General features: G+C 35.1%; 1 protein-coding gene across 1 annotated transcript; it reads left to right on the top strand.

The window, feature by feature from the left end:
- The first annotated feature begins 26,862 nt into the window (after positions 1–26,862).
- Positions 26,863–106,575, top strand: LOC128215412 (uncharacterized). The gene is made up of 9 exons (XM_052922097.1): positions 26,863–27,012; positions 76,066–76,217; positions 78,296–78,577; positions 92,023–92,152; positions 94,213–94,394; positions 95,362–95,498; positions 105,289–105,388; positions 105,581–105,751; positions 106,181–106,575. Exons 2-9 carry the CDS (start codon positions 76,130–76,132, stop codon positions 106,573–106,575), a joined length of 1,485 nt encoding a protein of 494 aa, XP_052778057.1. The 5' UTR covers positions 26,863–27,012; positions 76,066–76,129.
- The last annotated feature ends 11,822 nt before the right edge of the window (positions 106,576–118,397 follow it).

Consider the following 118,397-nt stretch of genomic DNA (forward strand, 5'->3'; position numbering starts at 1 on the left):
TACACACATATTGTACCAAATCAAAAATAGTGAGCTTAGCTTAATCTTGTTATTGGAGATTTAAGAGGTTTCAAAAAATGGACGCAGGAATCACACATGCAGTGCTTGTGTGTATTGGTCTCCCTTTTCACCAGACAAGGGTTACTGTTTTCCATCTGTCCATATGTCCGTGACAGTCCGTCCATCTATTCACATTATATGGATGCTGTGCAAACGCTGGCTCAGTGACGGAAACAGTCCAATGCTGATTGTATAAGATTTAGATAATTTTTCCACAAGGCATATTTTGGCCAGTTTGAACATTAAAATTTGATTGGCTAATACTAGTAGTAATTACTATCCCCCTCGGAAAGGTGAAGGGGATATAGAAATGGTAGGCGTGTGTGTGTGTGCGTTTGCATGTGCGTGTGTGGAAATCTTGTATGGAGCATAACTTACAAAGTCTTTGAGGTATTGACTTCAAACTTCATATACATGTATGTCGTATTTAGGAGAAGTGCAATGCACAGAAACCATAACTCTGGGTGCAATATTTTTTTTAAAATTGCCCTTTTTTTAAAGTTCACAGGTTTTTTTTGTCCACAGCATAACTTGACTTCAAACTTCATATACAGATTGATCTCATTGAGGAGAAGTGGAGTGCATAGGTACCATAACTCTGGTTGCAAGTCTATTTTAGTTATTGCACTTTGTTAATGTTCATACTTATTTCTGGTCAAGAGCAGCATAGCTTGAAAAGTCTTTGAGGTTTTGACTTCAAACTTTATATACAGATGTATCTCATTTAGAAGTGCAATGCTTATATACCATAACTGCGGGTGCAGTTTTTTCAGTAATTGCCCTTTGTTAATTTTTAATGTTATCCTTTGTCGTAAGGTGAAGTTGCTACTGTTTATAATTCAGCGGTGGATATGGCTGTCTGTGACTGCTCTTGGTGGATAAATATTGGCATTTTGGGCTAGCTTTAACTAAACCAAAAAGATAACCTGAAATTTATAATTTGCTGATGAATTGTATGATCTATACAGTCAAGTAATTATGTACAAGCATAGATTGATCTTGAGGTCAAGAATAGAATCACTTAAAGATCGAGGTTGAAGACAATTTTTACTTGTCTTAAAGTTATACCGAGAGATTGTCATGGGTAAGATGCATTTCACTCATGTCTGATACAAATTTTCCAGGCCCTCATAGTTGACTTTTCTAGATATCTTTTTATGCCGCCCTTCGAAGAAGAGGGCATGTATTGCTTTGAACATTTCCGTCCATCTGTCGGTAGACCAAAGCTTGTCTGAGTGATAACTCAACAATTCCTGGAACTATGGTCCTCAAACTTGACATGAAGGTTGGGCCTGACCAGCAGATGACCCCTATTGATTTTAGGGATCATTGATCAAATGTCAAGGTCACTGACCTTTACCGCTAAAAGGTTGTCGAAGCTTGTCCAAGTGATAACTCAAGAATGCCTGGACCTATGGTCATCACAGCTGGCTGGGCCTAACCAGTAGATGACCCCTATTGATTTTAGGGTTCAAAGGTCAAGGTCACAGTGATTTTGAATGGGGAAAGGTCACAGTGATAACTCAACATTCAAACTTGACTTGGAGGTTGGGCCGGACCAGTAGATGACCCCTATTGATTTAAGGGGTCATCATGTCAAATGTCAAAGGTCACAGTGACCATATAAACAAAAAGCTTGTCTGTGTGATAACTAGAGATTGCCTGCTCCCATGGTCCTCAAACTTGACATTTAGGTGGGGTTGGTGACCAGTAGATGACCCCTTTTGATTTTGAGGTCAAAGGTGAAGGTCACGCCTCATATTGGTTATTAAATTTTTTGTTTTTTTTTGTGTTTTTTATGTTCTATGTCTTTTGCGTTCACACAGTGCCATTAAACCGGGTTTATGTTTAAACTTTTTGCTACTGAGCTTGTTTCTGTAGTTTTTCGCATAAATATTCATCAAAAACTGTACCTTCTGTTCTTACACTTTGAATGGTCATAATCTTAAAATTGCCACAAAGGCATTGGTTGTCAATGACAAATCAGCTGTCATTTTGGCCCATGCATATTTCATTCAATTGTCCAAATATTCCTGACAACATGGCGCTCTGGGGGCCATAATGTTTGACAAACATCTCTTGTTATTAGTGAAGACACACAGCTTATTTGACCTGACTTTTAAACAAAAGAAAAACTACGAATAGGCCCATATTCACGAACATCTAAAGTCTAGTTCGAGGATACGTCTTTTTAGTTTCAAATATATAACAAGAGCTGCTACAGTAAATAACGAATGTCTCCGAAAGTGCCAGCCAGTTCAATGGATTGTACAATAACAATGTACTGATATGCCCATGTTCAGGAAGAGATATATTAAACTATTAAACTGCAAGGATATGCAAGCCACATGATGATTTACATCAAGTGTGGAGGAGTGATGTAATAAGAGGTAAAGACATGGGTCTTGCACCCGACACGTCTTTCTTATGCACTGAATGAGTTTTAAAACCCCTCCCTTCATGGTAAAGTTACAGCCCAGACACAACCAGCTACACTGTATGTGCATATATACAGCATGCCATAATGTGCCATTTTATCTTAAAAATCCTCTGCACACGACATTATGCATTTACGTACGGAGCACGCTCCATTTTATTTTAAAATCCCGCTGTCCATGACAAATTTATAGCCTGAACACGATTAACCACACTATTAATGCATAAATTTAGCATACAACCCAATAACCAATAAACCTGCAAGAGTGACCTCGACTTTTGAGGTATTGTAGGGACGTGGGTCTTGCACTTGCCACGTCTTGTTGATGCACCAAACTCAAATGTCAAGTAATTTTAAAATCCCACTGCATGACAAAGTTACAACAGTGACCAACTACACTGTATATGCATATAAGCAGCATTCTATAATTATTAACCTTTAAGTGTGACCTTGACCTTTGAAGTAGGGTATGGACATGGGTATTGCACGCGACACATTGTATTTCTTTATCGAACATAATGTGCCAAGTTATTTTAAACCCTCCCTGTATACAGCATTCCATAATGATTAACTTTATGTGTGACCTTGAACTTTGAGGTAGGGTCGTGATTCATGCATGCAACACATCGCATGTACGTACGGCACAGTTACACATGTTGCATTATAGTTTAAAAACCCTCTATTCATGAAAAAGTTATAGCCCGGATACGATCAATCCCACGGTTAATGCATTATGCCGTATGCAATAATGATAAACCTGTAGGTGTGGCCTCGATCTTTGAGGTAGGGACATGGGTCTTGCACGCGGCACGCAATATGTCGTATTTCTGTACCGAACACATGTGCCAAGTAATTTTAAAATCCCTCTTTGTTCGACAAAATTACACCCGGAAAACGACAAACTATACTCTCTTTATGTGCTTATATGCAGCATTCCATAATGATTTAAATCCTAGTGTGATCCTGACCTATGATGTAGGGAAGTGGGTCTTGCATGTGACACCTGGACTTTATATTCTGAAAACATGTGAAAAGTTGTTTGAAAATCTCTCTCTGCATGACAAAGTTACAGCCCGGACACATCCAACTATACTCTTTGTGCAGCATTCCATAATGATTTAGCCCCAAGGGACATTGACCTTTGCGGTAGGGTCGTTGGTCTTGCACGCGACACTTCGTCTTTATGTACTGAATAAAATGCCAAATTATTTAAAATCGCTTTTTGCATGACAAAATTACAGCCTGGACACGAAAAGTCGGACGAACGTACTGACGAACGGTGCGATTTTCATGTACCTTATTTCGGGGGCTTTAATAAATACGCAAGATGAATTGTTTTGTTCAGGAAACCTACTCGAGGCCGATTCATTTCAGCTCTTCACTGTCTTCCCAGTTGAGCTAAAATAAATTGGTGTAAACCTGAGACCAATAATCCTTCTCCTAAAGTAAACTAAGGTCCAAGTAAAAGAAATCAGCCTCTCAAGCATGCACAATCTTCATCCATTCATCATTCTATGGGAACCATTTTTTTCTTCCGATCTTATTTTATGTGTAAATTGGCCTTATTAACAATATTTCTACTATGGTTGCTCGAATTTATTCTAAACTAGCTGGAAAAGTAACCGTGCATGATATGAACTTTGTCTCAAGCTGATCTCATAGCGTTTGGTGGTGACAGCAGACAGTGAACAAAATGTCATTCCGTGAGCCGCCAATAACCGAATTGTTTGCTGTACTTTAGGATACCTACGCAAATAGGAGTTATGATAGAGGCTGGGTTATGATAGAGGCTGGGAGTAATAATACTGATTATTCATCTCAAGATAGAGATGACTTAATCAGATATATGTGACATAGCGTTTGGTGATGACAGCTGCTGAGACAGTGAACAAAATGTCACCCCGTGAGGCGCGAATAACCGAATTATTTGCTGTTCAGTTTTTAAGTATACCAACGCAAATAAGTGTTATGATAGAGGCTGTGAATAATAATACTGATTATAGTTAGGATATAGATAACCCAATCAGATATATGTGACATAGGGTTTGAGCTGAAGGGTAATGAAAGGGTGCTGCACCCTGCGCTCTTCTGCCCTCACGCAGCTTTTGTACACTTCTGCCTGTATTTAACTTAATGCTTATAAAACTGTGAAGTATTTCTTTCGTTTTGATAAAAACTTGATTTTACACATAAGAACTTTACATATATGGCTTGTATTTAATGAAACAGAAATCTAACCTTTTCTATCAAAATATTAAGCTTTCCAGAGAGAATGTGACAGTTTATCCCCTAATATTCCATCCCTCTTCTTCATTACCCAGTTCTTTCTAAAAAAAAACTGATTAAAACCCTAGGACATATAAAATCAGAACTTGTAATCGTCTTTTGAATCCTATTTGAGAACCAGTCGTATATCATGCACAGTTGCTTCTTTCCACTAGCACATCAGATACTAGGCAAATAAAACTTCCTTTTGTGGATGTAAGCCGCAGACAAAATAATAAGTAGTTGATTTATTAATCTCTGATATGTACCATACTTCCTGGGTTTCTTGGTCCATTTTCCTGAATCGTTCTGAGTGAATGGAGTTGCTGTATAGGTGACAATATAGCAGGTTTTAAACTAATTTGCAACTTATAAAAATATTCTTATATAACTATATTTTATACATTTCAAAAAATGCATTCTCAAACTTAGATTCAAGATGTAAGCGAATGGACCCTGATAAAATGTATAAATGTAAAGCCATTTTTAGAGCCAAACAAACCCATGTCAGCTTTAAGTAAGCATACTCAATGTCAAATAGACCGTATTTTGGAAACCATGAACCTCATTTAGATTAAATCAAACCCATGTGCAGCTCTAAGTTTTAGTAAGTAAGAATGCATAGTTCCCAAAAGACCACATTTGGTAACCACAAAACCCAACTAATTTAAAAAAACAAAACATATGCAGCTCAAACTTAACATACACAATGCCCGTAAGACCGTATTTTGGAAACCAATTAAGCCCATTTATATCAAAACAAATCCATGTGCAGCTCTAAGTAAAATCAAACCCAAGTGCATCTCTACATAAGCCTACTTTGTGACAAAAAGACCACATTGTGGAAACCAGGTACTGAACTCAATGTGCAGCTTTAAGTAAGAATACACAGTGCCAATAAGACCACGTTTTGGAAACCATACGCCCATTTATATAAAAAAAGCAGCATGCGCAGCTCTAAATCAGCACACACAGTGCCTAATGGAACACATTTTGGAAACCATAAAACCCATTAAGATAAAAAAAAAACCCACATGTGTAGCTCTAAGTTAGCATGCTCAATGCCCATTAGACCATACGTGGCAACAATGAAGCCCATTTAGATAAAAACAAGCCCATGTGCAGCTCTAGGTAAGAATACACAATGCCCATTAAAGCACATTTTGGAAACCACAACGGCAATTTAAATCAAAATAAACTGACATGTGCAGCTTTAATTGAAGTAAGAATGCAAAGTGCCCAGTGGACCACATGTGACACCCATTAACCTCTTTTATATATATAGAAGCAAACCCATGTTCAGCTCTCAAAAGAATACAAAGTGCCCATTAGACCACATACATTTGTCAACTATAAAGTCCAATTAGAGCCAAACAAACTCATGTGCAGCTCTTAGTAAGCATACACAGTGCCCATTAAACCACATTTGGTATCCATCTTGGATATAGTAACGTCATTTCGGAAATGACGTCTAGTATTTTGTCCCAGCTCTCTGAGCGATTGATTTCAAGTTGGAAGGGGGAGCAGGATACAATTCCAAAAAATGAAAAATATCATTTTTAAAAAAAACAACAACACTGTTTGAAACAGTGGAATTTATTTTTTATTTCACTGATAAATCTCTTAAAATCATCTAAAAACATACAACAACGATGTTCTTTTGCATCAAATCACTATAATGAATTCGAATTTCATGTACAAATCATACGTATACAATTGATTTTTGGGGTACATTATTTTTATTAACAATGTATTTTTTAAGAAAAAGTTCCAAAGAAGCCATCGTCTTTATTACGAATGAGGTCACATATTTTAAACAATATGAGGTTTCATCCATACTGTTAATTGTGTTATCATACCTTTCCATCCATCAAAACATATAATTCACTGTACCTTTTCTCTTCTTATTATTGTTTGAACAGATGTGTGTAATGTTAGTTCAATTTTCGTATAATGCTTCAAACATTATTCGTACACCTTCCTCTGCAATCGTAACAACTCGGCCATTCCCGGCAAGCTTCAATTCTGTTAGATAATGGCCGAACTGTTCCGATGACTTCCTGTGCACATTTCCAGGAGTGCCAATGAATGGCTGTTCTTTGGAAATTAATGTCAATATCACGATGCACTCCTTGTTCACAAGTGCTTACAGGAACACACACCTTCTTATTTACAAACGAATTTGCACTTAACAAACAACGCTTTTCACCCACCCACCTGGGAATCCCAGCACCCACTAAGGATAATTCTTATTTCTCATGTGAAGTGAAGTGCAATACTAAATATGGTATTGCAGCAGTCAGAATAATACCCTCCATTATGTCAGAAATATCGTTATCGAGTTATTCTGTTACTTCTACATCAATACTATTTCATATATTATCAGGGTGTGTCCGCTGATTGTGTTTTTCATGATTATTCCCAAAAGACATATTCAGATGGTATGATGTATGATTTGTTTGGAAACTATTAATACTAGAGATTATTTGTATATGTTAAGTGATATGTTTGCGGAGAAGAAAGTTTATTCAAAAGCAACATACAACACACTACTTATTTGAAATAGGCCAATATATGTTTGCGTATACATAGAAGACCACACTGTAAAAAATAAGTTATGTCTTCTTCTTCTTCTTCTTCTTCTTCTTCTTCTTCTTCTTCTAATTATTAATATTTTATTATTATTATTATTATTATTATTATTATTATTATTATTATTATTATTATTATTATTTTAGAGTCCATTCTGCAGCCAATATACATCTATTGCTGCAATTATTTAAATTTCTTCATTTCTAGTGAAAACTACACTTCATGGATATATTGCGGCTCGATAAATTAAAGATAGTAACGTACGTGTACAACGTTTTTTTTCACACACCTTGGACATAATTATTCGATTGTTAATTAAATAGATTGATAAAATCCAATTTACTTTTGACCAAGAATCAACGATCTTATTAAAACAAAAATTAACATTATGCGTTATGTACAGATAAAAAATATTAACCTTTATATTTTTTTCTTTTAAATCAATAGCTACGTAGCTTCACATTTTCCCAGTTAAAAAGTGCCAAATTAAAGAAGTTCTGCCAAAGAAGTTAAACATGATAAATTAAAAACAAAGTTTTGTATCAACCTATATTGGACGTTATATATGAAACAAGCATTATGTAAACGCGACAAGAAATATTATACTGTTACACGTAAGCATTCGCTTGGATCAGACTCTTGTTATAGAAGTAGGCTTATGTTATAAAACATATAGGCCTACATTTTAGCCTTTAATTGCATATATATACAATTTTATGGATTATATGGAGGAATACTCCAAAATTAATACATGAATGTGCACAACTATTAAGATGGTTTGCGTCTGTACTCTCGAGACAATACCGCCATATTTGCAAAAATATGGAACGCCTATGCTGCCCCATTTTACTCATTCTACTTAAAAGTACACATATCATAATGAAGTATGCACATTAAGAAATGGAGAACATAACTAACATAGTGATACGTACACATAGCATAAAGGGGTAAGAATATGATATAACGTAGACCAGTATGTTGCAGCAAAGGCGTAATACATGAAACAGGGTGAGTCTGTGCTTAATTCATGTACCAGTGATGCCTTTATTGAATTGACAAGGTTTCCAGTTGAGGAACAATGTGTTCGCATGATGAAACCAGTGACTGAGAACGATGGTGAAAAAATGAATAATGTCAGGGTGGCATTCTCCCTGAAACAAGCATTGAATAGAAACGTGGCGTGTGGGTTAAAGCTTAATTAATATATTCACTAAATAATCGCTATAGATATTAACGTCTTGTGACTCCAAGCAATGGTTCAGAAAAAAAACTCAAAACAAAGCGGGTAGGTTCTATTACTTGTATCTTGACATTCGCAAGGCATTTGATAAAACAATCCACCATATGTTGATTCATGCGTTACAGAAAAGGGTATTCAATGGTGATTTATTACAAGATTTAAAAGAAAGTGTATCGCATACTGTAATATTGTGTTGCAAAACGCAGAAAATGTGACCTCCGACGTGCAGTTGTGACAGAAATGAATACTGATCGAGATGCAGTGACCCAATATTGAATAAGGAGATAAGTAATGCCCGACCATTTTTGCACTGTTTATAGACGTACTATATAGTTATGTTACAAGAGAGCTTTGGATCTTGGATATGTAATATGCAAAAAATGCATGTTATTATATGTCTTATGTTCAGAGTGTGAATCACAACGTCAAGTTTTAAGTTTTATTGACAATACCGACAATTTATAGTAAAGCCTTTAGCCATGCACAAAACATATATAATAAGATTTTCATACATTGTAAAGGTGGCAAAAACAAATTATGATACTTGACAAGTGCAGAAGATACAGAACTTCGAAGCAACTGCATCAATGGTGATGGAAATCTGTAATTAAATATATCTAGTCAAACATCATGTATTGCCATGAACGATTCAAAACATATTTTGCAAGAGACATCTATGTGTTAAAAGATCAACAAATACAAGTTTTACTCTTAGTATAATGGACGCTACAATTATGTGTTACTTACTTTGTAAATTGATATAAGTACTGGTATAAGCTATTATAATCATGTCTCTGATGAATATGGGTGGATTTTTTTGGGCTACTAACACAAACTCAGTATCATCCACCATGGGTTGGTAAAAATGCGTTGCACAAGATGTAGGGTATAAAGATTTATTCATATTTATTTTTAGACAAAATGAAATTGAACGTTCTGTCCAAAACTGATACCATGAAGTTAATATTTGACCAAGATATCACCATCATAAATATAATAAAACTTCTTAATGCGGAAAGATACCTTTATTTGAAATTTCCATTAAAATAAGATTGCTTTTGCTAGATGTAGATTCTCAAATTTTATATTAAATCGTTGACTTGGGACTTGGGGGAAATCTAAATACTCCGCAGGTTGAGACACTTCTTATATATTTGTTGTCTGAAACAAAATTACATGACAGTAAAAGTTATGGATTGTGAACATCTTTTAAATTGCAGTATGCATCTGGAAAATGGATTCTGAAAATAGTGACACGATATCAAAATATATCAACTGTTAAAATTATTATTATAAACATGTAAGAACCTGGTATATTTTTGTAAATATTTATATGATACGTATATTTCATGCATTGCAGTTATAGTTATAATTATTTCGTTTATATCAATTGATTTAGCTGGATAGTGAAGAAAGCTAACAGCGTATTTTAAACGCTCTGGAGTTCAAATTCACCTGTACTGAGTGTCAATGCGAGAGGCCACAAGAACGTTCCCCACCCGGGGATCGAACCCCTGACGTCTTTGACGGGAGGCTTATAATGATTGCTGTAGAAACTGTGTATTTTGAGCCGTGGGATGTGTGTGTTTTAATGAAATGAGTTCAGTTGAGTTGTTGCATGCACACAGAATAATGATAGTGAAACAAAACTACCAATCCAAATTTTAGGCTCAGCCTTTACTTATCTACCAATATAAGTATGTCTGCAAAGTACACTTAAAATAACGGAGCCACAGCTAACGTTTAACCTAGGTCACATGTTCCGGAAGCAAACTCCACGCTAGGTTTACTAAAACAACTCATTCTATTTCTTAAAACATATCAACATGCTTATATCAAATACAACGTATGTAAGCCATGTTTTTTAAGCAGTATCAAACAGATTTTACGAGAAAAAACAAATATTTAAATGGATAAAAGGAACAATAACTACTAGCTACTACTAGCAATATTTTTGTATAGTAGATTAACTTTGACAGGTTATTCAGCGATATTTCCTTTTAGTTTTTAGAAAGTAAATGGATTTTTCTCGGTTGGCTACGTGTTATAATATTTTCATATATGTTATATCAAGTACCGAATGCAATTTTGCACCAAAAAATATTGTAGAATTTCATTCGGTCAAATTGTACCATCAATAAAAATGATGGCAGCTTGCTATTGAAAAAATCCGAGGACAAACAAACATCATTTTGGTGTCATTGTCATATTGGCTCTACAACAAAAGCTATGGACTTGATTACTATTCAGTACATAACATTTGTTTAGTAGAGCAAAATGACCGGTTGACCATATAAGAGTACAGCTAAATCCAGTTTTAAATATGTGTTCGAGAGTAATGCCGTGGTTTTCGGAAGAAATCGTCATATTTACTGTTTATATTAAATGAAAACGCCACAAAAGTGAAAACGCCCGCACGTCGCGTTCGTATCGCCGCAATAAAAGATTATTTAAAAGAGGCAGTTCAAAAATCTGTAGTTGAAAGAAAGAAGTACATAAGTTGACACACTCACAGACTTGGTAACGTTTTCAGTCATGGTTATTGGCTTACGGAAACTTGCGTATTTGCAAAGACCTGAAACCGTTGAACAGAGCATTGAACCGCAGCCGTAACTTCTTGCTACCTGCGGTTAAATATATCTTTTTAGAACTGATTCATGCTGGGGGTTTAACATTGTGACATTGTCGATGTGCTCTGGCACATGAAGCTTGTCAAGAGTTCTAGCTACCTAACAACATTTGAAACATTATTTGAGAGTTATATGTTGTTGAAATACCCTTACCATTCACGAACCGACTGTCAACAAAAAAATTTGACTTTCAGGACTTAAGGACAAAATTCAGAGCAACAACAAAGATACCGATTAATGCGCATTCCGTGCACAGCATATTTCATAACATTATTAAAGATTTTTTTTTAGAATTCACATTATTTCATCTCGAATTTGAATGCATCTGCTCCTTTATATTCTTGAATACTACGACTCGATTCTCCATCGTGCTTATGACAGGATCGTACTACATTTTGTATAAGAAATTGACTAATTAAATAAGAAACCACTTGAAATTACTTAAGATAAAAATGACTTTGAGATTCGTTAAAAACTCGAAAAAACAACAAGATTTAAACGAGTGCGTTATCACGGACCTATAAACCAGGTTTATAGGTCCGTGACGTTATGAACTTACACTCAGAAGGAAAATCGGAACACCTCGATCATTATCACGAAGAGATATCACGAAGTTTGCCGGTGATGGCTGACTTGTTACGATTGTCGGAAAGATAGGCTCACCTGAATCATCGTTGTTCTGAGTTGCCGCTTCGATTGCGTTAATCGCTTCCTCTACTATTATCTGTTGTTGTTGATTTTCATTTCTGCGAGTCGTTTATTACGACTGTATTAAGGTTGTTCTCTTTTTGCACCCGGTGCGTTAGTGAGTGCCTTGTTTTACCTGGGAGTAGGATTGGTCCCAGGTTTGACATAAAAGCTGTAGTAGTTGCAGGTTCTTTATTTGTTTGCACATCCGTGAAATTTTGACATAAGTTAGCTGTAATGTTTATTGTTGTTGGCAATATTTTTTGTTCATTGTGTCATGTTTGCTCTGAAGATTAATTAGACTTAAGAGGTAGTTCTCATTGTAGCTGTTTATAAGTCTGCGTAATAGCTTTCCCTCACACTTAAAATTCATTATTAGACACTATTTCCCTTAAATGAGCCAAATGCCAGGATTTTTATTATGACATAAAAATGGTGTAAGTGTACAATAATTGGTTTGGCAATAGACCCGGTATATTTTGGAAAAGTCTGAGACAGGTCAATGATTTGACCGAAGAAGGTGTGCAGCTTACGGCATATGGCCCATCAGCGCACTAAAAGGACACTATTATGTCAAAATGTGGTTTGGGGTTTAATGTCTTGCCTCAAGTAGTTTTTGGCTTAAAAGTCTAAAATAGTGCATGCTTTAATATTACACGTATAATTTTGCTCCCATATTGACATTTAAAATTGAACTGAACTATTTTAGTAATTATCTAAAAGTTTACCGTCAATCATTCCCCGTTTTCCGGATTTTATTACGGACTACCGTCTAATACACATCCAAGCTTAACAACTCGCAATCGTAACAACTCGGCCATCTCCGGCAAGCTTCGAGATAGATGGTTGGATAATGGCCGAGGTGTTCCGAATGGAGTCGCATTCACTCTGTCGCTTACAAATAAAGCGTCTCAAAGATGTAGTTGCTCCGAAATTGATACAGGTGGAAGGTACCCAGGTGGAATGCTTAGCCTATCTTATGAACAAAAGACAAAAAGGTACATATTTACTTTCATAAATATATAGGTTGTTTTTCACAAGCGCGAAGTATATCATACGCAGAAGTAAAAGTTTGAAAAGCGCCATTTTTGAATAGATTGACGTTTCGCACTCACTTGTTTCGTACTTGATCAACCACGGAAGGTTTGAGTCTTTGAAGAGTCGTGCTTATCAGAAATGACATTTTGAATTGAGTTAACAAACATGAACAATCAACATCACAATATATGCTTTTTTTTTATGAAAACACAGATTCATATCATGTCGACCTCGGCACAGGTGCTCTTCACATTGCCTGGATACAGTAATACATATAGGATCTGACACGAGTTGTCATTTAATACAAGATTTTATTAAACGAGTTCGTGAAATTTGTTAGTAAGCGAGCCTCTGGCGAGCTTACTAACAACTTTCTTGGACGAGTTTAATAAAAATCTTGTATAAAATGACAACGAGTGTCAGATCTTTTTTATCACATGCTTAAAACGATGTTTTTATTACCAATTTAGTTCCACGTTCCACTTTCTAAACTCATTGTTTGACAGCCAAAGTACACTGAGTGGAATGTCAACGATGCGCCATATAAATAGTTCCAAATGAAAATGACAAAAACAGCTAGCAGTTATCAAGTTTTTATTCTGATAAAGCGCTGAACAAGTCACAAGTATAAACATGTGTAGTAAAATATCGAACAACATGAATAACGAACAATTTTAACCATTAAAACATAATAAGTACACAACTTGATGACGTCACACTGAGAGTACATGCTTTTACGCGGTTTATGTGACCTACAGCGTCTGTCAAGTTTTAATGTGTGCACGGATTTAAAAGTTATTCGCTGTCGCTTTCTACGATGACTTTAAAGCGTTTTCTTAGTGGACATGGATTTTCACAACATGCAGATGATTACGACGAAGCCTTACTCTGCACTGCATGGATGTTGATGTTGAAAAAGTTCCATCAAGAATGTTTCCAGAGAACAAGCTGTTCTTACCGTCTTGGGACGTACGTGTGATGAGAAACCTGTGCTGCGGAATTCGTATTTGTGTTTTGGTAACCGACAGCTGATTAAACTGGCAAGCAAATTTTATGGCATTTGTCGCATATTGCCTGTTAAAATGGAGATGTTTGAAATGTTCTCGTGTTGTTTGTCAATAATGTGGCTGTATTTGTTGACTGACTGGATATTTCTGTGACTAGTGATCTGCATTATCTGGTTGGCGGAACATTGATATCAGAAAGTTTTCGAACAAGATGCTTTCTGGCACTATGATTCGTAAGCCATTTGTCTCCCGGAAGTCCTTCCGCTTCATTATTGAGGTTAGTATTTGTTGGCGTTTAAACCATTTTGTTTACAAACAATGCGGAGGGATATCTAGGTCGCGTGTGATTAGTCTAGCCAATAGAAATATCTGATATATTATCTTACACATGTGTAAGATAAAAATATTCGTAATGGGTATATTACACGGAAAACAAGGGTAAGCATGTGATAAATACTTATTTCATATTTTCTTACTTTTTATATTTTTTTTTTATTTTTTTTTAATTATTTATTTATTTCGGTCAAGATAGTGAATATGTCATTTAAAAAATTATTCCACAATTTTTCATGAAAGAAAATGAGTATAATATATAAATAAATATACGGTAAAAATGTGCAAAAAATCATCAATTCCAAACGGTCTGTCGGGAGTCGGGAAGCCTAGTAAGAACATGCATTGTTTTCACGAGATATTTTAATATAGACATTATTTTGATCTATAACAAGCGTCTTCGTAAACGAGCAATTGCTCTTCATTCGGTGCACAAGGTCGTTTCTAAAAATTATCGTTAAAACATAAAGAAAACAGTGGTAATATTCACCGAATCGAGGACGTTTATCACTCAAAACAATGAACCGGGAAGCATGGACGCACCTGACATTACTGCCTTTGGAGGTGCTGACAACCTTTCATTAATGGAGCAAAAGAACTCATGGAATCCATACACATTTTCTTATAACATTTTTGCCACTTTGAAGAGGCTTCTGTAATCAAAGGAAACCATAGAAATAATTGAGACTATAGTACATCTTTAAGTCTTAAAATTCTATAAAAACATCTATAGATATAGCTTTACTTTATATACTAGGTTGTGGTTTATGTTTTATCAGTGTCTGCATTGCATCAAACAAAAACAACAGCAGAACAGGTTCTTTCAGCACTCTGTTTAATGTAAAAATAATTTGATATATTCAGGTTTTGAAACAATTTACTGCCTTCTAAAGGTAATGTTTCCCCTTGCGAAAAAATGTCCATCCACAATTTCCCTAGTTAAAAAAGTGCCAAAACATGAAATATTTTGGTATTTAATATCTGTACCTGAATGATATTATGCACTTTTTTTTGTTTCCATCATTAAAGTGAAATGAGTTGAACACGATAATGTATTAAAATTGGAAAAAAAAATAGTGGCATCAACCTTAATTATATATTATTGTGTGGCTGTAATGGAATGATATTTGCCTTAATAAGTGGTATGTTTTTCACAAATTCCTTAGCAAATTTTGAATTTGTGTTCTGATGGTATAATTGCTTATGTATTAATTAGCAATAATAAAATCCTCGTGAAACAGCCATGGCCTTCGCTATCATAAACTTAATTCTCATATGGAACGGAGAATACTCAAAATGGATTTATAAATATTCATTGGCCTCAGAGAATCTGATATGATATTTGCACCTAATCCTTGTAATAATAATAATAATAATAAGGGGATATTGGCATCCTTGTCAATGTTATGACAATGTTAGTAGACTGAACTCATACATAGAGGCTTAAAAACTGTTTTTTTATTTGGACCGATGTACTAAATGACAAGCTTCGGAATTTATTATATACATTTATAGCTTTATGTTGCAGACCATTATGAAAAGGAACACTCCTTTTACTGAAGTTTACGGTTAATAATACGCTAGGATAGACATCGGGTCTAATCTCTTGATACTGTATAAGACATGCAGTGTTTTTCTTTTGGAAAAGTATACATTTTCTCTTACCATACATGCCATATTTTCTGGAGACCATTTCGGGGGATTTGTCAGGAAGGCAGAAAATTCAGAGGAATTTTGATAGTATTCAGGGGGATTTGTTTAGCAGGTCTAAGTTGGCAAAGTATTAAGAAAATCTTGGATACAAATAAGAATTTTTTCATTCTTGTATATTAATATGTATTGTCATATATGCAAACACTATATACAGTCTATATACTATAACAGAACAGCAGAACAAAATATGTCATAAAAGAATGTTTTGGAAATAATATAAATCAGGACAATTTAATTTGCTTGCCTTACTGCAAAGTCAATTTAAAAAAATCTAACTATCAGAAATAATGACTTTCAGGCAAAAAGAGAATGGAATAATTTTTATAAATATTGTTTTGTTCTTTTATTTCCCAAATAGTAATATTTGTTTGCTTTTGATCATAATTACAAATAAATTTAACACTACCTGTAAAAGTTGAATCTCATGTTTCCTTTTGGCGTTTATCTCTTTACTTAATATAAATTCATTGTAATTCATATAGTCATTTTCTCATTATGCTGTCACTAAAATCCAGTGATTGTTAACTAACAAGCATCCTGTGACTATATAACTAACTAGAATCCAGTAGTTTTAACTTGAATCCAGTTAACAAATAACTAACTAGAATCCAGTAGTTTTAACTTGAACCCAGTGACTAAATAACTAACTAGATTCTAGTGACTATATAATTACCTACAATCCAGTGACTATATAAACTTAAATCTAGTGTTTATATAACTAACTACAATCTAGTGACTATTTAACTAAGTAAAAACAAGTGAATATTGACTGGAATTCAGTGACCATTGACTAGAATCAGGTCAATAGTTACTAGAATCAAGTGACTATTGACCTGAAGCCAGTGACTATTTTCTAGAATCCTTTGACAACTGACAAGAATCCAGTGACTATTGGCTAGTATCTTATGACTATTGGAATAGTATCCAGTGACTATCAACCAAAACCCAGTGAATACTTACTATAAATCAGTGACTTTTGACTAGAATCTAGTGACTAGTTATTAGAATCCAGTATCTACTGACTAGAATCGAGTCACTATTAACTAGCATCCAGTGACTATTAACTAGCATCCAGTTACTATTGAATAGAATCCAATGACTATTAACTAGAATCCAGTGAATACTTACTTGAAATCAGTGACTATTGACTAGAATCTAGTGACTAGTTTATATAATCCAGTATCTACTGACTAGAAACCAGTGACTTCTTACTAGTATCCAGTAGCAATTGACTAGAATTTAATGACTAGTTAAACTAAAATCCATTGACTATTGACTAGAATCAATTAACTAGTTACTAAAATCCAGTGACTATTGACTAGAATCAAGTGACTATTGACTAGAATCCATTAACTAGTTACTAAAATTCAGTGACTTTTGAGTAGAATCCAGTGACTTCTTACTAAAATCCAGTGATTACAAACTAGAATCCAGTGACTTCTGACTAGAATCCATTGACTATTGACTAGAATCCAGTGACTTCTGACTAGAATCCAGTGACTTCTGACTAGAAACCAGTGACAAAAATGTTTCAAAATGGGATATCAACTTTCAACAATGATTCACTATATTGCTGATTTAAAAGCTGGCATCAAATGACAAAAGAACTGTGTTCAAATTATGGAAACAAATACCAATCAAACATTTGCCGAAATTTCAACCCAAACAAAATGCATAAGGGCCTCCCAGGAAACCTTTAACCACAGCCTTAATATATTCATTTAATCCCCGAAGCAGCTTATCTCAGACAAATGTATTCCTTGCCAATAGTCCATGAATTCCAAAATGGCCATCAAAAGCCCATTTATATTTTATATAATATCATTTACCTCCATTGACTAGATCTGGACCATAATTTTTCCAGTCAATAAATTCTTATAAGGACCCTTTAGAAAGATTTATTTCATTACCAGTCAACAAATGCTAAATTGCCCTCAGATACATTCACTATCTTTAGATTATTCTTTACCTCCAATAGCTCATCTCCGACAATAATATTTCCATTATGTGCAGCAGCACCCTCGGGCTGTTTTCCTGCCACAAACATGCTCATTGTGTTGCGATCCTTGTTGCCGGCGCGACTGATACCAAGCCTGCCAGACCCTCATGTCAGCTCAACCAATACTAGAATCAAATGACCAGTTACTAGATCCAGTGACTACTGACTAGAATCCAGTGACTATTAACTAGAATCCAGTGTTTTCTGATTAGAATCAAATGACAATTGACTAGAATCCAGTGACTATTGACTAGAATCCAGTGACTTTTTACTAGAATCCAGTGACTACTGACTAGACTCCAGCTAGTATCCAGTGACTGTTATCTATAATACAGTGACTACTTACTAGATTCCAGTGACTACTGAGTAGAATCCTGTGACTATTTACTAAAATCAAGTGACTACTGACTAGAATCCAGTGACTTCTGACTAGAATCAAATGACTATTGACTAGAATCCAGTGACTTCTGACTAGAATCAAATGACTACTGACTAGAATCCAGTGACTTCTGACTAGAATCAAATTACTATTGACTAGAATCCAGTGACTATTTACTAGAATCCAGTGACTACTGACATGAATCCAGTGACTATTCAGTCTGTACGAAAGTCATTATCATATTGCAGGACACGAGGTCCTGCAATACTGTCTGCATTGCAGGACCGGACCAGTTTTTGCAGGTCCGAAAATTTTATGTACATTTTAGTCATTCTCGTAATATAAAACCAGAGTGATGATGCTATGTGTACCATACTGTTAGATTTATCATTATCAAACATCTGATGAATGAGGTCTGATTTTCAAGAGTCAAAATCAGATCTTTAAGAGTCATTGTCTGTTTTATTTCTAAATTCTTGGTCGTTCTTCATAAATAATAGTTATTATCTGTCATAAGATGGCATTGCAAGGTAATGATTATCTATACTTGGTTTAATAGCTTCCGAAACATAAATAAAAAATACAAAATCTATTTTCTATAAAGATCAGCGGTATTAATCCACTTTCAATTCTAGAAAAAATTCAAGGAAAAAGAAATATGATCTTTATAGAATACGTTGTTGTCTTATTTCCTTCTCAGTCTCTTGGGTGGTAAACAAATTCCAAGAGTCAAAACTTGGAAAAATATGTTCTGACTCCTATGAACGTATTATTTATTTCATGTTGAGTGAAACAGGAATTATGCATGTATTACTCGTTATGTAACCCTATGCATCCTTGTCAGACTCCTATATGCACCATCGATTGTTTTATAGTTGCAACAACATATTTGTACTTTCAGTTTCACTTTAAAGTTTTTCATATTTTTTCCTAAAGTAAACAAAAACATTCAACGTCCCTATCTCAATATTGTAACATAGTCATTGTTTTTTATTTTTCATTAATCACATAACAATAAAACTCTTTTGTTATAGAACTATACACTGACAACGATTTACACAGTTCTTCTTTCACTTTCATTAAAATTGACAGGAAGGTAGCATGCACCTGTTTCCCGCGCTTTTTAGATCATGTGCTACGAAAAATCTTTATTCCTTTCTGTTACACATTAAGAACGAACACAAATTTCATTAATTTCATATAAGACAAGATATAAAAATACAAAATATATTTAAGCATTGGTGTTTTTCAAACCATCGTACTTAGCGAAAAAGCCGAAGATATCCGTTAATTTGCGGAGTTTATAATTACGTCATTAGTTTGAGTTGGTAACGGTCAGATTCCAGATTGATAATCACTTGTCACTTCGGCAGTTAATTGCTTTTGACTTTAATTGATTAAACAAACATTTAGAGCTTGCCTTGCTGCTCCTTTCAAATGATACCGACTCTTGCACTGAAATTATCCCAGGTTAAAACTGACGCATTGCACAAATTAATGATGCGTCAATTCCGGGTCATTTACGCTTTCTGTGCGTCAAAACCCGAGTCAATTAAAAGCCCTGAATTTATGTTGTAAACATAGGTTAGTTAATTAAATTAACAAGAAACACCTTTGACACATAATTAATAAACAACAGATTTTTCCCTAAAATTGTTGCCGGACACGCGGGCCTACAATATACATGCGATTGCCGGACCTCGCCATTTATTACCGGCGGGAGCCGAGGTCCGACGAACTTTCGTACAGACTGACTATTGAGTAGAATCCTGTGACTTTTTACTAGAAACAGTGACACCTAGCTAGTATCCAGTGACTATTATCTATAATACAGTGACTACTTACTAGATTCCAGTGACTACTGAGTAGAATCCAATGACTATTGACTAGAATTGAACTACTAGTTACAAGAATCCAGTGACTATTATTTAGAATTGAACTTCTAGTTCTAAAATCCAGTAATCTGTTATCTATAATACAGTGACTACTTACTAGATTCCAGTGACTACTGAGTAGAATCCTGTGTTTATTTACTAAAATCCAGTGAATACTGACTAGAATCCAGTTACTACGTGATATAATCAAGTGACTAGGATCCAGTGACTTCTTACTAGACTCAAATAAAAATTGACTCGAATCCAGTGACTATTGACTAGAATCCAGTGACTATTAACTAGAATCCAGTGACTATTACCTAAAATCTGTTTACTTTTGAAAAGAATCCAGTTACTAAACTCTAGTGACTTTTGACTAGAATCCAGTGACTATTGAATAGAATCCAATGCATATGAACTATAATACAGTGACTACTTACTAGATTCCAGTGACTACTGAGTAGAATCCAATGACTATTGACTAGAATTGAACTATTAGTTACAAGAATCCAGTGACTATTATCTAGAGTTGAACTTCTAGTTCTAGAATCCAGCGATCTGTTCTAGTTCTAGAATCCAGTGATCTGTTATCTATAATTCAGTGACTACTGACTAGAATCCAGTGACAACTAACTATAATACAGTGACTATTGACTAGAATCCAGTGACTACTAACTAGAATCCAGTGACAACTAACTATAATACAGTGACTATTGACTAGAATCCAGTGACTACTGACTAGAATCCAGTGACTACTAACTATAATACAGTGACTATTGACTAGAATCCAGTGACTACTGACTAGAATCCAGTGACAACTGACTAGAATCAAATGAATACTAACTGGAATCCAGAGACTACTGAATAGAATCCAGTGAATACTGACTAAAATCCAGTGACTACTGACTAGAATCCAGTGACAGCTGACTAGAATCAAATGAATACTAACTGGAATCCTGTGACAACTGACTAGAATCCAGTGACTTCTGACTAGAATCCAGAAACTACTAATTATAATACAGTGACTTTTGACTAGAATCCAGTGACTACTGACTAGAATCCAGTGACTACTACCTATAATACAGTGACTATTGACTAGAATCCAGTGACTACTGACTAGAATCCAGTGACAACTGACTAGAATCAAATGAATACTAACTGGAATCCAGAGACTACTGAATAGAATCCAGTGAATACTGACTAAAATCCAGTGACTACTGACTAGAATCCAGTGACAGCTGACTAGAATCAAATGAATACTAACTGGAATCCTGTGACAACTGACTAGAATCCAATGATTTCTGACTAGAATCCAGAAACTACTAATTATAATACAGTGACTATTGACTAGAATCCAGTGACTACTAACTAGAATCCAGTGACTACTAACTGGAATCCTGTGACTACTGACTAGAATCCAGTGACTATTAACTGGAATCCTGTGGCTACTAACTAGAATCCAGTGACTATTAACTGGAATCCTGTGACTACTAACTAGAATCCAGTGACTACTAACTAGAATCCTGTGACTATTAACTGGAATCCTGTGACTACTAACTAGAATCCAGTGACTACTAACTAGAATCCTGTGACTACTAACTAGAATCCAGTGACAATTGACTAGAATCCGGTGACAACTGACTAGAATCAAGTGACTACTAACTAAAATCCTGTGACTACTGACTAGAATACAGTGACTACTAACTGGAATCCTGTGACTACTGACTAGAATTGTGTGACTACTGACTAGAATCCAGTGACTATTAACTGGAATCCTGTGACTTCTGACTATAATCTAGAAAACTACTAACTATAATACAGTGACTATTGACTAGAATCCAGTGACTACTAACTAGAATCCAGTGACTACTAACTGGAATCCTGTGACTACTAACTAGAATCCAGTGACTATTAACTGGAATCCTGTGACTACTAACTAGAATCCAGTGACTACTAACTAGAATCCTGTGACTACTAACTAGAATCCAGTGACAATTGACTAGAATCCGGTGACAACTGACTAGAATCAAGTGACTACTAACTAAAATCCTGTGACTACTGACTAGAATACAGTGACTACTAACTGGAATCCTGTGCATACTGACTAGAATCGTGTGACTATTAACTGAAATCCTGTGACTACTGACTAGAATACAGTGACTACTGACTAGAATCCAGTGACTACTAACTGGAATCCTGTGACTACTGACTGGAATCGTGTGACTATTAACTTAAATCCTGTGACTACTGACTAGAATAAAGTGACTACTGACTAGAATCCAGTGACTATTAACTGGAATCCTGTGACTACTGACTGGAATCGTGTGACTATTAACTGGAATCCTGTGACTACTGACTGGAATCCTGTGACTATTAACTGGAATCCTGTGATCAACTGACTAGAATCCAGTGACTACTAACTGGAATCCTGTGACTACTGACTAGAATCCAGTGACTACTAACTGGAATTCTGTGACTACTGACTGGAATCCTGTGACTATTAACTGGAATCCTGTGACTACTAACTGAAATCCTGTGACTACTGACTGGAATCCTGTGACTATTAACTGGAATCCTGTGACTATTAACTGGAATCCTGTGACTACTGACTGGAATCCTGTGACTATTAACTGGAATCCTGTGACTATTAACTGGAATTCTGTGACTACTGACTGGAATCCTGTGACTATTGACTGGAATCCTGTGACTATTAACTGGAATCCTGTGACTACTGACTAGAATCCAGTGACTACTAACTGGAATCCTGTGACTACTGACTGGAATCCTGTGACTATTAACTGGAATCCTGTGACTACTGAGTGGAATCCTGTTACTATTAACTGGAATCCTGTGACTACTGACTGGAATCCTGTGACTATTAACTGGAATCCTGTGATCAACTGACTAGAATCCAGTGACTACTAACTGGAATTCTGTGACTACTGACTAGAATCCAGTGACTACTAACTGGAATTCTGTGACTACTGACTGGAATCCTGTGACTATTAACTGGAATCCTGTGATCAACTGACTAGAATCCAGTGACTACTAACTGGAATCCTGTGACTACTGATTTGAATCCTGTGACTATTAACTGGAATCCTGTGATCAACTGACGAGAATCCAGTGACTACTAACTGGAATCCTGTGACTACTGACTAGAATCCAGTGACTACTAACTGAAATTCTGTGACTACTGACTAGAATCCAGTGACTATTAACTAAAATCCAGTGCTTGCATCTCCATGCTATCAAAGTTATTAAGCTGCGGCACTTGTGTATAATTTCTATCACGAGGGTAGCGGGTGATGTAACCTTTTTGTACCATATTTTCAAGGACAACATTCATAACTAGTATATGTGTGCAATTAATGAAAAAGGCTGTATTTTATCCATATGATTGATTGAACGGCTACCCCCATTCCACTTGTTACCATTCTGATATGGAAGTTAATGTGTACACGGGTGCGAAACAGTGGCTCCAGCTCTTTTAGGAGCTGTGTATAAAAAGGAGCCAATGACACTTCCGAGCTAGAGCAAAAGAATGGATATCATCGTAAAACATAAGTATGACTCGTTATTTTATCTAATATCACAATTATGAGGGCTTATTTGAGAAATCGGGGAATGCAGTGCCATATAAATATGTTTAATCTTCACAGGTATTTGGGTTATTTTGTAAACATATTGTTTATGGAGTTATAAAACCAATTCTCCCATCAAACACATCAATGTTTACAAACGAAAGTAGAACATTTTCACCAATTTTCAGCTGAATTTCACTCAAGAAGCTTACATTTAAGATAAAGCCAGTAATATCGAGTGCTTTTATTTTGTCGGGAATAAAAATGACCGCCTGATTACCGGAATAGGCATGTTTATACTCCTTTTCTGGGTTGAGCTGGAGCCAAAGCCAGGGAGCTGGAGCCAAAGCATGGAGGCTGAGCCAATACGCTGTATAATAATGCATTCAACTGGTCATATTTGGAATAGTTGCAGTTTTTTATTTATAACTAGTATTAAGATAGTGTTGTATTTTTTTAAATATATAATTATTTATGATTATTTTATGCAATTCATCTGATAATCAACTGACCGCTAGTACATCAATCGGATTTAATACGTGTAAGTGTTAATTTTCTTATTTTTCTGTACATTTGATTTATATTTCCTATATATAACAGAATGAGGTACCCTTTTTACTGACATTAAACGCAAGCTTGGCTTAGATTAAGAGAAAACTAGTGTGAATTCTTACAATCATTCATTGTTTCCTGGACCTGCAAGGTGTCTATACAGCATAAGTAAGCACACGATATTAAAGCTGCACTCTCACAGATAAACCGTTTTTACAACTTTTTTATCTTTTTGTCATAACACAACACAAGTTTGCTTTATTATTACGATAACATATTAACATTTTTTTATTAATTAATATAGGGTAATCACACCTTTTTGAGGTCGTTACCATCTGCAAAGGCCCGCAAAATGGTTTACAGCCCAACGAGTAGCGCGAGGGTTGTAAACCATTTGAAGGGCCTTTGCAGATGGTAACAACCGCAAAAAGGTGTATTAACCATTATTGCATAAAATTACACGCCATGAGTAATTTTTTTGTTGAAAAGCTGTTTAATGTCACGAAAATACAGAAACTAACTAAACAGTTAGTTCAAAATAACCTCAATAACATGTACTTGTGTGACGTCACGAGTGATGTCACTGAAAAAGTTTTACATTAAGCTCGAATAGGGCTGCAAAAAAACTAGACAGTTTCATTTTTGTTTCAACGCCATTTTTTTCAGTGTTCAGTTGATTGGAAAGTGTGTTGTTTTTTAGTAATACTGGATTACCTGGATTATTTACACACAATACCTATCAGGTTATCGAATATTTACCGATTTACCATTCAGCATCTTTAGCATCTAACAGAGAAAAATATATTTGAAACTCTGTTCATTGCATACGAAGTAATGGAATCATGTCCTTATAAGTCGTTTGTTCTGAATAAAATCAACAGAAATGACTAGAGTTAGGAAGAGTTAAACATTTTAGACTTAATTTAGTGCTTTTAGAGCAAATAAAAAGTCAAAACAACTGCAGAAAGTACTATCTAGTAAACACACATCAGCTTGCCAGGAAAAGATATTTCAGAAGGAAATATGTAAGTTATATGTGGTTTATTTCATCTTTAATGTTTGTATACAGCTATATATGCTGAAATATGTTTTAGTGCAATATTTGCATCGTTGACCCACTTTCGGTAAGAAACCAGGTCGCTCAGTCTCCATTGTTATGATGCGGGCCCTGATAGAGCTTACGTTAAACAAAAAAGTCGGGAATTAACGGCACGTAAATTTACTGAATAATGCACGTTTTTTTACCGATAACGCCCGGGTAATTGCGTTTTAACACACCATGATAGTGGACCGAAAACACACATTTTCTGGAATAATTGTTATTAATAAAGAATTTAGCGTTCGGAATTTGCCGATATTTCTCATCAAAACAGGCATTATCATACAGCGTATTGGCTCAGCCTCCACGCTTTGGCTCCAGCTCCCTGGCTTTGGCTCCAGCTCAACCCAGAAAAGGAGTATAAACATGCTTATTCCGGTAATCAGGCGGTCATTTTTATTCCCGACAAAATAAAAGCACTCGATAATACTGGCTTTATCTTAAATGTAAGCTTCTTGAGTGAAATTCAGCTGAAAATTGGTGAAAATGTTCTACTTTCGTTTGTAAACATTGATGTGTTTGATGGGAGAATCGGTTTTATAACTCCATAAACAATATGTTTACAAAATAACCCAAATACGTGTGAAGATTAAACATATTTATATGGCACTGCATTCCCCGATTTCTCAAATAAGCCCTCATAATTGTGATATTAGATAAAATAACGAGTCATACTTATGTTTTACGATGATATCCGTTCTTTTGCTCTAGCTCGGAAGTGTCATTGGCTCCTTTTTATACACAGCTCCTAAAAGAGCTGGAGCCACTGTTTCGCACTCGTGGTGTAGAAAACCCCCAAAGAAACACTCTCAAAAATGGAAGAAAAAAGGATAACAGAACGCCCAAGATAAATATTTTTTGTCTGAGCATGACTATATTACATAAGTATGACTGCCTTGACGTCACCCTACTGTCGAGCAATTATTCCCATGTTTAATAATTTATTATCTTTGGCAGACTGTGTTCATTTTATTCTTAAAATAAAAGGAAGAGATAAAAAAAATCCAATCATTGTCTCTGATATTACATCATTACTATTTAATTGTTATAATAATTTATTTTGTAATATTTGCTATTCATTTTTCCGTTTCGTCTTGCAATCAGTGCTTCTATTGCGATGATGAGTTAGCCGCAGCTGTAGTAAATCACTACCAAGTTATATGAATATTGATCTCTCTGTTTATTACAGGTCTTAATACTGCAGGTAGTTTGTCACTGAGATTGGTATTAACTGGGTCATGTCCTTGTAAATCATACAGTCTCTTTCAATAAAATGTCATACATAGAAAATACCCCCATTTAAGTAGCAAATCTCTGTTTAGGTTTGTACAATGAAATTTAAACTCATAAGAGTAAACAGCGACCGGTGACTGTGCACTAACAAAACTATTTTATCAGTTTAAATTTAAACTAGAACGCTCAAATTGACTTACATTTTAGAAGCATGTAGTGAGATATTGATGACACTGTTAGGTTTTAGTGTTCGATAAAATTATAGTGGAAATATACCTTGACATTCTGTGGTGAGTTATATTTTATGTTCTTTAAATGGTGTGCTTTTATTTATGCATGGTTTTAAATACCTTTCTGATATCCTGTTGTTTTGTGTAAATAATCTAAACAGTGCTATTTATTTTATTATTAATGCCCTAGATTTAAAAATGCACCATCATGTGCTCACTGTTGAACTTTTGATATCATATTGCGGGTGTTTGAATTTTGAACTTTTTGTGTTGCCTATACGCAGCATGGCAAACATATAGGCGCTATGATAGGGATTACTTTGTTGTTGTTGTTGTTGTTGGCGTCACACTTTAGTTTCTAATGAATAACTTTTGAACGACTCGTCAGACGCCTAGCTAGGGTCAATTTGGGATTAGGCAGTTCATTGATGGACAGCATATTAACCCCTTTAGCCCCTACCCCCCTTTATTATTTTTTTTCATAATCGGGTTTTTGGTATGACAAAAACTTAATCTGTCAAAATTTCATTATGCAACTGCGTATTTGCGTAAAGTCAGCTATGCGCCTTCTTGTTGTTGAGTCTTCAAACTTGGTATGCACAATGGTCATGGTCAGTAGATGACCCCTATTAAATTTAGGGTCAATAGGTCAAAGGTCAAGGTCTAGAAAAATTGCCGTTGCTTTGGTTTTAGCCTACGGTGATAATAATGGGCACTAAGGTATCTTTTTTAACATTTGGATATTCATTATGTTCGCATAGAGGCGCAAAAACAAAAATCGTCAAAGACTCTGAAGCGGCTGTTTATATGGATTACTTTGGCTGATGATCGATAGTTTTATAAATACTTGGCCTAGAGTCCTCAATCTTGGTCATGACAGGAAACACATCCCATTCGCAGAATTCTAGTTTAATATCATGCTGCACATTTTTCCCGAGTGATGCCGGCAATTATCCACGACCTGGCTGTCACCATCATTAGTGATTGTTTCGTGTAATCAATGATTATGCTATGATCTGACAATGTTACCTGGGGTGAGTTGCACGAAAGAACCCCAGAAAAGCAATACTTGTGAACTTAAGTGTTTTTCTGCGTTTAAAAGCGTGTTCTATTTCACATATAATTACTGTTAACTTTTATCAAAAAGAGCTAGATAGGTTTTACTATGCCTTAGAGACTAAGGGCCTTTGGAATTGTGAAAATAGCCTTAAAATGCCTAAAATTGAGAATTTACCATAGTATATTTTAAACAAAGAAACAAAGATTTTTAAGATTTGGGGTTTGAAGAATTTTAGGAGAATTATACTGCATTTTGACATATCTGTTCTAGCTGACCCCATTTTCCGGTTGAAAAAACATGGCGCCTTCAGAGAATTCCTTTGAATTTATAAGTCATTTTAGATGGAAATTAGTTTAAAAATTATATATTTTACAATGATTGTGAAGGAAGATATGATAACTTATACTTAGTAAATCTCGTTGGCATGATGTTGCGCGAAAGTGTGGTGTTGTGGGTGAAACTGGAGTACTTGGAGAAAAACCATTTGTCCGTCTTTGTGACCATTCAACCAAACTCTTATTCACCAAGACTGGGAATCAAACCCAGGTTGCCTTGGTGACAAGCAAGTGCCCTAACCACTGGGCTAACCGGACAAGCAGATTGAAATTGTCCATGCAACGCCATGATATGAAAAAGCATCACCCATCCCCTCCAGGCAGCTTCTATGTTTACAATTATTGTTGCATAGAAGTTCACTACAGAGACCAGCTGACTTTTTAATGAAAAAGAGATACAGTCAAACTCTGTTGGCTAACTCCCATCTCTTTACCTTGAGCCTTTGAAAATTTGAGCCAAGCGGGAATGTTTACCTTCAGTATAAAGAAATCAGTCCTTTACAAGTAACGTCTAGTTTGAGCCAAAGAGGAATTTGAGCCAAGCAAGTCCGAGCCAATGGGGTTTGACTGTATCTTATGTTTAAGTTACTAACTTGGCTTCAGAAATTATGAAACAAGGCTTTATTATGGAAAACTAAATTATGTGCATTTATTACCCAACACTTGTATTTGCCCTTGCAGGCTTGTACTTATAATCCAACCACATGTATTTTTTTAGCTGTCATTCAACATTGTCGCTATCTTGGTATACATGTTGCCAGAGATATTTACACATAAATATAACGAGGCCTTCATAATTCTTGTGTTATGCTCCTTTTGAGGGAAAAAAATGAGCAACATGGTGTTTACTCAGCGGCCCTCTTGTTTATCTTCTTTGGTGATGTATATAATGCACAAGATAAAATTTATCAATGATCAAAAGCCATTTTTACTCATATCATTGTGTATATTTTGTAAACTGTTTAAAACAAAATAAACTTTGTTCTGTCCTGTAATTAACACAGACTTACACTGATATTTATTTATACATTTGCAGAACAAACTCATTTGAAAGCTGTTACAGCATTTTTATGTAAAATATTGCAGATTATTCACGATCGATTTAGCAAAGGTAATAACATCGATGTATGTTCATTACAGAAAAGGCAGTTCACTGACTTAGCGTTTATGTTGTTGACTTGAAAATCCAGCTGTTTTCTGTCATCTTTAACCTAAAAATATTGCCAGCTCCGTCTAAATATATAGATTATAAATAAGAAATATTACACACCACTGAGGGTCATATGACATTATAAGGACTGGCCAGTCAGCCCCCGAAGGTGTATATGGACCGAGGCTGACCGGCCCAACCCCCATGCATGTGCTTTGCAATATTCAAGGGCTTTTTAAGGAGTAATCTGTACATAAGAGCATTACGCAGTATGGAGAAACTTAAAAAAGGCAGTATTTGGTATGCATGTGTTATGAACTATTTGTAATGTAGGATTTAGATGTTAAAAGTATAGTTGTTTAATTGTTTTCAGTACGTAACTTTGGGTCAATTAATGATTCACAACGAAAAATCAGCAGGGAAAATCAACTTTGCCATGTGATTCAACATGGAAATTAGCCATAGCCATTTGTTTTACCCTGTCAAAGAGTGGAAAATAAAATTTGGCCTTGTTTTTCACCATTGAAAATAGACTGGGCCATGTTTTTCTCTTCAGTAAATAGACTTGGCCATGTTTTTCTTCTCAGTAAAAAGACCTGGCCATGTTTTTAAACTTCGGAAAATAGACTTGGCCATGTTTTTCACGCCGGAAAATAGACCTGGCCATGTTATTCACTTTGGAAATAGACCTGGCCATGTTATTCACTTTGGAAAATAGGCTTGGCCATGTTATTCACTTTGGAAAGTAGACTTGGCAATGATTATCTCTTTGGAAAGTAGACATGGATATGTTTATCACTCTGGAAAAAAGACTTGACCAAATTTTTCGCTTTTCAGTAATTAGACTAGGCCATGTTTTTAACTTCGAAAAATAGACATGGCCATGTTTTTCGCTTTGGAAAATAGACCTGAAGATGTTTTTCACTTCTTAGTTAATAGACTTGGCTATGTTTTCACTCTGGAAAATAGACTTATGGCCATGTTTTTAGCTTCAGTAAATAGACCTTGCCTTGTTTTTCTCTTTGGAAAATAGACATTGCAATGTCTTTTACTTTGGAAAATAGACTTGGCCAATTTTTTCACTTTTCAGTTATTAAGCTAGGCCAATGTAACTTTGGAAAATAGACTTGGAGATGTTTTTCACTTCTTAGTAAATAGACCTGGCCATGCTTTTCACTCTGGAAAATAGACTTGGCCATTTTTTCACTCCGGAAAATAGACTTGGCCATTTTTTCACTCCGAAAAATAAACTTGGCCAAGATTTTCACTCCAAAAATGATGAATTATCGGTGTCAGACCAATTCTTAATGACAAATTTGTTTGTTTCGAGGAAATACTGTATTTTTGCGGATTTTGGGAGAATCTGGTGTCTAGTCCCTTTAACATTTCATCCAAATTTTAAAAGTGCTAATAAGTTCATATGAGGATTTTTTTTACGTGCATTATCATGTGAAAGTTGCTCTACATTATTGTATAACTAGTGATTAAGAACAGGTATACTATATTGTCCTATTATTTGGACAATTCCCTATAATGATTCTTTATCAAAGTTCTACTGAAATTTTCTAACATTGGTAGTTTGAACATTGGTAGTTTGATTTGTTTTTCTAAATTGTATTGCTGTATGTTAAGAACAGACAATTTTTTTATTATTATTATTATTTATTTATATAAATATATATATTTTTTTGTTAATGAATACCAGCTCAGGGCTTTTTCATTTTTTTAAGAAAGTTCCAAAATTTAGCTACTCTCCAAATGAACAAGTCTATTTTTCCCAAATTAAATTAAGATACTTTAATGTCTCCCATTTATTTTCAAACGTTAAATCCTTGTGTGGATGTTAAAATAGTTTTGTTTGTTTCTATTTGTCAATCTTTAATTAATTTGAAGAAATGTCCTTGAAGTCAATTATAAATTATGCGCAACAGTGGTAAAATTTTCCACATTTGAAACGTTCATTCATTAATATTTCTAAAATTGACAAAAGATATGTGTCTGACATAGAGCAGATTATTCGTTATTTTAAGACAGGTTTTTTTCCATCTTTGTTCCTATAATAACACTATGCTGGTGTATTTTTTGAGAGGCCCAGAGAACCTGCACCTTTTAGTTTAAGCATTATATATTTTACAACGATTGTGAAGAAAGTTATGATAACTTATGTTAAGTCACTCTCTTTGGCACGATGTTGTGTGAGAGTGTGGTCTTGTGTTGTGGGGGAAACCGGAGTGCCCGGAGAAAACCAACTTGTCTGGCTTGGTGACCAGTAACCAAACTCACATGGCGCAGGCCGGGAATCTAACCAGGGTGGCCTTGGTGAGAAGCAATTGGGGTAATAGCAACTTTTGGAGCTCAAACTCATGATCTCTTGGAAGAGATAGGCCCCTTTACCTCAAAAGCTAAATTTTAGCAGTCACTGGCTAGAATTATATGAAAATTTTCAGGAAGCTTGCAAAAATATTAAGACGCATTCGTAGAATTAGACTTTTGGGTGAACAAACTGGAATACTTGCACCAGCACCAACATTTTCAACTAGCCTGGCGACCCCGATTCAATAAAGATCATAAGGCTTAAAATTGTTTGGCTTAAGATCGTAAGTTTCTAGACGTCTCCTCATTTTTGGTGTCAACAGCGTTTCAATATAATATCGTAGGGACATTTAGCATAATTATAGCTTCTGCTCATTTCATTTCAGGTGTCAATGAGCACTCTTAATCATCAGTAAAGTCTATGACTAAGAGAATTCTTATCCTAGATTCTGAGCAAGCTTGCAGGTATTTTACCTGATTGCAGGGCTTCCAGGGTTGAGCTAATGAGTATCTCTTCTCTACTATTAAATACCAATATGGCTTATATAATTTCATTGTTCCGTTCTTGAGCCTATGGCTGCAAACTTGAAACACATAGGTTAAAGCTGCACCCTCACAGCTTGACAACTTTGACATTGGTTTTGTCGCCGATTTTTACTTTAATCGGTGCTTTTAATTATTTGGTATTTTACTTATTAAGGAATTGTTTCCTTTTCTTTCCGCTGCCACCATCCAATATATCATTGGAAAAACAATTAAAACCATTAAGTGTCTAACATTTTATTTCTACACACATACACAAAGTCTTGATTAATATATACAGTTTAAAAATACATCTATTTAATTAAGTCCAAAATTCATTCTCTAATTTCTACTTAGTCTCTCTCCTCATCTCAATCTCTCATCTCAACTCCCCCTTTCCTCAGAAAGGCTCGGTTTATATATCCAGTTTTAAACGGACAGTGGCCGAAGAAATGCGGACAGTATTACATAATAATGGCCCCGAGAAAAGTGGACACTCTGGCCGAAGAAAGCCGAACACTATGGCCGAAGAAAGCCGGACACTATGGCCGAAGAAAGCCGGACAATATCATATAATACTGCATAACATTGACTGAGGCCACTGAATACACAAATGCATGATTAATATTCTCTCTAGAGACCTGGGAAGGATAAGAGTGGCAGAAAGTAGACATTACAGCTACTACTCAGAAGCTTATACTGATATTTTAGATAACACCATCTGTGCATAATAATTGTAAATTTTTGGTTTTGCTGTCTGTTTTTCAAAACAAAATGTTATGGTAACCTTATACATGTATCTTTGGCTGCTGTTTTCAGTGAAAAATGAATGGATCACTTTTTGGCTTAGTTGTCTGTTTATTTTTAAAAATGTAATGGTATCTTTATGGATTTCTTTGTGGTATTTGTTGCTATGTGTTTTTGGTATTATATTTTATCTGCGTTGTTGTCATTATTATCCCCCGCCTTGAATAGGCGAGGGGATATAGTAATGGAAGGCGCGATTCGTTGCGTGCGTGTGTGCGTCCGTCCCACATTCATTTCTTTGCATCTCCTCTTACGTTATTGCCCTTTCTTAATTTTACGCATTTCTTATGTTCCTGAGAATTTACTACCCTTACCATTGATTGGCTTTTGTTACAAAAAATGCAGCTGTCTGTGACTGCTCTTGTTTCAAGGAAAAATGTTACGTAAAACTTTTGGTTTCAATGTCTGTTTTTTAATATCAAATGTTTGGTAATTGTCTGGCTTCGTTACAATTTTTTTCATTGTAATATTCTGACTCCATTATTGCTTTTTTCGATGAAAGTAATGGTAACTTTTTTTGCTTCGTTGTCTGTATTTTTGATGGAAAAGGTCATGGAAACGTTTTGGCCTCTGTTTGTTTTTGTATAAAAAATATGATATACTTGTGTAAACTAAGAACAGTCTCATTAGGGAGTGCAAAACATTGATTCCATTGAAATACAGATCCATTTATGTTACTCCTATGTTAATGCAATAAGTACATTAATCCCTGATCAAAGGACTTATATACTGTATATTGCTTCCTTTTTACATGGTTTTAATATTCGCAATTTTTCAAGAATCTCTCAGGTTTGGATTTATGAACCTTTCAATATATCAATTTTACTGATGTTTGTTCATGTGGAATAGTGATGTCTAAAATATTAAGCCCAGTCAAAATACTCTAAACAATTTTAAGAGTGCTGAAAAAATGATCTTGCCATATTGATATTGTACAGTTTTCTTTCAGAAGTACTGGCAGCTTTCTCCCTAATTCATCAGCAATAATTACCATGATATCAAATGTCAATATTTTGACAACACTTGTATAATTTCCATCAAGGTTAATATAGTTATACCCACGCGGATAACTCACAATTGGTCCTATTTGTTGATAGAAGCAAACAGTCAACATGGTGAAATACTCAGGCAGATGCAAATTAATCTGACTTATATCAAATTAAAAGACCAGTGGAGCCACACAAATCTCACAGTTTGGACCCTTTGTTCCTCAAATGTCAGTATCTGATAAAGTTAATTCCTTTATCTTTTCCTAAGCTATGCCAAAAAAACAACCCTGTCACACTAGGGCCGATGGCATCCAAGAAAAAAAATTTGGACATGCCCAAAACAAACGCTGTCGCTCAGCGTTCTGATAAGAGGGCAGTGGATTTGCTGTGAGGTCACCTTAGCAGCACAGTAAGTAAGGTCTCCTTTAAGGCCACAGGATCACCACGGGCGTGCATATAGGTCATAGTGTGATGGCAATAGTTATTGGTGGCGCTAGCACAGCGACTGAATGACGTTCTCTAAGATAACACTGCGTCTCTTCTGCACTTGTTTGGTATGTCTATGGTGCTAAAAAGAAGTTTTATTTTTCTTACTGCGCTCTATCAATGATTGTACGGAGCGGCTAAGTAACTTACCTAAGATAGACCTATCACTACCAAACATACTGCTCTTCAACACAGCCTAAAGCTAAGCCTGTCTCAACCAAAGGCAGACAATTTCTAAGCACAATTACTCCCCTTCTGTGTCTAACCCATTTACTACTCTTTGTAAATGTAAAAGGCAGGTCATTGTCTTATCCCTGTAAAGTGAAGGTCAGTGTCTAAAAGGTCCTCTCTTCTATCTCTGCAAAATGTTGGCGAGTGTCATACACAATTTCTCACCTTTATCCCTGTAAGAGGCAGGTCAGTATCTTACAAATTTATTCCCCTTTATCTCTGTAAAGTGCAGGTCAGTGTCTAACACATTTACATCCCTTTATCCCTGTAAACTGAAGGTCATTGTCTTACACATTTACTCCCCTTTATCCCTGTAAGAGGCAGGTCAATGTCTTACACATTTACTCCCCTTTGTCCCTGTAAGAGGCAGGTCAATGTCTTAACACATTTGCTCCCCTTTATCTCTGTAAAGTGCAGGTCAGTGTCCAACCCATTTACTCCCCTTTATCCCTGTAAAATGCAGGTCAGTGTCTTACAAATTTACTCCCCTTTATCTCTGTAAAGTGCAGGTCAGTGTCTTACAAATTTACTCCCCTTTATTACTGTAAAATGCAGGTCAGTGTCTTACACAATTACTCCCCTTTATCACTGTAAAATGCTGTTCAGTTTCTAACACATTTACTTCCCTTTATCTTTGTAAAAAGCAGATCAGTGTCTAACACATTTACTAACCATTACTAACCTTTATCCCTGTAAAATGCAGGTCAATGTCTAACACATTTACTTTCCTTTGTCCCTGTAAGAGGCAGGTCAATGTCTTACACATTTACTCACCTTTATCTCTGTAAAGTGCAGGTCAGTATCTTACAAATTTACTCCCCTTTATCTCTGTAAAATGCAGTTCAGTGTCTTACACATTTACTCTCCTTTATCACTGTAAAGTGCAGGTCAGTGTCTTACACATTTACTCTCCTTTATCCCAGTAAAATGCAGGTCAGTGTCTAACACATTTACTTTCCTTTGTCCCTCTAAGAGGCAGGTCAATGTCTTACACATTTACTCACCTTTATCTTTGTAAAGTGCAGGTCAGTATCTTACAAATTTATTCCCCTTTATCTCTGTAAAATGCAGTTCAGTGTTTAACACATTTACTTCCCTTTATCTCTGTAAAATGCAGGCCAGTGTCTTACCCATTTACTCCTCTTTATCACTGTAAAATGCAGTTCAGTGTTTAACACATTTACATCCCTTTATCTCTGTAAAATGCAGGCCAGTGTCTTACCCATTTACTCCTCTTTATCACTGTAAAATGCAGTTCAGTTTCTAACACATTTACTTCCCTTTATCTTTGTAAAAAGCAGATCAGTGTCTAACACATTTACTAACCATTATCTCTGTAAAATGAAGGTCAGTGTCTTACACATTTACTCCCCTTTATCTCTGCAAAAGTCAGGTTAGAGTCTAGCACATTTACTTCCCTTTATCTCTGTAAAATGCAGGCCAGTGTCTTACCCATTTACTCCCCTTTATCTCTGTAAAATGCAGTTCAGTGTTTAACACACCGTATTATATCATGCATAGGACGCACTTTTTTACCCCCAATTCTCGTCTTAAAAATTGCCTGCGTCCTTTCTATGCTATTAGAATTTCATCTGGGTTTTTTCAAGTCCATTTCAGGTCGAAAATATCGGACCGGGGAAGAACGCGGTAATAGTAAGTATCTGTACTGCGTCACCGAAAAGAACAACTGACATAGGTAAAATCATGCAAGTGAACACATGCAGAAATATATTGAATGTTTACTTTAAAATGATTTATTGAGAAATAAATTGAAAAAAACACGAGTGTTTACTTTTTTATAAAAGGGACGCTACTCACAAAATCTCGATGTGAGTCAGCACTTTAACTGGATTGAGTTATAACGGTAACGGAAATCGGGAAAGGAGGTAAATATCAATTAATCGTTGTTTATGATTTTAATGTTTCGATATTTTACAAAACATTTTGTATGTAACTGTTTTAAAAAATTGATAAAGGAATGTGCATAACGCAAAGTAGCATTATTGTCACTATCAAATCTTTTCAAATGTGCGAAGGTGTGAAAAACACCCGCTGTCTGTCATTAGAAAAACATCAATAGAACAAACTATTGTGATGGTAATACCTTATGGTTGTTTGTTCGCACTTTACCCGATGTGCCTTCCGCTGGCAAGGCTAATTACCGACACTTAATTATGCCGACATGCTTTAATCCGCACAGCGACAAGCCTTATCAAAACAATCATCAGTTTTGTTGCGATTGCAACGGTTGCAACTGTTGACTGTCATTCAGAAGGCATGTCGAGACAATTGCAACGGTTGCAACGGTTGACTGTCAGTCGGGACTATTACGGTATTTGTATAAGTCTTATAATATGCGTAAATGTTCTCAAAATGTCAAGACATATATCATTGTTGTGTACGCTAAATTACCAAAATACGACGATAATTATCGAAATACACAAGACAGTTATCAAAATATGCCTCATATACAATTTTTTGTTTGTTTTTTACTTCAATATATATGTTATAAATACTTGACCAACCTCAATTTTTCGGCTCCGATTTTGACATTTTTCCGCTGCGTCCTATCTTATATATTAAGGGTTTTTACCCGTTTTCTCAACTATTTTTTTGCCTGCGTCCTATCTATGCTAGCGTCCTATACATGATATAATACGGCATTTACTTCCCTTTATCTCTATAAAATGCAGGCCAGTGTCTTACCCATTTACTCCCCTTTATCACTGTAAAATGCAGTTCAGTTTCTAACACATTTACTTCCCTTTATCTCTGTAAAAAGCAGATCAGTGTCTAACACATTTACTAACCTTTATCTCTGTAAAATGAAGGTCAGTGTCTTACACATTTACTCCCCTTTATCTCTGCAAAAGTCAGGTTAGAGTCTAGCACATTTACTTCCCTTTATCTCTGTAAAATGCAGGCCAGTGTCTTACCCATTTACTCCCCTTTATCTCTGTAAAATGCAGTTCAATGTCTAACACATTTACTTCCCTTTATCTCTGTAAAATGCAGGCCAGTGTCCAACACAATTACTCCCCTTTATCTCAGTTAAATGCAGTTCAGTGTAACACATTTATTCCCCTTTATCTCTGTCCTTTTTATTACTGCAAAAAAATCTTACACAGTTAATTCCCTTTATTTTTCAAAATACATGCCACAGTTACTCCCCTTCATCTCTGCTAAAGGACAGGCTGTTCTTAAATAAAGACCAATATGTGTTGGTCAGCCATGGAGAATAAAACAAGTTACTTTACAGCATCCATATAATAATAAGTTTTCAGAAAAGCTTACATATATAACTATATTTCTATGACAAAAGATCAAAGAAAACTGATGCTGATATAAATGTTTTTAATGCCATTTGGTATTTTGTCATCATATTTCTCATGAATACTGTAAGCCTGATTAAAACTTAAACCAAATTTGATAATTTGCATATATTAATGAACAAAATGGCCTACTTCTACATGGAGTCCTGACGGGCACCACAAGTCATTTATTGTCCCCCGTTTAATTGTGTGTCAGTTTATACCCTGGTCATAAACTTGGGAGGCTGAAATTAAGGGCTGCTGTCAGGGTTATTTATTAATGGACATCAAGAATAGGAGGCAAATACCCTCTAATTAGTCAGAAGTAAAGAACTGGATTGCTGGAAAAATCAATGAGAGGAAATAAAATGTCTCTGGATTAGTAACTGTCTGACAGACATGACTTGTATAACAACTGTTTGATCATTGAGAGTTCCAATGTTTTTAGCTTGCAATTGATCATTGTTCGCATAATTTAGATTTGATTCATTTATTTATCTGCTGATGTTTTCCTGCATTGCAGGATTTTTCCTTTTAGACTGCAATATAAATTGAAAATTGAGATATGTCTCCTAAATTGCTTTTTAGATTGGAATATAAATTGAAATTTGAGATATGCATACTTAATTTTAATGTTAGCCATTACAATGAAACCTTGATACATATTAACATGAAACTTGGTACACATGGTCACCTTGACAATACACACATATACAGCAAGTCCCATAACTCTGGCTAAAGTAATTATTGAGTTATCCTCCATTGATCAACCGAAAGGTGCTACCCTGACTTTCGTCGCTGTTATGTCCTGTTTTATACATGTCTGTCTCAGTTTCTGGGCTATTTAATAATCCTGAATTAGACCTAAAATATAACTTCTTCTGGGACACGTCACCCCACCCTACCAACAATAAAGGCGCTGAACTTATTGTTTTTATAGTGTTTTGGTTAAAAAAGTAATAAAATTTTTGTGTGTTTTAATATGTAGTTTAAAAAGCTTTATACTGAATACTTTAACACCATTTTCCAATGATGACAATAAGGTTCGTACATAATTCAAGCCTTAAAAAAATATATATATATAAAAAAACACATAAAAAAACCCCTACTTTAACCCTACCTGATTTTGGACAAGATGTAGCCATGTTTTAGACATTTTTTATAGGCCTTAAGGATTTATGCTGTAAAGTACTGACAACAATTTATTTCATGGCAGACAGATTCAAATTATGAAAATATGTCAAATTGGACCAATTTACCCCCATGTCTGATGCTTCTTATAAATTACATGAACATTGTCACAATTGTCTTTATGAATTGTTTATGTGTTGGAATAATAGTTAGTAATTTTGCTGTGAAAATAAAAAAATAACATCCATGAGACCACAATCAAAAAATATTTTGTTTGATGTGTCCCAAAAGAATGTTAGACCTGAAAGTGTTTTTAACCCTTAGTGTGTAACCTGATACAAGTCCAGATATTTTCCGACCGTGATATTTACCAGGGGATGTTCACCAACTTGATTTCAACTTCAGTTCTTGGACCAACTTACCATATCAGTTCATAAAAATCCTTAAGGTTTTTGTACAGGCAATTTTGTTTAAGGAATTAACAAAAACAACAATGAAAAATGAACCAAAACCTAAAATGGTTGGTATATATATATTTCATATGATATTTCAAACAATTATTTCTGGCCTTTATCAGAGCTGATAAAATTAAAATCAAGGCATGTAATGGCTTTCTCATACAGTTCTTTGGGTGGTCTTAACTTTGAATACAAGGCCAGCAATTGCTTCCTCATACCATTCTTTGGGTGGTCTTAACTTTGAATACAAGGCCAGCAATGGCTTCTGCCTACGTTTTTTGGGGTGTCTTTTAAATTTGAATACAAGGCCAGCAATGGCTTCTTCCTACAGTTCTCTTGGTGGTCTTTTAACTTTGAATACAAGGCCAGCAAGGGCTTCTTCCTACGGTTCTCTTGGTGGTCTTTTAACTTTGAATACAAGGCCAGCAATGGCTTCTTCCTACAGTTCTCTTGGTGGTCTTTTAACTTTAAATACAAGGCCAGCAATGGCTTCTTCCTACAGTTCTCTTGGTTGTCTTTTTACTTTGAATATAAGGCCAGCAATGGCTTCTTCCTATGGTTCTCTTGGTGGTTTAACTTTGAATACAAGGCCAGCAAAGGCTCCCTCATACAGTTCTTTGGGTGGTCTTATCTCTGAATACAAGGCCAGCAACGGCTCCCTCATAGAGTTTTCTTGGTGGTCTTAACTTTAAATTAGAGATGCAAACGAATGGCAAAATTGATATTCGAATATTCGGTAATTCTTTCGATCGAATATTCGAATATTCGATAACCAAAATACATCTTTTCAAAGTTGTATTTAACTATTATTATCATTCGCTTAAGTAATAGCCAATTCATTTTGATCCTTCTTTGTCGTAGCAAATACGCGCGGCGGACCCTTATTTCCCCATATGAGTCTCTGAAATTCCCCATTTTTATATAGAAAACGGTAATTCATTATGAACAATCAAAAATCGAATAATTCCGCTGCCTTCATATTGTGAAACAATGTGAAATTAGATGGATTCCTAATCATATGGCGTAATGAGCCAATTGAGGGTCTTTCCGTAGGACGAGCAGTCTCGTTCTGGGATAGACCTCTACCTTATATACCAAACCAACTCGGGAACTAGTAAAATGATAAAACGAAACATATATCAATTTGATTCTTTTACATCAATAGAGGCAATATATCCTAAAACGCTATACTATACAGTAACATTTCAAAGCAAGAACAGTGCATCGAAACATGGAAAACAGTTAACAGCACATACATGTATCTGCATTATTGTAGCAAATGCCATACATAGTATCACGGCAATTTGAGCAATGTTGCATAGCTTAATCTGCAACCAAGACAGCACATTAGTGTGAACCAAGATAGCACATCAGTGTGAACCAAGACAGCACATTAGTGTGAAGGCCGTTTCCTTAAATCCTTAATTGGCAAAGGCATTGGTGTCACTTGTCCAATAGCAAGTTGTAAAATTACGGGGACTTTTTATAGTACCCGGCGATATGTCCCTAAATGACATATGACGCGTGTTTAGTGTATTGTCATCACATTCACACCTCTGGCATTAGGGGCCAATCATTGTAAAAACATGACAAAAGAACTAAATACACAATTGCAGCCTTGTAGGTCAAAGTTTTTTTTTATTTTATTTATTCAACATTTTTTTCGAATATTCGAATAACGATTTTGCCATTCGAATACCAAACGTTTGATCGAATATTCGAATATTCGAATATTCGTTTGCATCCCTACTTTAAATACAAGGCCAGCAATGGCTTCTTCCTATGTTTCTCTTGGTGGTCTTTTAACTTTAAATACAATGCCAGCAATAGCTTCTTCCTACGTTTTTCTTGGTGGTCTTTTAACTTTGAATACAAGGCCAGCAATGGCTTCTTCCTATGGTTCTCTTGGTGGTTTTTTAACTTTGAATACAAGGCCAGCAATGGCTTCTTCCTACGTTTCTCTTGTTGTCTTTTAACTTTAAATACAAGGCCAGCAATGGCTTCTTCCTACATTTCTCTTGGTGGTCTTTTAACTTTGAATACAAGGCCAGCAAGGGCTTCTTCCTACGGTTCTCTTGGTGGTCTTTTAACTTTGAATACAAGGCCAGCAATGGCTTCTTCCTACAGTTCTCTTGGTGGTCTTTTAACTTTAAATACAAGGCCAGCAATGGCTTCTTCCTACAGTTCTCTTGGTTGTCTTTTTACTTTGAATATAAGGCCAGCAATGGCTTCTTCCTATGGTTCTCTTGGTGGTTTAACTTTGAATACAAGGCCAGCAATGGCTCCCTCATACAGTTCTTTGGGTGGTCTTATCTCTGAATACAAGGCCAGCAACGGCTCCCTCATAGAGTTTTCTTGGTGGTCTTAACTTTAAATACAAGGCCAGCAATGGCTTCTTCCTACGTTTCTCTTGGTGGTCTTTTAACTTTAAATACAATGCCAGCAATAGCTTCTTCCTACGTTTTTCTTGGTGGTCTTTTAACTTTGAATACAAGGCCAGCAATGGCTTCTTCCTATGGTTCTCTTGGTGGTTTTTTAACTTTGAATACAAGGCCAGCAATGGCTTCTTCCTACGTTTCTCTTGTTGTCTTTTAACTTTAAATACAAGGTCAGCAATGGCTTCTTCCTACATTTCTCTTGGTGGTCTTTTAACTTTGAATACAAGACCAGCAATGGCTTCTTCCTACAGTTCTCTTGGTGGTCTTTTAACTTTGAATACAAGGCCAGCAATGGCTTCTATCTACAGTTCTCTTGATGGTCTTTTAACTTTGAATACAAGGCCAGCAATGGCTTCTTCCCTTGTTATTTTGGGTGGTCTTAACTTTGAATACAAGGCCAGCAATGGCTTCTTCCTACGTTTTTTTGGGTGGTCATAACTTTAAAAAGAAGATGAGCTTCCTCATACAATGCTTCTGTCGCACACATCTAACCCTACAGGCCATTCTATTGATTTATCGTTTCAAATTTAAAAAAAAATCCTTTAGTTTAAGATTGATTATTGTCCAAGTAATGTAGTATGTTATTCTCTTGACATAAGCCTTAGATAACATCTATCCCACACACATTAATTTTGATGTTTAGAGGAATTCAAAGTTTGAAAATGTGACGGAAATTGGATCTAAATGAAAGCTTACAGCTAATAAATCATTTTGATAACTGTGACCGGCAAACTAATGTCAGTAGCAGAATATTAAAAGCCATGCTTTCATGGCCCTATGGATATTGACGTCTAATTGTTTTCCAATACCGAAATGTCTACAGCATCATAGAAATGTGACAAAAGCAAAGTATCAATGCTCCGGCATTGTTTATTGAATGCTACGGAGGGAAATAGCTTTTCGAGTGTTGAGAACTGTAGACCTACAAATAGACGTGATTAAGGTTTTTCATTTGCAGTAATGGACCCTTAGTCTGAGCTTGAAATAGCAGCTGTTTCATTTACAAGCAGAAGTATTATATTCGGCAATTTAGTCATTTGTTTGTCAAGTGTCATTTGCAAAAACTGTCAGCTGTTTAGGTGTGTATTTATGGAAAATGATTGTGAGTATATTATTGTTGTAATTTTTTCATTAAATTTAAAATGATTTAAATTTTATTTTGCAGATGATATATTTATATATATATATATATAATGATTTGTGTGCATTGTGCAGCTATTTCCTTTTTGCCACAGATACCAGCCTAGGGGCATTTTCATTGAACGGATTTTAGGCATGACTTCAATGTCTAAAATCTGATTAAACGCCACATTAATGGCAATTTTTATACATCAACTCAAAATTATATCCTCCACTTTGTGTTCATTTTCAGTGCTGGCTTAAGTTCAATTTAAACAAAAAAGTAGCAAAATTAATTAATGAAACTATGGTACTAAAATAATTTCAATTAAAGACTAAGATCTCTTATGATTGAGCCTTTTGGTTACCTATTACAGGACCTTTCACAGATTTTATGTGGGCATCATTTTTTTTTTAATTATTTAAATTGAGTTATTTAATTCACTATTAAAAGAACATTAAACACAAAACAGCAGCTTGTACAATCACACTGATTTGAAAATAATTTAGCTAATTCAAGCCTTAAACAGGTGTTCAATGTTCAATATTGTTGTGAACTCTGTTAGTCAAAATACTGCATTTCTGTCACATTTTTTAATAATTATTAATGAAAGAGCTCATTGTTAGAATTTTGATAATGTTTATCAATTTCATGAGCATTATGTTCGAATTTCACACATTTTTTTTTTCCGTTATCCAGCCCTTAAATGTAGTGAACAAGCCCAAAGGTGAAATTGTTCCTTTCCTTATAACTGTTTAATTTCACTGGTAGAAGGAGTAAAGATGCTTAATTTTACTCCACAATTTAAATATTGAAAATAAAGTTTAAAAAAGGAAAAATTTCAAAGCATACATTTTCCAAAAATCTAAAATAAATCTGGCAAGTGCTGCATGCTAAGAACCTTATTTCATTTAGCCAAATCAGTTTTTCTTTATGCCATAATCTTCATTATTAAATGTTAAGTGTACATTTGTTTGTTTTTAAAAAAAATCTACTAAATTTCTTTGATCTAGTGGAAACTGTCTAAAAAGGACATTTTCCCCTCTCATGGAGTAAGACATTGAAAAAGTTAATTGTGTTTAAAATGTGAAAAAAAAAATGCAATATGTAGTCTAAATTAAAGCACTGTTGTTAATAATTATGTAAAAATACCACATCAAATGCTTCATTGGTCAAAATCTATTAGTAACGAATTTGAAAATTTAAAAAGTTTAATCTGATACTTTAAATGTCCTGTTAAACATGCGTGCCCTTATAGACACACTGGGGCTCTTTCTGTGGGTCTATTTCCGAATCTGCGACATAAACATTGATTACCTAAGGTGACTATAAATTTATTGTAAGATTTTCATCTTTGCCGTCTTTTCATCCTCTATTTTCCGCTGCACCTTAAATTTATTGACTCAAATAATAATGTGAAACTAGGTTCTGTGTGTTTGTGATTTGGTCATGTACTCTCTGTGAATGGCTTTTATCCATACCAGCTGGTGTTGATGTAAAAATTCAGATGTAAAAAATTAAGGAGAATTGTTATGATAGTGTTCCTGGTTTGTCTAGAAACACATGTATTTGATCCCTTATGTAATAAGAAAGGGCATGGACAATAGTGAAACATGGAAAATAAAAAGTAAAATGACATCCCCCATCCCAATTTAAAGAAAAAATTGGATTGTGGTGTTAGTAGTTTATACTCCGGGTTCCGGCATTGAAGGGTCCCAGAGTGACAGTTCAACCACTGCATACCTATCCTGGGCAGACTATCAGGAGGTTAACCAGTACTAGGTGTCCCTCCTCTGCAAGGAACTGACAACTTCTGTACATGCCAGGGGCAGTGGTACAGTGCGAATGGTCGTAGAAAGGATTTCATAACCAATCACAACAGAAGTGACCTGGTCCGCCCGGGAATCACAGTCCAATGCTCTACCGATTGAGCTAACCGGGCGGACAAAGAATTGGATACAAATCTAGCAGTTTATATTGGCCTTAACTCTTAACTCCCCCAAAAACGCAAAAATCACGTCTCCAAGCAAAAAATGTTTCCAACTGAGTCTCTTCAAACCATACCTCATTCTGCTAGATATTTATAATCTACATCAAATAACTTAATTGGAAAAGCTCTTGGTGTGAGAGGCAATTTTCTTCCCCCACCCAGGGGACATGGGAGTTAAAAGACCATGTAAAAGGAGCATAGCTTCAATGACCAGTAATTCTACGGAGGCTTAAAGTGGAATCTTTCAATTAGTCCGAGATCTGATACCTCTCAGCTGCATCAGTCCTTAGAGAATTTATTTTTAGCAACTCTTTACGTATTGAATGATTTTTTTCTCCCGGAAACATTGAATGACCGCATTGCTTTTTACTGACCAATTTGGGGCTGAAGTTTGGCCCATATAATTCCCAAAGCAAAAACCTTTTTTTTATCTTATTAAAAAAATTGGACTCGGAAAACACAATTTTATGGAAAAGTTTGTGTTTTCTTATAGAAACAACAATTATCACATTCTTTTGTTCTGTCCATATTTCATAGCATTTTTTTTTCATTATTCTAGGCAAAATATGAATTCTTAATGTAAGTCAATATGACGCATTTTGCCAATTAGAGAGGCTTGACTCTTTTCCCAAAATAACACTGGGCTGTCAGTAAATCCGTAAAAGAAACATATTCCATTTGCCTGAAGCCGCAGAAAAGTAAATTTACCCTTGGGCAAGTAAAATAAATCTTGTCAGTCACATTTATGGGCAAGTCAAGTTTGGTCCTTTTTTTCGCACTTGTTTTTTGTGTGAAGCTGCCATTATACCCTTTGACTGGTTTATCATTGAAAGTCAGTTATTAAAAAAGAACTAAGACTGTGGAATTATAATTTTTTCTTAAAAAAAAATGCTTTAAAGTGATGATCATTAGTGTTTATGATCATAGCAAATTTCAGCACTTTAATCAAAATCGTGATGAAAGCTGTCACCCAGTGTCAGCATTACATTCACAAAAAAAGATGGTTAATTACAGTTCATGAACTCCATATCATATTAGCATAATAACACGCATACCTTGTTTAGATTATGAAATCTGTTGCACATTGAAGTATTAAAATACTTACACCAAATCATTTAACTGATTTAGCCCTTCATGCAAGGCCACAAGCTGCGTTGTTCCTCATGTATGCCTGGGGAAGGGTTTGGGGGACTCAATCCCCCATCTTGCTGGTTTACAGTCTGGGGAACTTTCCTGGGAAAGCCATTGTTTCACTTAAAGACTATAAAGCTTATTTGGGCTTCTGTTTTGCTTATAATTCTGAAAAACTTTGAATTTATTTCTTTCATTATCTTTTTATTAGAACTTACACAGGCAGATTATAATATGTTAAACGACTTCAATATTGAATTTTTAATGATTTAGGCTTTTAATAGTATCTGTTTCACATTTTATGCCAACTCTCAAATGATCGCTAAATTATTGTTTCGTAAGGTCTTATTTGTAAAACCATATACTGTGAATCCTATTCCCTACAAAGCATATAATACAATAATCACACTTTTAATGTCAAAGACATGCTCAAATATTGGTCTCCATGGAAACCAGGAATTGTCACATTTGGAGTCTATGGAGGTGTACAAACTGACTGCGGCAATACTGTATTCGCAGCGTGGTTTTGTGTTATTGAAATCTGATTACAAAATCTTCTTACATGGTATAACTAGCCTCCATGAAGTAAGTCGTTTATTATGCATTATGACTTTTTTTGCGCTATGTTAGATAATATTTCAGTCTGAAGCTTTGCATTTAAATTTGAACATGCATGTGCATAACACTTCATACATAAATGAGTAAAAGGACAAACTAAGAGACACCCTTGCGTTATACAATTGTACCATATACAACAGCATTTTATACGGCAAAATCTGTGTCACTCTCTGGCCATATACAACAATGTTTTAGGGCAAAATCAGAGACACTCTCAGGCCTTATACAGCAGCGTTTTAGGGCGAATTCTGAGACACTCTTGGGCTTTATACTGCAGCCTTTTAGGGCAAAGTCTGAGACACTCTCAGGCCTTATACTGCAGTGTTTTAGGGCAAAATCTGAGGCACTCTCATGCCTTATACTGCAGCGTTTTAGGGCAAAATCTGAGACACTCTCTGGCCATATACAGCAGCGTTTTAGGGTAAAAATCTGAGACACTCTCGGACCTTATACTGCAACGTTTAAGGGCAAATCTGAGACACTCTTGGGCCTTATACAGCAGCGTTTTAGGCCAAAATCTGAGACACTCTTGGGCCTTATACAGCAGCGTTTTAGGCCAAAATCTGAGACACTCTTGGGCCTTATACAACAGCATTTCATAGGGCAAAATCTGAGACACTCTAGCAAAGTTTTAGGGCAAAATCAGAGACACCTTGGCCTTATGAAGCAATTTAAGGGCAAAATCAGAGACGCCCTTGCCTTACAGATTAAAGTTCAAGGGCAAAATCAGAGACACCCTGGCCTTATGGAGTATTTAGTTTAAGGGCAAAATCAGAGACACCCTGACCTTATGGAGCAAAGTTTAAGGGCAAAATCAGAGACACCCAGGTCTTATGGAGCAAAGTTTAGGGACAAAATCAGAGACACCCAGGCTGTATGGAGCAAAGTTTAGGGACAAAATCAGAGACACCCAGGCCTTATGGAGCAAAGTTTAAGGGCAAAATCAGAGACACCCTGACCTTATGGAGCAGAGTTTAAGGGCAAAATCAGAGACACCAAGGCCTTATGGAGCAAAGTTTAAGGGCAAAATCAGAGACCCTGACCTTATGGAGCAGAGTTTAAGGGCAAAATCAGAGACACCAAGGCCTTATGGAGCAAAGTTTAAGGGCAAAATCAGAGACACCAAGGCCTTATGGAGCAAAGTTTAAGGGCAAAATCAGAGACACCAAGGCCTTATGGAGCAAAGTTTAAGGGCAAAATCAGAGACACCAAGGCCTTATGGAGCAAAGTTTAAGGGCAAAATCGGAGACACCCAGGGTTTATGGAGCAAAGTTTAAGGGCAAAAGCGGAGACATCCTGGCCTTATGGAGCAAAGTTTAAGGGCAAAATCAGAGACACCCTGGCCTTATGGAGCAAAGTTTAAGGGCAAAATCAGAGGCACCCTGGCCTTATGGAGCAAAGTTTAGGGACAAAATCAGAGACACCCAGGCCTTATGGAGCAAAGTTTAAGGGCAAAATCAGAGGCACCCTGGCCTTATGGAGCAAAGTTTAGGGACAAAATCATAGACACCCTGGCCTTATGGAGCAAAGTTTAGGGAAAATCAGAGACACCCTGGCCTTATGGAGCAAAGTTTAGGGAAAATCAGAGTTACCCTGGCCTTATGGAGCAAAGTTTAGGGACAAAATCATAGACACCCTGGCCTTATGGAGCAAAGTTTAGGGAAAATCAGAGACACCCTGGCCTTATGGAGCAAAGTTTAGGGAAAATCAGAGGCACCCTGGCCTTATGGAGCAAAGTTTAGGGACAAAATCATAGACACCCTGGCCTTATGGAGCAATGTTTAGGGACAAAATCATAGACACCCTGGCCTTATGGAGCAAAGTTTAGGGAAAATCAGAGTTACCCAAGCCTTTCGGAGCAGAGTTTATAGACAATATAGAGACAACCTGGAGGTATGGAGCAGAACTGCAAGTCAATATAAGAGACATATTTTCATTAACATTTCAACAGACAATCAGACAATTTACTTTAATAAGCAGTTTAAGGGATAAAATGGGAAATTTAAATTACGTATTTCACCAGGGTTCTTGATGGATCGATCTGATCAGCTCGCCAATTTAAAACCTTAAACACAATATCAAATTAACCATGGCTTTCCCATTTCTCTCAATTTAGTGTAACAACAAAAAAAGAACCTCATAAAATTAAAGCCAATTGTACAGTTGTGATGTAATAATGGCCATTACTTCATTTATCCATTCCACAATTATTGAAGTTATCTGCTTGAAGTACCATTTACAAAGATGTTAGGTTTTGATGCCAAGAGATCACATATAATTTTGGCATAAATTGCAAGGTAATTGCTTTCTGATAACTGATATGTAAAATGAGATAAAAAAAATACAGTTTGTTTCATATTTGCTAATCAGTTGTGATATTAACTCATTTTCAGATTTTAAAGGCCGAAAAAAAATGGTTTTGATACATTTAGTTTGGTATCATTTATGTTCCGAAAATGACCAGGTATATGTATGACCGCACATTTTTCCCCTAGAACTTTTAAGATAAATGCCGTCGTCTTATCTATGGTTTTAGGCATCCGATAATATTTTTTCAAGGTCAATTCCAGGCCAAATTTGGCTCTTCATAGGAATAAAGAGGAAAAACATAGTTTGTTTACTTAATTTCAAAGGGATGTAACTCGCATCGCATCGATTGAGTTTTATAAACAGTGGAAAATCTGGATATTACGAGTAAAAAAACCGATATATATATTTAAAAAAAAAAAATTCATATTGTATGATCAGACTTTACGTAAAATAATTCTGTATTAAAATAATAAATAAACATGCATGCTGTGATGTACCATCATTGGGCACTGACAGTGCTGTTTTCAACGTGTGAAGGTGTGAAAAGCATCCTCTGCCTTAAAATATCATTAGTGTTTGCCCTACATTGTCAGCCAATCAGGGGTGCTAGATTTTTAAAATTTTCAGTTTCTTATTTGTGAAGAATCGTTACTTATTACTGAAGACAGTTCTTCATGATTAAGACAATTGCTATAAATGCGGATGTGCATATGGTCACCCCTTCTATTTGCATGTGCAAAGGTGCGATTTCAGTGTCAACGCTGATTTAAATGACGTCACACAGTCTTGCAGTGATTGACAGGTCTTTTTGACAGGCACACAGATTAATTTTAAAGCTAATGCAATTTGGGAGGGGCTTACACTAAGTCGGTTAGAATTTATTAAGTAATTTCTTTGTGATTAAGAAACCACAGTCACTTTGCTTGGCTCCGCTTCCTTAGGTTACTTATTTACGAAGAAATTACCTAATAAACTCTAACCTATACAAAGTACAGACTGTTTCATGATAGCATTGCTTTTTCGCACTTTGCAACATTTTTTAATGCTTTGCAGAAAGTGCTGAAATTTTAATAAACAAAGAAACATACTTTGCTTTACTATGTATCTAATATTCAATAATCGTTTACTATTTTCACGATCCATAAAAAAATCGGCAATCAATCCTTAAATATTGTCACCTGAGGCCCCAATTTCTCAAACATCCCATGTGCATATTTTAAAATAGGATTAAGATAAGCTCACTATTTCTGTTGGTGTATTTTTGTATGATATCTTCATTTTTGGGATTTTTTTTACTTTGAGAGTACCGTTAATGACTGGGTATTAGACGCCCTTTTTTCCCTCAGATTTCGATGCAAAAAAATGCCTGCGTATAATACCCAGTAACAATTTTTTTAACTTTTTTTCTGAGGTCGATTTCAACCCGAGAGTTTGTTTAGATTTACGTAGAAAGGGATGTTACTCGCGTCATATTGATCGAGTATATACGAGTTAAAACGGCAGTTGAAGATCGGGATACGGTATATCGTAAGACATTTTTAATTTAAACAAAAATATTTTTCGATTAAAGTTATTCAATATTATTTTGAATAATAAATTGAATTGAACAATAATTAAAGTTGCATATAAAAAAGCAAAGTTGGGCACTGTCAAAATATTTTTTGTCAGTTGTACGAGAAGGTGTGAAAAACTCGACTGCCTTTATCCTGTTTAACATACCAATACCACATACTGTTGCGATAATGGTCTTGTTTTTTCGCACTTTGTCACATTCTTTATTCTTTTCTGTAGGTGTTGACATTTTGAGAACAAACCCGTACAATATAAGGTTTTTGCATAACTTAACTTATCATTCTCGACAGTTTATCATTGTATGGTTTTAAAGATAACTGTCGCCATTTTCACTAAAAAATATTTTTTTGTCACTGTCAACAAACATGGTGGCCCAAAATGCCAGACAATTTGACATCTTTTCTAATATATGTCTTTTAACCAAAAACATAGATTAAAAGTTTTTTTCTTGGACTTTTCAAAGATTTTTTTCCCTGCGTCTAATACCCCCTAACGTCTTATACGGTCCAGTCATTTACGGTAAATGATCTTTATGATGATCACTATGAACTAGGTTTTTGTTTATTCAAGGTAAAGTAAGAAATTTGGCTCAATGAAATTAGCTTATTACACTTCAAAACTTGGGGCCTGGGGTAGTGTACCATATTCAATTTAAGTCAGCCTATTGGTCAAACATCATTGACTTCATTTACTCTGTCAGTTATTAAAATTTACATAAAAGCGAAAAGTCTGTAAAAACTGTTCGCTGATTATTTGCCTTAGCGGTAGTAATAGTTGATCCCACATTGATATTTAACATCACATAACATCGCCAAAAGTCGGCCATTTCCGATATGGAATCATGATGTTGATTGCTGGAGATAAACGAGTAAATACGATGCATCTGTAACAGCATTTTATTACAACTGTTTTGATTGGTTCTGGGTTGGCAACAAGGCACAGTCAAAATTGTCAGCACTCAATATGCTTCGGCTTTGGTATCAAAATGGCGGTGGTTGGTGGAATAACCTAAAAACTTGAAAACACCTAAACGCTGATGATATTGAAATATTTTTTGTGAGACTAAGTGTTTTTACTAAACGACATGTCCATCTAGTGTTTATATGTTTTTCGTTTTGGAGAATTAAATCAGGAAAGCATTAAAACCAGTTGAAATATTCAATTTTTAACATTTTTGTATACTATTTAATGACATGTTTGTTCGGACAGGCAAATATTTTTCGGTCCAGCTAAAACTTCCAACGTGCCAGTTCGGAGGACAGGCAGAATTTTTACAATTTCGGGAAGACTGATACATTTATTTTATTTATTTCATACCTTGAATGAAAATGCACAGAATTAAATGCAATATACATAGTTTACAATGCCTGCCTACAAAACAGATGTTACTATATATATTCAGATTTAAGGGCCTTTTAAGACACCAGATGATACACTTCCAAGAAAAATAGAAAAAATTCTTAAAAGCTTACGTAAAATAAACATCATTGTGTAAAACTCATTGAGTGTTGTTACTTACTGATGTAACACATCGCTTGTGACACATGCATATTTTGCAGTTTTACACATTTCCCTAAAGTTTAAAAATAGCATCGGCATGTTTATCTGGCCCCGATATCACGAAAATACTTAAGTCAAATCTCAATCTTAGTCTCAACTCATTCTTCCACATTACAGTATGACATTATTTAAAATTACTTATGTTTTACTATTTTTAAAAGCACATTCTCACATGCATTATGTTCATTAACATTATTGTTCAATATTCTAAAAAACAATTAGTTCTACAGCACAAAATGTACTTGAGTCAAACTCAAAATGAATAAATTTGACTCAAGTACAATTTTTGCTCTCAAATATTTTTTTCTATAAAATATTTATCAATTTTTTTTATCAACGTAATAAATGAGAGAATGTGATTTTAAAAAAGGTAAAAAATTTACAATTTTGAATCATATGATGCTGTAATTTGATAAAAAGAGTTGAGACTGAGATTGAAATTTGACTGGAGTATTTTTGTGATATTGGGGCCTGTACACATAAACAGATATGATTTAAACTGGGAAACCATTGTGCGCTATTATTTAATTGGAAACACAGATAATACAGCAATATGATTGTCGTGTTTGATATTTTAAGCATCCAAATTGATGTATTATCGGCCTCCTACTAGGTCACATTGACAATTTTAGGCTTATTTTGTGGAAATAATGTATTGCCAAATTTTTGACCATCTGGTGTCTAATAGTAGTGTTGGGAATCGGTTCCAATTTTACAATAGATAATCTGTTCCACTCAAGTAACCGATTATCGATAGTACAATCGTTTTTTTAAAAATACTAGATAAAACCTAAAGTGAAGTTTTATTCATGCACATTATTAAACTCTTTATCATTATATGCATATTTCGTTATGTCTATGATTGAAGTTATTAAGTGTTATATCAAAAATAGTTCATTTTTACTTGCTCATTGTGGCTTGCATCTGCCATTTTGTTAAAGATAACGTCTGAACACTTACTTATATTTTTTTCAAATTTTTTTTTGATGATCGATTATAACCAAATACAATCGATTGTCGCCGATTTCAGGCCCAACCAAACGATTTTCAATTATAATCGATCATCGGAACATCACTATCTAATAGCCCCTTTAAAAGTTGCGTTATTTAGTAGGTGACATGAATTATTCTCTTTATTGTTTATATTTATGGAAAAAAATCTCAAGAAATTATGTAATAGGTCACATTACGTAAGAAAGGAAGTTCAATGCGTTGTACATAACGATATCAATTTTATGTATTTTTTTTACTTTTTCCATTTTTTCTTGCATTTTTATCATATGGTGTGTCAGTGTAGTGTCCCTTTAATTGTTTTAGCTTCTCTCGGGGCAACATTCTCAGGGTCTCATTCTCCCCATTACAAAATCCACAGATGTCTTTATTTGGAAACGAAATTAGCGTCATTTGCAGGAATCCTGCCAATTAACATAGTGCTACCAATTAGCAAATGAACTGACCTGGGATGCCAAGGTCGACCGTAAATTACTCATTGTTTCCAGACTTCAGAGCATGGCCTGGTCACTTGGAAGCTTCGGGTCTCCCCAGGATCAATAGAAGCTTACATTGGATTTACATAAATATTCTCAGACCTTAAAAATATTAGCATGTCTTTGATTTAAAGACGGACTTAATTCTGTATTCTTGTGTGTGGAGAATTGCTCTTGAGATTTTCTTCAGGGAAATTCTGGCTAATTTTGCAAAAATGGGTATAGACACAAAAGCAATTACTTCGAAAAAGCCCCGGAACTTGATTAGGAAGGGCTGTTAATTGGCACTAAATATTAGACGAAACATGTGCACATATAAAGCCAGCATTGTGAAGCAAATCCATCCCATTCAATCTTAGAAGACTGTCAGACTGGCTTGATATTGCTTTGCTGATAGTAATTTGAACATGGACATGTATATTTAATGAATCCTTTCAAACAACCCAATCAGAGCTACTTGTATTGTATGCACTCTATTTTGTTTATTAGCTTGACTGTTTTTCGAAGAAAAAAGGTTGAGTCATTAGCTTTGATGTGGTTACTTATATTTTTGTTTTTAAGATAATCAATCTTGGTACACGCGTTGCCAGTGACACTTATGCACATGTACAGAAAGGTATTATTCTTTGATGGAGTTATGCCCCTTGTTTGAATGAAAAGAGCTGGCAAGCTTTGGTGTTCGCTCCACAGTGCTCTTGTAAGCCTACATGATTGAGTGAAATAATGGGCTGTGATGAATTACTTACCAGAGTTTCGATGATAAACTATATCATGGTTTATTACTACTATTTGAAAACCCATCAATCAGTTATACAAAGCATGATTGCATTGCCATTTTGCAATGAAGTCAGTTTGTACCCAACTCTATGCAGCTTTGGACAGTCATTTTCAACGCTTCAAAGAGGTTCATTTGTCAGCATGTTGTTCTTACAGGTGTAATTTAAATGCCCTTTTGCATTGAAACCCATGTAAACTGTACATGTATGGCTGGATTGCCGGCTAATGAGCTTGGCTCTTCAGTAGTTAGTTCCATTGGATATGTAAAAAAATACACCAAATCACTGATGGTGGCAGAGAGGTTTACGATAATGTGTGAAGTTGATTGTGACAGCATAGATGTTGCAATTAATTCTATTAATTCACTTGGTGTTGGGCAAAGCAATTTAAGCTTCAAATATTCAATGCTTCAAAACCTTGAAATGCAAAGTTCATTTGCAAAAAGTAGTATAATAAATTTAAATGTCATTGTTTTGTTCAACTATGTCTCAAACTAAAAGTGTATGCTACAAACATAAATCTGAATAAAATATCGGAGATATGGCAAGCCATGAAGCTGAATAAAAACTGAGATGAAATAAATAATTCAGCGGGGCGATTTCATCATCGCTGATCCTTATGATCCACAGCTATTGGCAGCCATTTGGAAGATGTCCCGATAAGGCCAATTATTCAGTATTTCCAAACTGACAAGATCTCGGCCATATTTTCCTGTCATATTTGTGGGAAAATAATTGTATAACAGCCAAGATGCGTCTACTGATGGATATTTTGTGGCTTTGGGCTGCAGTTTTATTTTGGTATTTTGGTATTTTGCTTGATTTTTCGGCTATTTCTTAGGCTGACTGAATTCACTTCCTGTGACTTCCTGTGAAATGAACAGAGATGAACTGAATATAATTAAAATTTTCATTGGTCATTGTAAAACCAAACTAGAAATCCAATTGGCCATAGTAAACATTTTAAAGTGAATAGAAATTTTATTGGTCATAGTAAGGAGGTCAAATAATTTAAACGAGTATCAAATAAGTATTGAATTCAACGTTTTAGCTCTGTGGTTGTTTAAAAGTTGAAGATATTAAATTTTTTGTGAACGATTTTCCCAGAAAAGTAAGAAAGATGATATTTTAAGCATATAATATATAAACACAAGGAGATGAATTCTAAGAATATGATACAATTACAGTATAGATCTGGTTGACCGATAATCATAGGTCAAGGTCACCCTACGCCGTATTGGACATTATAAGTTGAGTCAAAGCGTCTCCACATGAAACAATATCGGTATACGAAAAAGTATGCAAAATATTAAAAATATTTTATTTTTTTTGTCAAAAATTAAAGCTGTATTGCATTTGCTTTTCTATTCTCTGAGTAATCGACACCTAAATATACATTACCGGTCAACAATTAAACCAGGAACAATCTAGTAAATTGGTCAAATATTCAAACCAGCTTCGCACACAAGTCAGCTGCTGGTAAGCCACTGGCTGAGGATCTTTTTCAAAGATATTTTTGGTGGGGTGATGGTTATTTTACTGGGCTTGGATTTTTTTCGCCCTTTTTTTCTATTTTGGTGGAGTGCTTTTTGTGCAACACAAAATTGATGTTTCATTTAACAGATTTACCCAACCTTTTTTCAAACAATACAAATTATTACTATTTCTTTTAAAAGAGATCCTAATTTCATTACAGCTTATTTGTCCAAAATCCGTAGAAAAAATACTTAGATGTTGACGAAGAGATCATTTGCTGAATTTTCATTTTACTATTTTTAAAAGCACATTCTCACATGCATTATGTTCATTAACATTATTGTTCAATATTCTAAAAAACAATTAGTTCTACAGCACAAAATGTACTTGAGTCAAACTCAAAATGAATAAATTTGACTCAAGTACAATTTTTGCTCTCAAATATTTTTTTCTATAAAATATTTATCTTTTTTTTTTATCAACATAATAAATGAGAGAATGTGATTTTAAAAAAGGTAAAACATTTACAATTTTGAATCATATGATGCTGTAATTTGATAAAAAGAGTTGAGACTGAGATTGAAATTTGACTGGAGTATTTTTGTGATATTGGGGCCTGTACACATAAACAGATATGATTTAAACTGGGAAACCGTTGTGCGCTATTATTAAATTGGAAACACAGATAATACAGCAACATGATTGTTGTTACTCGCGTCATATTGATCGAGTATATACGAGTTAAAACGGCAGTTGAAGATCGGGATACGGTATATCGTAAGACGTATTTATAGACGTGTTTAATATTTTAAGCATCCAAATTGATGTATTATCGGCCTCCTACTAGGTCACATTGACAATTTTAGGCTTATTTTGTGGAAATAATGTATTTGCCAAATTTTTGACCATCTGGTGTCTAATAGTAGTGTTGGGAATCGGTTCCAATTTTACAATCGATAATCGGTTCCACTCAAGTAACCGATTATCGATAGTACAATCGTTTTTTTTAAAATACTAGATAAAACCTAAAGTAAAGTTTTATTCATGCACATTATTAAACTCTTAATCATTATATGCATAATTATTACGTTATGTCTATGATTGAAGTTATTAAGTGTTATATCAAAAATAGTTCATTTTTACTTGCTCATTGTGGCTTGCATCTGCCATTTTGTTAAAGATAACGTCTGAACACTTACTTATATTTTTTTCAATTTTTTTTTCGATGATCGATTATAACCAAATACAATCGATTGTCGCCGTTTTCAGGCCCAACCAATCGATTTTCGATTATAATCGATCATCGGAACATCACTATCTAATAGCCCCTTTAAAAGTTGCGTTATTTAGTAGGTGACATGAATTATTCTCTTTATTGTTTATATTTATGGAAAAAAATCTCAAGAAATTATGTAATAGGTCACATTATGTAAGAAAGGAAGTTCAATGCATTGTACATAACGATATCAATTTTATGTATTTTTTTTACTTTTTCCATTTTTTCTTGCACTTTTATCATATGGTGTGTCAGTGTAGTGTCCCTTTAATTGTTTTAGCTTCTCTCGGGGCAACATTCTCAGGGTCTCATTCTCCCCATTACAAAATCCACAGATGTCTTTATTTGGAAACGAAATTAGCGTCATTTGCAGGAATCCTGCCAATTAACATAGTGCTACCAATTAGCAAATGAACTGACCTGGGATGCCGAGGTCGACCGTAAATTACTCATTGTTTCCAGACTTCAGAGCATGGTCTGGTCACTTGGAAGCTTCGGGTCTCCTCAGGATCAATAGAAGCTTACATTGGATTTACATAAATATTCTCAGACCTTAAAAATATTAGCATGTCTTTGATTTAAAGACGGACTTAATTCTGTATTCTTGTGTGTGGAGAATTGCTCTTGAGATTTTCTTCAGGGAAATTCTGGCTAATTTTGCAAAAATGGGTATAGACACAAAAGCAATTACTTCGAAAAAGCCCTGGAACTTGATTATGAAGGGCTGTTAATTGGCACTAAATATTAGACGAAACATGTGCACATATAAAGCCAGCATTGTGAAGCAAATCCATCCCATTCAATCTTAGAAGACTGTCAGACTGGCTTGATATTGCTTTGCTGATAGTAATTTGAACATGGACATGTATATTTAATGAATCCTTTCAAACAACCCAATCAGAGCCACTTGTATTGTGTGCACTCTATTTTGTTTATTAGCTTGACTGTTTTTTGAAGAAAAAAGGTTGAGTCATTAGCTTTGGGGTGGTTACTTATATTTTTGTTTTCAAGATAATCAATCTTGGTACACCCGTTGCCAGTGACACTTATGTACATGTACAGATAGGTATTACTCTTTGATGGAGTTATGCCCCTTGTTTGAATGAAAACAACTGGCGAGCTTTGGTGCTCGCTCCACGGCCCTCTTGTTAGCCTACGTGATTGAGTGAAAAAATGGGCTGTGATGTCATACCTAATGAATAACATTCCAGAGTTTCGATGATAAACTAAATGTTGGTTATGTATGTATGTAAGTCATGTATTACATGTTAAAGTAACATATCACTGAGGAAACTGGTGCACCCTTAGAATAATCTCGTTTAATTTGTAATGCATACATAAAGTTCAAAATGCAGATGAAAACTAAACAAAAAAATAATAAAATATCTGTTATTTATTTTGTTTTATAATGAATATTATAAGTATCTCAAAGTGTTACTACTGTTTGGAAACATACCCATCAATCAGTTATACAAAGCATGATTGCATTGCCATTTTGCAATGAAGTCAATTTGTACCAATTCTATGCAGCTTTGGACAGTCATTTTCAACACTTCAAAGAGGTTCATTTGTCAGCATGTTGTTCTTACAGGTGTAATTTATAACTATGATTAAATTGCCCAGTTGCAGTGAAACCAATGCAAACTGTACATGCATGGCTGGATTGCTGGCTAATGAGATTGCCTCTTCGAAGTTAGTTCCATTGGATACCAGAAAAATACACCAAATCACTGATAGTGGCGGAAAGCTTTATGTAGATGTGTGAAGTTGATTGACAGGGAATAAATGTTGCACTTGATTCTATTTCTTCACTTAGTGGTGGGCAGAGCAATTTAAGCTTCAATCATTCAATGCTTCAAAACCTTGAAATGCAAAGTTCATTTGCAAAAAGTAGTATAATAAATTTAAATGTCATTGTTTTGTTCAACTATGTCTCAAACCAAAAGTGTATGCTACAAACATAAATCTGAATAAAATATCGGAGATATGGCAAGCCATGAAGCTGAATAAAAACTGAGATGAAATAAATAATTCAGCGGGGCGATTTCATCATCGCTGATCCTTATGATCCACAGCTATTGGCAGCCATTTGGAAGATGTCCCGATAAGGCCAATTATTCAGTATTTCCAAACTGACAAGATCTCGGCCATATTTTCCTGTCATATTTGTGGGAAAATAATTGTATAACAGCCAAGATGCGTCTACTGATGGATATTTTGTGGCTTTGGGCTGCAGTTTTATTTTGGTATTTTGGTATTTTGCTTGATTTTTCGGCTATTTCTTAGGCTGACTGAATTCACTTCCTGTGACTTCCTGTGAAATGAACAGAGATGAACTGAATATAATTAAAATTTTCATTGGTCATTGTAAAACCAAACTAGAAATCCAATTGGCCATAGTAAACATTTTAAAGTGAATAGAAATTTTATTGGTCATAGTAAGGAGGTCAAATAATTTAAACGAGTATCAAATAAGTATTGAATTCAACGTTTTAGCTCTGTGGTTGTTTAAAAGTTGAAGATATTAAATTTTTTGTGAACGATTTTCCCAGAAAAGTAAGAAAGATGATATTTTAAGCATATAATATATAAACACAAGGAGATGAATTCTAAGAATATGATACAATTACAGTATAGATCTGGTTGACCGATAATCATAGGTCAAGGTCACCCTACGCCGTATTGGACATTATAAGTTGAGTCAAAGCGTCTCCACATGAAACAATATCGGTATACGAAAAAGTATGCAAAATATTAAAAATATTTTATTTTTTTTGTCAAAAATTAAAGCTGTATTGCATTTGCTTTTCTATTCTCTGAGTAATCGACACCTAAATATACATTACCGGTCAACAATTAAACCAGGAACAATCTAGTAAATTGGTCAAATATTCAAACCAGCTTCGCACACAAGTCAGCTGCTGGTAAGCCACTGGCTGAGGATCTTTTTCAAAGATATTTTTGGTGGGGTGATGGTTATTTTACTGGGCTTGGAATTTTTTCGCCCTTTTTTTCTACTTTGGTGGAGTGCTTTTTGTGCAACACAAAATTGATGTTTCATTTAACAGATTTACCCAACCTTTTTTCAAACAATACAAATTATTACTATTTCTTTTAAAAGAGATCCTAATTTCATTACAGCTTATTTGTCCAAAATCCGTAGAAAAAATACTTAGATGTTGACGAAGAGATAATTTGCTGAATTTTCATTTTGCTATTTTGCTGATGTTTCTTTTTCATTTTGCTATTTTGCTGGACTGCTATTTTGGTATTTTGCTCAGTTGCTTTTTTGCAGTTGCTGAGGTTTATTTTTGTTATTTGACAGACTGCTATTTAGATATTTTTTGTGGCCGCATTTATTTTCTGTTTTGTTTTAATTCATTGATATTTTACATGGGTTTGGTATTTTGCTCTGCTGTATATAGCTAGGTTTCATTTTTGTAGTTTCCTTGACTGCTATTCAACTGAGGTTTCATTTTGGTATTTTGCTTGGCTGCTATTTTACTGAGGTTTCATTTTGGTACTCTCGTGGCTGCTATTTTACTTTTTTTTTTTTCTTTAGCTTCAATTGTCTTTTTCCTATGAAGAATTCTCTCTGACGTCAATACCATTGTCCCATGATAGTCATAATTTTTTACTAGACTGCACAGGTGCTATGTTTGGGTTCTGTGGGGTTTCAAAATAGTTGATTAACAATCATTCTTTACTTAATTGTCATGCAACATTCAATGCCTTAGGATTAGCAACGATTGAAATTAGCACAGGTTGCAATCCCTGCTCTGGTTAAAATTGTTTTCCGCACTTAATCAAATTCTTCATTTTATACAGTCATCGACTTTTAGTCATACAGACTTTTGGATGAACAAGCCTGAAATCTTATGCTATTGTTTAGCATCAAATTTTTGAACAAGCCCTGCTATATAAAATTCAGAATTTGAGCAAGCCCGGAAGGCGTTTTACCAGTGCAGGGTTTGCGGGCTTAATTGTGTTAATTTCGATCACTGTTTCCACAACAGGGCTTGGGAAAAAAACATGGTTTTTTGTCATCATCAGGGAATGGGGTTAAATTAATATTCTGTATAAAGCGTTCAGAGTTTTTACTACAAATTGAAGCCAAACTCAAAAAATATTTTATTTTTTTTATCAACAGACTATACAAACAGTAGTAGGATCAGTGCCAATTTCGTAGGTAGGGACAGGTTACCCAAACCAATAGCAATAATTTTTAAGCCTTGTCAAGCACTATGATAAAGAATTGGTCTTGTTCATCCAAAAGCCTTATTTTCGATTTTGCAACACTTAAACCAATAAGAACAGAAAGTTCATGTCTGTCGAACAGACGCTCAGAGAATTTGTCTATAAAATTGAAAATGAAGTAGAACGATAATTCAATATTATCTGGTTCATTTCATTTATATCTGATAAATATCTAAATTATTTTAATGGTAGTTTTAAAGGAAAATCCATAAAGTAGCCTATGGCAACTGCATTGAAAAGGAATTCAATGATGTAAAGATTATAAATTGATGCTATTATTTGAGTCTGTATACTCTGTTTCCCGTTTTATGACTGTATGTGCAGATTAATTTGCATCATATTAAGATCTGCTTTTCGGGAAAAAAATGTTGAGATATTCCCCCATTCATGATAGCCTTGGTGTCGTTGTTGTAATTGTTGTTGTTGTCAGTGATGAACTTTATGCACCAGTCAATTGTAACCACGGCCCCCCCAGGTCTGGGGGTATACTGGGGATAGCCGCGGAAATGGGCTGTGTTTTTACCTTCCAGGTGGCCCCGCAGCGCCGTGTGAATGCGGTGGTTTTGTCTTCCCATAAAAAATAGCGGGGAATGGGCCTTACGTATGGTCCCTGAGGTGCGGGGGCATTTGGCGGGAATTTTACCATCAGTTCGTTTCCGCAGGACGGGGATTTTACTTGGGGTTAGATGGACCGAAAGTCAAAGTCCCCGCTATTCCCCAGACCCGAGGGGGGCGTGGTTACAATTGACTGGTGCATTAGTTACTCCTGTTGCCTGAGAGCTATAGGCACATGATTGTATTATAAGCAAGACGTATAACTCATATTCCCCTATTCATGATAGCCTTGTTGTCGTTGTTGTCATTGTTTTCGTTGTAAGCAATGAACTTTAGTTACTCATGTTGCCTGAAAGCCAATAGGACCATGTATTATAAGCAAGACGTATAACTCATATTCCCCAATTCATGATAGCCTTGTGTCATTGTTGTCGTTGTCAGCGATGAGCTTTAGGTACTCGTGTTGCTTTAAAGACAATAGGCACATGTATATAAGGCGTATAATTCATATTCCCCTATTCATGATGGCTTTGGTGTTCTTTTTGTAATTGTTGTTGTTGTCAGCCATGAACTTCAGGTACACATGTTGCCTGAGAGTCACTACGCACATGTATAGCAAGGTGTATAACTCATAATTATCAGGGTTATGTCCCTTATTTGACTAAACACAATATAGACAAGCATTGGCTTGCTCCATATCACTCTTGTTGAATAATTAATGACAGAATAGTCTGTTTCATGTCAGACTTCTATTGAGGAAAGCAGTGTACTGTCAGGAAGTGATTGATTTTTCACGTTTTTCGGAATTGAATTGTTGGATACCTATACATCACAAGCACCAGAATGATAAACTGCAAAAAAACAATGAACTTTTTAAAACTGAAATGAATCATATAATTTGAGAATAAAAATTTCTACATAAAAAATGTCAAAATTTATAAATAATCACCCAAAAATATACTGTGAGTGTCTATAAATCTTCAACTGATATTTTGCAATTTTATGACTTTGATGCCAATTATCAAGCGCTCCATTTTTAGTTCAGTACATTTAGTATATGTGGTATATATATTCATATGGAACTTATAAGTCTGAGTATTCTATGGTTATACATCATTGACTCCATTCACTGTATAAGTCCATTATTTATATCGAGCAATCCACTAAGCTAAATTATTCTAAGATCCAAGTAAGAGAATGTTGAATAGTCAAACTTTGGGCTAAACACTTATGAGCAATATTTAAAGTAATATTTCATAGTAAGTGTCGGACACAAAGGTGGTATTGTTGTTTTTTTGACCCCATATATATTGTCTGTATAATATATATATGGCTGATTGTTATATAAACTTAGTTTAATTTAAAAAAGTTGTCAACTTAGTTGACTTTCAAATCTTTACTTATAAAGATTAAGAATACACTTTTATTATATGCTTTATTTGGGACTGGCTATTGTGCTCCTCTCCTCGACTTATTTAGGTTTCGATGCAGCGTCGGTATATTTTGTATGAAAATAGAAGGAAAAATGTTGGGGACTAAGCTTTGTCCTCAGGGATCGCTGGTTCTCGAAAAACCACCTGTTCAAACAACCGCAGTTTTACTGTATAACATAAGATTTAAGACAACTTTATCAGCTGTACTAATGTGTGAACACATCAAAGCATATTTCACATTTAGTTTACCTCAACAAAGTTCTTAACAATCAGCCCATAGGGAAAACAAATTGAAAGGAAACAGTGGTGATTGGACAGTCATATATTTAACAACTTGTTCTGATATCCTTTTCCTTGTTAAATTTAAACCACAAACAAATCTATTTTTAAATTTCATTTTAAAATGATATTTTTTAATAAAGGTTGCAAAGTATTAGTAATAACTAATTTCCTATAATTTAGGTTTTGATTAATGTATTCTTTTAAGTCAGAAACTTAAAGGGACTAACTCATGTTGGGCACCAAAATTTTTTTTTTTCTGAAAATGCATCTGAAAACACTACTGGTTGAGAAGCAGTTTCCGACAAATCACTTTTTCGCGTACCTTCCTTAGATCTTCATAAAGAAGGTACTGCAATTCAACTATATGGTAACTAGGCAATCAAAAGTTGAAATTCTTACTGAGACACCTAAGAAACTTTTATTATTATTTAATGTTTAATGTTTATTTTTCATTTTGTACACAAACTTGCACGTGGGGGATCTGCACGCGCAGCGTATTGCGCATGCGTGTGAACCTAATTTGCATATCTATTAATAGCTACAAGGTTTTCCTTAATTGACTTATACAAACGATGATCATTGTGTACATATTTGTGAACACTGGTGTCATGCTTGTTTCGCATCCACATTCACTTAAATGTATACAAACACAAGTTTCCATCAGAAATGAATAAAAAAAATAATTGATATTCAGTCTCTGCCTAATTTCGAGTATGAATTGAATGTCGTAAATTTTAAGGTTTAAATTTTTCGTAAATGCTGAAAAATTAAATAACATTTCTCTTATTACAGTCTTATATTTAGTTTATTAAATAAACGGAAAATAAAAACACACAACAGGCACCTTAAATATGCCCCTCATTCAAATTGTCGGAAACTGCTTCTCATCACAAGCTAATCAGAACAATGTAAGTACCCTCTTTGCGCCCCTATTAGATACACTATATTTGACGTCACACATGTAAGAAATATATCGACAATAGCAGCTTGAGCTGTAGTTATATAAAATGTGAACAATTTTAGTAGATATTTAAACACGTATAAATAATTCAATAAAAACGTTTAAAAACTGTCGGAAACTGCTTCTCAACCAGTAACATTATGATTAATTTACTCTTTGATACTGAAATTGCAGAGAAAAAAAAACAATCAAAGTAAAATACAACACAAACCCATTATTTTACTCTTTGTTGCTAAAAATGCAGAGAAAAATACAATCAAAGTAAAAACAACCCTCAGGTTTTAGTCGGGAGCAAACCCACGCCAGATCGGTCAAGAAAAAATAAAAAAACCGATGACTAATTATCCACTTGCCCATAGAGGCTCATACTATACAGGAATCTTAACATTTGTTGAAAACATTGGCATCGTGTGATAATGCACCAGTCATTTGCAACCACGCCCCCCCCCACCCCCCCCAGCTCCGGGGGTATGCCGGGAAAATGTTCCGTGTTTTTACCTTCCAGGTGGCCCCGCAGTGCCAGGTGAATGTGGTGGTTTTGTCTTCGCGTCAAAAATTGCAGGGAATAGGCCTTATATAGTGTTCCTTGGGTCGGGGCATTTGGCGGGGATTTTATTAGCAGTTCCTCCCTGCAGGACGGGGATTTTACTTGCGCTGGACTGAAAGTCAAGGTCACCGCTATTTCCCAGACCTAGGGGGGCTGTGGTTACAATTGACTGGTGCATAATGTCTATATTTACCAATCAGGGCTTCTAAAATTTTGGAAGCTCAATCGGTCCGGACCCCCCCCCCCCCCCCCCCCCCCCCCCAAAAAAAATAAAAAATAATTTTGGACCGATTTTTTTTATACTTTTTGAAACTAAAATTGGTCTGGCCTGGTCAAAATCGGTCCAGACCAGCAAATTGCCGGTTTTTAGAAGCCCTGCTACCTATCTATTGAATCCCGTTAAAGATAATGGTTTTGGAAATTGTGGATTTCCAGACAATATTAGAGCATATATCAACATTTGTTGAAGTGTTCCAGCCCTTTCTTTCTTAATTTTAACACTCCATTTAATTTGCCACACTTTATTTTGAATGTGCATTTTACAAACGATGTACAAGTCTCTTTAAAAATGGTTGTCAGCGTTTTTATCTTCGTTTCAAAATATTATTAAATTGCAATGATTATTCCTGCATTACAAAAAATGCATCCGAATTTCTGAATTTATTGAAAGTCATTATATTTAATAGTTTTTTTTTATCATGAATGACTGGTTCATATTAACTTGTCAACGTGAATATAGAAAGGCGTATTAAACAGGTTGATGCAAAAAAAAATGCAGATGATTTTAAGGTACGGATAAAAAAATATTACCGATATTTTGAAGCTATTTTAGTGCACCAGTCAATTGTAACCACGGCTCCCCCAGGTCCAGGGGTATACCGGGGATAGCCGGGGAAATTGGCCGTGTTTTTATCCTTCCAGGTGGCCCGCAGTGCCGGGTGAATGTGGTGGTTTTGTCTTCGCAAAAATATAGCAGGGAATTGCGCCTAACCTAGGGTCCCTGGGGTGCAGGGGCATTTGGCGGGGATTTTACCATCTGTTCGTCCCCGCAGGTTGGGATTTTCCGGGGGTTGGCTGGACTGAACGTCAAAGTCCCCACTATTCCCCGTACCGGGGGGGGAGGCGTGGTTACAATTGACTGGTGCATTACTGGGGAATTTGTGGCCACGTGACTGTTAATTAAAAAAACATTTGTAAAGGCTTATATTTTTTATCTGTACCTAAACCATGTTCAATTTTTGTTTTTATTATAAAATTTAAATGAATTTTGTGCATCCACCTACATAATGTGCACCTTTAACAATATCCTAAATGTTGTTTTTACAAGGACTGAGGACATGTTAGTTGTGTTTCATGCATCACTGATTCAAGTAGTTGAGGCCCTCACAGTGGTTGTGGTTTTACAGTTTATTTATACTCACACTTGGGCAAGGCCCATTCTGAGAGTGTCTCAAGTGTGTCGATAATATTGCTAATCATATAAGGTTTTAGGAGCATTATAGTGCACAGACAGAATGTAACCCTGGTTAGAACTACTCTGGTTTTTCAACATGCACTAGAGTATAAAATTGTCACAGGGCACTCCCATTTAACGTCCCTCCCGGAAGACATTTAGTATTTGTGGTGCAGGGGCATGGAATCGAACCTGGATTGACAGTCAAGTATGTTACCACTAGACCAAGGATCCATGGGATAGAGCAGTATTGAATATATTTCATATCCTTATTCTTAGATATGCCTCAGTGACTCCAGTCAGTCTAGTGGCCAATTAATTTTATTACAGTCCAATCAAAACCGTCGGATTCTAGTCTTAAAAAATTGAGTTAAATCTAATTGGTTATTGAAGATAAGATACTTTTTTATTTATTAATGGACACATTTCCACCTCAACTTCCATTCCTTAAATGAACTGCCTTTCGGCATATTTTCCGATGAAAGTAACATCTTCAGATATTAATAAACATGTAAATTGAAAAGCGTTTAATATCTTGTTGTACTTTGGGACTCCAGACACTTTAGACAGCCCAACTGCGTTCATATACCCCTATAATGATATAAATCCTGCAATTCATTCCTTAAATGGACACATGCATGCTTGTATAACACAGTAACTTAACAGTAAAGTTAATCTACTGGAAGATGTTATCGGGGCCTCCCTCAGAAAGACTGTGCTGCAATTATGCTCATGGAAATTGTGGTCCAACAGTAAAAATTATGCATATACACAGTTTTCAGTAGATCATTTTAAAAACAATTGGAGGTTTTTCACTTAGAAGGAACTTTATCAAAGGATATTTCATATTTATTACTGCTTAATAGCTTGTATAGGTGAACATAAATTTTAACAGTATCCTATACAGTCAACATAATATTTCATAACTGTTATAATTGAAGAGGTGTTTAAACATTGTGCGCATATTTTTAAGTGTTTCATAGTTTACATTTGGTGGAGAAAGTAGTTTATTACTTTTGACTTTGATTTGAAATCAAATGAAATATTAAATGTTTTGAATTTGATCAATATTTTTTCACAAGGTCACTTATAATATTAACTCCGCTGACGCTTTCACATTAGTAATCTAACCGACTTTTTGAATGAAAACATTTTGTGTTTAATTTTAGTTGCATTTTAAATCTAGCTCTTTAAACTGCATCCAATGATGCATCAGACAATTTGTGATCCAAATGGAAGTAAAATGGAGTTTTATTATTTAAGTGGATAGAAAATGTAAGGTCAATTTGTTATTTTCATGGTTATTATTAAAACTCTGTTAAATCTGCACTCTCACATATTTTTACAACTTTTTTATGCCCCCTTTTGAAAAAAGTGGGGTATATTGTTTTGCACATGTCGGTCGGTCTGTCTGTCTGTCTGTCTGTCTGTCGGTCGGTCGGTCGGAATACCAAATGGTTTCCGATCAATAACTTGAGAACGCTTTGACCGAGGGACCTCATACTTGGTATGTGTATTGGTCATCACCAGCAGATGAACCCTATTGATTTTGAGGTCAGTGGGTCAAAGGTCAAGGTCAGTGTGACCTTTACATGAAAAACGGTTTCCGATCAATAACTTGAGAACGCTTTGACCCAGGAACCTCATACTTGGTAGGTGTATTGGTCATGACCAGCAGATGAACCCTATTGATTTTGAGGTCAGTGGGTCAAAGGTCAAGGTCAGTGTGACCTTAACATGAAAAACGGTTTCCGATCAATAACTTGAGAACGCTTTGACCCAGGGACCTCATACTAGGTAGGCTTATTGGTCATGACCAGCAGATGAACCCTATTGATTTTGAGGTCAGTGGGTCAAAGGTCAAGGTCAGTGTGACCTTTACATGAAAAACGGTTTCCGATCAATAACTTGAGAACGCTTTGACCCAGGAACCTCATACTTGGTAGGTGTATTGGTCATGACCAGCAGATGAACCCTATTGATTTTGAGGTCAGTGGGTCAAAGGTCAAGGTCAGTGTGACCTTAACATGAAAAACGGTTTCCGATCAATAACTTGAGAACGCTTTGACCCAGGGACCTCATACTAGGTAGGCTTATTGGTCATGACCAGCAGATGAACCCTATTGATTTTGAGGTCAGTGGGTCAAAGGTCAAGGTCAGTGTGACTGTAAGCTGAAAAAAGGTTTTCTGATTGTCCATATGTTATTTAAGTGTCCAAATTCTACTAACAATTTGGCTCCCAAGGGGGCATAAATGTTTCACTAACATCTCTTGTTATTTTTTTGTCTTGGAAAAGACAAATTTTTGAGTAAATATCTGCAAACCAATGATAAAAGACTTTTGACAAAAAAAAAATCATATTTTTTCTGAATTTCCTTTCAAAAAATAAATGTTTTACGGCCTAAACTGTTACTAACGGTTTTAAGTAAAATGTATAAAACATCAATTTTTTAACTTTAATATAAAAATCTGCGATCTATTTTTTTGTCAGCAGTCTTATTTAACTGGTTTCCATGGATTTTCGCAAAAATTGGCTCGTTCCAAGACAAAAAAAAAAAAAGTTGTAAAAACGTTCAATCTGTGAGAGTGCAGCTTTAAAGGGACTATAGACACATAATACCATTGAAAGTTAAAAAAGAAAATTGTCAAATACTCATTTTGAATCTTAATTACTGATGTATTACATCACTTACGACGAATGTATTTTTTTAAAGATTTTCAAATTTTTCAATTCATAGTTTTACTGTCTTCCACACAAAATCCAGTTAATTAAAAAATAGTGTCGCTATATGTATCTGTACTAATCACATGACTTTTTTCTCATCTGAGACAGCAGCAATTTTTTTCTATCGATCATGGAAAATTATGTATTATAAGCCTCAAACAAGCTCGTATTGGCAATTCTAGTCCTAATTAAGAAAATATTGTATTTGTCGATTTTGAAACCATCTGGTGTCTAGTCCCTTTAAAGTATTATGCAATTGTTACTGAAGCTTTAATTCTGTACTGACTGTACCAGTATGTAGCGATGAAGGCATGCCTAAAACAGTAATAATCATTTCATTAAATGTACCTAAAATTAGATTTTTCACAGATTATGTTTAAGATTATTATTAACCTTTTAACTAGTAAATTGTTTCATTTTGGAGGAGCATTCTTGGATTCTAACAAGTAAGTTTTTGCTTTTATTATTTTGCAAACTTGGTCAATGTTTGTACCATTATTAAGCAAGTTTTCTTAGCGGGACTGGACTGGACCGGACTGGACATGACAGGACAGGACAGGACCTGACCGGACCGGACCGGACAGGACAGACATACAGACAAGACAAGACAAGATAGACATGACAAGACAGACAGGCAAGACAAGATAGACAAGACAAGACAGACTGGCAATACAACACAAGACAAGATAGACAGGCAAGACAAGACAAGACAAGACAGACAATGCAAGACAAGACAGGCAATGCAAGACAAGACAGGCAATGCAAGACAAGACAGGCAATGCAAGACAAGACAGATAGGCAAGACAAGACAGGCAATGCAAGACAAGACAAGACAAGAGAAGACAGACAGACAGACAGAGAGACTTACGCCTACATTGAAAGGAATGAATGAAAATACAATTATATTAAAAACTAAAATAAAGAACACTGCAATTGTGTTTTGTCCATGTGATTGACAGTTAAACTATGTGACAGTGATGAAATATGTAAAATATGACAGATTACAGCTACTGAATATGTCAATTTATTAGATAAAATGTGAAGAACTTAGAGAACTGAATTGGACAGTAAATGACTTTATTATAAGTGGAAAATTATCATAAATTTTACTTTTATCTTATTATGTTAATTTTGATGCCAACAGTTATTAAAAGAAGCGACAAATAAGTGAAAATATATTAATAATATGTATATGGTACTTATCCTAGATTGTACTCAGATTACTGTCAATTTATGCAGCCAAGCATGAATGCATCAGAGATAATAAAGCATAATAAAATATAAATAATTCATACACATCTTGCACTGAAAATTTAATGACATCATATTAAATGCATAAGTTGAAAAAGAATTGCAAATAAAGCGACAAAAATCTAACAAATTTTGAACAGTTTACCTCAATGTAAAATGCCCAGTTGTATTTTTAGAATTGAAATCCTACAAAAACTGTATGGACTGAGTATGAAAATACACCTAAAAATTGATCAGTTTGATCTTAATATTTTTGTTTGAGTGAAATTAAATGGCCTATTCGAATTTGGGGTACTTCATTATTAATATCATCGCCAAGGTGCATTTTTTTATATTTTTAAAAATGAAATTTTTTAATTTGCCTTTAATAAAATATTTTATAATGATACAGGTAATTGAATTCATTGTCTGGATGATATGCATGCTATTAGTCCTAGGATAGGTAAAGTCCAAAGTCATTAGTTTTTTCCCACTTTTAAGGGTATGTTGGCGGAGCCCTTCGATAGGGGAAAAATAGCATTGTTTTGGCAAAAAGGGGAATTAATATAAAATCTTACTTGCATTATTCATATAATGTTCAACTTGTTTTTAAACCTTTAATTTAACAAACCTATCAGCATATTCATGAATGGCACTATATTTTGCTACATATGCTCAATGTTTATAGAGGTTAAAAATCCACCAAAATAAAATAAATAAAAATAAATAAATATTTAAAAAAAAACAAAAACAAAAAACATTTTGGTAGGTGAAAAATAAATACTTTTCAGGAGGGGAATGGGGCCGAAAAAAAACCTTGCATTATGCCATTATTTTAACTTTGGAGCTTGTAAAAAACTACAAAGGGAGGCGAAAGAAATGTTTGACCACACTACATAATAATGTTTTAGCCTTGAGGGCTCAAACTTAGATTTGAACAAAGATAAAAAGTTAAAAGTACACAATCCTTCCGAGACACCGGATCAAATATTGAATGAGACTTTTCGCTCTTGTCATTTCGCTGTTTTTATTATAAGAGTAAACAAAGGTATTGGGCGAAGAATGATAGAAATAATATTGACTTTCACACATACACTGGTTATGTCATCGTTTTATGATGAGAATAATAATTGTTGACATTGAACAAGACTCTATTCTCCTGAAGTCACAAAGAAAATCATCATTATTTTAAGGTTGGAAAGTGATAAAATTAGTGAATGTGTGGTATGGTTTGGAAAGTGAATGGATTTTATTGAAAAAAGTTAATAAGGCATGTATATAGCTTATGATACACAAATTGAATATCGGATTTTATAGTACAACAGTAAGTTATTTCACACATTTACTTTAAACTCTGGTATGATTGAAAGTGTACCTAAATGTAACTTGAGTTTTGGATGTAATAGTAAGCTAGCTTTGATTGTATTTTACATGTCTGTACTCAACTCAGTTATACAATGTAAGGGCGTATGGATATAAAATAGGCCAATGACCTTAGACACCAGATGGTCTCAAATACATTATTTTTTCTCAAATCAAGCCTAGAATTATAAATATGAGCTAGTATGATGCCTGTTATATAGACATTTTACATGATTAAAGTAATAATTTGTTGCTGTTTCAGCTGTGTTTAATTTCCCTGTTTAAAAATACGCACAATGTTTTCCCAGTTTATAGTGTGTATATTTCACTTGTGAAAGTCATGTGATTAGTACAGACACATTTTTACCAATGCTATTTTTTTAAATTTTCTGGGATTTATGTGGTAGACAAAACCAGTGAATTTCAAATTGGAAAAATATGCAAAAACTGCAAAAGAAATATGTGTTTTAAGCGATGTGATACATCAGTAAGAAAGATTTAATGCATTTTACACAACAAAAACAATTTTATGAAAGTTTAAAAAAAATTTTTTTTTTCTCTTGCAATTGTATTCTTGGTGTCTAGTCCCTTTAATGCACCAGCTTACACTATAGTCTTATAACCAGTCATTTATGGTAAGAATCCCTGTTAGCTGGTGCATTAAAGGGACTAGACACCAAGAATACAATTGAGATTCTTACTCAGTTTTGTGTGTTAAACTTAAGGGCCAATTTTTATGTTACAACCTTGATACAATATTCTGGGCTAAGTGAATTAATATTGTGCAAATTCTGGTGTTACGCAAAAGGTACATAAGTAAGTCTTGACTTGTTTTGGATCATTAAACTAGGCCAATCATGATGGTATGGTCTATTATTTTTACCATTTTTTGAAAAAATTTATTATAAGTTTATTTCAAGTTGTAACTGAAGATATGTATGTGAATTTTTGGATCATTGAACGAGGCCAATTACGATGTTATGCTTCATTTTTTTTACCATTTTTGCAATTTTTATCTTTATTTGCATGAGAAATTTAGCCTACACCCCTCTTTGAGTCACACAGTGTTAAATATCAAACAAATTCTGTGTGTATGCAAATATGTTTGGATTGCTGTTTTTTGTTGTACAATATATAATGTGAGTAATGGTTATTCTACCTTCTAATTGGATAATTAAAATTATACACATAAGGCGGGATTTAGCTCAAGGCATGTATAATTTTGATCATGGTTACAGTCGATAGTGTGTTTAGTAATAACTGTTTTGTACATTTTCGTCACCTATCATGCAATATTAAAAAAAGTAGCATGTGTAATTTTTAATATGGTTTTAATTTATCAGTATTTATTGAATGGTAAAAGCTCTGCTTTATAAGGTAACCGTTATAACAAGAATAATTTTTAACAACTGTTACTTGATTTGGCACTTTCCTGCATTAACCAGTTTGTTTGTTATCGCTTAGAGTGACCCGCTTTTGTTTTTGTACCAGAAATTAGTTTTCATGGTAATGCATCTGAAAACACTCATTGTATCATTATTCTACTCTCTGATAGCGAAATTGCAGAAAGAAATACAGTTATAGCATAAAGAAGTTTTTTGCACTTAGTGAGGTTTGAACCTACGCTGGTAAAGTCAAGAAAACCCCCCCAAAAAAACAGCAGGCTAGTCCACATGGCCACCGAGACTTCATCAAAATTGGTGGATATGTTGTCCTATTAAAAAAGTGCATTTTACAAACCATGAGCGAGTTACTTTAAGAGACAGAAATATACAGTTTTTATTTAATTCTGAATGTAATGGGACCTCTTGGGACATTATATGCAGAAGCAGCTTATGTTCAGAATATATCTCTTCCCCCAATTGGACAATTTCCTCATCTGATATTCTTTCGCTAAATGTACCCTTTTATTATTATTTCTTATTTGTTACTTTAGATTACAGGAGTAATAACACTTAAGCTTATTTAAGCATGTTTTTGTTTAAGAAATAAAACATTTAAAAAAAAAAAAGAAAAACATTTCAGAAATTAGGAGTTGGATCCCGTGAGACTTTGTGGTTACTTGATTTATACCATTGTCATATTATTTGCTCAGTGCCCAGAGGTTGTTTGCAACAGTGCTCACAACAATTTCCTTGTAGTATAGCAGACATTACCAGTTTTATTTTGGCAGCGTAACGTAACAAATGCACCATTGCAGCTGTTTCTCGATAATTCCTTACTTTCTCTTCTTGTACAATTATTATACCCTCAAATTTAAAGGGGGTTGGGCGAAGGTGGGGGGGGGGTAGGGGGAGGGGGGTGCTATATAGAATATATTTTTGAAAAGGGGGAATTATTGTCAGGATTGGCATTGGCATTAATTTGTCTTTATAATAGTTTCCTTTTTTCCCTGAATCGAAAAAACTGTGAACATTTATTAAAGGGACTGTACACCAGATTTGCACCAAAAGTTTTTTTCTGTAACGAATCTCAGGACAATTATCTAATAAAATGTGTTACGCTTTGATATCATTATTGTAAAAAAAAAGGTACCAAAATGTAAAAAAAAATTGTGTCGGAGACCAGGTTCGAACCCGTGTCGCCAAAATTGCAGTCCAGCGTCATATCCACTGAGCCAGGATGGCTTACTCTAACTGGATGACATAATCAAGCTATAAACCTACCTCGGTAATATCACATGATAACACCGACTAGCCAATCACGCATAAGGAATGAATTCTACCTGGTAGACATACACAGTAATCTTTTTTAATGGAAAAATACGAAATAAATGCTAAACTTAAATAAATATATTTCAATGCATTGTACACATCGATGCCATGTTTATGTCAGTTTTCGACAATTTTCTTCTTTTTTTTGCTATTTTATCACACAGAGTACAGCCCCTTTAACAACGATTTATAATGCTCATTTACAGACAAAGGACTGCAAATATACTTTGAATTACCGGAATTTTACAACATATTTTCTGTTTCTTTTATCCTAAAGTTTTTAAAAATTGTAATCTTGAATGGTGTTAATTGGACAATTGTAATTTTTGATGACTTAAAACATTTTTAACCCTGTTACATTGAAAGCTTAAAATGTTTCTTTTATAAATTAAAATTATCCTAGTGTTAATTTTCGTCATTTTGATAATTAACTTTGAGGCAGTATTTTATATGAACACAAAGTCAAAGAAATAGAAAACACAATGTGTTAATTGATGTTTTTGACGTTTATACAAATTAAAGATTATTGATGTTACTACAAAAATCGTTTATTGAAACGACCCCTGAAGGAATAAGAAACCATAAGACCTGTGAAAATAATGCCAGGGAAAAATGGGGTACCAAGTGTGAAGATTGTATAGGCATGTTATAATAGAGAAATACATAAAAGAAATAGAGGGTAATATGCTACTCATGAAATACAGCTTTCGTGCTCACTCAGTGAAATATATAGCAATCTTATATAGCAATCTTACACAGAAACCATCAATTTTTCTTTTTGTTATATGCCTCACAAGGATGAAAAATGACAGTTAATTCTAGTTTTCACACACCCTCCAATTTGTATGCGAATATAATGTTATTTCGGAAATGACGTTGAAATTGTTTCCCAGCCCTCAGTGCCAGTGTGAAGTTTGATTTGGAAGTGACTTTTATTTCACTGTTTGAAGCTGCCTGCAATATCATTTTTATTTCACTGATAATTTTTTATGAACAACTACAAAGCATATAAAGAAATCGTTTAATTATAATATTGTTTGATTTCAGGATGAGTGAAGGGAGGAGCCATTGTTGAAAATGTTCTGGAGCTGTTGAGGATAAATATGCGGAGATGGCTGGCGGGTGGTTGAGGGTCGTTCAGAAAGTTTTCATGGCCATTTTCAGCCTTACTCATGCCATCAACAGTCTTGGAAATGGAGGTAAGGCTACTCGTCATAAAATCAAAAAGTTTTATAGGGTCGTTCAGAAAGATATCATGGCCATGAGGGGATTTTTTCCGAAAAGGAGTATATGTTTAAAAAAGCGTTTTGAATTATATATTAAGATATATTATAATGTACCAAAAAAGATTAGCGATGTTTCGGCACTTTTTACTGGGGAATCTGTGGCCACATAGCTGTTAATTCATTATATACCCAAAAATAAAGGCTAATATTCTTTTCGCTTTACCTAAATCATTTGCATTTTTTTGTTTTGATCTTGTAAGTCAAATGAGTTAAACACGATATTGCATAAAAAAAAAAAAAAAGAACATGTTGGCATCAACCTGTATTGAGCCCTTTAAAGGGACTGTACACCAGATTTTGGCACCAAAAAAAAAAAATTTTCTGTAATGAATCTCAGTACAATTATTTGATAAAATGTTTTACTTGTTGATATCATAATTGTTAAAAAGATTACCAAAATTTAAAAAAACAATTGTATCGAAGACCAGGTTTGAACCGCTGTCACCAAAATTGCAGTACAGCATTGTATCCACTGAGCTACGAAGGCTTACTCTAGATGAGTGATATAATTAAGCTATACACCTAACTCGGTAATATCACGTGATAACATCGACAAGCCAATCACGCATAAGTAATGAATTCCACTAGGTAGACATACCCAGTAATCTTTTTAATGGAAAAATACGAAAACACTGCGAACAATAAATTAATTGTAAACTATGTGGTACTTCAGTTAGTAAGTTTCAATGCATTGTACACATCGATACCAAGATTATGTCAGTTTTTCAACAATTTTTTTTTTCGCTATTTCATCATGAGGAGAACAGTCCCTTTAAATGTTCACTCATTAGCTTCAATATAAAGAAAAATTTGTCTGGCCTATAGCCAGTATGAATTCAATATTCAAATTCATGAAACAGGAGTCAATGCATGATCTGCACTATAAGGCTGTACCAAGTTGTTAACTGAGTTTGTGAAACAGTTGTTTCATTCAGGGTTTGGCCATTTTAAGGACTATTAAGGAGCCCCAGGAGTCTGAAAGATTTGGGCTCCCAGATGTTTTAGCTTTGCAGTCCCTAGGGCTCTTTGTTCATGCAATTGAAGACAGCAACAATAAGTGTTATTTTAGTTTTCATTGTATTTTTGTAAATTTTAGGAATTCAAACTTCAAACTTGATAAGTTTAATTAGAAATAATATACCTTAAACATTTATCTTTACTTTTTAACATCAAGTTCAATCTTAAAATGCTGGCCCGATTTCTCGAAACTTCTCAAGTCCAAGTAGGTTTAAGAAGTTCATTTCTGTTAGACAAAACACATACTTAAATTTGATTTTGATAAATGAAAAATGGCTTCTAGCTATAATTATCAAAAGAATTCCTTTTTAAAGGGTACAAACTTTCAAAGAAGTAAATGATAGGCATATATTAATAGATAAACAAAAATAGTGATCTTAGCTTAATCCTGTTATAAGGGACTTCAGAAGTTTCGAGAATTTGGGGCCTGGACTCATTGATTTTGACTAGGACTGATGGGCCAGGATGCTTTTTAATAAATTTACTTTAGAATTTGATGGGTTTTTTTGTTATCTCCCAGGGCGAATTGAAGGTTTGGGGAGGGGGATATTGTTTTGGCGTTGTCCGTCCGTCCGTTTGTCCGTCATTCTGTCTGTCCGTCCGGAACCATATCTTGGTAGGCATTGATCAGAAAATGTTCAAACTTGGTCAGAATGTTCCCCTTGATCATATCTTGACCACGTGTAAAAGTGGGTCATATTGGGGTCAAAAACTAGGTCACTAGGTCAAATCTTAGAAAAATCTTTGGAACAAACATTATACAAGGTCAAATATTCATGAAACTTAATCAAAATGTTTTCCTTGATGAACTCTTGGACGTATATAAAACTGGGTCACATATGATCAAAAATTAGGTCACTAGGTCACTCTATATACAAAACTTTTATTTCAAATAATTCCACACAAACTCAAACTTATATCCAACCTTCATAATCAGGCGGGGGATATCAATTCAACGAATGTGCTTGTTTCAGTTGTTCTTCCAAAAGATCCTTACATTTACATCGGGAACATCCTCACGCTCATGTGTAACCTTACTACTTACGAGCCTGGGGATTACGACTCGCAAAATCTGTTTTTCTCGCGGAGAAACGACGAAATAATCGCCTCAACATACATCACCATAGAGTCAACGAGATCCATTGTTCTACGATACCCGATAAGATCAAGCGAAGATGGCGGAAATTACTTGTGCAAACTTAACCGGAGAAATAATCGTCCAGAGATTATTGGAAACCAGTTTGTCGTTGTTGAATGTAAGTATTACCATGGCGATAGTTTAAGGTTATGTAAATTATTAACCACATATGAGGTAATGTTTTGATGTTATTTGAAATATTAACCACATATGAGGTAATGTTTTGATTTTATTTGAAATATTAACCACATATGAGGTAATGTTTTGATGTTATTTGAAATATTAACCACATATGAGGTAATGTTTTGATGTTATTTGAAATATTAACCACATATGAGGTAATGTTTTGATGTTATTTGAAATATTAACCACATATGAGGTATTGTTTTGATGATATTTGAAATATTAACCACATATGAGGTAATGTTTTGTTTTTTAAAATATAACTACATATGAGGTAATGTTTTGATGTTATTTGAAATATAAACTACATATGAGGTCGTGTTTTGATGTTATTATGAAATATGAGAATACATTTTCGGCCAATGAAATTGCAGATAGGGAATTATTGATAAGTAGGCTTAATCATTAAGAATTACAACTTCGCGGGTGTTTAAAGGTCTGCCTACTGCCATTCTTTCGATACGCACTCCTTGTGTCTGAGTTTGCATTCACAATGTGTCAGCTTGTGAATGAGGTAGAAGGTCTAAGAGAGTTCAAGATAACCTGAAGTAACATTTATTGATTTAAAAGGGCTTGTTCACTTCGCTCACTCCGCCCACTCTTATTCATTTAAAAATGTTACTTCATGTCTAACTATTACTTAACTATGTATAAGGTAATGTTTTAAGGGCATTTGAGATTTAAACAATTTATGAGGTCATGTTTTAAGGCAATTAATGAAATATTGACTTCATATGAATTTGGGTTTCCTGTACATGGCTGTCCGCTTTGTATGTAAATGTATATGAAATGTCAAATAAATTTTACATTGTAATAATAAGGGTGATTGACTTTTAAGGGCCATGAGTAATAAAAAGGTTGTTTTGCTTACTGGACTAAAGGAACTGAACACCAGATTGGCACCAAAAAAGTATTGTAACGAATCTCAGGACAATTATCTAATAGAATGTGTTACACTTTGATATCATAATTGTAAAAAAAGTACCAAAATGTAAAAAAAAAAAAATTGTGTTGGAGACTGGGTTCGAACCCGTGTCGCCAAAATTGCAGTCCAGCATCGTATCCACTGAGCTATGAAGGCTTACTCTAATAGAGTGACATAATTAAGCTATACACCTACCTCGGTAATATCACGTGATAACACCGACTAGCCAATCATGCATAAGGAATGAAATCTACCTCGTAAACATACTCAGTAATCTTTTTTAATGGAAAACTACGAAATAACTGCTAAACTGCTAAAATTGTAAACAATGTGGTACTTCAGTTAGTAAGTTTCAATGCATTGTACATATTGATGCCAAGTTTATGTCAGTTTTTGACATTTTTTTTTTTTTTTTTCGCTATTTTATCATACGGAGTACAGCCCCTTTAAAGGGAGATCCGGTGAAAGCCATTCTGCAAGCACAGTACAATTTACAATCTTCTTTTTGTGAAAAAATACCATAAACAGTCATTTAAAATCTTTTAGGCAAATCAAAAAAATATTTGTTTGTTTCAGTGTAAGATTGCAATATATTTCACCTCCATTCCTAGCTGCGTTAGCTGCCTTGACACTCGTGTGGGGCTCATTAAGGGGTTATGCAGTGGATGAAATTCACCTCGTGAACACCAAAAGAAAATATTTCACTTGTGGCTATTCCACTAATGAAATATAGCTTTTGGTGGTCACTTAGTGAAATATATTATGATCTTACACTGAAACAAACAATTATTCTCTATATCATACCACACCAAATTTGTTTCATTCATTTTTCCATCTCGCTTGAATTCTTTTGGCTAAAACCAGAAGTACAAAAAATTTATAATGCCAATTTTCCTATTAAAATGATTTCAGACAATAAAAGGTAATTATTTAAAAAAAAAATCACCATAAACCATTTTTGTTTAAATTTTTTAGAACTGGCAGTGTTTCGTAAAATTTGAAATATGTAAGTAAATTGGCGTAATTAAAAATCTTATTTAACACTTCAGAGTTCCTTTTTTTTTGCATTTTAGATAATGCGGCCTTGTTTTTTTTTTCTTTCTTCTTGCTAATGATGATGACAGTAACCTTCTATTTGTCCTACTTTTCTGTAAAAAAACGCAGATTTATTGATCTATTTTTATTTTTATTTGTTAATTTTGTTCACGTATAACATCGCGGGTCATCGGTAAAAAGCGCCGCATAGTTCTTATTTGAAACATTGCCGACCTGTGATAGCCTGTGCAACTATTAAGTGTAAAGCTTAAGTTCACTTAAAAGATGTGCGAGCATTGTTTCTATATGTCGTTCAGATGGACAGTCCATTGGTAAATCATGGGGCGATTGTTCAGAACTTTGTTAAAGTTAACAACGTGATTAACGACATCGTTGTTAACTTTTAAAAGGGAAATAATTGAGGATATGTTCATATATTTTTTAATAAAGCAAGACTTTTAGTGCAGCTGAAATTGTTGACCCAAATCTTGTAAGAAATATGGCAGATCACTAGTGTATCCATTATCTTTTCTTAGAGCAGAAAATAGTTGAAAGTTAACAATGATGATGTTAATAACGTTGTTAACTTCAACAAAGTTCTGGCCAAGTGGCCCAAAGTCACGTTTGTACAACAATGACTTGAGAATGTTTATGTCATCCTAGGAACTTGTACTAAACACTTTCTAATTGAGATGGATATTTGAAGACATAGCTCTGTTACTGTTAGTCCCATTCCCACGGTCACTTACTGTAGCATCACAAATGTTAGGATAGCCGGACAACGGTTTTTGAATTTTGTGCAGACAGAAAACCTACGGCTGTTGTAAGGCCTTTCAAGTGATGAGGCATGTTCATCCCTGTTGGGACTGTAGGTTTTTGACAAATAACAAGGCAGTTGCATTTAGGCAAAAAATAATGGTGTATATATCTGCTCCAAACATGATACAGACTGCCGCAGGCTGTAGACAGAAATGGCTCCAATGGAACATACAGTTTCCTTGGCCTTGCTTGGTGTAATGCCACTAATCAGAGAGACCAAATAAGAGCCCTGCTTACCAATTTAAGCAACACTGTGATTGTTAAAAGAGCTCTTGGTCAAAATAAGAATAAGATAACCAACATAAGAAAAAGATCGGGAATGTTGACATTACGGAGAAGCATGAGTGTATGAATAAAATACAGTAAAACTGCGATTGCTCGAGGATGAAAGCAGTGTTTGTAAACCACGTGATAAATTGCGTCATAAATGCTACGTGGGATAGCAATATCTTGCTTTGAATGAAGACTTTAAACAAAGATAACTTTACTATTTCTTCACCATTCTAAATGAAACATAACACAGTCTACTCTGCTTACACAGCCCTGCCTTCGGTCTTTTACCAGAGTTTGAAAAAGAGTTTAGTTTCTGAAGACACTTCAATGAATCCTTTCACAAAACCGTGGCCTGAGCACTGTCAAAACATTAGTTTGGAAACAGGTTTGTCGAAGTGTTTGAGGAAACTAATCACCTCATCAAACTCCGGTTAAGAAGTGAAGGCGGGGCTCTTTAAGCGGCATAGACTGCCCTTTGTTTCATTTAAAATGGTGAAGAAAAATTAATTTAAGTCCTTATTTGAAGCAATATGTTGCTTCCGACGTATCATATATGACATAATTTATCACGGGTATAATACACGCACTGGACAGGCCCCAAGCTTAAACCTCGAGGGGTCTGATGTTTTGACCGACCAAAAAAGGTTTCATAAATGATATGTGTATTTGGGACCTGAGCAATGGTGCTCGAGTCATCGACTACTTACGTTTGAATTCTTTGTCAGTATATTTTATATGAAAATAGAAGAAATAATGGTTCCCCTGCGAAATGTTTATGAATTGTTCATGAATGATTCATGTTCTTTTCTTGAACTGTTCATGAACCAAGTGCATGAACTATTTGTGAACTATTCATGAATGTTAAATGGGCACTTACAAAAATTCATAAAAAGATGAGTTCATGAACCATTCATAAACTAATGCAGCCATGAACTATTCATAAATCGTTCATGAACAGATTTGTTCAAGAACCATTAATGAATGATTCATGACTTAATGGGTGGCCATTTAACCTTCGTGAATAGTTCATGAATAGTTCATGATTTTCGTTCATGGGTAATAGCACTAAGCTACGACCTCAACAGATCGCCAGTTCTCGAACAATTGCCGAATGGGCTTATCTAAATATATTCTTTATTTAGTTGAACTTTTGTTGGAAGTGTGTACATATTTCATTTTTTTTTAAATCTTTTCTTTAGAAACATCAAAAACAATTTTTTTTTCCATTATAAGGTTTATTTTCTTAGAGAATTTACATGGCTTACTGATATGGTTAAATCAAATATAAAATGTTTATGCTGCGACAGTGAAATTTTTTGCATCATGTGTTCTTATTGCTTTTTAAACTTTCCTTAAGGTATTCCACTCATCATAAAGTACAAGTTATTGTTTATTTTTTGCATTTCTAAACTATTATTTCAGCATAAGCCTGGCTGAAATCCCAGCTGCCAAATTAAAAGTTTCTGTTGAGCATATATAAATGATTAATTTCTTAGTGTTCAAGGTTGAAAGTCACTTAGTAGCCAGCATACTTTCATGCACAAACTGCTGTATTACATACTCAATAAAACAAATTAATGACTAAATAGAAAATTGGTGGTAATTTTGTCAGCAGCTTTAAATTTCTAAGAAATTTAAATAGAATCCGTCCGGTTATCCAGGTAGGCAGAGACATTTATATAATCACATGTATTTTTCAGTAGATTTTGGTGTCTCGATGATATCGTTTGATCTTAATATAATTGATAATTTCAATGTGTCATGGCTGCTTATTATATAGTAATGGTAGGCGCGATTCCGTGCGTGTGTGCGTGCGTGCGTGCGTCCGTCCGTCCCACATTCATTTCTTTGCATCTCCTCTTACATTTCTCATGCGATTTCTACCAAACTTTCACAGATTGATGATCATAAAATGAAGCAGGGCATATTGTCGGGCTTTTGCAATTCAACCATTTTTGAAAGAGTTATAGCCCTTTGTTTATTTTACATTTAAAATTGGTTTCTTCGCAACTCCTCTTACGTTTTTTATGCGATTTCTACCAAACTTTCACAGATTGATGATCATAAAGTGAAGCAGAGCATATTGTCGGGCTTTCCCGATTCGACCATTTTAGAAAGAGTTATTGCCCTTTGCTTATTTTACATTTAAAATTGGTTTCTTCGCAACTCCTCTTACCTTTTTCATGCGATTTCTACCAAACTTTCACAGATTGATGATCATAAAGTGAAGCAGCGCATATTGTCGGGCTTTTCTGATTTTACCATTTTTTAAAGAGTAATTGTCCTTTGCTTATTTTACATTTAAATTGGTTTCTTTGCAACTCCTCTTACGTTTTTCATGTTATTTCTACCAAACTTTCACAGATTGATTAATATAAAGTGAAGCAGCGCATATTGTCTGGCTTTTGCGATTCGACTATTTTTGAAAGAGTTATTGCCCTTTGCTTATTTTACATTTAAAATTGGTTTCTTCGCAACTCCTCTTACGTTTTTTATGCGATTTCTACCAAACTTTCACAGATTGATTACTATATAGTGACGCAGCGCATACGGTCAGGCTTTCGCAATTTGACCATTTTTGAAAGAGTTATTACCCTTTTTTTTTACATTTAAAATTGGTTTAATCGCAACTCCTCTTACGATTTTCATGCGATTTCTACCAAACTTTCACAGATTGATGACTTTCATTATGATTTTTAGCTTGACTATTCGAAGAATAAGCAGGGCTATACTACTCGCCCCAGCGTCGGCACCGGCGTCTGCGTCCGGTTAAAGTTTTAGGGCAAGTTAGGATTTTCACTTCTAAGTCCAATACCCTTCATTCAATTGACTTAATACTTCACACAGTTGTTCAGGGCCATCACATGATGAGGTTAAATAACTCCATATTATCCTTTTGCACAGATTATGGCCCCTGATTGACTATGGAACTTAGGTTAAAGTACTAGGGCAGGTTGGGATATTTATTAATAACTTCTATACCCTTCTTTCAATTGACTTAATACTTCACACAGTTGTTCAGGACCATCACACAATGAGGTTACATAACTCCATATTATCCTTTATACAAGTAAAGGCCCCTGATTGACTTAGGTTAAAGTTTTAGGGCAGGTTAAATTTTTGGGGCAAGTTGGGATTTTCACTTAAAAGTCCAATACCATTCATTCAATTGACTTAATACTTCACACAGTTGTTCAGAGCCATCACATAATGAGGTTAGATAACTCCATACTATCTATTATACAAATTATGGCCCCTGATTGACTATGGAACTTAGGTTAAAGTTTTAGGGCAGGTTGGGATATTTATTTATAACTTCTTTACCCTTCATTCAATTGACTTAATACTTCACATATTTGTTCAGGACCATCACCAAATGAGGTTACATAACTCCATATTATCCTTGATACAAGTTATGGCCCCTGATTGACTTAGGTTAAAGTTTTAGGGCCAGTTAAAGTTAAGGGCATGTTGGGATTTTATTAAAAAAAACTTCTATACCTTTCATTCAATGCACTTAATAAAATTCAAAATTATTTATGACCATCTTACAACAAGAAACATAACTCTATTTTAACCCTAAATACAAATTATAGCCCTTGATTTTTTTTATTGATTTTTTAGCTCACCTGTCACATAGTGACAAGGTGAGCTTTTGTGATCACAATTTGTCCGTCGTCCGTCCGTCAACTTTTACTTTAAACGAAATCTCCTCATAAACCGCTTAGCCAATTTCATCCAAACTTCACAGGAATGTTCCTTGGGTGGTCCCCTTTGAAAATTGTTCAAAGAATTGAATTCCATGCAGAACTCTGGTTGCCATGGCAACGGAAAGGAAAAACTTTAAAAATCTTCTTCTCCCAAACCACAAGGCTTAGGCCATTGATATATGGCAGGTAGGATCACCAAATGGTCCTCTACCAAGATTGTTCAAATTATGCCCCTTGGGTCAAAATTGGCCCCGCCCCGGGGGGTCATGGGTTTTCTCTATATGTTTATAGTGAAAACTTAAAAAATCTTCTCCTCTAAACTTACTTGGCCTAGAGCTTAGATATTTGTCATGATTCATCGTCGAGTGGACCTCTACAAAATTTGTTCAAATTATGGCCCTGGGGGCAAAATTGGCCCCGGCCCGGGCGGTCATGGGTATGCTCTATATGTTTATAGTTAAAACTTCAAAAATCTTCTCCTCTGAACTTACTTGGACTAGAGCTTAGATATTTGGCATGATTCATCGTCTAGTGGACCTCTACAAAGATTGTTCAAATTATGGCCTTGGGGTCAAAATTGGACACACCCCTGGGCTGATGGGTTTTATCTATATGTTTATATTAAAAAAAATCAAAAATCTCCTCTGAACTTACGTTGCTTAGAGCTTAGATATTTGGCTTGATTCATCGTCTAGTGGACCTCTACAAAGATTGTTCAAATTATGGCCTTTGGGTCAAAATTGGGCCCGCCCCGGGGGGTTAGGGTATTCTCTATATGTTTATAGTGAAAACTTCAAAAATCTTCTCCTTTGAACTTACTTGGACTAGAGCTTAGATATTTGGCATGATTCATCGTCTAGTGGACCTCTACAAAGTTTGTTCAAATTATGGCCTTGGGGTCAAAATTGGACACACCCCTGGGCTGATGGGTTTTCTCTATATGTGTTAAAGTGAAAACTTAAAAAATCTTCTCCGAACTCACAAAGACAAGTAACGTCTTAATTTAAACTGGATAACATATTTAGTACACATACCAATTTTCAATATGGGCCACATACAACAATTAATAACAAAATTAATATACATATATAGATACACACGTAAAATCAAGTAGTGACAAGAGCTTAGATATTTGGCATGATATATCATCTAGTTGACTTGTACCAATATTGTTCAATCTTTGGCCCTGGGGTCAAAAAATGGCCCCACCCGGGCGGTCATGGGTTTCCTTATATATGTATATGATGAAAACTTATAAAATCTTCTTCTCCGAAACCAAAAGGCGAAGGCCTTAGATATTTGGTATGAAGCATTGTTTATCGGACCACTATTAAGATTGTTCAAACTATAGCCCTGGGGTCAAAATTGGCCACGCCCCGTGTTCAAAGGCTTAGGTTTTCAATATTTTTACATTGTCTTGTCACTTAAACATCTTTTCCTCTGAAAGTAAAGGTCAGAATGACTCCATACTTGATATGTAGCATCCTTACAGGTCCTCTCTCAACTTTGTTCAAATGGTTTTGTTTGGCCCCTTTTAGGGGTCACCAGAGCAAAAAATAGAAAAACCTTTAAACAACTTGATCTTATTAACTGCTTGATGGATCTTCAAGTCTAAAGCATCCTAGCATGGGCCTCTGTCAGGTCTTTTCAAATAATTTTGTTTGGCCCCTGTTAAGGGCCACCAGAGCTAAAATTAGTAAACAAAACTTAACATTTTCTTCGCATGAACCCCTTGATAGATCTTCAGCAAATTTGGTTTGAAGTGTCCTTGCATGGACCTCTCTTAAATTTGTTCACATAATTTTGTTTGGCCCGGTTGCCATGGCAACCTAAAGGAAAATGTCAACAATTGGTTATAATCATCTTCTTCTCCTAAACCGCTTTGACAATTTTGATGAAACTTCATAGGAATGATCCTTGGTTGGTGCTTTTTCAAAATTGTTCAAAGAAATTAATTCCATGTAGAACTCTGGTTGACATGGCAACCTAAAGGAAAAGTGTCAACAATTGGTTACAATCATCTTCTTCTCCTAAACCGCTTGGACAATTTTGATGAAACTTCATAGGAAAGATCCTTGGTTTGTGCTTTTTCAAAATTGTTCAAAAAAATTAATTCCATGCAGAATTCTGGTTGCCATGGCAACCTGAAGGAAAATATAGGCTGTCGTGTCCGCGCTGTGACTTTCTCTTATATGGACAGATTTTAAAATGACTTGCCATATGTTTTCGACATACCAAGACAACGTGTCGTGTGCAAGACCCATCTCCCTACCTCTAAGGTGAAAGATACACTAAGTGTTTATTCACAATGGAATGCTGAATATGAGGACATAAAGAGTGTTGGCTGTCATTTAGTATGATTGTTGTTTTTTCTATGCTCAGAGGCAATTTAATATATCTTGCAATATGTATTTGACACATAAAGGCAAGATCAACTTTTTATGTACTTGTTCATAGATCAATGTCACATTGGGGGGCATTTGTCACATACTTTGACAGCTCTTGTTCAATATTCTTTGAGAAACAAGCTATATTAATAACAAAGGTTAAACTCTTTTACTCAGGTGAGCGATTTAGGGCCATCATGGCCCTCTTGTTTTATTTTTTATTTTATTTTAATTTCTTTTGAAAGGCATATTTGTATATTCTTAACCACATTTTCATAAAGGGAAATCAAGTTATTTGAATGACTTGCGTTATTGTTCGGGCGGGCTGGTGGGAGGGCAGCATCAAAGTCACCTTATGTATAGAATAATTTTATTTAGGTTTGACATAAAGAGACCAAACCTGGTAATATTACATCATTATTGTATTCGCTTCTAAGTAAAAGCCACGTAGTCAAGTGCGCTGTCTTACAACAGCTCTTGTTATTATTATTATTATTATTATTATTATTATTATTATTATTATTAATATATATTTTCTTTCCTTAAGCATTCAAAATTAATGCTTTCAAATAAAAGCAGTTTTATATCGTGTTACCCGAGCCTTTTACAATGATTGGTGAAACGCCTTAAGTTAAGAATGCAGTAAGTAGACCACAATTTTCCTGCGTGGTATTAGTCGTTCACAAATTTCCTGGAAAGAAACTTGAGTATATTGATGTGACATTATTAGGTAAGGAAAATTGCTTGTCACATGCAGAACTTTTGGGAGTGGCTTGAATTAATACTACATTTATTTAAGGTTCATTCAGAATAATGTAGCCTTTGCTATAAACTTAATTTCTATTGAAACCGGTAGACATTTTGGGATACAGAGAGACGCACTTGCCTAGCTATACTGCAAATGTTATATTGAAGATGAATTCCATTTTTTGTTGATATGCAGTTTTTGCCTTAAGTTTTTTTCAACACTTGTCCTTTCAGGCAAGTAATTGAAGAAAACCACTTGCTCAGTTTTTCTTGCCCTTAATAATTAGAAGAAAATCAAAACAAACAAAAAAAAGAAGTATTTAATTAATAAGCGTCCACTTTAAAAGTGTCAGGCAGACGCTTAGACACTTATAAATTTATTATTTAATTTATAAGTGTCAGGCAGACGCTTAGACGCTTATAAATTGAATACTAGAAATGCTGAGCACGCGTAATGCTTTGACGTCACCAATTCATGCGTAAATATGCAAAAGCCAATATTTAGAAAGTTCATTTAGGATTTGTGAATTGTTGCTGAAGAAATTATGAAAACTGGGCATTTAAATTTAAAAAAAAATGCACTTGCCCGTTCGTGTAACCACCTGGGAATTTTGACTTGTCTGAAACAGTATTTACTTGTCCAGGGCTTCGAACAACCCAGTTACGACGAAGACTGGATATGTCCTTTATATAATGTTTTAAGGAATGTTTATATTGCAAAATACTATCAAGAAAACCCTACTATTGATCAATTCTATGCTATAATGTCTAGTACAAATGCTTTGAGCATATGTTATGTATCAATGTTTATTTATTATGCATTTGAAGAAAGAAAGTTGTTTATGGACGTTTGAGTTTGATATCATAACATACGTCATTATCAATATCATGATTGTTTGATATATAACAATATAATATCAATCAAGCAAATCGATTAGCGCCTTGTGCTAAATGAAGCCAAGCAAACAAATCAAGGTGTTAAATTCTTACCTAAACCCGCGAAAATGACATCGACCCAACCAAACAAAACCAAATGTGAAGTTCTTATATTGGGACCACGACAATGACTTCGAGCATGGAGAAATATCAACCCTCAAGATATCGAGCCATCCAATCAAATTTTATATGAACATAGAGTAAAAAAATCGGTCCTTTAAAACTGATTCAAGCCAATGAGGATATCAAGCCATGAGATACGAGCCAACGAGTTTCGTCTGTATAGACTCTTGTGTTTGTGTATGGGGTGGAGGCCTTTTGTACGATAAACTTGAACTTGGCGATAAGTTCTTTAATCTTCTAGACTATTTTCTGATGATTTTTGATGAAGATATATGTTTATGTATTCTTTTCTAGAAAATAAACCTGAGAAGAGAAACAATTATAATTGCTAACTCGTCTATTTTGAGGTAATCGCTTAACCAATTAACTACTCTGGCTGAGCACGCCATATTAACTGATTGATGTCGAACCATATTAGGTTGCAACATGAAATATGCATGCTTGCATTAAGCGCTTTTATACTTTATCATCTTACTCTTTAGACTATCAGCAAGCTGTTAGAAATAGAATATTAAAAATAATTTGTTTTTGCATGTTTTCTGAAATTACGAAGAAACATTGTGCATCTAGAACACCTTTAAGTTATGTTGAAAACTATATATAATATTGAAGATGCACTCTTACTTGCAAATAAGATGTGTCCCAATTAAAAGAATTGTTTTAATTTACTAAAAATGAATAAATATCGAAAACAATGGTTCTTATGAAAGATAATGTGTTTATTTGAAAGAAAGAAAGCAGATATTCTTACCATATGAGACGATAGTTGATCACTGTAAAACATTTAGGACTCACCAGTCATTTAATATTGTGCATTTTCAGCTATTCAATACAAGCTTACAATCTTATCAACAGTAATAACCAATTTCCATAAATTCATTATTTAGTAAGAAGTTAAAGGTTTAACCTTTATCACTCAAATTTATGTTTGTTATACATGTATATGTATTGATTTTAAATTTGAGTGTCACTTCAAAATATATTTAGGCAACAATTCAACAATTAACAGATTTGTTGATGTTGCCAGACTGACTCACAAAACTACCAGCCCCCCTAATGTGGTCATTTAAAAAAAAAATCTTTCTTGCTGGATATAAAGGGACTTACTCATGTTTTGGCACCATTTTTTCCCAGGTGATGCGTCTAAAAACATGTGACTTATTTTATAACTATTTTACTCTTTGATACCAAAATTGCAGAAAAAAACGTTGCTGAGAATATAATGGATAAATGTGCATATCCAGCATTGCATCAATTTTCAATGGGTTCAAAATTTAATGATACACAGGGTGGTAAATATGTCAGTAAATGATCAACCTTGTGGCAACTTTGTAAGCATCTAGATGACACAGCAGGTCTTTCATGGTGCATTTTTAGGAGGGGTCATAAATTTAAAACAGACCCTCTGGACTCATCACCTTGCTTGATGTCACGAGATATTCCTGCATCACTTCTGTGTATTGAAAGATCAATCGTTGGCTTTTTAATCTGGAAATGGGTCTTTTTTATGATGTTGCAATAAAAGTTCGCTCATCCCAGCATATTTTTGACTGATTTGTTGAATCAAATGAGGACATTTCAAAGTAATGGTACAAGTCCATCTTCAAATTGAATTTACAGATATAATCAATTCTTTAACATTTTTTCATTGACAGCATTCACTAGATAATTTAATTATCTGTAAAAATTATATCACATAAAAATAATATGAGTGTGAGCAATATTGATCTAAAGGTCATACTGGTATTTAAATTGGCACTTTTCCAATACCCCTAAAAAGGGCCTTAGTTAATATTCAATTATAAGGACTGCTTATCAGGAAGTTGGCTTTTGACTCAGGGAGGTCTTATTTGGCCACATGACTATGCTAAAGGGTTAGGGTTCTTGAGATAAAAACATTGGGAAAATATTCCATCCAATTAAATTCTAAGCTAAAAGTCTAAGTAATAATCAATTCTCAATTAACCCTCAAACTTTATATACATGTTATAAGTACCTCATCAGTGCCCTTTTGTGCTTAGTTGCATTGGGGTAAGGGCGAGTTGTTTGGTTCCCAGCATGGAACCTTGTTAAAATTGATTGAAGGCATCTCTTGAGGTGAAATTTCTGATAAAACCTTAAAATGTGGGAAGAAATGCATAAATTGAAGGGGAAAAATATGAGCTACACTAGAATATTACTTTATTATCCTTTGGTGCAAAAGGGAGGCTGGCAATAAAAGGCATAAAATGTAAACTAAAAATAGTACCCCTCAAAGGCACTGAAATGCTTCTACAAAAATTCTTTTATATTAGGCTGAGAAGTTGCATGGTTTAAAAAAAAAGTGTTTTAAGGGACAGATTCAAATAAATATCCTGTGCTTTGGAAAATTCAGGAAAAAAATGCTGATTTTAATTTTAAATTACAATTTGTGTCAACTTTCCAGATGAGCCTCAGCCGGTGACGGATGTGAACTGTCGTGTGTACAACTGGCAGAACATGACGTGTACGTGGGACCTTGGCGTGAAATATGTGCACCCCGACACCATTGATGTCTCTCTCATCTGGACAATTGAGTATGTTTTTGATATTTATATCATGGTTGACATACGCATGGGATCTTGGTGTGGATTACCATACCTGGGGACACTATAAATTTCATGCTCATACAGAATGCTGTTGAGTATGTTGTTTGTGTGTCGCGCATGGCAGACACTTAGAGAATGCTTTGTCAGGAAGCAGCATCTTTGTCATCATTGTCATCGTCATTGTCGTTAGCGATACATTTCAGTTTACAATCTCCTACTTGTGGTCTTCAAACTTGGTATACACATTGGTCATGGTCAGTGACTATTTTTGGGCGGATCAGTAGGTCAAAGGTCAATGAAAGTCACCTTTAATTAGAAAACTGATGGGCGCAACTTTTTAGCATTTTGCTTTATTATTGGTGCATGTGTATGATAAACTAAAGAGAGAAATGATTGATATCTTACAACTTTCTCATGTCTTGTTGTACATAATGACTGAATAAAATGAGGTAAAATCATAAAAAAGTCTAGTGGTGCAAAATTAATATAACCATTTATTATATGCCTTCTGGCTGTTTATAAAGATAACTCAGTGAAATATTAATGCTATTTCACTATATTTACACCTCAACTTCCATTCCTTAAATGAACTGACTTTCTGCAATTGAGTTCATCAATCGATGAACACAACATCTTCGGATATGTTCGGATCGTAATTCATTGCATAACAATATACATGAAAGCTATTGATCTTGTTATTGGTTGGATTGTGTCTGCAAGTCCCGTAAAATATAGATCAACATTTTTAAAAGTGTAAGTTTATTATATTTTAAATATAATGGTACCAGAAGTGTTTCAAATTTACATTTTAAAGTGATTTCAAGTGGTTGATCTTTTCCCGCGTTATTGTGACGTCATTTGAAAAAAATGTTTCCGGTTATAGTCGGGTTGTTCTATTTACAGAATGGGTAAGAATGGATTACTTAAAGGTTTTCTTAAATGAAGATTTTTTTTAACAATTCTTGAATGAAATAATGAAGTATTGGTGTAAATATAAGGAATGAATTGCGGGGTTGATGTCATTATCGGGGATATGAACGCAATTGGGTTGGTCAAAGTACGCGTGGAGTCCTTCGGACTCCACACACATTGACCAACCCAATTGCGTTCATACCCCGATAATGACATCAACCCCGCAATTCATTCCTTAAGTGCCAGACAGTGAAGATATCAATTTGATAGTTCACACTGTTTTGAAATTTAAGTGAGCCAGGACTAGGACAAAAATTTCAACAACAACATTTCCTAAATTACGTTACGTTCACATATAATTTGGTGTGCTTTTCTAAAAATTACAATTAACCGTAATTTGTATGCTTGTGGGCTCATGTTAAATATAAAATTTGTAATGTTACAGTTTAAGATCGCAATAAATTTAAATTTGTGACACCAAAAGTAAACATTTCACGCCACTATTGCAGTGTGTGATAATTACGTTATATATGCTACGTCGGAAGGCAACATTTTGCTTAAAATGCAGACTTAAAACAAAGATAACTTTTGTTTTACTACACCATTTAAAATGAAACAAAAGATAGTCTATGCCCCTTAAAGAGCCCTGCCTTCGTTTAATTACCGAAGTTTGATTAGGTGATTAATTTCATCAAACACTTCGACAAACTTGTTTCCAAAATAATGTTTTGACAGTTCTCCAATAGACGGCTGTTTTGTGAAAAGGTTTGTCGAAGTGTTCTAGGAAACTAAACTCTCAATCAAACTCTAGTAAAAGAGCGAGGCTCCATAAATGGCATAAACTGTGCTATGTTTCATTTAAAATGTGAAGAAAAATTGAAGTTATCTGTGTTTAAAGTCTTCATTCGAAGCAAAATGTTGCCTTCTGACGTAGTATTCATGATGCAATTTATCACATGGTATACACACACTGTAATGTGAAATATCACTTTTGGTGCTCACTTACCAAACAATTATTCATTATGACTAATCTTATTATTTTCAACTTTGTATCAACTTCTTCCTGCAAGAAAATCAGTTTTTGATAATTTCTTTAGATTTGGAGGCTGAAACAATTTTTTTTTTATTTGTTTCAGCTCCACACAGTCTGTCTGTCCACACCCGACAAAGACATCGTGTTCATGGTGGGAAGTTGACGAGGAAAACTCCTTCATGAGTGACCTCCCTTACTACATGGGCGTCATTGTGACGAATAAGCGTACAGGCATCCGGTACCCAGAAAGCGTCCCTGGACAATCTGTGGACACAAACAGAATTGGTATGTGTGGTTTAATTCTTGATAAAGCTATGATTTGTTGTTTTTTAGTCTGAAGGTTGTTTAAAGCCTGCAGGCATTTAAGGCGTATAAACCCCATTGCTGTTAGAACTATGGTGATCAACAAACTAATATCTTATAGCTACAGCTACTTTTTGCTTGAGAAGCATGCTAAAAGTAGCATTGTTATGAGTATTCATAATATGTTGTGCGGTGAATATTAGGAATTCTTGGTTACAAACACCCTTATAGGGAAATATACCTGTAACAAGGAATTAGGGCAATCTCAGAGATTAACTGTATTTCACCCCTCACTGATACATTTATTTGAGGCTATCACTGTTGATTTACCCATATATCTTTTCATTATCCATATAAAACACAAGATTAACACTCTTGCGCAACATCGTGCGAACGAGAGTGACTTAGTATAAGCTATCATAGCTTTCTTCACAATCGGTGTAAAATATATAATGTTTAAACTAACCATACAAATACACAGCTAACACTTTCAAACAAGTTAATCTATAAAAGACTTTACAGGGCCTCACAGTGCTGCAATTCATCATGAGATAATCCCAATACGCTACTGCGGTATGCTTCATTGTTTACCGTGGGCGTTTGGATAGGAAAATCTCGTAAATCATGAATGATTATTAAGATAGTTTCATTAGTTCCACGGATGCAATGTCATCCGATATGGATTAACTTAAATCCTGAGGCTAATCCAAAGTTTGGATAAGCTGCTTGCACAGCCATTTCTGCTGTCTATAATAACGTATAATACTGACAGTTAGCCGAGTTTTATCTTGCTTGCAACATTTAATTTTTACTAAAGCTGCTAGTTCTCCGAGATTGTTCAATTTATTAGCTGATATAGTCATGTTTCGCATCTGGAGCACTAAACACGTATCCTATGAGCAATTAGTAATATAATATAGGTATCATTTTTCTTGTGATCCATTTTCAGTCGAACCCACGCCTGTACAAGATCTCGCTGCAGAAAAGAACACAACATGTATAATGTTGTCATGGAAGCACAGGAAGATTAGACGCGACAAAGTTTACAAGCTCGACTTCAAATCAGAACACGATATGTACTGGCAGGTCTGTATTTATGGTTCTTATCATGTCTCCGACATAAGCACAATATTATTTATTGCTGACTGAAGGTATTTGTGAAGGAAATACTTACCCTGTTATTATTATTTTATCTGTTATTTTCATGAACTGTTTTTGATGTTGATGTGGGTGTTGTGAAGTAAGTTTTTGTCACGCCCCTAAAGGGTGGCATATTGTTTTTAGACTGTCTGTCAGTCCATCCATCCGTCCGTCCACATGGTTTCCAGTCAATAACTTTTGAACACTTCGGCCTAGGGACCTAAAATTTGGTAGGCTGGTTGATCATGACCAGTAGATAAATCCTATAAATTTTGAGATCAGTGGACTGAATGTTGAAATTTTGTTGACCTTGAGCTGAAAATCCGTTTTCGATCAATAACAGAAGAATGCTAGGGTCCAGGGACTTCAAACTTGGTAGGCAGGTTGATCCTGAACAGTAGCATGCAAACTCTTAAGTTTGGGCAATGTTTCTATAATTGTTATAGATGATTACTTCAAACTTTTATGACCATAAGTCTCGCTGAAAAACTTTTGATGGTGCGTCCATTGATTGACTTGAAAATATGGATCGGCATCGACATCTGCCTGTAATGCTCTTGATTTTAGAGAGTTATCTTTAGGTTGAAAAAAAGATAGAAATACTGAATTCAAAAAAATCTTTATCATAAAAACAAATTGAGAAGTAAACTTGCTTGAATGTTACCAATTAAGCAATTATTGTTTCAAATTAAATTGTTTACAAATGTGTGGAGTGATTTTTTTTCTAAAATTGCACATGTATGTGTAATATAAATAGTTATATTAAACCAGAAACACAAGTCATAGCATGCGATAAATATAAATAATATGATAGAATGTGGGTAACTATGCATGCCTAAGCATGTCGGTATAAATAGCTTGGGCCGTTGTTATGCTTTTCATGTGAATAAGTTGCATTTTTAGCTTGACTATTCGAAGAATATGGAGAGCTATACTACTCACCCAAGCATCGGCGTCGACGTCACACCTTGGTTAAGGTTTTGCATGCAAGCACACGTAGGTTAATATCTCAGCAACTACTTGAGGTATTGCATTGAGACTTTATACAATGGTACTCAACCATCCAACCTACTTAATTAACCAAGTTAGAAAACTCTAGTTTGCATTTAATGCAAATAATTGCCCTTTATTAGAAACTCTGGTTAAGGTTTTGCGTGCAAGCACACATAGGTTAATATCTCAGCAACTACTTGAGGTATTGCATTGAGACTTGATACAATGGTACTCAACCATCCAACCTACTTAATTAACCAAGAAAGATAACTCTAGTTTGCCTTTAATGCAAATAATAGGCCTTTATTATTCGCTTTGAAATTCTGGTTAAGGTTTTGCGTTCAAGCACACATAGGTTAATATCTCAGCAGCTACTTGAGGTGTTGCATTGAGACTCGATACAATGGTACTCAACCATCCAACCTACTTAATTAACCAAGTTCGATAACTCTAGTTTGCATTTAATTCAAATAATGGCCCATTTTTTGACATAGAAATTCTGGTTAAGGTTTTGCATGTAACCACTTTTAAGTCAATACCTCAGCGAATACATCATGTATTGCATTGAAACTTTACACACAGGCTCCCAACCATTTAACCTTCTTCTATAATCAAGTAAGATAACTGTATCTTTCATATTATATAATTTTTGCCTCTTTATTATGAGACTTAGAAATTCTGTAAGGTCTTGCATGTTAGCACACATAATTTGTGTTTACGCCTAAAGTTGAAAACTTGCTTAATTCTACTGAATGTTTAACTGTTATACTATATTTGACAGTAACATTTCACTTTAATGTTTGTGTAGCGTAATGTTTCTACTATTGCGCTTAATGTTTGTGTAGTGAATAGTTGCGCTTTACTATAGCGATGCCATATTTCTATAACATCGGACGGGGAGTGTCATGGATCTATATGAAAGAGTGTAGTGTTATACTATAGTAATTTCGTTAGTTTTATACTTTCGCTCATTTTTGACGATTCGCTTCATAAAGCACATGTTACTCTGGTTCCCAGTTTAAGTTTGTCATTATAACATTTCATAGAGTGAGCCGGACTTTAGTTCCGTACCTCCATTAGAGAGAGTATTTAGCCTTGCGGTTCCCGCAAACGTTGAGAGAAGCTCCTTCTTGCCAATTTAAGTAAATATTATCTGTCCTGCACACAGTTCTTTTACCATCATATGCACATCTTAGAATAAAGAATCGATAACAAGCTAGGATGTGTGGGTTTATACTTACTGCCCAATATAATCGACAAGCACCGTCTTATAAAGGGACAGCACAATGACGCAAGTCATTTTAATAAATAGTTATCCCTTTGTGAAAACCTGGTTAAAAATGTGCCTGCAAAAAATGAAAAAAATAATACCCCAACTTCTCCTAAAACTTAAAACCTACGTTCCATAATCAATCAGCTGCCATTTTAAGTATAAATGATAATATGGAGTTATCTAACCTCATACTGTGATGGCCCTGAACAACTGTATTAAGTAAAATGAATGAAGGGTATTGAAGTTATAAGTGAAAATCAACTTGCCCTAAAACATTGGAGGTGTTTAAATTCACCGGAGCGATTCTTAAACAAGGTATTCCCATGTATAGGCTCTAAGATTTGAAGGACGATGGCATTAAAGGAGTGTTTATACGTTTTAGGCGTTTTATCTTTATTAAGGATTGTTGGGATAAAAGTGATGTTTGAGCACATAAACTGGTTTAAACCCCCAGTAAATTTACATTTTACTGACCGTTCCAAGGCAGTACTAATAAATTCTTGATAAACATACCTAGATTTTTTATATATAGTATGTATGCACTGTGCTGTTTATGGAGTTTTGTGCTGTTCTTCCATGTTTCTTGTTTGTGATTTTATGTTCTATGTCTTTGGCGTTTACCCAGTGCCATTAAACCGGGTTTATGTTTAAACTTTTTGCTTCTGAGCTTGATTCTGTAGCTTTTCGCATAAATAATTAACACTAGGGCCACAACAAATTGATCATTTGTTCGTAGGATTTGTCGCACCTAAAATTCGAAAAACGAACAAAAAATTAAAAAACTTTTTTTAGCGCCCCGCACTTACTATTTGGCCGCGCATATTTTTTTTTACTTCTGAATTTCCTCTATTTTCTGAAGTTTTTTATTTAAAATTTGAACCTGCAACGTCGACTTCGCCTTTTTGAAGGTATTTCCATGCTTTACATTCTCCGCGAGCAAACTTTCCCGTGTCAGGACAAAATCAGGTCCGGGTAACCGCAAAACAGCCGATATTTGTTGACAGTCTTTTTTGTCGGGAATATTTTGCAGGACGCACCGTTGTTATCTATTTCCGGTATTAATTTGCAGGATACTTTCAGTTTTTGTTAATGTAAAATACACATTTTTAATTGAAAATCAGTGTCATAGTCAATGGATTATAGTCTTCAGTAAACAACAACAGTTTCACAGCGTCGAAGGCAATAATTATATATGTGTGTTTTAAGTAATTCATTGTTTTGTACTCAAAATTTAGTGTTAAATAATATCTAAATCAGATTTTGAGTGCAAAACTTATATTAAAATACTCGGACACTCGACTTGCAACAAATGAACATGTTTTCGTGAGTTATTTTTTAAATTCTAAAATGCATTTCTCAGTTTTATACTCGTAATTGATAAAAATAGAAGGACTTGTAAATGCTTCAGAAACAGTCTGTATTTATGCACCATTCAATTGTAACCATGCCCCCCCCCCCCCCCCCCCAGGACCGGGGGTATACCGGAGATAGCCGGTGAAATGGGCCGTGTTTTCACCTTCCAGGTGGCCCCGCAGTGCCGTTGGTTTTACCCGGGGTTGGCTGGACCGAAAGTCAAAGTCCCCGCTATTCCCCGGACCTTGGGGGTCGTGGTTACAATTGACTAGTGCATTACACATACATGTACATGTACAGTATAAAAATAACATCAGTAAAATCAGAAAATAAAACCTTTTATAAGTAAAATGACTGTTTTAATTTTCTCAATTCTTTGTTCTTATCCATTTGTTTTCTTTGATCGATTTGTAGTAAAGTGGCCTGTTTCTTACGGGCATTGAAGCTATGGAGGGTGTCATGATTTTTTTTCAAGGCACGGACCTATAAACCATTGGTTCGTGGTTAAGGCGAGGTCTTGAAAGGGAAACATCTTTATTCCACCACCTGCTCTAATATAATGACCGATGCCACATTTGTTTAATACTGCTTCAATTGTGTTGTCCCGCAATTTAATCGGCAGTGTCTTAAGTAATAGTAAAGCACTGGATCTTATTGCCATTTGTTATATATTGAGACAGATTTTCATGTGATACAATCAAAACTATGTTTGCAATTATAAAGCATTTCTTGACATATTGCATGATGAATTTAGTAAGAAATAAATTTTTTAATTTTTATTTTATTTTTCACCTTGCGCTCGCCTCTGAATTGCCTTAAATTTAAAAAAAAGTATTTATTTTTTTTCGCTCGCTCGCTCCTACTTTTTTTGGGCAAAGTCCGTAGAACAAATGATCAATTTGTTGTGGCCTAGTGAACTTTTAAAGGTAAACAAAGACGAAAACAGTTAGTGGTTCATTGAACGCATCCAGTAAAAGAGGAAAAATAAGAGGAAACTTGTGACAAGGCTTCCCCAAAACATACAACAGCAGGTCGGTAGATGCGGATGATATTAAGGATATTTCCCCTGACCGCAGCCTAGACATGAATGAAAGTGATGAAAGTACTGCGTACTTTTCAGAAAACCAGGTATATAGGTTTAAATATCGTTTGAATTTACCTTTCTCTTTGAAAGGGAACTGGAAGGTGGCGCTTTTGGAACTTTATGTGACAAAAAGTACTAAAACAAAGGCGGCGGAAGTGATTAACGTTTATACCTATACCTGCAAAGTAACGTGTACGGTGCGGAACAAATCCTGTTTAGGCGGCTGAAAAAAACTTTAAAAAGGGATGGAAATATACGTTTGATACGCCATACTATTTACCCGTAATGAGAAAAGATCTGGGAGAATTTCAGATATATATAAAGGTTCACGATGGGACTTGTGCGACAGACACAGCATCGCCGTTACACCTAACGCTTCATTTAAAGCAGTATCCGTTTTTATGAAACAAGAGTGCTCACAACGGAATTATACGTTCCAAGTCCGCAAAAGTTGGTCACGTTTTTTGACTGGTTCAGCAGCGGGAAAGCATCGTTCAACCAGATAGAATGTGGTAGACGCACATCCGTCATTCCTGAATCAAAAGTGACAAGTAGTGAATCGTACACCGGCGGAACAAACCGCAGCGCAGGCTAAATCCGAGCTGGAGAGAGAGGATATAACTCCGACGAGTGTGGTAAACATGTTTCAGTGCACAGCGGGAACACGATGTCGAGGGATCAAGCGTAAGAGATCGAGTAAAAAATATCATAAAGGAGTTAAACGTCAACGTTGTAAAACACACACGACGAAGTCACATTCGGGAAGGAAACCAGCCAAGAAGGGTTCAAAGCGGCAGACCAGTAACACAGATAGATTTGAAATAAATTGAGAATGTTTGTGTTAAATGAAGAGAATGTCCTTGTTCGATCTTGCCAGCACACAAACCAGTGTGACAAATGTTTATGATGACGAAATTCGACCTATGTCACAGACCACCGGCGATGGCCCGTTCGAATTTAGCACCAGCGGACAAAGTTCTACAGACTATCTTGAACTGAAAAATTCTCAGATCTTTGTAAAGTTCAAAATAGAAAAGTCGGATGGGACAGCCATGGGGTTGTTACGATGGATCAAGTCGGGCCTGCCAATTTATTTCTTCAAACGCTGTTCTCGACGGTGAAGTTACGCTTCAGAACAAATCCACTGTTACTTGCAACTCCAAACCTTATGGAGCAGTAATTACCTATGGGTCGGATGCTGTAACGAGCCAGCTCACTCAATACACGGTTACCTAACATCACATTATACACAATCTGCACAATAGCAGTTAGCTGATTTTTCGATATTTTGTAATAAAACCTTTAGCACTGAGGAGCAAACGCAGAAAATCTGCATGTGTCTTAATTGATTCATGCTGCTTTTCGGGTAGGTATATTTGCATTAACTGACCGGGTAATACGTAGGTTCTTAGTTTATATTTAGGATTCGAATGCGGAGACAAATCAACCATAAACTACCTATATTTTTTCTACAGTAGCCTTTTTGCACGTGTCCATAAAAACATGACTTGTTCCGGGAAAATCTGTCGATCTAACGTTAGTATGTGTTGTTCATCCCAATTGTTTTTAAACATATAAACGGACGGAAATAAGAAAAAGTACGAATCCTGGAAAGCGGCATTCAGTGCGTGTATAGAAAGTACTCCGGTCACAGCAGAGTATAAACAGTATTACAGTTGAGACAATATCTGAAAGGGGAAGCACTACAAGTAATAGAAGAGTTAGGTCATTCTCAGGAGGCATACATAGCTGCAAAAGAACGTTTAGAAAGAAAATATGGCGGAGAACGTAGAAAATTGATGCGATACCTCAATTAAATTGAAAGTTTTCCAAGATTGAAATATGAAGAGTCTGTAGAGAAAATTGCTGATCTTCTTCATGTAACTGTCATTAATTTAAAAGAAACAAACCATGATGAAGAATTGGGCCAAGGGGCATTGTATCTAACTCTACAGAAAAAAAACCCTGAGAAGATGTTGATCAGGTATCACAGATTCATTAGTGAAAATGAAGAAGAGGAAGGAGTAGAAACTTTAAGAGATTGGATCAATAAGGAATCTCAATTTCTTCAAACTGCACATGAGACAAAAATGGTTTAGCTAGTAAACTACAACAGCCAAAATCACATCAATCCTATTTCGTGAAAGATACACAACCAAAATATGTAAAAAGCTGTAAGTTTGCAACAAACAAAATCATATCATCTGGGAATGTAACATTACAAAGAGTTAGACATAGAAACTCGAGGAAAAGGCAAAACAACTTCGTTTATGTTTTCGGTGTTGCGGAAAAATCATACTGGCAAAAATTGTAGGAAATTTTCTAAGTGCAACGTCAATGGGTGTACAAAGTTACATCATTACAAGTTGCATAAAGATGGCCATACAACAAACCAAAGTGGACTGGATGCTAATGTACCAAATATACAGCAACTGAATCACGATGTACAAACATTTTTGCCTCATGAACAACAACAACAACAATAACCCAATGAAAACTACCACAATACAGGGAACCGCATTGCCTTGAGAACTGTTCCTGTTGTAGTGTCCGGTGCAAGTGGAAGAAAAATGAATGTAAATGCAATTTTGGATGATGGTTGCAAAAAAACTTCTGTGAACAGTAGCTTGGCCGCACCATTGGGATTACAAGGATAAATAGAGAAAGTTAAAGTGAATTTGTTAAATGGCATAACAGAAACTTTCGACACTATGACTGTACATCTTAATGTAATAGGTATTAATTTCAGTGATGAAACCACCAGTATTGAAGCATTTGTAATTGACAATGTAACTGGCTCATTAAAAACTATTGACTGGCAAAAACATTCTTACGAATTTGACCATTTGAAAAACATTCATTTTCCAGCAATAGGAAAAAACAACAAAGTAGATCTCCTAATAGGTCTTGACTTTGCAAATTTTCACTCTTGTCTGAGAGAAGTGTGTGGTGCACCTGGTCAACCGATAGCCAGATTGACACCTTTGGGTTGGATTTACGTTGGCAAGGTAAACAGTGATGCAGATGAAACATAACTAACTTCTTCGTAACAGAATGCAGAACTGAATGTGATGATAAGAAATTTCTGGGAAATAGACAGTTATGGTGTAAACAAAGAGAAAATGCCACTTTCTCAATCAGAAAAGACTTCGTTAAGAAGCTCAGAAGAAGCAATGACTTATAATGACGTTCGCTATACTGTGAAAACTCCTTTGAAACCAGAAAATGTACATTTAACCCTTCCAAACAATTACAAAATGGCTCACAAACGATTACTCAGTACTGAAAAGAGGCTTGAAAAAGAAGAAAGACAAGTGAAAATGCTATATAGAAACACTATCAGCAGTTACTTAGACAAGGGTTATTTGCAAGAAGTCTCAAAAGAAGAAAAAGTTGAGAACAAGTGGCATTTGCCACATTTTCCTATTATTCGAATGCATAAAGAAACAACGAAAGTACGCATTGTGTTTGACCCTTTAGCGAAAATTCAAGGCATATCATTGAATGACTGTATTGAGACTGGTCCAAAGCTACAAAATGACTTGTTTGATGTTCTGTTACGTTTTCACAAAATAGCTATAGCATGTGACATTAGTGAAATGTATCTGCAGGTGGGCATAGTAGAATCAGACAGAAAGTATCACAGAATACGGTTCTGAGTATGAATTCACTCGTTTAGTCTTCGGTGTAAATGCGTCCCCATTCTTGGCTCAAATGGTTTCTCAGGCTAACGCTAGACGTTTTTGCACATGAATACCCAGCTAAAGCAACAACTGTCATTGAGTCAACATACATGGATGATTCAATAGACTCCGTAGGCAGTGAAGAAGACTGTCACAACTGTGTTTGAAAGCTGGAATGTATGCAAGAATTCAGTTACAGTCTTAGAAAATATTCCAGCCAGAGATAGGGCCGCTGAAATCAACCTTGAAACTGGTTATTTGCCTAAAACTAAAGCTTTAGGTGTGTCCTGGATGGAGATACATACATGTTTTCATTCAGTGCAAAGAAAGAGGATACACTGTACAAGGTTACCAAGCGAAATTTGCTGAAAGCTGTTGCTAATCTCTTTGAACCTTTAGGTTTCATATCACCATATGTTGTAATAGGGAAAATTCTCAAGCAAAAATTATGGTTGTGCAACTGTAATTGGGATGATAAAGTAGTTCAAGTTTTAGAAAAAGAAATCATTGACTGGGTATCAAACACACATATTTGAACAATATAGAAGTGCCAAGATGTCTATGTTTTACAGAGACTGAACAGTTCTTCACACATTTGTAGATGCATCTAAAGAAGCATATATTGCCGTGACTTATGTTCGTCATAAAATCGAAACGATGAAAGGATCACAGTAAGATTTGTGTGTAGTAAAACAAGTTGTGTGTATTAAAACAAGAGTCGCACCACTTGTTGCATTGTCCATTCCTAGACTTGAGTTAATGGCAGCTGTTCTTGGTGTAAGATTAGCTAAAACTGTTGGTTTGACGCTGCAAGTGACTTCCAGTAACATGATGTTTTGGTCTGACAGTGAAAATGTTCTCCACTTGATCACAGGACAAAGTAGACATTACAAACCATTTGTTGCAAACCGTATTGGCGAGATCCATGAAAACAGCATACCATGTAATTGGTATCATGTCCCAGGAGATAAGAACCCAGCAGATATTGGATCTCGAGGCTTATCAGCTGATAAGTTAGTTAACTGCAGCTTTTGGTGGCAAGGACCTGAACTTCTTCATGAACAGCCAGACCTGTGGCCTAAAGGATTTAAAGAAAACAACAGTGTGATGATACTGAGAAAAAGAAATATCAGGCTAAATCCACAGACTCATACCTGATACAAGATAAAAATCAAATAAATGATAGACTAGAGCCCAAACATTTCTCAAGTTGGACAAGAATGCTCAGAGTGTTTGCATGGGTGAATAGATTCATCACAAACTGTAGAACTAAGAAACAATCTGAAAGTGATATACTGACATATGATAAACTGAACAGAGCTGAAAATAGATACAATTCTTTATGCACAGAAAGAAGCTTTCCCAAATGAGTACTCAGCATTACTTAGTGAAAAACCTGTACCAAGCAGAAGCAAAGTTGTGTCTCTAAATGCAGTGCTAGATGAAAATGGTTTGATGATAAGAAGTAACACTAGACTTCAATTTTCAAAGGAATTACCATTCAATACAATGTGTCCAGTTGTATTGCCAAGGAGGCACCCTGTGACAAAGTTAATTGTGAAGCACTTTCATGAACGAAATGGACATTGTGGTACAAATTAAACATTAGCTGCATTGTCAACGAAATACTGGTTGATCTCAGGGTGTGAGGAAATACGTGAAGTTGAAAAAGATTGCCGAAAATGCAGATTACTGAAATCAAGAACAAGTCAGCAAATTATGGCCCCATTGCCAAAACAAAGGACAGAAAAGACATTAAGAGCATTTGCATACACCTCCGTGGACTATGGTGGGCCATTCCTCACAAAAGAAGGTAGAGGGAAATCTATACCGAAGAGATATTTGTGTTTGTTCACGTTTATCAAGCCGAACAGTACACCTAGAAATGGCAACAAATTTGGACACTGATTCATTTCTGAATGCCTTTTGCCGATTCAAAAGTAGACGTGGAAAGATTTCTGATAATGGAACAAACTTTGTTGGTGCACGTCGTGAACTAAAAGAACTATATGGTCAAATAGACAAAGATAAAGTTAAAGCCAAGACAGCAGACCAAAGCATGCAGTTGCATTTCAACCCTCCGTCTGCATCCCACTTTGGAGGTATTCATGAAATTATGATTAAAAGTGCAAAAAGAGCAGTGTATAGAATCTTGAGTGGTGCAGATGTTACTGATGAAGAGTTGCAAACTGCATTTATCGTAGCTGAAGGATTGATTAACAGCTGTCCACTGTCTTATCAGAGTTCCAATCCACAGTCCTGACACCCAATCACTTCCTACATGGACAGTTAGGTGAGTTTGCACCTGAAGAAGCAGAGGACATCGTATATGATCACAAGAAAAGATGGCACCGAGTACAAGAAATAGTCAACCATTTCTGGAAACGATGGTTTAAAGAGATTCTTCCAGCCATTGGCAGCCGGAAGAAGTGGTTCCAAGAGAAAGACAACTTGTCAGTAGGAGACGATGTGTTAATCGTGGATCCTGATCAACCTCGTGGTTGTTGGCGTCTTGGTCGAGTCGGTGATACCTACCCCGAGGTCAATGGACGAGTTCGTGTGGCAAGTGTTCGAGTTGGAGAATCGATCAACGAGAGACCCATCACACCTTTGTGTCCCATAGAAAAATGTGCATAATACTTACAATGTTAGCACATATCTGTAATACATTTTGAGTGATGATTCTGAGAAAATTTTAGTGTAAATTAAGGGATAATTAAATGTATTCATATATGGTTGTTGTGTTAAGGGGCATAATAATCCCCAGAGCAACCATAATTCATCATTGTAATGTATATAAACTTTGCGGTTTAAAGGAAGAGATCCACCGATATTACATAAACATTTTAAGGTTTTAAGTCATTCATGTGGCTAACAGTGTTAAGGGGCATAATAAACCCTATGTTACCACCAAAGGCTCAGATAGAACTTTATTCATTAATTCACTCACTCAATTATCGACTAAGCAGGAAAAGATGGAACTCACAACATGGAAGCAACAAAACTACGTACTTTTAACTGCATTTGTAAACATTGTAAAATAGTTATGTGGGATAATATTGTTTGAATATTATTTTTGGTGCTGTAAGAAAATCTTGTTTTTAAAGTTCATCTTTAATGAATGAATCATTTTGAACCATATTTAGAAACATAATATTTTATAAAAGTAGTCTGAAATATTTTTTAAAATAATTGTTCATGATGTTTCCTATGGCAGATATTGATGTGTGATAATTGTTTTTCAAAAGGTTTGTAACTCTATTTGGAATGTTCATAAATTTGGTATTATCTAGTACCGGTATGTAAATTGCATTTCTTTCCATACATTATATTTTGGCATTAATGTCTGTGTTATTTTGAAAGAATTATATGTATAAAACATCAAGTGAGTTAAAAAACAATTGCATTCAATGATTGTTGTTTGTGTAGTCATTTAAACTGTATGATAAGGAAATCAGTGAACACCATTTATCATATTTTTTGTAACTCATATCATTGATTTACTTTGAATATATTGTGTAATATTGAAACAAACAACATGTGTATGTTGTCTGATTTAAAAGTATTCTCAAGAATATATCAATGTAAATGTATCATAGTTTAGTGGTATAATTCATTGTCATTGATCACTAATATTGTCTTATTTTGTTAAACTGAAATTAATTTCATGTTGGCGAGAAGAGAATATATAGTCTATTTACTATGTGTTACAGTTAATTGAAGTATTCTATGTTCATAATGTGGGACAATTCAGTGGATAGAAAATTAGAATTTGTCTTTGTATGTCATATAATTAATTATATAACCATTTGAAAAATTGGGTTGTAAAAGGTTAAGTTACACATACATTGTAAAAAAGGAGGGATTTTTAAACTAAGGTTACTGCCTTTTTATAGTTTGTTTTGTTCACTCAACAACTAGAAATAAAATCATAAGTTTAATTGTTTTTACAATAATGAATGTTCAAACTGATTTATTCTTTAAACAAGCATTTTCAGTGAAAAGATATCCCCCGCCAACGATGGCTTGTTTGTGCTTGATGGCTTGTTTGTGCTTGAAGGTTAAACAAATCTCAGAAAGAATAAGATAAGCACATCGGTTTTACTAAGAAACGGCTGCAAACAATGATTTTTTAATAAATCAAGGGCAATAACTCTAGGGAAAATTGACCAATCCAAAAGAAAAAATAGACAGGCATCATCACAGTATGTTGGTTCTAATTTATTCTAAGTGTCATGACCAGCTACCAGCTAGTTGCATAGAAAAGGCTGCAAACATGGATCTTTTAATAAATCAAGGGCAAATAACTCATATAGAAATTACACATTCCAAAATATAAATAAACAGGCATCATCGCAGTATGTTGGTTCATATTTATTTCAAGTTTCAAGAATTTCTACCAACTAGTTACTGAGATATGCCTGTAAATGAGAGTTTTTCAAAAAATAAAGAGCAATAACTCCAAGTACAATTGACCAATCCAAAAAAAAAATATGAACAGGCATCATCCCAGTATAGTAATTCATATTTATTTTAAGTTTCATGAAATTCTGCCAGCTAGTGACTGAGAAATGGCTGTGAATGTGCATTTTTCAAAAAATCAAGGGCAATACATGTAACTCCAAGGACAATTGACCAATCAATTTTTTTTGGACGGGCATCATTCTTGTATAGTGGTACATATTTATTTTTTAGTTTCATGAAATTATACCGCCTAGTTACTGAGAAAACGCAGGTGACGGAAGGAAGGACGGACGGAAGGAAAGACGGACGGACGGACGGACAACGCCATTTCAATATCCCCCTCCCTATTTCATAGGGGGGGGGGGATAATAATAGATTTTGTTGATTATAAAAGTATCCTTTATGACTTAATGATTCTTTAATTCAGAGAACTGATATGAAAATGTAATAATTATAGAATGTTATAATTATTTCAGAAGTTATAGATTTTACAAGTACTTGTCTTGTTTAAAATTATGGATTGTGTAGGGATTTGACTTGTCACTTGTTAAGAAATGATTACGAATATAGATTGTTGCGAGTTAACACTGTTTAAGATAGTTTGACAATTATTATGATAGGGGGTAATGTTCTGAAGAGTCATTGGTTCTATCAGAGGAAGAAACTTTTGTAATAATCGATTCACTTTTCTGAACTTTACCGTATAAGATCGAACTGTTGACTGCTATGCTTAAAAATGTGACTGAAATAAACAAAAAAGAAAATAACAAAAAGTAGTCGTTTATAAGTTTAGTGAACGCTCCTTAAGCGTGCTTTAGTAGTTGAAACTCTCCACCATTGCTAGGTCCTACAATGCAATTTAAAACCAGTGTCATTTATATAAATCACATTTTCATACGCAAGTCTAATGGAGAATGTACTCATTATTTATTTATTGTTATACAATACTAGATATTCAATTAAAATTAGCATAGCGTTTCTTGTATAACATAAAGACAATAACTGACTTGCACCGTAGAATCCGTTTCGAGTTGAACGACACTCTCCATGTCGAGTTATGTATCCAAATGAGATTTATAAACAGACAACGTTTTTATGTGTACCGTCACAACGGAAAATTGTTTATAAAACAATACAAATTTTCAAATACCGTTTACAGCATTTTATTCGTATATTATTTCGTACCAACACCAACTAAATGAGAGAGAAAAGACATGTATACAAGGTATATAAAAAATAATATGAAATCTGAATATGATAAAAACAAAACAACATGCAATTCAAAAATACACAACTATAGCAAACAACATAGAACACATTTTCAAGTCAGCAAAAGTCTATTTTCCAACAACATCAACTGAGTTATCATTTTTTTTTTCATTTCTGTTTTCCACTCTATCGTTTATGTCCGTGTCACGCCAATGTCGACAGTAAATGTTTAGTTAATATATATCAAGTTCTTTAGGAGTTATATCGACGACAGGCACCACATCGTTCCATTTGATCAAAATGTTAAGTTCATCCACTTCTTTGAGAACCGCCTCTAAGTATAAGTCCAGCTGTTGTTTTAAGTCTTGTTTACGAAGGTATGATACGTTTGTGATAAACTATCACCTTGACAACCGGGACACATTTTTGGAAAACTAATTTTTTTTAAAGAATTTTTTAAAAATTCAAAATAAGATCGCAATAATAGCATGCACTTCGGATCCATATCTTGAGTGTTCTACATGTATCATATCATTCTACCAGTCCTTGTACTGCATGTATAAAGCCGGATTACAATTACTACATTTCAAAAAAGACATTTGATTCAGGTGATCATCATTACATTGCGAGTCAATAAACATACCGCTGAGAAGGTCAAGCGGAAAGTCGCTCTGAGTATTGAATCCATCGAGGGTTCTTCGTTAATATATATAGGTTGATATGCCGGCGGTTGGACTGTTGCAGGAGGCTCTTCTTCCATTAAAACGCTTACAAAGTCCCAATCGCCGTCATTATTGGATGACCTGGCTGGTTTTGCGGAACATCGGGCCAATTGTCCTGACCTTGGGGAGTGCTGTGTAGCTGTAAACTGTTCGTAGGATGCGGCTTGGTTCGGTTCATAGGATTCAGTTTTGTCCCGATTATAATCATCCATTTTCTCATGCTCATTTCGTTGGCTGCAGTATATCAACGTTTCTCCCGTAAGTACAAAGGTGTCTTCATCTACTGTCTTTTTCTGAGTTTTAGGTTTCCTTTCAGAACAGTTCTTCAACCGTCCGAAACAATCGTAGGGTTGTATACGTCTTTGATTTAAAATGGCCTGTGGTATGCTTTTCCGATAACCATCTTTTACAAAAAGAGCAATAGATTCGTTTTTTTAGGGTTGTAACGTCTTCATGATGCAGTTTGTTATTCAACCGTTTTTATAATCCAGTTTATCATCCAAATGAAATGATCACGTATAGCCGACAAGTTCTAACAGTCTCGGAGCCAATCGTCGTCGGCTATGTTTCCATTTAGCGAAAAGCGATGGTAATTCCCTTTCTACTCTTTCACTATATACTACAATATATATATGAGAGTCCAACACATATGGTAATGGATGTGCATTACTTAACTATCTGTCCATGCATGTGTCCGATATTCATCTATCCAAAATGAATTAAACATACGACCATCACGGTCGTAATATTCGTTATGATATCCACGGAGATCACACATCGATGTAACAATGGAAAATAGATTAAAATCCGCCCCCGCGCAAGGGGTAAGACGGTTGAAACCGCCTGTCTTGCCGAGGTTTAGCCGCCTGGTCGGATAGGGGTGGATTTTGCACACCCAAGGATAACGTCATCAGACCCCCAGGAAAACACCTCTCGAACGGTTGATCTAATGCTGCCTGTTATTCCTTTAAAAATAAATAAAACAAGCAAATTCGTTGAATTGATAATAGAAAGGAGGTGGAAATATTAGGAGAAAAAAGCGGCGATGAAAGAAGAAATTAGCAAACTGAAAGCATTTACTGAACAAGAGTATATGCCATAATTGACGATCAAAGTTATAGGACATTAGCTACTCGAGAACTGTTTGATCAGTTGAATATTAATGGTCATGTTTCTTCATACACATTGTCTTCGTGTTCTGGGCGCACCACAAAGTATGGGCGACGATCAGATAATTTTTGTGTTCGATCTGTAGACGGTTCAACCGACATTCAGTTGCCCCTTGTTACTGAATGCAATGATATTCCAAACGAAATATCTGAAATTCCTACCCCAGAAGTTGCAAAGGCTTATGAGCATCTGAGTCAACTAGCCGACAAGATACCAGAAATTTGTGATAGCAAGATAGAGCTTTTAATCTGTAGAGACCTACCAGAAATTCATCACATCCAGGAACTAATGACTGGCAGTAAAGGCATGCCCTTCGCACAAAAGCTACCCCTTGGTTGGGTGATAGTTGGAGAAATCTGTTCAGGTCAAATGCATGTGCCAGACTTAGTATCTGTAAATAAGACATACGTGAAAGCTGAGGGACACACAACATGCATACAGCCTTGTCAATACAATTTGAATCTCAAGGAGTGTTTTAAAGGAGACTCGGTGTTAATGCGAACCGTGAATGATAATCAGGTTGGATCTTACATTGAAGACAAGCAATTTTTACAACTAATGGAAGAAGAGATGAGATTAGAATCTGATGGAATATGGTCAGCGCCACTTCCATTCAAAGCTGATAGGCAGCAACTGCTGAATAACAAAGCACAGGCATGGCGACGAGCTCAAATTTTAGATTCTAGTCTGAAAAAAGAAGCTTTAAAATGAGAACATTTTGTAAACATCATGAGCAGAGTAATAGACAGTGGTGCAGCTGAAGTTGCCCCCCTGTTGTAGGGAGTGAGTGTTGGTACTTACCTCTTTTCGGAGTTTACCACCGGAATAAGCCTGGCCAACTCAGAGGCGTCTTTGACTCTTCTGCTGTGTACCAAGGGATTTCCTTAAACAATGTTTTAATGTCTGGTCCAGACATGATAAACAGCTTACTAGAGATTCTAATGTGATTCCGCAAGGACGAAGTTGCTGTTTCTGCAGATGTAGAACAGATGTTCTACAGATTTAGGGTATTGCCAGAACATCGAGATTTTCTTAGGTTCTTTTGGTACAGGAACAATAATACAGAAGAAAATCTGATAGAGTACAAAATGTGTGTGCATGTTTTCGGCAATTGTGCGTCTCTGGCGGTCGCAACATATGGGTTACGGAAGTCTGTTCAGAATGCAGACAAAGAGGTACAAGACTTAAACAGAAATTTTTACGTGGATGATGCCCTGACATCCAAACCAAAAGCTGATCAAGCTATAGAGCTTATGAAAACAACCAAAACTGCATTGAGAGAAGGGGGAAACATTCGACTTCACAAAGTTGCTTCAAATAACTTAGAAGTATTGAAAGTCTTTCCTACTGAAGACTTAGGAGGTGATCTGAAGTCTCTCGATTTTAGAACAGACATCTTACCAACTCAAAGAAGCCTTGGAGTTGCTTGGGACCTAAAAAATGTTGAAGTTGAAAACAAACCATTCACTAGGAGAGGGGTACTTTCAATGTTGAATAGCATCTACGACCCCCTTGGATTCATCGCCCCGATTACCATTACTGGGAAGATACTGTTACGTGAAGCAACACCGCAAGGATGACCATTAAATGAAATGGCAAGAATGGAGAGAAAGTCTTCAGAATTTGGAGACCATAGTTATACCTCGAGCATTTACTTTGTTCTCATTCAGTCTGGCAAAAAAAGTATCTGTTTGGATCTTCTCAGATGCTTCAGAGAAAGCTATTGCGGCTGTATCGTATCTGAACTTATCACACTTCGATGGGCATTCATCATCAGGTTTCTTGCATGGAAAAGCAAAACTGGCTCCTTCGAAGGGACACAGCATTCCAAGGCTAGAATTATGTGCTGCTGTGTTAGCTACAGAAATTGCAGAAACTATCTCAATTCAATTAGACATTCCTTTGGATGCAATGACCTTCTTCACTGACAGCAAAGTTGCCTTAGGTTACGTATGCAACAAGACATGAAGATTCTACACGTATGTCAGCAATCGAGTGGAACGAATTCTGAACATATCTACACCCAAACAATGGAGATATATTCATACCGACGAAAACCCTGCTGACATATCCACCAGGTGTGCATTCATTTTGCCAGACATTAGCAACAGTATTTGGATTAAAGGAGGTCTATCTTCAGAGCATGGTTAGACAATACCAGATATTCAGAGTTCCAGTGAGACCTTTAACCTAGCTGTTAAACCCAGGTGAAGACTGCGAGATCCGACCAGACATCAAGGTGAAGAAAACTGTTGAAACGGAAAACATATCATCTAGGTTTGAGAAATTCTCTATATGGCAGTCATTGATTAGAGCCCTTACTGTCTTGAAAAGGGCATGCATCTCGCTCAAAAGTGACGACAACACTCCAATGAACGATGTTGCCTTTATCAGACTCATAGAAATTTTTGTGATCAGCACCATACAGAACGATGTGTATGGCACAGAAATGAAACTGCTTTCTAGAAATGAACCCATACCAGCAGGCAGTAGTATTTCTTCCCTGAGCCCGTTCATAGATGAGCATGCTATTCTTCGAGTTGGAGGGCGCATAGGTAAAGCAGAAATTTCAAGCAACATCAAACATCCAGCAATTATACCAAAAAAGTCACATGTAGCCTCATTGATAGTGAGATATTTTCACGAAAAAAAAAACAACATCAAGGAAGGCTCATTACAGAAGCTACATTAAGAAACAACAGTTTCTGGGTCATCGGAACAAAGAGACTTGTCTCAAGTATAATTCATAAATGTGTTGTCTGCAGAAAACTTAGAGGAAAATTCCAAGGGCAAAGAATGGCTGAACTACCTTCGGACAGAGTAACCACAGGGGCTCCTTTCACTGTAGTTGGCGTAGACGTGTTTGGGCCATGGAACATTGTGGCACGTAAGACGAGAGGCAGACTTGCAGAGAGCAAAAGATGGGCTATTCATCCGTTCAATCCAAACGCTATACACAAATAACTTCTTCTCCGCTCATGCAATGTAATTGATGAGGAAGACATTGACCTCTCGATCAGCTCGCAGAATCTCAATGCTAGAGAGTCGGTAGAATGCAACAACAGTACGACCTCTAACCCATTTCCAACTGAACCATTGGCATCATCAAGTCCGAAGCAGATAGGATTTCAGAATCATGATGACTATGAACCATGTCTAAGCGCTGAATCTAGCGGTATGCAATTTGATGACAATACTTTCATTGTAAAAAAACCCACAAAAAACTGCCTTTAAACTTGATAGATTTTAGGATCGACATTAAATGTTTCTGAAAGTGACCACTCAGGGTCCATTTACGTTATAATCTTCCGAGAGTCGCTGAACTATGATTATTTTTGGGCAAATATCTATTATCGCTGAATGTTTTGTTTTGTATAACTAGAGCTATCACTGAAGGTAATTAATACCCCCGAACGCCGCCTTTCATTATGATGTATCATTGTTTGAAGTTTTATGAAATTCCATCTAGTAGTTTTCAAGTTACTATCAAAGTTTGACAAAAAAAACAACAGAAAAAGGCAATAACTCTGTAATTTGCTAAAATAGTGTAATGATTCATGTACACTGAACTCCCTCTCATTATGATCTATCACTGTATGAAGTTTTATTCAATTCCATCCAATAGTTTTCATGTTATGCTCCGGACAAAAAAAAGTAACAAAGGACAGTTACTCAGTAATTAGCTGAAATAGAATTGCGGTTCCTGTACACTGCACTCCCTTTCATTATGATCTATCACTGTATGAAGTTTTATTAAATTCCATCCAATAGTTTTCGAGTTATGCTCCGGACAGGAAAAAAGTAACAAAGGACAATAACTCGGTAATTAGCTGAAATAATGTTATGGTTATTGTACATTGCACTTCCTCTCATTATGCTCTACCATTGTTTGAAGTTTAATCCATTTCCATCCAGTAGTTTTTAAGTTATGCTCCGGACAAGTTAAATTGCAACGGACCGACCGACCGACCATAATATAGTCGGGAGTCCATAAGGGGAAAAGTCGCTTATTTTTGACGGTACATGGCATCGGAGAGTAGAATTTGGCATGCATGCTATATCTTAACTATATGATATGTTAGCAATCTGAAACTGCCCCATGCCATCCGAGATTTGGCCCTATATGCTCAGAATTAGGTCAAGGTCAACTGAGTGCACTTTATGTACATGGTAATTGAAAAAAACATCATATCTTTGTCAGTTTTAGGTTTACAATAACCCAACTGGTATCAAAATGAAGCTTAGGCTTACTAAATTTTATATACCTAATTTGTATACTCATGAATATTAATGAGAATGTCCAAAAAAGGGTGATTTTTTAAAAAATATAATAATTTATGGCCAATAGTTTTGCAATATCTTCGTTATTTATGTTATTTATACAGCCAGACTTTACCAAAATAAGGATGAGATATTCCTCTATCAGTAAATATATACTTTTTAATATTTTGATGCATCATTTACATGCACAATTACTGCTTAAAGTGGGTGGGGTAACTTGAAACCAAAATCTTGAAAAATCCAAATGTTGTAAAATTAAAAAATCCGATGTTGTTTTCTTTTACATATAGTTTATGTATATAATGTGTATTAATTACCAGTATTTGTACATGGATCAATAACAATTATATAGGTCAAAGGTCATTCAAGTGCAATAATAAGTCAATTCAAGTCAATGTGTTACGTCGGGAGACCATAAGCGGAAAAGTCGCTCATTTTTGACGGCCCATGGCATCATAGAGTATAACTGATTCAATTTCATAATCGTATTGCCCAATATCAGCTGTGTGTGACTCCACACAATGCCACTGACAAAATCGAATGTGAAGGTGAGAAACTAGGTCAAGGGTCAAGTAAGTGCAAAATTTATTGAAACTCTACCTGTCTTACTCGATGTCGTTTAACTTTAAAACGCTTATATTTATCAACTTATATTTTGTTCTATATTATCATTGTATATATAGCTTTCTAGTAAATTCTCCAACAATGTTTCCAAAAGGTAGGGTTAAGGTCATTTAAAGGTCAACAAGCGAAACATACTCGAAAATTTTAGTATACATAATATGTTTTCTTTTTATTTAGCTTTATGCATCTTTATATTGGTGTTTAAAGGTAATACAAAACAGCCCATTGTATAATCTTTGGTTTCAGCAAAATTGGGCACTAGAATGATGTCGGTTACTATGGTTACCAACAAAGCACAAAACATTGCCCAGGTTTGCTGATTCAATGACTTATGTTTTGCATATCTTATATCTGTTTTATTTAATATAATATGTTTTTTTATTAAAAATATATATCAGTTCTATGAACATATAGCTTTTGTGAGGCCAACTTTTAAAGTCAAATAAGGTCAAGGTCAATGTACTTTCGAGGTCAAACACGGAAATTAGCAAATAAAACAACATCTATGTGTTATCAAGAATTATTTGCCTTTGTTATGCTGTTTGGTACACACAAGTGTATTAGTGAGGATGGAAAAATCTGCAACTGTGAACGTTGCCATGGCAATAAAATAAACCAGAATAGAGATTACGCACATGCATAACTCATTGACGTCTCCTGGTATTATAAATGTTCACTATTTTATGTTGACAACAGCCTTATATTTTAAGTATATGTGTTTTTGCGAAAGGTTCATTCAAACAAGTATGAACATTTTTTTTTGGAGTTATCCCACCTTGTTATAATTCGCCTAGTTAAAACCAAGTTACTTCCCTTGTATAGAGGTTTGCCATTTAGCCTACATAAACATTGCAGTGACCTGATAGTCCCTTTCACTGTAAGTTACAGTCCTGGTTGATTATATACTTTATCCCTGGGTGTATTGCCTAATACACTATGTATCTGTTAAGTTCTCTATATAATTGAGCAACAGAAAAACTAATTTCAAGGGGGAATCGCTGTAGCTCAATTTTTTCGCAATTTGTGCGATTCGCACCATTAGTATTTCGCTCTTAATTACGATTACTATTTATTGTGATTCGCACCATTAGTATTTCGTTCTTTAATACGATTTATAAACACAATCTCAATGGAGTTGTTTTGGTATCAGTTTCTCATTGGACAGGTGTTTGTTGTGATAAGTAGTCAACTATAGTCTTTACATCTTGGTAATTACCTTTTTGTATATTTTCAGCTGTGAAGAGATCAGAAAACATGTCCAGTTACAGAACGCAAGTACGTTTATACAACTATTGAGGACTGCAGGTAAATAGTATACACAATAGCACTAGTTAAATGTTTATGATAATTAAAATATTAAAGTGTCAATCAAAAGCAAATAATTTATAAAAGGGAGAATTTGATATTGTATAGCTTTTAAAGGGTTTAAGAATGAATTTAATTTAAGGACGAAAATTGCATGCTATATTTACTGGCGAAATCTTTAATTGTTTGTGTCATAGTTTGTCTGTATGTGAACTTTAATATCCTGTATTTTATCATTTCAGAAAAATGGAGGTCAATCCAGTTGTGTCTATCAAGCGACGTTCATCGGGAACATCATTTGACCGTTGCATAATTTGCCAAGAGAAAGGGGGAGTGTTGCGTATCGGAACAGTGGATGGCAAAAAGCGGATCAGAGAAGTGTCCGAAATCAGAAAAAGCTTGCAGGACACTGACAACATAGAGGTAATAGACAGAACCACTGAACTTGACACAGACACATGGGCAGACCAAAATAAAATTAAGTGGCATAATAGTTGTTATAGCTCATATACCTCAAAGCAAAGGCTTAGTCGTTTGCAAAATAAGTTCAAACAGCCTGAAAGTAAGCAACCGGATGAACAATGTCATAGTACCCCTGAAACATGTACCCCTTCTACTTCTACAACCAGAGCCAAAGTACATGCTGTTGACTTTAATCGCTGTATGTTTTGTCAATCTGACAAT

This window comes from Mya arenaria, chromosome 13 (assembly GCF_026914265.1).
Source record: "Mya arenaria isolate MELC-2E11 chromosome 13, ASM2691426v1".
Lineage (NCBI taxonomy): Eukaryota > Metazoa > Mollusca > Bivalvia > Myida > Myidae > Mya > Mya arenaria.

What these genes read in the sequence shown, in the direction of transcription:
- LOC128215412 (XM_052922097.1), top strand. Translation starts at nt 76,130, where the DNA reads ATGGCTGGCGGGTGGTTGAGGGTCGTTCAGAAAGTTTTCATGGCCATT. An exon ending in TCTCTCATCTGGACAATTGA is followed by an intron (nt 92,153 to 94,212) that starts GTATGTTTTTGA and finishes TATTTGTTTCAG; the next exon opens with CTCCACACAGTCTGTCTGTC. An exon ending in AACACGATATGTACTGGCAG is followed by an intron (nt 95,499 to 105,288) that starts GTCTGTATTTAT and finishes CTTTATGCACAG; the next exon opens with AAAGAAGCTTTCCCAAATGA.